The sequence below is a fragment of the Zalophus californianus genome, chromosome 16, assembly GCF_009762305.2.
Source record: "Zalophus californianus isolate mZalCal1 chromosome 16, mZalCal1.pri.v2, whole genome shotgun sequence".
NCBI lineage: Eukaryota > Metazoa > Chordata > Mammalia > Carnivora > Otariidae > Zalophus > Zalophus californianus.
In genome coordinates this window covers 39281766-39403661 of record NC_045610.1, presented here as the reverse complement: position 1 = coordinate 39403661, position 121896 = coordinate 39281766, and the positions used below count along the sequence as shown (strand labels likewise).

General features: G+C 52.9%; 6 protein-coding genes, 1 long non-coding RNA gene and 1 other non-coding gene across 18 annotated transcripts; 3 read left to right on the top strand and 5 right to left on the bottom strand.

The window, feature by feature from the left end:
- The first annotated feature begins 12720 nt into the window (after nt 1–12720).
- NR1D1 (nuclear receptor subfamily 1 group D member 1) lies at nt 12721–20562 on the top strand. Its single transcript, XM_027624716.1, has 8 exons — nt 12721–13359; nt 16079–16414; nt 16610–16698; nt 16804–16948; nt 17284–17924; nt 18236–18421; nt 18916–19126; nt 19834–20562. Exons 1-8 carry the CDS (start codon nt 13329–13331, stop codon nt 20031–20033), a joined length of 1839 nt encoding a protein of 612 aa, XP_027480517.1. The 5' UTR covers nt 12721–13328; the 3' UTR covers nt 20034–20562.
- THRA (thyroid hormone receptor alpha) lies at nt 20496–43495 on the bottom strand. Its single transcript, XM_027624717.2, has 9 exons — nt 43340–43495; nt 32647–32999; nt 30152–30219; nt 29448–29548; nt 27421–27568; nt 26579–26784; nt 25433–25579; nt 24588–24846; nt 20496–23952 (listed from the first exon to the last, which is right to left on the bottom strand). The coding sequence occupies exons 2-9, from the start codon at nt 32697–32699 to the stop codon at nt 23702–23704; spliced, it is 1233 nt and encodes a 410-aa protein (XP_027480518.1). The 5' UTR covers nt 32700–32999; nt 43340–43495; the 3' UTR covers nt 20496–23701.
- On the top strand, nt 43027–80603 carry MED24 (mediator complex subunit 24). Of its 9 annotated transcripts, XM_027624711.2 has the most exons (29): nt 43027–43158; nt 45812–45897; nt 48456–48509; nt 51668–51833; nt 51922–52004; nt 66303–66341; nt 66898–66971; nt 67326–67564; nt 67710–67766; nt 69210–69321; nt 69479–69629; nt 69941–70054; nt 70646–70693; nt 71107–71189; nt 71491–71577; nt 72017–72128; nt 72618–72760; nt 73419–73456; nt 73892–73974; nt 74319–74497; nt 74613–74712; nt 75036–75211; nt 77088–77352; nt 77636–77817; nt 77984–78074; nt 78397–78496; nt 79405–79485; nt 79757–79905; nt 80078–80603. In XM_027624711.2, exons 4-29 carry the CDS (start codon nt 51704–51706, stop codon nt 80192–80194), a joined length of 3033 nt encoding a protein of 1010 aa, XP_027480512.1. In that variant the 5' UTR covers nt 43027–43158; nt 45812–45897; nt 48456–48509; nt 51668–51703; the 3' UTR covers nt 80195–80603. The 9 variants fall into 9 exon arrangements, with proteins under 9 accessions (XP_027480512.1, XP_027480513.1, XP_027480511.1 ...); XM_027624710.2 differs by lacking the exon at nt 45812–45897 and having other exon boundaries at nt 43079–43158; XM_027624712.2 differs by lacking the exons at nt 45812–45897; nt 48456–48509 and having other exon boundaries at nt 43031–43158.
- On the bottom strand, nt 72668–77078 carry LOC113939143. Its single transcript, XR_003525129.2, has 3 exons — nt 75494–77078; nt 73799–73961; nt 72668–72803 (listed from the first exon to the last, which is right to left on the bottom strand). It is a non-coding gene; the product is annotated as an uncharacterized LOC113939143 (long non-coding RNA).
- LOC113908393 lies at nt 73710–73813 on the top strand. The gene has a single exon (XR_003515467.1). It is a non-coding gene; the product is annotated as a small nucleolar RNA SNORD124 (small nucleolar RNA).
- Nucleotides 80604–82202: 1599 nt separating the features above from the next.
- Nucleotides 82203–84866, bottom strand: CSF3 (colony stimulating factor 3). 2 transcript variants are annotated; one of them, XM_027626072.2, is made up of 5 exons: nt 84707–84866; nt 84407–84561; nt 83880–83987; nt 83598–83744; nt 82203–83290 (listed from the first exon to the last, which is right to left on the bottom strand). In XM_027626072.2, the coding sequence occupies exons 1-5, from the start codon at nt 84717–84719 to the stop codon at nt 83126–83128; spliced, it is 588 nt and encodes a 195-aa protein (XP_027481873.1). In that variant the 5' UTR covers nt 84720–84866; the 3' UTR covers nt 82203–83125. The 2 variants fall into 2 exon arrangements, with proteins under 2 accessions (XP_027481873.1, XP_027481874.1); XM_027626073.2 differs by lacking the exon at nt 83880–83987.
- A 5322-nt stretch (nt 84867–90188) lies between these two features.
- PSMD3 (proteasome 26S subunit, non-ATPase 3) lies at nt 90189–103499 on the bottom strand. 2 transcript variants are annotated; one of them, XM_027567896.2, is made up of 12 exons: nt 103094–103499; nt 100259–100449; nt 98753–98890; nt 97077–97213; nt 96074–96264; nt 95798–95901; nt 92867–92981; nt 92643–92762; nt 92394–92497; nt 91988–92143; nt 90855–90905; nt 90189–90680 (listed from the first exon to the last, which is right to left on the bottom strand). In XM_027567896.2, the coding sequence occupies exons 1-12, from the start codon at nt 103308–103310 to the stop codon at nt 90540–90542; spliced, it is 1665 nt and encodes a 554-aa protein (XP_027423697.1). In that variant the 5' UTR covers nt 103311–103499; the 3' UTR covers nt 90189–90539. The 2 variants fall into 2 exon arrangements, with proteins under 2 accessions (XP_027423697.1, XP_027423698.1); XM_027567897.2 differs by having other exon boundaries at nt 90189–90648; nt 103094–103493.
- A 2799-nt stretch (nt 103500–106298) lies between these two features.
- On the bottom strand, nt 106299–116780 carry GSDMA (gasdermin A). The gene is made up of 9 exons (XM_027567630.1): nt 116567–116780; nt 116214–116394; nt 112531–112696; nt 111569–111665; nt 111011–111058; nt 108824–109026; nt 108246–108360; nt 107089–107162; nt 106299–106566 (listed from the first exon to the last, which is right to left on the bottom strand). Exons 1-9 carry the CDS (start codon nt 116778–116780, stop codon nt 106324–106326), a joined length of 1341 nt encoding a protein of 446 aa, XP_027423431.1. The 3' UTR covers nt 106299–106323.
- Between the last annotated feature and the right edge of the window lie 5116 nt (nt 116781–121896).

Genomic DNA, 121896 nt, shown 5'->3' with positions numbered 1-121896 from the left:
CCTATTTTGTGTGTGTTAAAATTTACTTTCTTTTGTAAAATGATGGTGATAGTAAATAGCAATCGGTGGTAGTAGTTTTTTAATGTCCTTACTTGGCAAAATAGAATGCTGGCAATTCTACATCAGTCCCCCACGTTTTTTTTTTTCTGGAAACTTTACAGCTCTGAAATCCAAAGTCTAAGATTTCACTACTCCAGACTAAGTAAACATGCTTTTCTCTCCCAAAGCCAAAAGGCTGGAATTTTTGGATTTGGAGGTCTGATCTTGATCTCAAGTCACAGGACGAGGTAGATAAACCACCAGAAAAAGCCCTGGGAAAAGCTCTCCTAAGGAGGGAAGAGAATTCTTGATTCCAAACCATTAGGTTTTTAAACTGTGGTAATCTCTGAACTAAGACACATAAGGGCCCCGGATAACAAAGAGTAAAGACCTAGAGGGAGAAAGTGGAGGGGCTCCCTGTGAGGGCACCTAGGAAAACCTTAGGACCCATAAATCAAGTCCCTAAATAGTCCTCTGCCTATTTTATCCTTAATGGGATAATGACCATTCCCCTTTGCCCTCTGGCTAAGGGTATGGATGGAGTTAAAGCCAACACTAGCACTACTTTATGATTTAGGAGGACTAGGATGGTGAATTCCATTTCTACGACCTACATTCTTTGAAGGGAGTGCCTATGGTGTGCAAAGAGTAAGCCCTTTTACCTGTCTGGGTCTTGGTTTTCCTAGACCAAAAAGAAAACTGAAGATCATCTTTAAGGCCCCTTCCATCTCAAGACTGTATGAAACTGTGTTTTCCCTGCTAACTGTGGGGCAGAATGAGGTAGTAAAAGAGGCTTGTTTTGGCTTCTCCCCAAGGAGAGAGGATTCATCTGGGCGGCTTCCTGAGGCTCTTGTAAAGATAAATAAAGACTGGGGTTGCGTGGCTGGCATTAGCCCAGCCCCACATGGCCCTGAAATGAGACCAAGGGGGAGAGGCCACCTTTCCTTTCTCCGGGAGGATGGGGAATGGGGAAAAAGCATGGAGCCACGGAGGTTTCCGGCTCCGGCTCCGAAGCCCGATACGGCTCAGAGCTCTTTCTGGCAGAAACCCTGCCCTGCGTTCCTGGCCTCCGCGAGCAGGAGGTTCGTGTGCTGCTTCTTTTTTCCCCTCTGCAGGGGCCTCTCCAAGAGCGGGACACACCCGCTCTGCTGCATTTTTTTTTTTTTTAATAAAATCACAACTCAAATTTGGGTATTTTTCTCCCATTGCCAGCCCCGCCAAAACTTTCAGCCGACTCCGCCCACTCCACGTGGACCTCCCTTCCCTGTCCCAGCACCCCCTGCGAGAACCTCCCCCCCAACACGTGACCAATTGTTATGTTTCCTTCCTGGGGCTCCCTTTCCTCTGGCACCAACGACTGAACAAAAGTGCCCCCTTCAGGGTGAATGTGGGGCAGCAGCCTGGGAGGAGAGGAAAGTTGATTGAGGTGTACAGTGCAATGTGGGAACGTGGCTGTGTCTACTTAAAATGATTTCATGCCTTATAGCTCCCCGGTTAGTAACAGTAAGGATCACACAATTTAAAAGATGAGGCAAATTCACGAGAAGGGATATCATCAAAGAAAACGACGTTGGGGGTGGAGTTGGGTGAAGGTTTAATCCCTCACTGCACAGTTGGTTACCTCTACCCCAACTCCCATTTCCCCTAGAGTTCTTCATTGTTGTTGGCAGAGCTCTCTGAAGTCCTTAGATACCCGACAAGCACCAAAAGTTCTTGAATTACCGTCTAGATAATGGGAACATGGCCTCTCTTAGACTGAGTGTTCCACTTCTTGCCTCCTTCACCACATCCCCTTCCCCAAACAACACTGGAAGCAGTTCTCTCTCTATGGGCAGGTATTCCTCGAGAGCTGACATAAATTATTTCCAAAGCAGAGTCTCTTCTCTCAATGTTAAGGACATCTGCCCTGGATGAGGAGAGCACAGGGGATCATGTTGGAGGGAGGGGTGGGCAGGACAGCAAAATTAGTCCAGTGGGAAGGCTTGATGCATGGAACAAGAGGACTAACCAGGAAAAGCTAGAATATGGGTCAAATGAAACCAAACAGGGAACCGGTTTTCCTTGGAAAAAATTCTGACCTAGCTTTGTCCATTCCTCCCCACTCCTTTCCCCCACATGAGACGTGATGTTGAGAGATTGGACAGGGAATTGGGGTGATGGAAGGCATGTGGTTGGGTGCTGACTAGGAGAAAGAGTTATATCATGCAGTGTTTAGAGAAGGAAGGGTAAATTTAAAATCAGAATTCTCACAGGGCCGTTTGTCCCTCAAAGTCATAGAGGTCATGAATAGTAGTCCAAGAGCTACAGGTCCTGGGGCCCAAAGAGGGGGGCCTTATTGTAACCAAGTAGCTGCTCTCCAGGGGCATGTGTGGAAGGGAATGGGAGGAGTCCAAGGGCCCCTATTTTCAAGGGAAACATCCGAAAAGCGAGTAAGCTAGAACATCAAAGACTAGGGACACTTGCTCTCCTATAACTCAGAATCTGTCAGCGCTCCTATTACCAGGTGCTATTTCCAGAATCCCGGGCCTATGGAGGAAAAGGGAGGGGCCCTGGTGGAGAGACAGTGGGAGACCCGTTGGGCTCCTCCCCCAGCCCAGCTGCAGTACCAGAGTTTCGCCACTCCGGGGCTCCCGAGCTCAACCACAGCTCCATTAGAGTAAGGGAGGAAGAGAGAATCTCCCAGCAGTGTGAGACGTCAGTGACAACCCTGAGCAGAGAGGTGACCTGGAGGTCATTTGCTCTGAAGCTGCAGACCCTTCACGTGGCCGTTGGGAAGGCATCCAGCCTCAACCCTTCTGTCTAAAAGGAACCTGTGGCGCTGGGAACTAGCTCCCATCGCTTACCCTCACCCTCTTCTCTGTGGTCATTTCCTCCCCCGCGTGTTTCCTTCCCCTCTCCCCAAACTCAGGGTGGGAGCACCACCACCATCCCCCCCACCTCCAACCCCCAGCCTGTCAGAGTCCTGAGGAATGTTCTCACCCTGGCTGGGTGCCAGGCTGTGGACTTCCTGGGCTTTGGGGGTGGGGCTTGGCGGAGGGGAAGCCTTTGGAGAGGAGAGCCATCCATCCCTGCACTGCCTGCATGCTGTCCCCCTCATGAGCTCGCGCGGGCGCGCGCTCTCTCCCCCCTAAGTAAAAGGCTCATCTATCATTCTCTGTCACCACCACCTAATTTCCTCCCCCCACAATAGCATTTCCTTGCCAGGGCAAAACATCCACAATCTGGAGGCAGTGGGCATCCTAAATACTGTGGCTTATAGTGAGAGAGAGGGAAAAGACCCCTTTCAGAGCCTGCCTTCCTGTTGTAGAAGCCTGTAGCTGGAAAGAGAGGTTCAGTTGCCAGGGTCCTGAGGTAAGGGGTTTGTAAATGGTAATTCAGTTGTAGGGCTTCTTCTGGATCCTTCTCAAAGCCTCAGATCTAAGGAAGTACATGGGTCTCTATATAGTAAAGCTTGGGAGCGGATTTCTGCATATCTGACCACCTCTATTCAGCCTTCATATCCCCGAAATAGATCAGTCGAAATCTGAACTCACTGGCCCACATCAAACCAAGGAAATCTTTCCAGTCCCTGCAGACTGGGGTGGGTTCAGCAAGAATGGGGAGCAGGCAGAAACCACTTCCAAATCTAGTGACTAGAGACCAGGCCTGACAGAGACTTCTGGCTCCCATCCAAGGGGTCACTGCTCAGAAATGTTTGTGTATTTGAGGTTTGGACTAGCTTCTGATATTGTCCACAAATGACAAAGTGAGAACTCAGTCTTGCAGTACCCCCTGCCTGTGGTCCCTCCGTGCCACTTTTGCAGCCTCTCTCCCTGACGTCATCTGCAGACCTGTGCCAGATTCCCAAGTTCCTATCTTGAAACCTCAGCCCCCACACCCAGGGCCTAGGGGAGAGCCAATGTAGGTCAATGCAGCTGAGCCTGCAGGGCTGTCTGCTCCTTGAGTCCAGAGCCTTTCAGGCACAGAGAGGAACCCTTGCAGAGAGAAGTGAGAGAAAGGGCTCTGTGAGAACCAGAAGAAAGCATATTCCTCAAAAAAATGAAGCAGGGAGAGGCCAGGAATCAACTGGTCACGCTTGAGACAGTAATGGGATCTCTGCTCCTGAGAGGCTATGTGTGATGGAAGAGAAAAGGCCAGAGGAGAGAGGCTGAGCATGGGTCTCATCTCTGCCCCCCCACCCCCCCAATGCCTCACGCTTGCTCTGTTTGCCTGTGGAAGAGAACCCTTCTGATCTGATGTCCATTCCCCCAGTCGCTTTGCTTTCCAGGCTCAGGTTTCATCCTCAGGAGCCTTTGTGATTCGCCTTAGAGACCCTCTGCTTCCTCTGGTCACAGTTTCTGGGGCTCAGGAAGCTAGAGTAGGCCAGAGTTGTCCCCATCCTCCCCCATTGAAAGACTTTTCCTGCTTGTTATCTGTTAAACTCATTTTGCCTGGGGTACTTCCAACCCTCTGGGACCTCATTCCTTTTCTTGGCTCTCCCTACCCCTGTCTCTGAGATCCCAAGGAGGGTGTGTGCGTGTGTGCACTTATCTGCGTGGTGTTCATATTCTCTTAGTTATGCATGGGGAGTCAGGGACCTATGGCTTTAACTAGCTTGGGGTTCCCATGGTCAGCAAAAATAGACAAGGGAGCAGTTTCTACCTCCAGCCTCCAAACAATTTAAGCCACAATTAACTGGTTGGGTTTTTTTTTTTTAAGATTTTTTTTTCTTTTTTTTTTTTTTGAGAGAGAGAGACAGAGATAACGAGAGACAGCACAAGCCAGGAGGAGAGGGAGAAGCAGGCTCCCCGCTGAGCAGGGAGCCCAATGCAGGGCTCCATCCCAGGACCATGGGATCATGACCTGAGCTGAAGGCAGATGCTTAACTGACTGAGCCACTCAGGCGCCCCCACAATCAACTGTTTTAATAGGAGTCTCAGTTACAGGATGAAAAGTAAGTAAGATGGAGAAAGGATAAATAATTACGACCCTAGCCCTCACTTCCTTTATTCTTCCCCAGTACCTTCCGCTCCTTTTTCTGATCTCACTCATCCTCCCACTACTTGTCTGCTCTCATTTCCAGAATCCTTGCACACAGTAGGCACTTGATAAATGCTTTTTACACTGAGTCAAACCGAATCTCGTTGTGCTCTCTGGCTAAACCTAGCTGAAAAAGCACAAAAGGGGAAAGTGGGCATTCCCCAGATCTTGGGTTGGCCCCTGCAGGACTGATTGCTAGGGAACAACACCTCAGAGCAGCATGCTCACCTCAGCATGCATCTGAATCCCCTGCAGGGCTGGCCTCTACTGCCAGAGTTTCTGATTCAGCAGGCCTGGGCTGGGACCTGACAGTTTGTCTAACAGGTGCCCAGGTGATGTTGACCCCCCTCTAATCCTGGGGCCACCAGTGCATCCCAAGAACCACGGTGTTAGGGAAGCACAGCCCCTTACCCTAATGCTCGCCATGGGAACCTGATTGGTTCCAATATTACATACTTTAAGAGGAAGAAACAGGTGAGAATTGGAAACACGACCCCTGCTCAGCCCTCCACCCCCAACGTGGATAGGGATCTAAGATAGGACAAGGGCCGCAGAAGTCGGGGACGGACTGATGATCTCTTCTATGTCATTTAAAATAGCCCACGGACTCCATCCTTGTTGAAAGTCACTTCCCAAAAACATGTTTTGCAGCAGCAGCAAAGGAGCACTAGGAATTTCCTGTGGCGAGGCAGCGCCAGCGTGGGGAGGGGAGAGGCGGTGCGGAGCGGAGAGCCTTCCCTTGGCTCGGGCAGGGCCACGTGCCCCACCCCCTCGCTTGCACATGTCTCCGCCACCACCGCCGCAGCAGCCGGGCTGTTTATGAGCGAGTTGTTGTGGTAGAAATGGAGCAGGCTGCACATGCCCAGGCCATGTGACCCCGGGCAGCCCGCGTGAGCCGCGGCCCGGCGCAAACACGCTCGGCCCCGGCCTCCCCGGGCCAGAGAAACAGGAGGGAAGATGGGGAAGGAGCAAAAGGGCACTAGGCTCCCTTCTCCTTATCCCCAGGCTCTTTATCCTGCTTCTGTCTCCTTTTGTCTTTCCTGAACCACTGGGGGAGCAAATACGCAGGAAAGAAACATGGTTTTCCCAGGCATAGTCTCCTCCCAGGCAACCCAGGGGCGTTTATAGGCCCCATATGAACAAAGGGCCTCCCCAGGCCAAGAGCACAGGGTGGCTGCCCCTAGCGCTGGACTGGAGTTGATGTGTCAACGTCAGCCTGGAGCTCCCCAAATCAGGCTGCCTGGTCCCCTCTTTCTAGAAAGGAGGATGCCGCACAGAGACGCAGCAAGTGCCCATTCCGGGATTAGAACAAGGAGAGTTCAGGGATTTGTGGGGTCAGGGATAAGAAGCCAGGGTTGTTTCTGCAGCAGTGGTCTGTGGGACAGGAAAAGGAAAGTCCATCTGCCAATTGGGGATAAGGAGGGGCTGAGGGTGGGGTGGGGGGATCTGGAGGAACTTCACACTAACCCCCATCCAGCTGGAGAACAAACGTTAGTGTGAAAGGCAAGCTCAGCCTCCATGCCTCATGGAAGTGTCCCCTCCCATCCACCTGGCCCTCCCGGACCCATGGAGTCCATCTCTCAGCACTCGAACCCCAGACCCCCACTGCAGCCCTCTGCTCAGGCCATCTCCCCCCCACCCCCCACCCCGCCCCTGACCCCGTTTCTGAGCAGCAGTGCCTCTTGCTGGGATGTGAGACCGTGCTGGAGTCAGGCGGACAGTAGGTTAGCAGGAACAAGCAAACGAAATGAGCACGACCCACATTTCCTCATCGCACCAAAACTTCGCAGATCCTGCATTGCAGAGCTAGCGCTTTTTTTTTTTTTTTTAATCTCCGCTGGGCCCCTACACACGTCTGCATTTTTGCAACCAGCACAGATTTTTTTTTCAGGGTGCAAACTGTGCATTCTAATGAGCCAAAGCTCCTTCCTGTGGCATTGAAAATCTCTTTGGCAAATTGCTTCTCCCCCTTTACCCCCCCAATTTAGAAGAAGGGGGGGATCCCAAATTTGCGAAGTTGAAGTCGCATCCTCTCTCTCTCTCCTTCTCCTGCCCCCCCTCCCCCAAGATACTGCAGTGTTTCCGGCCCAACTCACAGCTGCAGACCAGGGGAGAGGGATGGGAGGAGGGAGAAATGAGCTTCTTTCCTTCTTTCCATGCGGGCTGAGCTCGGAGGGGCGGGGGATGCTTTTTTTCCTGGGCAGCCCATTGCACCCCTCCTTTCCCTCCCCATCCCAGCCAGTGTTTATGTAAGCCTCCCAGAAGCGACACACGCGGCCCCTAATGTCTGCGCAGGCCATAGTTCCTCCGAGGTCCGTCCTGCTCACGAGGACTGTCATGAGCCTCTGGCCTCCCCAGGCAACCACAAGGAGATCTGCAGAGGCCCAAGGAATGGGGATAAGGAGAGGATTTGATCTAGAGCTTGTGGTAAGAGGTGGAAACAGAGGCAGGCACCACAGGTACCCCTTCACTCCCCACGCACACTCCCCTGCATCTCAGTCCTACAGAGGCTCAAGGACAGACAACAGGCCTTTGCCAGGCCTGGAAGACAAAACCACCAGTAGGCTCCAGCAGCAGCATAGCAGAGGTTGGACAGAATGGCCTTAGCATAGCATGTGCTGGATGCCAGCCACCCCCCAACCCGGGGGGGGGAACCCCACGCCAGAAAGAGGGTGATCTGAGACTTAGTCTTCCACTGCCAAGGACAGTCCATGCACCTCCTGGATCCTGTGACGTGAGTGGGATCCTGGCCTCTAAAAGGGGGACCCTCTTTCTGGTTCCCCAAAGCATCTGCTGAAGAAGCGTTGGCCTAGGATGATGGATGGCTTTAGAAGGGCTGTACTTAGAGGTGCACATTGCTCACGCAGGTACATGGGGGAGGTAGGATGTTGTTTCCTTAGGGCTTCATACACAACTTTAGGGGCCTTCCCCACTCTCATTGAACGAATCCGTTCTTTTTCATTTTTTTAATTAAACATTTTTATTTCATTTATTATTATTTTTTACAACATAGTGATTCAACATTTACATACCTTACAAAACGCTCACCACAATAAGCCTAGCTACCATCTGTCACCATGTGAAGTCATAGAAACCAGTCCGTTAATACATCCCCTCAAGGAAGCACCACGGTGCTTTAAAGGTCCCTGACCTACCTGCCCCCTCCCCTTGTCACCAGCTGTGGATCCCAAAGTCAGAGGGGGAGAAGAGTGTTCAGATGCCTGCTGCCACCTCTGGAGGGGTCTCTGCGGACATGAGTTTGCTATGCGTTTGTTGCACCCTCTCCTGGCCCCCGGCTCCCTTTCTGACCGCACAAGGGGAATGTGGGAGGGAGGGAGCAGAGGGTAAGGAAGAGGAAACATGGGCCTGGGAAGGTGAGGTACTTGTGGGGACAGGGGCAGGGGTGCTTTAGATTTCTCTCTTCTTGTTGATGTGCCACCCTTCCAAGCAGCATTATTGTTTAGGAAACACCAGCACGAGCTAGTCGCTCAGAGGTTTTGGTGTTTCAGTCAAAGTGATCATTTTCTCCAAGATGGGCAGTCTTTTTTTTTTTTTTAAGATTTTATTTATTTATTTGACAGAGGGAGACACAGCAAGAGAGGGAACACAAGCAGGGGGAGTGGGAGAGAGAGAGAAGCAGGGTTCCCGCAGAGCAGGGAGCCCGATGCGGGGCTCGATCCCAGGACCCTGGGACCATGACCTGAGCCGAAGGTAGACGCCCAACAACTGAGCCACCCAGGCGCCCAAGATGGGCAGTCTTGCTAGTGGAAATAGCTGTACCCTCAGACCTGGGGTCGGATTCCCAACACTCCTGTTTTCACTGTGATGTTGACAGCGGTAGTCCCAAGAGATAGCCGGGGGAGCTTTAGCCCCTCCAAAATCTCCACTGACTCCACCGCTTTTTGATGTGATGTCTTCTCAATCTTCAGTGCTTCGCTTCAAGGACAGCTTCCAGACAAACCTCCCAGCCTCTGCTGCGTCCTGGGCAAGCTAACAAACATCTCAAAGTCTCAGGTTCCCTATCTCTAAAAGAAGAATGAGACCTGCAGCATAGAATTGTTATGGATATTAAATTAGATAATATATGTAAACCACTTAGCCCAGAGCCTGGCATACAGTTGGTACTTAATACATGCTTATTATTTCCTTTCCTTGGAGAAAGGAGTAGTGAAGTAGGAATAGAATCTGAGGCAAAAAACACGTCTGTGGAACTCAGCCCTAGACTATGCTTCACCGTCTCTTTCTCCAGCTCCCCCAAAGAACAAATCAGCTCAGACTTGGGCCCTCCTGTGGTATGTTCTTGAAATTCTCCCCAAGACATCAACACTTTGGGTGAGTGAAGGAAAGCCAGCTGGCCCTTTAGAGAACAGGAGAAGAATCTAAGAGGGCAAGGCATGAGTCTCTCCCAGACACAGGGCTGCTTCCCTGATTCTGGAGCATCCCCAGGGTTTCTGACCCAGGTTTGCATCACCTGGGCAGGGAGGTTACTCCCCTGGGCAATGATTTGCTTGGTGAGAAAGGAGGGGGAAGAGAAGGCACCTACTGAAGCCTGACCTGGTTTCCAGCAAGGACCCACCCTCAGTCAGTCAGTCAGTCAGTCAAGCAGTCAGCCCAAGATTTAGGCCACCCAGGATTTGCCCAGGGCATTGCCCTGTTACCCAGAACAACACACTGGCAAGGAGCTTAGATCCTGGATCAAACACACACATCTGTGCACACTCATACCTTTTACACACCCTCACTCATGCAGTCTCTCACTCTTACGATCATATGCATACTCTGACTAGAATTTAGAGCTCTTAATCCCTTTCCTTCCCCTGCTTTATCTGTGCTGTCCAAAGAAATCCAGGAGAATTTAAAGACATATTTGGAAACACACACACACAAACACACACACACACACACACACACACACGATCCAACCCTGTCCCACAATAGTGAGGTCAGTCCTCAGACTCTGAGGAATCTGAGTAGAAGTGTGTGCAACATGGAGCCTGGGCTGTGTCTTGCTGTGCCAGGTCTTGGATATGCATCCATTCCACACAGTTCTAAGCTGAATCCAGTTCCTTCTTAGGCTGAATTTGGCTATAGGGGGAACAGAGTGTGTGTGTGTTGTGTGTGTGTGTGTGTGTGTGTGTGTGTGTAGAAGTGAACTGGAATGTCCAGCTGTCAGGAGAGGTGGGAGGCTGTGTTGAATTGCACCTGTTGTCTTAAGGTCAAGGTTGAGGTCAAAGAGAGGCCAAAGCTAGATTCCAGTCCAGGTCCCCAAAGGCCAGACTACTCAGCCTTTTCCCCCTCCCTTTGGTGGCTCTGGGTCCCATAGGTCTCTGTCCTTCTGCCAGTAGCTGCTGGTAGCATAAGGAATAGGGTGGATAGACTAGAAGCTTCTGGAGCCAAGAAAGAGTCCTGCCTCTTCATTCTTCTGTATCCTTCCCTCCAATTGTAGAAGGAAGATCCCAAAGTTACTTCTTTGTCAGGGAAAAAAAGGGGGGGGGCCTATAAGAAGTGCTACAGGGGAAGGAGGGAGCAGAGGTAACCCCCTCCCCTTTGCTTCCTCCCTCCCAGCCTCCGCCTTCATACCTCACTCAGACTGCAAAACAACCCAGCTCCTTGCCAAGAGTTAGGCTGACTGAATTTCAGCTCTCCCTGCCTTTGCTTCCTCTTCCCTCTCCCTAGCTGCAACTCAGGGAGAGATTCTTGACCCTTGGCCCTTTCCCTATAGGGAAAAAGAGCAACAAGTAGAACAGGGGCTGGACAGAATCATGAGCAATGAACAGAGCTGTGGGCCTCAGGGAGGGTCCAGGACGGCTAACGGGAGCGTGCTGGTGCGGGTGCTGGGGCAGGTGGGGCACTAGAGGTCACGCCAAGGGCCCTGATCTTGAATCCAGCCCTGGCAGATACCTGAGCCCTGGCCCTGGCCATGAGGAAGAGCCAGGAAGAGCACAGAGAGCATGCAGTACCGGACCCAGCAGCTCACCTCCCAGCACTCCCTCCAGAGCCCAGCAGGAGGGGGAGGGGAGAAGGCTGAGGTCAGAACCAAGTTTTCCTGAAAAGCCTCTTTCCTTGTTTGCCCTAGCCCCTCCCAGGCCCTCCCACGCTCGCTGGGCTACAGCTTCCCAGCTCTGGGCCAGAGGCCCAGGACAGGCCAGGGAAGAGCCCACTGTCTTCTCTCTCCCGTTTTTCCTTGGGGGCGGGGGCATAAAGCTGAAGTCCCGACTATTCTAAGGAGCCCATTTGAGGGAGCACATCTCCTGGGAGTCAGAGGGTCAGTGGTCAAGCCAGCAACTCAGTCACCTCCTCTCGTCAACCTCACTGTCCTCTCTTGGTTCGCGCGCTTCCTCACTACCCAGGTTCCTCCTTCCTTGGTGCTCACACTCCTCCTTTTTTCCACCTCTCTGGTGACTGTCATGTTTCCAGGCATCCCTCAGTGCTGCTCCAGGAGCTGTCTGTGAACAAGTGGGGAAGGGCTTCCTGTGCAGGAAAACAAAAACCTCCCTAGAAGGGCTGGGACAAGGAGGAATTAGCAGGAAGCAGCAGGTGGCTCAGGCTCATCTGGCTGCTTGAAGAAGAGGCCCCATCTCTCCCCACAGTCCCAAGTCCTCGAGCAGGAGAGACCCATTTCCACCAGTGGGGTAATTGCTGCTCTGAAGGGAGATGCTGGCTGTTTCTAACCCCTGGTCAGTGTTTCCCTTGCATGTCTGCCCATCTCCCTGCTGTTTAGGGTGGGCGGAGGGAACTAGGAATGAATGTCTGACCTTGGGCCACCCACTTCTTCTAGGCCTCATTTTCTTCTTACCAAGGAAAGGATACTGAGGGGGCAAGGGTTAGGGTGATCTTCAAGTTCCCTTCTGAGTTCCCTTCTGTGGGATCTACATGCTGCACTCAAGCATTGGTGGTGGGCGGATGGTGTGTCACTCTGCCCCCAGACCCCTGCCTTACCTTCGGCCCCATTACTTTAGGACCTCAAAGCACTTTCACCATGAAGTTCCCCTCCCTGGTCTTTTTTATTTCCCAGACAAAGGGAAATGACTCACCCCAAAGTCACCTCAAATGAGTGGGGTGGTGTCATACAAGCAAACAGGGAGTCCCTAGGGACAACCTCACCCCCCCTGGCAACAACTCCTTTCCCTAGGGGTGTTCCCTCTAAGGAGACTAGAAGGGAAAAGGGGTCACATTTCCTTTTGGTCTCAGGACTTGGCCCTGCAGCAGAAACTCAGCTTAAGTTCCTGACTCTGGGGATATCTCCCTCCCCTACTTGTCATCTCTCCCTGTGTCACCCGGAACCTCAAGGCGAGGTCAGTGCTGCAATCACGTGAAGCCCTCACGTTTGCAAGGTTTGCAGAAAGAGTCTGTTAGCTTTGATCTCCCAGGGAGCAGCCAAGCTGGCCAGTCCCTCCCCAGGAATTCACATGCCTCTGCCATACAGGCTTTCCAAACACGCCACCCTGACTTTTCAGTGCACCCCACCCCGTTCGGCTCTTAGCTCCTCCCCGGCCCCAGCAAGGCTTTTGCAAGGCAGAAAGGGGGAAATAAACGCAGTCCGCCCACTTTGCCAGTGGACTACAAATCCCGACAGGCTTAGCGTTACGCAGGCGCACGGAGCTCAACGTGCCTGCTGCTGGAAAAGTGTGTCACTGGGGCACGAGGCGCTCCCTGGGATCACATGGTACCTGCTCCAGTGCCGCGTGCGGCCCGGGAACCCTGGGTTGCTGGCGCCTGCGCAGAGCCCTCTGTCCCAGGGAAAAAGGCTGGGGCAAAAGGCGGCTGAGATTGGCAGAGTGAAATATTGCTGCCGAAGGAGCGTAGCAGGGCACACGTCTCGCTTCTTTGCGCCTGGGTGCCCCCTTTCTGCCCATCACCTACTTAATTCCTGACTGCATCCTCGCTCCCTCTGGGACCTTTGCACCGGGAGCTCCAGATTCGCTACCCGGCAGCGTTGTGAAGCCGTCAGGCAGTGGCACCCCGTGCACTGCAGAGACCCGACTCTCCTTGCTACCTTCCAGCCAGAACTACAGCAGGCTGATTCCCCCCTCCCCCACACTCTGCTCTTCCCATGCAAAGCAGACCTCCGTTGCCTCTGCGTCCTACCCTTCTGCAGGGCTGCAGTCCGGCCACCCCGAGACCTTGCTGCAGGGTGCCTCGGATCCTGGTTGTGATCCGCGGGGTCCATTCCCCGCCCTCAGTCACTGCCCAGGGGGCGACAGCGGCAATTGCAACCTCCAGTCTGTGTCAAGGTCCAGTTTGAATGACCGCTCTCAGCCGGTGAAGACATGACGACCCTCGACTCCAACAATAACACAGGTACCGGGGTTCCTTTACTATCAGCGTTATTTGTCACTGTCTCCTCACTTCCATATATGCCTTAGAACAAGAGGAACTTTGTAAGGGACTGGGGACTCCCTCGGCCCGGGAATTTGCTAGCATAATGGGGACCATAGGCTGGGATTTCAAGAGCGAGTTGTTCGTCCTGGGAATGCGCCCGGAAGCGCCCCACCACCACCTCTCAGAGTCCCAAAGCTCCTTTTAGCCTGAAAGACTCGGATTCCGGGCAAGAGGTAATGGAGAGCGGGTACGGGTGGTAAGATGCAGTTTTGAGGGACTGGGAGCTTTGGAGCAGAGCCCCAAACGCCCCTACCTCCCCCTCCCCCCTCGCTGCAGCTGTGGCATGCCTGGCTTTCTCGAAAAGAGGACCCCTCTCCTTCCTCTCTTCCTCCTCCCCCTTGTTCCTGCAAGCTCAAGGGAACCTGAGAAGCAGTGGGGCGATAGGGGCTCCAGGCGGGAGGGACTGGGGGGAATGGGTCGGATCTCACTGGGGAATCCTCAGTGACAGCAGGGAGCGGCACTTGAGGAGCCAGCAGAGTGGTGCCCTGCCCCAGGGAGGACACCCAGAGCGACCGGGAGGCCCGGAGGGCTCACATGGCTGCGGAGTCGGGCCCACGTGCTGCGTTTGTTTTCATTCAGCAGAAGCCGTGGCCGCCACCCCATTGGTCGTTCCCTTCCGGCCCCGTTACATAATGAGCTCCGCCCCCCCGGGTCGCCCCGGCAACGCGTGTTCCCTTCTCTCCTCCCCTCAGTTGCCCCGGCCCGGCTGGCGTTTGGGGCCCAGCCCAGGACCCGGAGGCTCGGGAGGGGCGGGACGGGGGCGGGGCTGCTGCTCCCGATTGACGGGAAGCTGGAGAGGGCGGGGCCTCGAGTTCCGGGGTTCCTCGTTGGGGAGCCACGTGCAGGAGGCACACGTGGAGTGGGGACGTGAGGCCGGCTGAGGGCCCCGGCTCCCGCCCCGCCCCGCCAAGATCTGGGTGAAGCCGGGCTGACTCACCGCCCCCGCCTGCCTCCTTTTCCTGTCCGCCTGCCTGGGGCCCCCCCTTCTCCCCGTCACTGAAGCAGGGTAAGATAGAGCCATCCGTGACCTCTCGTGGCCTCATGTTTACACTCCTCAATGGTACCTCACATCTAGCCACCCTTCTCCTCGTTCTTTTCTTTTTTATTCACTTTACTTTACTGCCTTTAGACTCAGTTTCGCCACATTCCAAATTCTTTCTGTTCCTGGAGCATCTGTTTCCTTAGTCCTGCAAACACTGTCTTACTCCCCACCCCCACCAAGCAAGCAGCAGTTTGTCACGAAGGACTTCCCCAGAACAGCTACATCCCAGAATCATAAGCTTTCACCTTTTTTTTTCTCTTTACAGAAAGGAAAACTGACACCCAGGGAGGGGAGTTAATTTCCTCTAGGTCACAAATCAAGTTGGTTGTGATAGATCTAAATCTAGAACTAGACTCTTTTGGGCATGCCCCTCACTTCCAGGTTCTGATTATCTTTGGATGAAGGTCTTACTCCCTTTTGAGGGAGGGGGGAATTAGGTCAGGTTCATTTACCACCAAATAATATCCCATTTCCCCTTCCACCTGAACCCTAAAACTGTAGGAGCTGATCTGTTGTGCAACTATTTTACTGGGAACTGGGTTCACCCTGACCAACCTTGAGCTATTTTAAGGTTGCCCTGCCCAGCTCAGTGTGTGTCAGTGGGTGAGCAAGACAGGTGCCTCTGGATACACGGTGACTTGGCTTGTGTCGGCTCACACGTGTCCTAGGATCCTCCTTTCTCCCACCCCGCCTGTGGCAGGCCAAGCTAGGTGCTTGGCAAAGGTGTGGCAGGCAGGTCACCTTTTCTCCTCCTAATACCATGGGAACACAGCCATGTGGTTGGAAATGTAACCAGAGGGCCGAAGTCCCTGAATGGCTAGAGAGCCAAGGTCGTTGTCACCAGGCTGAGAGATCTAGAAGGGAATTTCCAAAGCCTTAGGCTGGACAATTTTTTTTTTCGTGTCCACCTCCTGCAATGTGCACTGCTAAGTCTTTCCTGGACTTGGAGGGAGAATCTGCTCTGACTCTTGCTCTTGGAGGCCAGGGGAACCAGCCTGGGCAGGTTCAGTACCTTCAGTATCTTGGGAGAACATGTCTTCCAGTTTTGGGGGAATGTGATTGGCTTACTCTTGTTAAGACCTCTACTCTCCTCAGTGTTGGCTAGCTGGCCCTCCATAGTCTCATCCCTGGAATGGTCTTAGTGTTAACATTGGCAGTTGGATATTTTTTGGGGGGGGTAGGAGAAACTGGGCATTCTGAATGGGTCTCAAAGGCTCATCCCATCCTCAGGTCTGCCACTGACAACTCAATCATTAGCTGCAGTCCGTATTCCCAGGGAAGGCATCCGGGGCAGGGGTGTGGGGGGTACATATGTGAGATGCCTGCAGAGATCCTGCCTCTAGGGAGGCACCTCACACCCAAGGCAGAAGCTGAATGTGCCCTGCAAAGGGTCTTGGGGTGTTGGTTGGCCATGTCATGTCTGGTATGAGTTGGGGAGTTGCTCACTGCTGCTCTTCCTGGGACTCCCAAGATTCAGGGTTCCACATGGTTAACTTCTGAGCATCGAGCAGTGTTTGGGGGGGATGAGCAGAGTGGTGCCCTGGGACCAAAGATATGTGGCGGCTGACACCCCCTTCCCTTGTGTTCTCCTGCCAGGTGGTGTCATCACCTACATTGGCTCCAGCGGCTCCTCCCCAAGCCGCACCAGCCCTGAGTCTCTCTACAGCGACAGCTCAAATGGCAGCTTCCAGTCCCTGACTCAAGGCTGCCCTGCCTACTTCCCACCGTCACCCACGGGCTCCCTCACCCAGGACCCAGCTCGCTCCTTTGGGAGCATTCCACCCAGCTTAAGTGATGATGGCTCCCCTTCTTCATCTTCCTCATCATCGTCCTCCTCCTCCTTCTATAATGGGAGCCCCCCAGGGGGTCTACAAGTGGCCCTGGAAGATAGCAGCCGAGTGTCCCCCAGCAAGAGCACCAGCAACATCACCAGTGCGTAAATTTCCAGCTGATCTGGGGAAAAGCGGCCAGGCCTAGGTTGGGACTTGGCGTTCCCGTGACACTGTTATTCGTGGGGCCTTCCTCGGCCTCAGGGATTTCTCCTAGAGTTGCACCAAGCACTGTCCAGCCCATCTCTGGCTGCTCAGACAGCCCTCCTGCTCACCCGCTGCCTCTCTCTTCCCACAGAGCTGAATGGCATGGTGCTCCTGTGTAAAGTGTGCGGGGATGTAGCCTCGGGCTTCCACTATGGTGTGCATGCCTGTGAAGGCTGCAAGGTGAGGCAGGGTGGGGGTAAGGGCGGAGGCACAGGACCTCACCCCTCCGGACACGCAGGCCTGGCCTGGACAGAGATGCTCACTAGCTGCCCCCTGTCCTTCCAGGGCTTTTTCCGTCGGAGCATCCAGCAGAACATCCAGTACAAAAGGTGTCTGAAAAACGAAAATTGCTCCATTGTCCGCATCAATCGCAATCGCTGCCAGCAGTGTCGCTTCAAGAAGTGTCTCTCCGTGGGCATGTCTCGAGATGGTAAGGTGGCACCGTTGCCCCACAAGCATCCCCAGCACGCCCCCCGACCCAAAGTTCGTGAGTTAATCCCTCCCTTTAAAATGTCCCAACAAAGACACGTCATACCCTGAGGCTCCTTTGCGTCGGGGATGCCCATCTTTCATCCTCTCGGGTAAACACACTTCTTTCCTATTAGCTCCTTCCCTACTTGGAAAACCCCCCTCAGTGGGCGTGGCCCTGGTTCTGGTTTTGATGTGGAACCCCAAGCCTTGAGGGCCTTGCCCTTTCAGGAGGAAGGAAGAGAAGCACGTGAGTGTGTATGAGAACTTCCTGACGCTGCTCTCATCCTGTCACAGCTGTGCGCTTTGGGCGCATCCCCAAACGAGAGAAGCAGCGGATGCTTGCCGAGATGCAGAGCGCCATGAACCTGGCCAACAACCAGTTGAGCAGCCAGTGCCCGTTGGAAACCTCGCCCGCCCAGCACCCAGCCCCAGGCCCCATGGGCCCCTCACCACCTCCCGCTCCAGCCCCCTCATCTTTGGTGGGCTTCTCCCAATTCCCACAACAGCTGACGCCTCCCCGATCCCCAAGTCCTGAGCCCACGGTGGAGGATGTGATATCCCAGGTGGCCCGGGCCCACCGAGAAATCTTCACCTATGCCCATGACAAGCTGGGCACCTCACCTGGCAACTTCAATGCCAACCATGCATCTGGCAGCCCTCCGGCCACCACGCCACACTGCTGGGAGAGTCAGGGCTGCCCTCCTGTCCCCAACGACAACGTCATGGCTGCCCAGCGTCATAACGAGGCCCTGAATGGTTTACGCCAGGCTTCCTCCTCCTACCCTCCCGCCTGGCCCCCTGGCCCTGCCCACCACAGCTGCCAGCAACCTAACAGCAACGGGCACCGTCTCTGCCCCACCCACGGGTACCCAGCCCCAGAAGGCGAAGCACCTGCCAACAGTCCACGGCAGGGCAACTCCAAGAACGTTCTGCTGGTGAGGGCACTGGGGGTGAGGTGGGCAGGGGGCCTGGGAGACTGGATTTAGCAGAAGGCAGCTGAGTGTGCCTGGATGCTAATGCAGGAATATCCTCTTGCTAGGGGAGGATGCTCAGCCCTGCAGTAAGGGCTCTGCCTGCGAATCCCTGATCTCCACCTTGGCACCTGATTGCTACTTTACCTAAAAGAGCCATCCTCCGGGGCCACAGCCCCTAACCCAGGCAGAAGCTGGGGTCCAGCCCTGCTGGGGGAACCCATCTGAGCCAGCCCTGGTTGATATTCCCTTCCCCAAACCCCTTCCTTCTCCAGGCATGTCCCATGAACATGTACCCACACGGACGCAGTGGAAGAACCGTGCAAGAGATCTGGGAGGATTTCTCCATGAGCTTCACACCCGCTGTGCGGGAGGTGGTAGAGTTTGCCAAGCACATCCCTGGCTTCTGTGATCTTTCTCAGCACGACCAGGTCACGTTGCTTAAGGCTGGCACCTTTGAGGTGAGTGACCCTTTGTGCTCCCTGCTCTTGACCTTGGGAAGGATCCGGTGGAACGACTTGGTGTCTGGGATAGGCAGGGGCTCTGAAAGGCTTTGGAACCCTGGTATCTCTGTCCTGGCAGACTCTGACTGCTGAAGGAGGGGGCAGAATCCCTCACTATCCTGTTTTGGGATGGCTGGGTCTCCTGTCATCTCAGCTGGGGTCTAATCACATCCCGTTACCTTAAAATAACATCTTCGGGCACATTGCTGCCCCCTTCCAGGCATGAGCAAATTCACTTGGGTGAACTTTTGTGACCTTGCCCAAGGTCACGGGGAGTGACAAAGCTACGACTCCCCGCCCCACTGCCCATTCAGAAACTACCCCCACTCTTTCCTGAGAAACCTAAGGCAGCACCAGTTAAACCCTCTGGAAAACTTCAGGGGCAATTGGGCAAGTGCGCCCCCCACCCCACCCGAGGATGACAGTCCTTGTCCCCCCCACCCCCCGCTTAGGTGTTGATGGTGCGCTTTGCATCGCTGTTCAACGTGAAGGACCAGACAGTGATGTTCCTGAGCCGCACCACCTACAGCCTGCAGGAACTCGGAGCCATGGGCATGGGGGACCTGCTCAATGCCATGTTTGACTTCAGCGAGAAGCTCAACTCCCTGGCGCTTACCGAGGAGGAGCTGGGCCTCTTCACCGCGGTGGTGCTTGTCTCTGCAGGTAGGTCAAGCTCTCGCCTGAGCCTGACCCCGGGGGAGGAGGCGGACGCAGTTCAATTCAACACACCTTTTATGGAGTACCTACTCTATGCCAGGCCCTGCACCGGGCACTGGGGATACAGACATGATTCAGACACAGTCTAGCTGGGGAGACAGACTCATGCCCGACTAATTATAAAACAGTGAGATCAGTGTCACAGTAGAAGCATGAACCAAGGGCTTTGGAAGCACAGACAACTATTTCTGCCTGGGGGAGCTGGGGAAAGAGGTGACACTTGAGTGGGGCCTCACAGGACAAGTAAGATATTGCCAGGCAGAGAGGGGGAAGGGCATCCCGGGCAGAGGGAACTACAGAGCAAAAAGCAAGGGAGCCTGGATGCGTTTGGCCCGTTCAGGGAAGGAGAGTGGCCTCGTGGCCTGGGAGGTGACCAGCCCCGCTGAGCCTGCGCTCCCAGCTTTCAGCCACCTCCTGCTCTCGGGGCAGAGGCCTGGGGGGAGGAGTTGCATTCCCTTCCTCCTCCTTCTCCCCCCCCCCGTGGGCCCTCTGAGGGGCGTCAGGGAGAGGGTGCACCAGCAGCGGTGCCGGCAGCGGCCGCGTCCTCCTCCTCCTCCTCGGGGACCTCCTCGGGGACCTCCTCGGAGACCTCCTCCGGTTCCTCCTCAGAGGAGCTCAGGGAGCCTGCCTCACTGCTGTCGTCTTCCCCACAGACCGCTCGGGCATGGAGAATTCCGCTTCGGTGGAGCAGCTCCAGGAGACGCTGCTGCGGGCTCTTCGGGCTCTGGTGCTGAAGAACCGGCCCTCGGAGACTTCCCGCTTCACCAAGCTGCTGCTCAAGCTGCCGGACCTGCGGACCCTGAACAACATGCATTCCGAGAAGCTGCTGTCCTTCCGGGTGGACGCCCAGTGACCCGCCCGGCCGGCCTTCTGCCGCTGCCCCCTTGTACAGAATCGAACTCTGCACTTCTCTCTCCTTTACGAGACGAAAAGGAAAAGCAAACCAGAATCTTATTTATATTGTTATAAAATATTCCAAGATGAGCCTCTGGTCCCCCCGAGCCTTCTTGTAAATAACTGCCTCCCTTCCCCCCCCATCACTGACCCTCCCTCCCGGCCTCCCCTATTTAAATCACTCTTCCCTCCCCCCCACCTTATTCTCTAGCCCCCCGATTTGTTCTATTCCTGTCTCAAATCCAATAGTTCACAGCTGAGCTGGCTTCTGTGGTGTGTGCTCGTTTGGGGGGCTGGGTGGAAATATTGCCAAGCCTGGGGCACACCTCTCCATCTGGTCAGTTGGTGGGGTGGGTACTCTGCCAGCAGATGGGAGGATACAGGGAAACAGCACACAAGTCTAAGGGGGTGCCCAAGGGGGTTATTTTCATCATATATTTATTACATAAATATATAGTAAAATAGACGAGCAACAATTACCATAAAAATATCTTTCTTTAAAATCCTGACCCAAAACACAACGGGGTGAAAAATCGCACGTAACAGACATACTGATTGTCAACGTGGGGCAGGAGTAGGAGCCCCCCAAGTCACCCCTACCGGCCCCCCTCCCCCCTCCCTGGGGAAAGGGGACCTACCTCCTTCCCTGTTTCTGGCCACGACCCCCCTCCCCCCACCCCAGCACCAGCTTCTCATACATTCAGTAGCGCCTCCAGGGAAGTGCCCCCTCCCCCCACCCAGGAGTTCCTGGGGCAGGAATTACTGTCCCCCTTATGGACGGTGTCTGTGTCACACGCCCTGCCCTCTCCCAGCCCTGTAGACCCGCCACCAGGGGAAGGGGTAGGGGCTCCTCCACCCCCACCCTCCCCAAGGCTGAGCAGGGAGGAGGCTGGATGAGGTATGTGTGTTCTGAGTGATGGGGGGGACACTGAGATGGAGAGGCGGGGTGGCGGGCACGGGGGAGTGGTCATGGCTCTGGCACCCCCTTGTCCTGGCCTGGCCCCTTCCCAGCAGTCCCTCCTCCCACCAATACTGCACCTGCTGCCCCGCCCCGCCTGCCCTAGTGCCCCGGGCCAATACTGGGAGAGGCATGCTAAGCACCCACGTCAAGGCCATCCCCCACATTAGCACCAATGGCCCCCAGGAGAGGGCCCTGTCCCCCACTTCCAAAGCAGGGACTGGGACAGCTGCCTCTCTAGAGCAGGTGCGTGGTGCTCCTGAGTCCCCCGGCCCCTGCCCCACCACGTGTACTTGCTCACACATTCACGCAGAGAAACGCACACACACACCCCCCATCACCTAAAGTGGGGGGGGAGGGGTCAGAGATGGGGGGAGGAGTAGGGGATCACAGCTCATATGATTGGGGGAGGGGAGGGGGGAGGGATTCCCAAGTGCCTGTAAGAGGCCAAGCCCCTTCAAGGCCTTTTCTCCACCATGTCCATGGCTGAGAATGGGGATGGGGCGGGGGGGCGGGGGGGAGCTGAGGTGGGGATGGAAGGGTGGGGGAGACAGCAGACAGGTCAGGAATTCCACTGGGCCCCCAGGGGTGGTGCACCCCCAAAGGAGGGTACGAGAGGGCTTACCCATGGGACTGGAGTAATACAGGAATCAGTACCCCAGGAGAGAGAGAGGATAGAGACAGACAAAGACAGCAAGGGCAGCCCACGAGCCCAAGGGGGGCAGGGCAGGCACATGCACAGGAGACCGCAGATGTTCTTCCAGGCCCTCCACCCCCGTCAGAACACCTGGACAGTGGGGGAAGGACATGCCCTGTTGGGCAGCATAGCATTGCCTTCCCGTGCGTGCGTGCGTGCGTGCGTGTGTGTGTGTGTGTAGGGGGCTGTGGCAGGCTGAGGGTCAGGGTGGGATGGCAGGTTCCCCACAGCTTAAGACATTTTTGCCCCTATAGTGCAAAGCGCAGGAAGCCCTGGCACCCCTCCCCCTGCCCCTGCCCCATTCCCCATGGCTTCCGGGGGCATCTAGGTCCACCCATCCATCCCTGCCGACAAGCAGCCCTGAGCCCAGGGCCCTCTGGTCTGCTCTGTCCCTCCCCACCCTCCTCCCCCCACCCATGGGAGGGCTACCTCCTCCCTCCCTCTCTCCCCTGTGGAGTGGGCAGCGGGCAGTAGCCAGTAGGAAGGGGAGGAGGGCAGCTCACCCAAGTGCAGACCAACAGAGCACTCCTCACCAGGAGGGTGGGAGGTGGCTCAAGCCAAAGTCCCTGAATTAGAGAAAAGAAGAGGGGAAAGGGGTCCTAGGGGCAGAGGGGCGGCTGGCCTAAAGAGCTTCAAAGAAAAAAGGAGCACCAACCGCCCCCGCCCCTGGGGCCCCAACTAAGTGCCATTTGTCTAGGCACCCCCATTCTGGTGCCTGCCTGCCCCGAATCTGGGTTAGTGCATTGAGTGGGAGTGGGGAAGAGGGCAGAGGTTAGAGAGAGCCCAGAAGACAGAGGGGGACAGGGTCCTAAGGGGGTGGAGACTCTGGGAGAAGCTCACGCATACCGCCCCCCCGCCCCCTCCCCCAGCGCAGCAGCATCTGGATTGTAGCTAATACTGCAGATGTGAGGAGGGCAGAAGTTGGAGCCACAGTTTTTCCTGTGTGGGTGCCAAGGTGTGGAAGGAGTGGGGGGGCAGGGAGAGGCCCCTGGGGCTGGGCACTTGAGAGGGGAGCTGTGTGGGCAGCGGGGCAGGCTGGTGAGGGGCCAGCTGGCATCCAGCGTGAGAGGTAGATGGAACTCAGCGGGCACGAGTGGCAGAGAGCAGAGGGAGCACTGGGCGGGGGGGGGGTGCCGAAGGGGCACAGAGGGAGGGGCAAGGCAAGGAGGGATGGCCAGGACCCTGTTGTGTTAACTCACAGCTCTGATCGGCAGCCCTACCCTCGGGGACCTGGTATGGGGGGCAGTTCTCTCTGATTTGGGGGGAGGAGGGGCAGCTCTCAAAGTGCTTAGGGGTGGTAGGGGGCCAGCCTCGGTTAATAACTTAATATCATCTCTCTCTCTCTCTCAGTCGCTCACTCTTTTTTTTTCTTTTTCTCTCTGTCTAGTTTTTCTTCATTTATCTTCTCCCCTTGCCTGGTTTCCAAAGTGCAGTTAGAATGACTAATTTTTAACCTCCAGGGGGGGAGGAGCCAAGCCAAGCCTTTCTTTGCACCCAGGCATCTGGGGGAGCAGAGAGGCTCTTAGCCTGGAGGGGGAACTTCGGTCAAGGAACTGGGCAGGGGGGCTCTCTCGTGTGTGTGTGTGTGTGTGTGTGTGTAGGGGCTGAGTTGAGGGCATCTTCCCCCCACCCCACATTCCTCCATCCCCTACGGTCAAGATGGCTTGTCCCCTCTTAGGTCTCCCTCCCTTCCCCTACCTTCGTAGAGGATGGGGTCCTGCGAACTGCAGGACACGGTCCCCCAGCCTCCCACACTGTCCTTTTCATAGCAAGTTCATGTGTTTGCCCTGTCCCAGGGCTGGAGGTTCTGAGGAGGGACGGGCAGTGCAGGGGTGTGTGGGGGAGCTGAATCTATCCGAGGACGAGAGGAAGGAGAGAAGAGGGGTGGGGGGCCTCCCTCAGCCCCCAGCTCTGCCCCTTCTCTCCAGGCTCCTCCCCACCAGCTCCGCACACCCTCTGGCCGCCTGAGGCTTTAGACTTCCTGATCCTCAAAGACCTCGAGGAAGAGTGGGGGGAACAGTTCGGTGGGGCACTCGACTTTCATGTGGAGGAAGCGGCTGGCGTGGCAGGCCCCGATCATGCGGAGGTCAGTCACCTTCATCAGCAGCTTGGGCCAGAAGTGCGGAATGTTGTGTTTGCGGTGGTTGACGTAGTGCTCGAACGCCAGCAGGTACGCCTCCTGACTCTTCTCGATCTTGTCCACACACAGCAGGCCCGAGCGGTCTGCAGGGGAGAAGCGGCATGAGGGTGAGCGAGTGGAGGGAGACGGAGGCAGAGAGACTAAGGTGGGGAGGGGGAGAGAAACACAGGGCAGTGCTCGTCCACGAGCAAGAGCTAGGGCTCAGGAGGAGGCTGAGGCGCTGGGGGTTTGGAGCGATAACGAAGAAAGAAGACAGAGGGACGGAGAGGTGGGAAGAGAGGGGAAACCTGGAGACAGGGCAGGACTAGGGGCAAAGAGGAGGGTTGGTGGAAGTGGAGCAGAGGGGATGAGGGGCAGGGAGAAGGGACTGAGGACAGAGGAGGGATGGGGGACAGAAGGTACCTGGGGGGTGGGGGAACAAAGGCAAGTGTGGGCAACGGAGAGCGGATGGGGGAGCCGAGAGAAAGAATGGGGTGAAGATGGGACAAGGAGCAGAGGCGGCATGGGGAGGCAACAGATGGGCCCGGACGTCAGAACCAAGGAGGGGATGGGTGTCAAGGAGGGGACAGGGGACAGAGAACGGGCCCAGTGACAGAGTAAGCTTGGGGGACAGAGACAGACCTTAGCATTCAGGGAAGAGGAGAGTGACGGGCCCAGGGCCCAGCCGAGCTCCAGGGCCCTGGAAGCTACTGAGCCCTCCCAGCCAGGAGGCAGGTACCTGTTGACATTAGCAGCACAGCCTGCAGCAGAGCCACTTCCGTATCATCCAGGTTAAAGGCAGAGAGTGACTTGCCCAGTTCAAAGATGGCGTCCGAGACTACGCCTAGGCCGCCATTCTTGAGCTGCTCCCGCTTGACGGCCATCTCCCCGCTCAGCGTCAGGGTGTCGCTCTCGGGGTCATAGCGGACAGCCGCCCGCAGGGACATGATCTCCATGCAGCACCCCTTCAGGAGGATGATCTGGTCTTCGCAAGGCAGCTGCGGAGTGGCAGGGCCACAGGGACATTCAGCACGTCCCTCCCTCCCCGCGAGTGTCTCCTGGGGTTGTGCTTTGGGAGCTGTGAGGTCCCCACCGGCCTCAGCCAGTAAGGTGTACTCTGAACAGCTAACCTTGCTCTGGGCCGCGGGCATGCCCTTCGTCATTAAACCTCACAATTATGCCTATGAGTTAGCTCCCATCATTATCTCCAGCCCGACTGCAGAGGGCGAAAGTGAGGTACGCAGTTGGGTAACATGGCCAAGGACACACAGCTAGTAAGACAGCCTGTGCCCAGAGTTAGTGTTCTTGAAAATGAGAACGTTCAAGCTGCTGGAGCCAGGATGGCTATGTAGATGTCGGGGGAAAGGGGCAGGTGGGGGTTGGGGAGGCTGGACACTTGGAGCCTCTTGGTTCCTTAGGCACTGGCTAGCTGTGTGTGCGTGTGTGTTCGCTATGTGTTGATCTACAGGGATTGCTGCCTGTCCAGAGAACCTCAGATGAGCATGTGCTGACACTGGGTGACCCAGGGAGCAGGACCAGTTCCCCTCCAGTGTGACGCCATGCCTCTTCCCATCTGCCACTCACCTCGGAGAACATGGGCAGTTTTTTGGCAAAGTCCACCACACGGGTGATGGCCGGGGTGATGATCTTGGTAAACTCGCTGAAGGCCTCTAGGTCGACCTTGTCTCCATCCGGCATAGAGACGATGGGTGACTGGCCGATGTCATCCGGCTAAGGGAAGAGACAGGGGTCAGCTGGGGCTGCAGACCCCTTTCCACCTCTCACTGAGGCTCCCTGCCCACCAGGGGGAGCTCCAAGGCAGGATGGGGAGAAGGGGCCGCCAGTTCCAGGGGACTGCTGTGCCCTGGGCCTAAGGCTTCTCATTCACCTTGGGGCAGAGAATAGATCAGAGCCAGAGTGACAAGTCGGCTAATAATAACAATGATCATAACAGTAGTAGAAGTAATATCATAATAATAGAAGCTAGGTTTATTGAATATTTAATATGCAGCTAGGCACGAGGCAACAGGTTTTATATATCTCATTTAACCTTATGAGGAGGATGTTCTACTTACCACCATTTGACAGATGAGGAAACTGAGGCATAGGGCAGGTAAGTAATAAGCCCTAGGTCACACGACTCGTAAGTGGTAGAACCAGGATCAGAACCCAGGCAGTCTAACTCCTGACCATTAATACCCACATGTGCTTGGTCTTGGAGCCCGTGCTCTTGGCAGTATACTGTTCCACCCACTGGCACACTCCCCCCAGGAACCAGACGCCAGTTCTCTTGCCTTCACCCGCCACATACAACCAACTGTCCATCTCTTCCCTAGCCGGCCGTTCACTTAGCACTCAGTTTTGCCAGGGCCTAACACAATGCCTGGCACCCATCAGGTACCCCCAAATGCTGTTACATAACTGTGTCCTCACCTTCTCCTCCCAGTCACTGTGGGCAGGAAAAAAGGGAGAGGTTGCCCCTGCTCTCTGGAAATTCAATGAGGAAGGCCAGGCCCTGTCCTCCTGGGGCCCCCAATCGGATGGAACAGGCAGGGCTCTGACAGCAGCAACCCACACACACGTGCATGACTCAGGATCGCCAAGTTGCAGAGAGCATTAGGTTCGGATCAGATTAAACTAAGAAGGCTTCCTGAAGGAGGCAAGGCTCTGAGCTCATTCTCCCTCCTGGGCACTTGGCTGTCGCCCTCCGCGAGCCCCCTCCCTCCTTACCAGGAATTTCCGCCTCTGCTTCCAGTGGCTGCCCTGGGCATTCGTGCTGCGATGGGCCTCTGTGGCAACATGGATCAGGTCCCACTCTTCGGGAGTAGGCTCTGGTCGCTGCTGCAGTGATCGGATCATTTCCTCCTTCCGTCGCCGCTCCCGGTTCTGCTCAATCAGCTTTCGCTTGGCCACCCGCTTCGAGTCATCTAGAACCACTGTCAACAGCAGAGAGACATGACGCCCTTTGCATGCCACTCTCCACAACCTGCTCAGAAACTACTCTTCCCAATGTGCAGGTTGGGAAACTGAGGGCCGGAAAGGTTAAGTGACTTCCCAAATCACCTGGAAGTTGGGTGGCACAACCTGGATCATGATAATCAGCTGGGACCACATCAACTCCAATTTGAGCTGATCCAGACAATTATCACGTCCTGGTCTAAAGGGTGACGATGGCAGTGGTTACTAGAAGACCCTGCTACCTGGTCCCTAGCCGATGCAAGAAGCCCTCTCTCCCCCAGAAGTGGTATGCCTTCTCTTGTAGTCAAGAACACTGTGCTAGGCCGGGGTCCTCAGGACTTCTTTCTACCTGGAAACTCTAAGGCCCCGGCCTGCTGAAAGGCAGGTAGGCACCGGGAGGAAGTAGGGATCATGGAGGGATCCTGCTTCCTTTTCCCCAGGGATAAGGGCAGCAGGGACCAAGATCCTGAACACTCACTACACCATCAGCCTGACCTGGATTGTCACTCTGCGCTGTGGGCCCTGAGGATCCCCTGGCAGGAAGCAGTCATACCTGAACCCCCTCCCTCCCCGCCCAGCCACGGCCGCTTGGCGCCACCCCCCAATCCCCTTACAGTCCATGGCCATGCCCACGGCGATGCACTTCTTGAAGCGACATAGCTGGCACTGGTTGCGGGTGATCTTGTCGATGACACAACAGCTGTCATATTTGCAGGAGTAGGTGGGATGGAGGTTCTTCTGGATTGTGCGGCGAAAGAAGCCCTGGGGTGGAGGGAGATTGGAGCATGGAGTGGATCATAACCTCCCCTTCCCTAAGCGACCATGCAGTTCACTGGGGCGTGGGGGGTTAGTGAGGGGACCTGGCATCCTCCTGACACCAGCAAGCCCAGGGTCACTTGGCTGGGCCAAAGGACCTTAGAAATACATGTCCTCAGCTCCTAGGCTGTGAAGGGGCAGGGGCGTGTGGGTGGTGGCGGTGGCAGGGGTGAGAATGGGGACCACAGTACAGAGACATGAGCCTGGGATGATGTCAGGTGCTATGACGCCTGAAGGAATAGCAGCTTTGGAAGTCCAACGGATACCTCATTTTCCATCTTGCTAAACAACTCGGAAAATAAAACTGACCCCTGCCCCCCAAACCACCCTTATACATGCTGCTTGCTGCTCATGCAGGTGGAATTCTTGAAATGGGGGGGGGTTAAAAAAATCAAGAAAAGGCATTGTGTATGGACACTTCTAGTAGCTTTAAGAGAAACTGTTTACTTCTATGTATCGGGTTTTGTCTTTGCTTTAAAGGTAAAACCTCAAGAATCAAGATGGCAGTAACAATACCAAGAGCTAATATGTGCTGAACGCTCACTATGAGGCACTTATAAGCCTTATTTATTTTTTGGGGGCGGTGCATCATCGAATTTGATGCTGTGCCAACCCCAAGAGGCAAGAACCCATTTTGAGACTAGGAATCTGAAGTTTGGAGAGATTAAGCAATCTGCCCACAGTCATCTTAGCTAAATGGGCAGGAGAGCCAGAACTGGACCTGAGCTATGGGACACAAGGCCTGAGTTCACAGATCCTGCGGTGCATGGAAATCATCGAATGCACTTAGGAAAAATACCAATTCCTGGGTCTCACTCTAGACCTACAACATCAGACTCTGGAAGGGTGGGGACCAAGGCATTTCTGGCTTTCTGGGATGCTTCTCTGGGACTCGGCTGTCCTGGAGGGACACTGCTTGCAAATGCCTCCAGGAACCCTGCTATGGGACCCTAAGTCCCTGGGGCTCTTGGCTTGGTTGATACTAAGAGAGAGAGCAACTTGAAGCCTTAACACAGTTTTAAATACTTTTGTTTCTTGGCAAGTCTTACATTTTCACGAGGTGATGACCCTGGAAAACCCTTGCAGGTTAAAATGAGCAAATGAGATCTAACTAAGGTCCCCCAAGCCTATGACCTTGTCCCTTCTGCCCAGGGGCACCCCGGCATCCTCCCGCTCTGGGCCCCACCATGCCCCCCCCCCCCCAAGCACTGGTTCTCTCCCTTCTAGGTACAAGGAGAAGCAACTGGGGAACCTGTTTCAAGGCAGAGTCCACAAAGGCTTCACCACGAAAAGTTCTGATTGAGTAGGGTGGGATGGGGCCCGGGGCTCTGCACTGAGCTCGTACTGAGGGTGGCCCCCAGGCCACATTTTGAAACACAGTGTTTGTTTCTAGTGTGCCTCTCTCTGGTAGGCTGTGAGTAGCTGGAGGGCAGGGCATGTGCTACATCCCTCATACCTGATCCACCAAATGGATGGACAAAAGCTGGGGTTTACTGAGCGCTTCTGACGTGCCTGGCACTGTTTTAAATACTCTGTATGAATTAGCTCATTTAATTCTCCCAACAGCTCTCTGAAGTAGGTAGCAGGATTATCCCCATTTTATAGATGAAGAAACTGAGGCCCAGAGAAATTAGGCATCGTACGTATGAGTGGCAGAGCAGAGACTGTGAATGAACAAATGGATGAGAGAGAGCAATGGTGGTGCAACAGGTGGGCTTTAGGTGGCGTGTTTATAGGGCTGTCCTTGCCAGGTGCTGAGGGCCTTAAAGCGGGTGAGATGGGGGCTCAGGTGGTGGGGGAGGGGCAGGAGCTGGCTGGTCCATACCTTGCAGCCCTCACAAGTGATGCAGCGGTAGTGATAACCGGTTGCCTTGTCCCCACACACGACACACTGCTCGTCTTTGTCCAGGTAACTAGGGATATACCCTGGGAGGGAGGGAGGAAGGGAGGCAGGCAGGCAGGCATGGTTTGGGCCCCCAGCAGAGAGGCTCCTACACTTTTTCATCCCCCAACTTTTCCTTCCTGGCCCATCCCCTAGCCCAGCCTCCTTGACAGGGTTTTGTGTCCAAGCAGAATCCTGGAGACACATCAGAGGTCACCTTGTCCATCCCCTTCCCTAAGAATATGGAGAATCCCAGTTCTTCCGACTGCCCATTTGGGGATTTTCTCTTGCTGCATCTGAGGGGCGGGGGATGCAGGAGGAGAAGCACCTGTCAGCAGCTTGTCTCAGGGGAATACAGTCCCCTGGCCCTTTAGCCCAGACCCTGATCCAGGGGCACAGGGGGGTTGGGCTCAGGCAAGGGGGTTATTGGAGAAGGGAAGAGGCCCTTCTTGACCTAATCCATCCTCAAAGGCTGGGGCATGCCCTTATCACCCCTCTCACCTCCAGACAAGTCCGTCCCAAGCCCTCTAGGAGGCTCTCCCCAAGGGACACAGGAGCTGCTGGTCCATGCCCAGGCCCCGAAAGAGCCCTGGGCTGGTTTGGCGGGGTTGAGGGTGGGGAAGCAGGGCACACACAGCCAGGCTCACCTGACATGCTGGTTTTCAGGGAACATTGGCCGTTCTTTCTTTTTCGCTTTCCATCTGGTGACCTGGCACTGCATGGGGGCAAAGTGGGCAGAATCACAGACCAGTCTTTGGGCAGCCCCCTTCTCATCCAATAGGTTTATATAATCCCCCGGGCCCGACTCCCTCCATCTTGTGTCCTCATTCTACCTCCACGTCTAGGTCAGCTGACAACACTGAGATGGGTCCAGCTATCTACAAGCTTTGGGGAGAGAGATACAGGGCTTGGCTGGGACACAGCCATGTTCTAGAGCCCAAACACACACATACACACACACACACACACACACACACACTCGCACGCACGCGCGCACGTGCACATTATAGAACCTTAAACACCAATAATCTATAAGATATCCACATGGTTAAGCCTTTAATAACATGACACTTATGCAGAAAGAATTTTTAGGACATGCTTAGAGCTATATAACCTTTAGAACACACACATATACATAACATAAGACCAGCGCATCTGAACAACTATGCAGCCTTCAGTGTAAACCTAAGCATAGTAAATAAGCACCAGGATCTATATACCCATGAAATTTTCAGGGCATTCTCAAATGCATTATCTGACCTCTAGATATGCCCATGCGTTACACAACCCTCTGGACAGATACCTAATAATACCACCCCCTCCCCCCAGTGAATGTGTTGCCTGACTTCCAGGTCATGCTCACATGGTGAATAACCACAGTGATTGAAAACACACAGTGCTGAGCGACTAGAACCTAGAACCTGGAATATGACAGTAAGAAGAGACTTCCAGCGTCACCCTGTTCATGGCCTCCATTTAGCAGAGCAACAAACCAAAGGTCCACCTGTGCCTGGCGACGCCTCGCCGGGGAGTCAGAGCCAGGACAAGCACTCTGAGCTCCTCCATGCAAGGTATTAGCAACCCTCAGCCACTACACATATATGTCACCAGTCTCTGCCCATACATGTTACATAACCTCAGCACACACAGGTTACATAAGCCTCTACATGCATGCACGGATTGTATAACCTCCCACACCCACCCTGCGAGTGGCATGTTGCAGGGCTCCGCCCCCCTGGAGCCTGATGCAGGGCCCAACACACTGACACAGTGACCTTGGCCAGGGTCACACAGACGAGTCTATGTTCCGGGCCCCCTGGGGATTACCCCTGTCTGATTTCTACAACCACTGGAGACTCAGAGTTCCCTCCTGCACCCAGCAGGAGTGGGTATGGGAGAACTCCAGGCCCAGTCTAACCCTCCAGTTGAGCTGGCGGTTTTCAACGATGACGCCTCACAGCCTCTGAGTGCAGTCCCAGGGACAGCCACAAGGTGGCGCAGGGACATGGGGGGAGGGGAGAAGGATGGGGGGAGGGGATGCAGCGCTGGGGGACCAGGAACCTGCATTCCTGTTTTTCTGTGAATTAGAGGAGCAGACTCACCCAGACTCACAGAAGTCTGAGCAGGGAGGTACAGAGGCTGCAAGTGAGAGCCCTGCAGTGACAGGCCAGATCTTTTTCAGAGCTCCCCTGGGGTGAGGCTTTGGGGAGGGATACCTGGGGTGTCCCACCGAATTGCCAGCTTCATCCACCTCCTCCATCCCTCCGGGGACCTAGACTTGGGCCCCAAGGCTTTGCCCGGCCAAGCCTCTGGCCTCTTGGCTCAAGATCTGGTCTCCAAGGCAACGGCCACACTCCTCCCCAGAGCACCCCCACCCCCACCCTCTCCCTGGCCATAGGCACAGGCTGTACCCAGCTCTTGGGGCTTCATGCCAACTGGGACAGAGCTCTGTGCCACTTGGGGCCGATGGGAGAAGCGGAGACCCTCTGGGCTCCTCAAGAGCCATGCAGATCACAGGTAACGCATCCCTAGTTGTGTGTGCAGGGCTGATTCCTCCTTCACGTGTGAGTAAACCCTTCAGAGTTGGCATTCACTTCCACTTCCTGGGAGGAGCCCCACGGCAGTGCCCGCTCTTGCCCATGAACAAGGAAGAGCTTGTGGGGCTCCCAATAGGTTCCAAATATAAGCATGGGCTGGGACCAACAGTCATTGGCGCATGTGCCCTGAAATGTCATGTCCCACGCACCATGGTTTCTGGACCACACACGAGTCTGGTAGGGAGAGCGGGAAAGCGGCAAGGCTGTTTGCATTGCACATGCTCAGGTGAGGGCAGCGGAGGGACACTGGGAGGGCATGTGAGATTCCCCAGCACTGTCGAGGAGCCACGTGCCTGCCACCTGTCATTGCTCTGCATTACCTTCCCGCTCAGAAATGGACACCTCTCAAACCAGGTGCCTAATTCCCTGCCACATGTGGCCATGACCTCATCTCCTGGGCAAAGGTAGACAGCAGGCTTGCTGGTCTCATGCCCATCCCTCCAGAGGTGCTTAAAAGGCCCAAGCTCAGCTCTCGTTTGCCCAGGCCGGTGATAAACATGCCTGTTGCCCAGGAACTGGAACATCCTGGCTGCTAGACCCATTACCTGTTCTCCTCTGGGTCTGACCCACACTCCACCTTGCTTGGCTTCTGTTCCATTCACTTCAATTCCATCCAGGATGCCCTCCAGCACGCCAAGAGACTGGGGTGGGCACAACGGCCCCCCCGGCACACCCACAGGCCACCCACCCCCTGCCACCCAGGCCCTAGGGCACAGCACCCATGGTGCCTGCCTCAGCACTTGGCCTGTCACACCATGCCCTGTGCCCCAAGAGGGGGGCGGGCGGTGAGAGGGGCCAGGGAGTGGCAGGTGGTAGGGCTGAGGGCAAGCTGGGTCCGAGGTGGGGGGTGTCTTGGACTGGGGGAGTAGCTTTGGAGTCTTGTCCCGTCCAGAAGTCCCTGCAAAGAGAGGAGAGAGGCAGGGATAAGGCAGCGCCATGGTGGAAGTGGGTAGAAGGATTCCTTTGGTGGCAACATTTTGGGCTCTTAGGGGCTCATCACAAGATGGTGGTGGGCATGGGGAGCAAGCACAGAGAGGGGACCAGGACAACCTGTCAGATCAATAGGTGCAGCAGGCAACACTGGAGATACACGTCCTAACTTGGAAAGGTATGGAGGAAAAGAATGAAGGCAATCATATACCACGTCTCAAGCCTGACATTCAGTTAAGGGTCTGGCCCTTGATAAGCGTCCATTAATCGTTGGCTATTGTTACCACCCCTCTAGCTGAGTTTTTGTAAGACGTATTGGTATTATAGGGCAAGAGGGGACCCAAGATGAGCAGTTTTCAGCCCAGGCGTGGGGGGTACCTGAGAAGGAAGGGTGGGGCGTGGGGGCAGCACGCAGGGATCGGGAATGCCCACCTAAGTGCCTTCATGGAGAGAGGTGCTGAAAACAGTGGGGAGCTGACCTCCCCTCTGCTGCTGACCGAATTATGACTCCCCAATCCCAGCCACGACCACCCCCCCACCCCCGCCCAGGACTTCAGAACTTCCTGTACAAGGTCCCAAATCACACTTCCCAGTCTTGAGGACCAGACTTCCCAGTTGGTTTAGCTGGGCTGCCACCCACAAGGACAGCAAGGGAAATGGAAAAGGAAACTACCAGGCCATCTGAATGGATAATATGTGCCCCTCTGAAGTGGGCACCAGAACTCTACAGATGAAGGTGCATGCTCCGACAGCTGGCTCACTCACTCCCATCCACACAGCTAGCAAGCAGGTGGCTCAGGGAGTGGCGCCTCACAGCCTGCCTCAAATGTTAGCATCCGTCCACTAGCTGGGGTCCAGCGCAGGGCCAGCCTGGGCCCACCCTCCCATCTATACTGCCCCTCTGACCACAGGCTACAGACCAGAGGCGTACTGTCTGCACACACCGGCTGGTGTGAGCTTGGGAGAGGGGGACAAAGGGTGCAGTTCCCCACACGCAGCCTCCGTCACGTGGCTGCTATACCAGAGACCTCACCCCTGGGCCCCCCGCCCCACCCCCGGGAACTGATAAGGAGCCAGGGTGGGAGGGGAAACAGAGATAAGTCAGGTCATTGGGCAGGGCAGGGCGACAGGACAGGGCCTCTGCGCCCAGGCGAGCCCCCCACATGAGGAACGTGGCAGGAGCGCAGAAAGGTGGCCCCTGGTGCCTCTGCTATCCCCTTAGACTAGGACTGGGCACCGGGGGCTGGACAGGAGACTGGGGTTTGGTGGGGGGGCAATGAGCAGGGAGCCTTAGCCCAGGGAGCCGTCAAGAAAGTAGGTCAAGTTTTTCTTGGCTTGTGAAGAAATTCCTGTTATAAATTTATAATGGCGTAGCCAGCCCTAAGGGGTGGAGGTAGGGGAGGAGAAGGAGTGGGTGGGGATGCCCAGGGACTGGGCACTGGGGCCTGCCGCTCTTAGCCAGAGCACTGAGGGGTAGGGGGCCAGGGAAGTCATGGGGGCTGGGCTGGACAATAGCGGGCCATTTTCTGTTGCCTCTGTTTCCACTTCTATCTGTGCCCGGCGAGGCTTCCTTTGGTCTGTCCGTCTGCATCTGAATGCCTCGCTCTCTCTGGGTCTCGGTGTCTCCCTGTCTCCCCCCCTGAGGCTGTGCCTCGGTGCTTGGCACACCCTGGCTGCGGTGCAGCCCCCGCCTGTCTCCTGCCCACCTGGCATGCTGCCACCACTTGTTTACAGAAGCTGGAAAAATCCACTCGCCAGCCGGAGGCCCGAGCGCCCCCAGGGATGGGAGGAGGCAAGCACAGGAGTGGGCATGCTGAGAGAGGGGCAGCCCTGGGGAGCAGGCCCTGGGGGCAGGCAAAGAGGGCTAGGGTGTAGGGCATGGGTACTGACCGGTGGGGGCCAGGCCGGGCGGGGAACACCAGCGGCAGCCACATGGCCTGGGCAGCTCCTGCCTCGGGGCCATCGCCCTGGAGGACCCCCTCCTCCCGCACCTCTGCCACTGCCAGTTGCTACAGGGCACACCTGGGGGAGCGCCAACCTAAGCCACCATGTTTATTTTCCCTTCCCCCTCCCCGGCCTTAACTCCAAATGTGTCTGGGCACTGCCAAGGGCTTGCACGTGCCTGCTGTGGGGAGGGGCAAGCTCCCTCTCTGCCCCACCTCTGTGCCGAGCTGAATGGCGCCCCGGTGCCCATCGGTGCAACCAGGCCACACTGACCCCTGGCAATGGGCAGAGGAGCAAGGTGCTGCCCTCGTGCTCAGGGCACCCTCACGTGGCACCAAGCAAGAGCCTGGAGAACCAACCCCTGGGGACCCCTGGTCTCTAGGGACATACCTGGGCCTCTGAGGCAACCCAGAGCAAGCAGAAGGCCCAGCATGCAGGGAGGCATAGGCCCTGTGAGCCTGTGTTAGCTGTGGGCAGGAAAAGGGCAGTGGGGAAGGGGGGGGTGATGTAGGGATGTCCACCCTGAAGGGCAGCATTTCTCCCCTCTTCCTGGAGTCCAGCTTAATTCCCCAAGCTCCTTCCTGGCACCTGCCCCGCAGAGGTGGAGGCTCAGCCTGAAGAAGGGGAGGTGGAGCTGGGGGGTTCTGCGACTAGACTGGACAGCCGGATGGCAAGACCCACCTGTCGGGTGGGCCGGCCACCCACTCCTTCTTTGTCAGATAAGAGCTGTTGGGTGGCAGTATGGGCAAGGTGCCCACGGAGGGGGAAGCATTTCATTAAGCTTAAGTGCTTCTGCAATGGGGGGACAGAGACAGGAGGCCAATGCGGCATCCGCGGGCACCACGCCAGGTTCCCACTGCTGGACTGCCCCATTCCGCAGTCCTGCAGGCCCAAGGGGACTCTCTGCCCCCAGAATCTAGCCCCAAATCCTACACACACTACTCCTCCGAGTGTCTGCTCTGGGCTTTCGCCTCATCTGTCTGGGGCCCCTGGACTTTGTCCTTAATGCTCTAAAGAAAGCCCAGCCCTCCTCCTTGCCAACCACAGAGGAAAAGACACACACGGATAGAGGGGGCTGAGAAAAGTGGAGAAAGAGGAGGAGGAGGAGAGGGGCAAAAGGGATGATGGAGGAAGGGGAGGGGCAAGAACAAAGAGATGGGCAGGGATGGGGGTAGAGCTAGGATGACAACGAAGTAGAGGAAAAGGCAGCGATGAGATGGGGGATGGGGGACAGAAGGGGTGAGGAAGGGAGGAGAGACAAATGAAGGAGAGGGGAGACAAAGAGAGCAAGGTAACAAAGAAAGATGGGTGGGGGGTGCTTCCTGCCCCGCCTAAGTCCCACCCCATGGAGGCTGGGGGAGGGGGGGAGTAGAAATGGTTTCCACGGTGACAGCTGGTTCTTGGTGGCCTGGCATGTGGGCTATTAATAGTGCTGTGGGTAGGTTCACGCCTCCCTTTCCCCTTCCCCTTTGCCTGATGCTAGGGGTGGGGGAGATACTCCCCCCCCCAATAACCTGGCACTGAGGCCCTGACTCCACACCACGGGCGCCAAGAAGGGTGATGCTAAGGGGCCTGGGTGGCCACTGTAGCCCAAATATACACAGGGGCATGCACAGGCAAACACAGGCATCTGTGTGCAAACCACCACCGGTGCCAACGTGGGCTCGCACGGGCAGCCACAAACACCAACAGGCCCTGGGAGTCTGGGGAGAGCGAAGGCTGCAGCAGAACACAGCCCCCCGCCCTCCCCTGTGCGAAGGGGTAGGTTCCACTCAGGGCCAGGACCTCTTTCTCCTTTCCCAGGTCACCCTGTTCTATTCTCAGGTATGGACTGAATAGGCCAGCCCCACCCAACTCACTATTATTCTAGTGCCAGGAAAGAAGGGAGTGAAGGCGGGAAGGAAGGTACTATTTGGCAGGTATGAGATGGCAGAGGAATACACAGACGCAGGCACCAGCTTGGCAAGCAGGAGGGAGGTGAAGAGCGAGGCAGTACTCCTTGGTGGGCTCTCACCGGGGGCCCCGTGAGATGTGATTCTGGAGCTTAAGGGCATCGGGCCTTAAGTCTGATCTCCTAGCTCACCAAGGGGCCCTGGAGGCTAGAGAATGGAAGATGGGGGTGGGGGATATGACAGGGGGCGAATGGTTACTTAAACAAAAGATCCTCTCCCCCCAAAGAATATAACAGGAAACTCCCCCCTGCAGATCAGAGACAGAAAGACATAAACAGCAGCCTTGACTTGGGCCAGATGCCCAGTATTAACATCAAAGACTGGAAAGACTATGCATCCCTCACCCCCCCCATAACCTTAACCACCTGTTGCTCTCCTCTCCCTCTTCCCACCCCAGGCCAGCTCCAGTCAGGCATCAAGGTGGGTGTCCAGGTCCAGAGGTCAACTCCATTCCCCCAAGCTCACACCCACGTTCAAGAACTCAGCCCCTTCCCTGCCAACCCACAGAACTTCTTGCCTCTGCCCCAGTTCCCCCTCAGGAATGGAAGCGAGAGATCCAAGTAGCCAAGAAGGCAGCTAGGAGCACCCCCAAGCTGGGCATGGCACATTTTCCCCACCCTCCCCCCAGCAGCCAGCCGGGTAGGGTAATCGGAGCTGGGAGCTAGGGCAGCTGAATGCTGGAGGCATGAATGTCACGGGGCCAAGGCACTCGCTGCAGATGGCACCATGGGCACAGGGCTTGGGGTCCTCCCTTCCCCACTCCCTTCTACCCAGGAGGCCACAGAGAGGAGCTGTCTGCAAGCCCTGGGGAGCACAGTCCAGGAGGGAAGGGAATGGTGGAGGCAAAGAGAAAGGCAGGGATGTTCTCCCAAGCACCCCAGGGACGCGGGAGTTAGCCCCCACCCAAGCAGAACTGGCAGAGGCAGAGGGAGGGGGCGGGGAGGAAGGAGAGAGAGGGAGGGAGGGAGAGGGAAAGAGGCAGGGAGGGGGAGAGAGAGAGACAGCGCGTGGCGAGTGCTAGAGAAGGAGGAGGGGGGAGGGAGGGAATGGGGAGAGAGAGATTGAAAATTGTGTGTGTACATGTGTGTACGTGTGTTTGCGCGCGCGAAAGACACAGGAGAGAGTGAGAGAGAGCGCGCGCGAGCAAGTGAATGCAGCTGAGTCTCCGGCACACACACGGACACGTGCAGACACACACAGCGCGCATGCGCAGAGCCGCAGGCTCCGGGTGCCCGGTTCCAGCAGATATTCAGAGCCCTCCCCAGCCCACACATGCATAAAACACGCACACATGGATGCGCGCACAACACACCCACTCACTGATGTGTACAAAAACTCCGATAGCCACCAATAGCCCATAGCCTCGGCTCCGCGCTCCCTTTCCCCCGCCCACGCGCCCGGGTAAAAGAGAAAATGAAACAGACAGCTCAGGCTCTCGGAGCCAAGAACTCGTCTCTTCCTTACAAGAGGAAGACAGGAGGAAGAAGGGGAGGTGGGCTGGGGCTGCTCTTTGCCACTGCTGGGGGGTGGGGGGGCGAGGCTATGCCTTTGGCCCTAACCTTTAACCCCAGTCCCTAGTCCCCAGACTAAGCGCTCATCCTCAGAGCAGGGGAGCAAGGGAGCAAGGTTAGCATTTCCTGGGCACCAGTAAGTTCCACCTTGCTTTCCTTGTGTACCCAGAGAACTTCTGACCCCTCCCTCTGGACCACCTCATACATAGGCATACTAGAAGGAGGTCCCCTTTGTTACCCCGACCTTGGCCTGCCAGGGAGGAGGGCAGACAACACCCCCTATGCCTGAAAACCATATGACGCGCGCCCCCCGCCCCCCCCCCCCCCCCCGCATCAGCACACACCAGCCCCAGATGCCTCTGTGAGAGATTGGGAACTGTCTCTGGTTCCGGGGGCGGGGGGGGGCATGTGGATCCCCACCCTGGAGCATGCCAGGCCCCAGAAGAACAGGAGAATCCACAGGCATTGCTTATGAAGCCAGGATGCGACCCAGATTGAACACAGGGGTCAGGCCACATTATGTTATTTACCCTCCAGTGGGAGTGAGGTGGGCATCATTGTCTCCAGATGAGGAAAATCCAGGCCAAAGTCAGCAACCAGTGAATGGCACAAACCCAGCCTCCAGCTCCCAGCCAGCGCTCTTTCCAATATAGGCATACTTGCCTTCCTCCCCAAGAGGCACAAGTCCCCTTTGCAACCGTGAGAACTTGAGTTAAGATTCGCTTCCCACCCCAGAGGCTCCCCAGTGGCCCACCACTATCCTCCACTGTCCTTGCTGCATTTTGAAGGGGAGGGGCTGATGAAAAGGGATTTGGGGGAGAGAGAAGTCTTCTCACCGGACTCACAGGGGAAGAGAGGCAACCCAGGACAGGCTCTGGCCCTCAAGGTGCCACACCCACCCACTGGTCCTTACTCTTCACACTAATGCCCCCTTGGTGCAGGGATGGGGAATCGGGTATCTACCAGCCAGCACTGGGTCCTGGGTGACTGGTAGGTGGCTGGGATGCTGCATCCCTAGTGGACAGGTAGGGTGCCGTACACTCTCCATGCAAGAGGCAGAGGGGCTTCAGACTGCAAAAACTCGTGGGGAGAGAGATGTGACAGCAAGGGTGAGGAGGCTGGAGCTTAGGGACCCACCGTCCTCCCCAACCCCCAGCCCATTCCTGTGACATCTGGAGATCCACTTCTTCACCCAGCTTCTCCAAGAAATCCAGGGGACGCCAGACCCACAGGCTTCCTCATTGTAACAGCTAACACATACGGTGCTTCTTACACACCAGGCACTTTTAAAAGCATTTAATATATTCTAGCTCCTCGAATCCTCAAAAAACTGAACGAGATAAGTATTCTCATCCTCAATTTACCGACAAGGCATGGGAGAGGTTAAATTGATTGCCCAAGGTTATACAACCAGCAAGTGGCAGAGCTGGGATTCAAACCCAGACACTCCAGCTCCAAAAAAAGAAAGAAAAAAAAATCCCTCCTCTTACCCATGAGAGTCTACTATCGGCTAAAGGAACCATACCTTGTTCTTTGATCCAGCTATGTCTCCCCTGTGACTGGGCCTCGATTTCCCCTTCTGTAGCAGCCTATGGATTTTCTAGGGTAGAATCACTACCAGTGTCTCCTCATTCAAATAGGTCATGGCTGGAGGGGAGCATGGCCAGAAATGCTTGGTGCCCCCCTGGGCTCTGGGGCCCCTGCCCCACTACCCCCTGGCTCAAATTCCCACTCCAGGCTGGAGCCTACGTTCATGAGACAGGGCCTCACTCAGCCCCCCACCTAATCTGGGCAGCTGTACCTTCAGAACCAAGCTCTGAGGCTGGGCAGAGGGCACAGCTGTTGGGCATCTCCGAGGTGGATCTCAGCTGCCAGGGGTGTGGAGAAAGGCATTGTGAGCAGTGCCACTGACCCTGCTCAGTCGGGCCCTGCCAACTCCCGCCACTGCCCATGGGGGGTGACAATTTTCCAGTGGGTCAGTGTGGTGGGGAGCCTCCTGGCTGGCTCACTTAGCAGCTAGCGGGCTATAGCCTGTAGACCCGGGGCTTCCACCCAGCTGGTGTGCCCTGGCTGAGCGTGCCAGCCTAAGAGGTCAGCGTGAGCTCTAGCTGACCCCCGTCCCTTCCCCCGACTCTCAGCCCCCAAAACTTGCTGCTGCAGCTGCAACGCTGAGGAAGCGCAGGATGTCCTGAGCAGCCAGCTGAGCCCCCCAACCCCCCCCACCCCAACCTCTTGCTGACCCCAGAGGCAGGGCAGGCGGGGCAAGGGGCGGGGTTTGAGTCTTAACAACTGGAAAAGTATGAAGCTCATCACTGCCAGTTCCCAGCTCTGAGAAAGGGGGCTGTGGCAGAGACAAGAGCAGGGGTAGACAGGGACGGCGACCCGGGTGAGAGTTCCAGACTGTCAGATAAACGAGGAGAGGGAGAATCAGACACAGTAAGACAGAGCAAAAGGGAGACAGCGTTAGAGAGAAATTCCAAGTCAAAAATACACATCACTCACCCAGACACTCACCAGCATACGGCCTCCTAAGGAAGGCTTCCAAGTTTAGACAGGAGGGCAGAGGTGGGACAAGGGGCCAGACTCTTGGTGGGAGACAGGAACTCCTCTGGGAGGGGGCGGGGGCAAGTCAAAGGCCCCAGGAAAGGCTCAGACAAACGACCCTGGCAGGAGCAGCTAGATCCCGCGTTTGCTTTCAAGGTAGAGAGAGGGACCGCTCCCTAGGAGCTGGCTCTCCCCAACTCCTCCCCGCCCCCCCCCCCCACAGCAGCTAGGATAATCTCAGCTGCTGGAAGTCATTGGACATTGTTTCAGCCCCATGGCTCGGCCCTCTGGAACCCCCCTGCCCCTGCTCTCTTTGCTCTTGTTTCTCTGTCCCTCAAAAAAAAAAAAAAAAAAAAAAAAAGCTGAGCCTAGAGGAAGACAGGAGGAAGCTTGAGGGAAAAAAATCTACAACTGTGTGTGCATCTAGGGGTGCGCCTGACTGCACAGCTACAGTGTGCATGTCTGGGGGTGTCTGGACACAGCTGTCCACGTGGACCTGTGACTGTGTGGACCCGAGCCTTGTGAATGCCTTCTGCACCTGAGTCCCTGGGACTGTGTGCAAATGAGTACACCTGTGTCTGGAGTTCCCAGGCAATCAATTAACAAGTATTTACAGAGCACTTCCTGTGCTAGGCTCTGGGTGGGATCCAGAGCTCTTGGGAGTGATTCTCCCAGGTCTCAAGGAGATCACCATTGAGTGGGGCAGGGGGAGGGGGGAGATGACAAGCGACAGAGACTGAGAATATTATCATGAATGCATGTCTTGCACCATTATGCAGGAAAGTCTTTTCACAGAGACGAATTTGCTTTTCCTTGGAGTAGAGGTTTTGTTGTACACAGAACCTTAGAGATCCTCAGTAAGAGTCCAGGAAAATACTTGTTGCTAAGTTGTGTATACATGTGTTGATGTGTAACTGCGTTTGCGTTTGACTGAGTGACAGTCACTGTCAAGGCAGGGAATGATGCCTGTGTGACTGGGCTCATGCTAGCACGTGTGTGCCTGTGAGTGACAGGGTCTTTTGTAATGTGCGGCTGTGTGCAATTGCTCTGTGTTCATGCATGCGTTCGATGATAGTGACTTTTTCTGTGTGGGTGACAGCGACTCCTCCTTGCCCCTGTGTGTGACAGCATCTCCCTGTGACCCTGTGCGTGGGTATGTGCATGGATCGGTCTCCTTGCTCTTGGTCTCCCGTGGGTGTGTCCCACCCCTTTGAGCTCCCCGGTGCAGCGGCAGCCTGCCTCTTCCCTTGTCCCCATGTGGGTGTGTCCAGCAGCTCCTGTCCTTGAGTCTGCCTGGGTGTCCCTGGGTGTGCATGCATGTGGCTGTCTGTGTGGGCATATCTCTGTGTCTGCATGTCACATTTGCTTCCCGTCCCTCGTCGGGGACAACAGCCCCCTTCATCCCTTCCCCTTCCTGGGGCCAGAGCCAGCATTGAGGGGCAGGCTCCTATCCCACTGGCTTTTCTTCTGCGACCTCCACCCCTGTAAAGTGTGGCTCTCTCCATTGGCCCTATCATCCCTGCCCCCGGCCCCAGGCCTTTCTTTCACACCGGACAAGGGAGGGCCCCAGGCACAGAAGGGGCAACAGAGACACGTTGCAAGAGGAGGGAAACAAGGGTGGGGGGGGCACACCACACAGGTCCCTTCCTCTCTCTCTTCCCCAACCGCACTAGCTTGCAACTCTCCAGATCATCTAGGGACCCTCACATACACTCCCCCCTACACACACACACTCCCTCTCCTCCAAGCTGCGTTTTTGCAATTAGGAGTGTTGCAACCAGAGAGCCATGCTCAATTGGGGAGGCGGGTGGAATGGTGGTGGGGGGGGAGACTTCCCGCTCCCGGGGCCTGTGCAAGCCCACCCCCCACTCCACTCTTACAGCCCTCCGCAGCTGGAGGCGGCTTTGCAAAGGCCACTGGGCCTCGGCTTCGGCCTCAGCCTCAGCCTCGGAGGCTGGGGGGGTGCGGGGGGGGGGGCAGGCCTCCGGCGCACCGTAAACAAACCGCGGCGGGCGGGGGAGCTCCGGCGGCCGGCAGCAGGGCCGGGCCCGGGAGTGCGCAGCAGACGGGCCGGACAGAGGCCGGGCGGGCCCTCGAGGGGGAGGCCTGGACGCCATCTCTGCCGGCGAACCCCGGGGCCCACCGACCTCCCAGCAACACCTCCCTTCCCCAGGGCGTAAGTTGCGAGCTCCCGGACTGTGACAGGGTGACCGGGGCGCCAGGGAAGGCTGAGGCTGGCAGCGGGTACCCCCGGGCGCCCCCAGCCCGCCAGGGAGCTGGCCCTAGAGCCCCACGGCTTTGCATAATCAATCGCGAGGCATTTGCATATTAATGCCCCCTCGCTCCCTCCCCCTTACCTCGGCGTGGCGCGCTGGACAGGGCTGGGCAGCGACGCGGGGGTCTCAGCGCCCCGTGCCGGGGGCGTCCATGGGGGGCCGGTGGGGCCCGGGCCGCCCGCCTCCAGCGCCCGGGTGTGAGTGCGAGCGAGCGCGGGGGGGGGGGGGCGGGGGGCGAGTGTGGCGGCCCCGCGGCTCCTCCGGCAGAGGCGGCGGCCGCTCTTGGCTCCTCCCTCCCCCGCCCCGCTCCGGCTGGGGCTCGGGCTCGGCGCGCCCGGCCGGCTCGCGGCTGCTCCCTGCAGGCCGCCTCGCCGCCGCCGCCGCCGCCGCCGGCGGCCCCCGCCCCCCGGCCCCCGGCCCCCGCCCCCCGCCGCGCCCCGGGACCCCGGCCAGCCGCCCGGCCGCCCCTCGGCCGCCTCTGCCCCCGCCCCGCTCGCGCTCGCCCGCCCCACTCCAGGCGCCGCCGGCGGGAGTGGTGCTCGGTGACATATTTTAAAAAATAGCCTTGGCTTGCTGGAAGGATCTGAGGTTTTGGGGTTTGCACCAGGGGGATGGAGAAGGGAGTATCGATGGGCCGCCTGCACCTAATAAGTTGGCGAGAAAGTCAAAATACCAGACCCTAAGGAGCTTTAGAATTTGTATCTGGGTTCGGGGCCCTTCTCTGCCAGTAACTCACTGTGTGACCTTGAGCAAATCACCACCGCTCTCGGGGACAGAGCTTCCTCAACCTTAAAATGTGAGGGTTGGGCAAGTGACCCCTGAGGTCCTTTTTACCTCAATCATCCCACGTTTTTAATCCTTTTGGAAGGTTTACTCGCTATTACCTCCCTTTCCCTCTCGTTTTTAACGTTATTACCAGATCCGCTGCCTCCTCTTTCAAATGTCACCCTCTTCCAATATAGGCTTTCTATTCACCGTCACCAGGTATTTCCTCAACAATCTGGTCCCCTTGGTGAGCTGGGGAGAGGGCAAGGCTTGCCCTACCTCCTCAACTCTCACTCCACAGTGGTGATATTTCCTCCTGGGTTTGCCCCCACCGAAATCCAAATGGTACCGGGGCCAATCTAAGGAGGAGGGCAGGCTGCATAAAAATGGATCTCCTTCCCCAAAGGAGAGGCCATGCCAGCCCCACCCCCCCATGTACACACACACACACCTGCATTCATGGACATAAAACCATCTCAGTGACGCCAGAGCCCCTTTCATCTCGGGATCTCCCAGCGCCAGGCAGAGCCCTAATTACCCCAGCTCCCGCCCCCCCCCCCCCCCCCCCCCCGCCCCGGCCCCGCCGGTTCCCCCACTGTCATTAGCCCAGTTTTACCAGCGGGGGCCACAGCCTTTCCTTGGCTCCCAGGGCGGGGCCCTGTCTCCACAGTCTGCTCTTGGGGAGGGGTGTGTGTGTGTGTGTGTGTGTGTGTGTGTGTGTGTGTGTGTGTGTGTGTGTGTGTGTGTGTGTGTGTGTGTGTGTGTGTGTGTGTGTGTGTGTGTGTGTGTGTGTGTGTGTGTGTGTGTGTGTGTGTGTGTGTGTGTGTGTGTGTGTGTGTGTGTGTGTGTGTGTGTGTGTGTGTGTGTGTGTGTGTGTGTGTGTGTGTGTGTGTGTGTGTGTGTTAAGGGGAACTGCTCTACCAACTGCCCGGTTTATACTAGGCAGAATCACTTGGCTATGTGTGGGGTTCTAAGTCTATCTGAGTAGGGCTGCCCTTGTTCATGTCAGTCTCAGGCTCTTGCATCCTCAGCTCTGTTGGAGCCACTTCTCTTGGGGTGGGGGGTGGAGCATTATTGGGGTCTGCAATGCATAGTGGAGGGGAGGGTGCCTCTCTTGGGACCCCTGGGAATCATGGGGATAACAAGGGCAGCTGGGATGAAACATGAGGGATGCAGAGTGGGTGGTGATGAGGGGTATGCAGGGGGAGAAGGAAGCCTGCAGTGCACAGTGGCGGCTGCACTGGAGAATTGAGGCTGCAGTGTGCAGAGTCAGCATGCAGTAAGTGAACCTGTGGGTTCAGCCTGGGCTTGCAGTGGACATGCAACAGTGGCAGTGTGGGGTGGGAGGCTGCATCGTGCAGAGTCAGGGCAGTGTGCAGTGCGATGTGCACTGAGGCTGGCTGTCTGCCAGTCAATGCCACGTCCTCGGTGATCATGTTTGGCTGAAACCCAAGGGAGCAAGGCTGTGATGTGCAGTGCTTAGAGTGCATGCTCTACCTTGTATGGACATAGTCTCTTGGGATTGAGCTGCCCAAGGAGTTGAGATAGAAGCCCTATGCATGGGATACATTTATGAGATGAGCTACATTTATACTCTGCATCCATCAGGCAGAACAAGGAGGCCATGGGGAAGTCTAGCACTAATCTGGATTAGGACAGGGTGACAGAGTCCAGAGCGGGAACACAAAAGTGCTATGGTTTTGTCTCCCTTCCATTCTGGCTTCCTCCACGTTTCTCTGACGAAAGGCCCTAAGGATATTTGGTAAGGGATACTTTTTGAAATCCTAGACCCAAAGCCATAGAAAATGAGGTGCCTCCTGATCTACCTCCCCAACCCCCCACCAGGGGCAGAGTGGGGCACCTTGAACTCAAAGGTAAGAGTTTACCATTCCCATCTTTTCCTTACCTCTCTTCCGTGGCTCCCAATATGGGCTGGTAATAGACGTGGGCAAGGGCAAAGTGAAGGGCACACGGCCTCCAAAGCAGGCATCCCGCCAGATGTGGGGATCCAGCCTAGGTCTGGGCTTAGAGCCCCTGCCTGGTGTTGCATCAGCCCCCTTTCCACCCCACTCATCCTGCCTACCCCCATTTCTTGAAGCTTCTAGCTTCTCTCAGAGTCATTTCAGCCCCAGCTTCTGTCGTCTCTTTGCCAGGAAACCCCCACTCAGGCTGTTTCCTCCCATCCCCCCCACCTCTGCTTCAAGGCTGAATCCCTGAGGAGAGCAGGGGGTGGTGGGGCACAAGTAAGGATGGATAGAGACCCTCCAAGGGGATCTGCCTGATGGCCCCCTCCCTCTCAGATTTTGGTTGCCAAGGAGGCAGCAGGAACAGCCTGTTCTCTGGGCTCCCATCGGAGCAGCTATGCCTGGGCCCCGCCCTCTCTCCCTTCCTCCTTCCTTCCTTCCCAGACTGTTGCTAGGAAGCACCCCAAGATTTCTCAGGGTCCCATCCCTAGAAACCAGGGGATCCAGATATCTTTCTGAAGAGCTTCCCCAAAAGCCTGGAAGCCAAGACCCCACACAGCATCCTCCACCCCTGCCAAGAAGCCACAAGCAGTTGGGGCGGGGAGGGGGGTGCGGTGAGAGTGGAAACAGGGGACGGGCCCTCTACCAGCCTGCCCTGGAACACCTCCGTGGCCTGGGCCTCAGTAATCCCACCCCTCCCCCCTCTGGAGTTCCTGGGCTCTGGGTGATGTCAGCAAGTGATGAGGTGTCCAGCAGATACCCCTTGACTCTGCAGACACAGCCCCACTTATTGGGGAGTTCTGGAAGGACAGCAGGGGAAACCAGCTAAGAGAACCTAATCCTCAGGTGTTTCTCCCCCTTAGTGATCTTTCAATCAAGAAAAGGTAGTGGAAATGGAGAAAAGAAAGGGGGGGCAGTTTATGGGAGTTGGGGATCCGGTGGCTGGCAGAGATGAGAGACCGGGAAATTCACCAACAATTGACCTGCTAAGGGTAAAGGGTCCACTTAATGTCCACCTCCCAATCATCTTTGTCCCATCAGGTGCCCTGGGTATGGGTCACAAAGCAGAGGGCCTGGGAAGGGACTCAGGCCTGGCTGAGCCTTGCTCTTGGTAGCTGAGGGAAGAAGTGGAAAAAGAAGCTGACACCTTCTCTGGGTTGCCTTTTAGGGGTTCTTCTACTTTTATTCATTCTTTTGATACTTTTTTTTAAAGCATTTAATATGTGCCAGATATTGGACCCCCTAAATTTTCCAGCTTTTGGTTTCATACTCTTGCATAGAGCCCCCTCATCCTGCCTTTGCCAGGAGAGAGGGGAGGAGAGCTAGGAGCACGGTGTCCTTTACCATAGAGTTTGAACCTTACCGTACTGCAGCCCTCCCCCCTCCAGTGAAAGGAGATGGGACAAGCTGGTGTGGAGGCCAAGAGTATAGAGTGGTTCTCAGGGCCTGGAGGGAGGGGTGGTGCAAAGGAAATGGCAGGCGGGCTTCCTTTCCCATTATTGCCCGGGCCTCAGGATCACAGGACGTCTCTTCTGTGAGCTGGGAGTAGGCAGAGTAGGGAGGGAAGGCATCCTTCAGGGTGTTGGAGAGGAAACTTCGGGTCCAGAGAGGAAAACTCCAATGATTAGTTCAAATTCTGCTTTTCATCTTGCCGGCTGGTCTCTCTCTGGACCTCCATGGGGCAGTGGGAAGGCAGACACAGGGAACTGTGGGAGATCCAGGAACTGTCCTGAGGTGGGTCCACCTTGTAGGCTTCTCCCCCCTCCTTCTCTCCCCCAGAGAGATAGAAAGTGGGGATTTGGATGTGGGACTGGTCGGGGAAGGGAACTGGTTTGGAACCAGCTGTGTATGAGTGTGTGGGAACAAGTCTTTCTTTCTCCGTGCACCTGCTGCCAATTAACTCCCCAGAGTGGGGGGACCCAGGCAAGCTTCTAAAGAAAATATTCCAGCTAGGGGAGGCGAATGACTCAGTTTCCCTGTGGAGAGAAGGGATGCTGAAACCCTTTGTGCCTTGTACGCTTACCAAGTATTTCAATGTTTCTGGGTCTAGACTCTTGCCACTTTTCCTTACACTTCTTTCTAGCCTAGATAAGGAATGTCCCCATCCCTTTGGGTACCACAAAGCCCTATTCCCCTGTGGCCTCTTACCCAGCTCCAAGCCCCCCACTCTGGCCTACCAGCTCCCTCTCTGCCATGGCTCCAACGTTGCCACGTCACTCCACCTGGGTGGCTTCCATCTGCCTCATTTTGCCAGGCGGACCCCTCCCCCGCCAGACTGGCCAACAAGATGAAGAGGTTGGGGCTTGGAACTAAGGGAGCAGAGGTGGGAGCTCAGCCTTTATCAGCGCTGAGGGGGAAGAAATTGACAGCAAAAGAAAGTGGGGCTAAGAAGGGTTTTTGAGAGGGGCTGCGTGGAGGGAGGGTTTCCTTTCCAGAGGGGATGTTGGTATCTCTTCTCTTACCCACAGGAGGCTTTTCAGAGAGTCCCATCCTTGGGGAGAGAGGATCCAGCCAGGAAGCAGGTGGGTCCTAGGAAGCTAATGTGGTGTGGAGGGAAGAGGTGGTGTATGGAAAGGCTCTCTCTGATGTTGACAGACCAGAGAGGCAGGACAGTCAAAGTAGAGAAATTGAAGATGGCCCATGTCCAGAGCTAAGGGAGTCCTCACAGTCCCTTAGGAGTCCAGTCCTTGGGGGAACTCTGCCAAACCTAGAAAAGGAGCTGCTGGTGAGAGGTGGGGGGACAGGGAAGGCAGATGGCCTGACTACAAAAGCTGCCTCCCTGCCACTGTGAAGTGGGAAGGAGGCACCCCTCCATCCCCCAGAGATCTGCCAGGCTTCCTGCCAGAGAGGGATGGTTTAAGCTCAGAATATCATTATCCTCAGGGCCCAGATATTCTCCCAAATGTACCCAACACCCACTAACTCAGTCAGGAGCAGTCACAAAGTTGACAGCTTCTCTCTAAGAGGGGCAGTCTGGGCTCTGAGGGATGGGAAAGGAGCTATAGAATCCAGGAGTGGCTCAAGGTGGGGGGCCCTGGGCTGCTGTAACCAGAAAGGAATGAGCGGAGGGAGCAGGCAAAGGTGGAGTTGGGGCCTGGGAGAAGAAGGGAGGCCAGGTTCATGTAAGGCTTCAGAGGAGCAGAGTTTGTGGTCGTCTCAAATGTGAGTGACTGTGGGGTTTGTGGTAGCCTCAAGTGGGGCCGGGGGCAGTTTGGAAGTTAAGCGTGAGGAGTCTGGGTTCTCCCTCCTTCCTGCTTTGGAAGCTTTGGCTCCACATATTTGGCAGCTGTTTTGCAGAAATGCTATTTCCCAGTGGTGTCACTTGGGTAGGCACAAAGGGGAGCAGAATGGAGGCGGTGTGTATGGGTGCACGGGCAGGGAGAAAGGCCAGAGGCAGTAATGACCTTAGAGGATTGTGATCTGGCCCTCCTTCAGCTGCACTCTACGCCTCAGAACAGGGGTCCTTGTCTCCCTGTTGTGATTTTGCTCCCATACCCAGGATCCTGTTATTCTCTGCCCCAAGGGCCAACAAGTTTACTTCCAGAGCCTGAGCGCACTGCGCTCCCAGATTCATCCCCCTAATGACTGATTTTGCCAGTGAAAGGGTGGCCAGATAATGGTTGCTGGGGAATATGGATGGAACTTGGCCTCATGGACTGGGATATCAGACTTAGGGTATGGGATGGGGGAGCTGAAAGTAGGGGGTGGCAGAACACTGGCTGGGGCCTCCATGTTTACTCTTGTCCTAGGTTATAGATGTTAGGGACGATCTGTCCCCAGGACAGGGCAGGGATAAGGGCTGTATGTAGAGAAGGCTCAGACATTGAAGCCAGAGGTGAATAGCATTTGCTTCCCCTGAGCTTCTCACTGAAGGGGGAAAAGAGAGCTAATGTCTAAAGCCCTGAATATAATTATGCATGATTAGGTTCCGTAGGATAAGCAAGACATCATATTGTTTTTTTTGTTTTGTTTTGTTTTTAAAGATTTTATTTATTTATTTGGCAGAGAGAGACACAGCGAGAGAGGGAACACAAGCAGGGAGAGTGGGAGAGGGAGAAGCTGACTTCCCACGGAGCAGGGAGCCTGATGTGGGGCTTGATCCCAGAACCCTGGGATCATGACCTGAGCTGAAGGCAGACGCTTAACGACTGAGCCACCCAGGCGCCCCAAGACATCATATTGTTTTTAATAAACTTAAAAAAAAAAAAGAACAGTTTTAGATTTACAGGAAAAGATTTGAAGATAGTGGGGGGTCCCCACATATGCCATAGCCAATTTCTCCTTTTATTAGCCTCTTACATTAGTATGGTATTTTTTACAACTAATGAACGAATATTGATATGTCATTATTGACTAATGTCTATGCTTTATTCATATTCCTTAGTTTTCACCCAATGTTCTTCTTCAGTTCCAGGATGACATCCGGGATGCCAAGTTACATTTAATAATTATGTCTCCTTCAGCCCTCTTGGCTATGACAGTTTCTTAGACTCTCCTTAGTTTTGATAACCTTAACCTCAGTTTCCTCCCTACTTTCCTCCTTACTTCTCCCCCTATTCAAGCAGTATGCAGGGCCAGGAGATTTTGGGAGGCCTGCCAAATTTGGGGATTAAAGGGTGATGTGTGTGCAACTGATCAAGCCCCAATGTAGCCTCTGGAATACAGGTGTGGAAATAAGAACTCTGGTACACCCAGGGGTGTAGGAGCACCAAAAAACAAAACAAACAAACAAACAAAAAACCCCACAAAAACCAAAACAAAAAACACCAAAAAAACCCAAAACAAAAAACAAAACAAAACAAAAACCAAAAAGGAAAAAAGAAAAAAAAAATGTCAAGAAAGAGGAAAACGTATTGCTGAACGAACGCCATACCCCTGCTATGCCTAGTAACTAGCGTGTAATGAAAGGGTGTCAGAATATCATTTAAATGCCTGGTCGACAGTGACGTCTTTGGGCAACGCTTGCTTGCGAACGGTCTTTCGAGAGCTCTCCTCTCCCTGAGTCTCTGATGCTTCAGCTCGTACCTGTCCTTCTCTAAAGCAGAGAAACAATGCGGGCTGGCTAACTTAGTCGCTTAGCTTCACTGCTAGCCCAGTCCAAGGAACTACAATTCCCAGAAGACCGAGTCCAAGGAACTACAATTCCCAGAGGACATGTCTCTTGCTGCATTCTTATTGGCTCATGTTTGTTATTCCCAGCCAATAGAAGTTAAGCTCTTTGATAAGTGCCAAGATGGCGATACCTAGGATCTAGAGCTAGCTTGCACGGTAGGCTGAAAACTGGGGAGATGGTGGATGAAAAGGAAATAGGGAGTTATAGTTTCAAGGTTGGGAAAGGTGGAGGAAATGGAGGAAAAAACTGTGGATTTGGGGTGGTAGGGGCTGAGGGACGCAGCCAGAACTAAGGGCGTAATTAGGCAATCGAAATAGGCTTAACCCCTTGCCACCCTCCTCACTCTTTTTATTAAGCCCCTTTGACACCCTTTTCTTAGTGCTCTAGTTGATGCAGGAGGGAGGAACCCGACAGAATCCCTTCCTTATCCTTTTCCCCATTTTTTCTTTCTAATTCCTCTGCCTGCCTTAAGTCTTCCTATATCCGTTTCATTCAGCTCGGCCCTCCCCTGTTCTTTCCTTCAGAATCCCCTCTCCCCTTCTCTTAGCTCAGTTTCTTCCACCTCAGAGCTGACCGCCACCGGCCCCTTCTCAGAGTGAAATCATGAAGGTAGTGAACTTGAAGCAAGCCATTTTGCAAGCCTGGAAGGAGCGATGGAGTGACTACCAGTGGGCAATCAACATGAAGAAATTCTTTCCCAAAGGAGCCACCTGGGACATTCTCAACCTAGCAGGTCTCAAGTGAAGTAGGAAGGAAGGATGGGAGGGCTAAACCCAGAGAAACTATAACCACTCAGTCTTGCTTTGTTATTCCCCTTGCAGAAGCACTACTGGAGCAGGCCATGATTGGACCTTCCCCCAATCCTCTCATCCTGTCCTACCTGAAGTATGCCATTAGTTCCCAGGTAAACTGCCCCACCTATTCCAGAGAGTGAGGATTTGAAGGTAAAAGACTTGGAGTATAGTTGTCAGCTTACACTTTCTAGGTGAATTTGTTTGAACACAACACTTCTCTGAGCCTCAGTTTTCTTGTGAAAATAATACTTCATTGGTTGTGATGAATGTTACATTAACTTATTCTATCAGTAAATATTCGTGAATGTGTCAGATAGTGGCTTAGGCCCTGGGGATATAGCTGTGAGCAAGACCTGATCCCAGCACACAAGGAATTTAGTGGGTAAAAACAGACATGAAAATAAGCAGTCAGTCACAGGACGGGTTTAGGATGTAGCTTAAGACAGTACTAGGGGAGTATGTGAGAGAGGCACGGAATTCAGTCTGAGCAATCAGGGAAGGCTTTCTGGAGAAAGTGATGTTTAAACCAAGACCTTATTGTTAAATAGGAGTTAGCTAAGCAGATTGGTGAGAGTGTACAAAGCAGAAAGAAAAGCATATGTAAAGGCTGGGAGACAAAAATCACATGTTGTTTAGGAGCTGAAAATAATTTGTATGGCTAGAGCAGTAGTTTTGGTCTCAGGACCCTTTTATGCTCTTAAAAACTATTGAGACTCCCGCAAAGCTTTTGTTTATATGTATTACATCTATCCATATTTACCATTTTAGAAATGAAAACTGAGAAATTTAAAAAATATTTGTGAACTTATTTAAAAGTAACAAAAAGTAAAGTCTGTTAAATAAAACCTGTTACATTACATGTTAATATAAATAACATTTTAATGAAAACCATATTTTCCAAAACAGAAAAGCTAGTGAGGAAAGTGGCATTGTTCTACGTTTTTACAAATCTCTTTAATGGTTTAATAGAAGACAGCTGAATTCTCATACCTGCTTCTGCATTCAATTGTTACAGTAGGCTATTTTGGTTGAAGTGTATGAAGAAAATCTGTCCTCACACATTAGATATTTAGTTTGAAAAGGCAGAGAATGTTAATAAGCTTTTCAGATAATAACTGGATATTCATTGACACACTGAATTTTTTTTTATATGTTATTTATTTATTTATTTTTAAAGATTTTATTTATTTATTTGACAGAGACACAGCGAGAGAGGGAACACAAGCAGGGAGAGTGGGAGAGGGAGAAGCAGGCTTCCCGCGGAGCAGAGAGCCTGACGCGGGGATCAATCCCAGGATCCTGGGATCATGACCTGAGCTGAAGGCAGACGCTTAACGACTGAGCCACCCAGGCGCCCCTTTATTTATTTATTTAATTGACAGAGAGAGAGACAGCAAGAGAGGGAACACAAGCAGGGGGAGTGGGAGAGGGAGAAGCAGGCTTCCCGCCGAGCAGGGGGCCTGATGCGGGACTCGATCCCAGGACCCTGGGATCATGACCTCAGCTGAAGGCAGTCGCTTAATGGACTGAGCCACGCAGGCACCCCGACACACTGAATTCAACAGGTGATGTGAAACCACATCAATGAACTTAAAAAAAATAGTTAATTATTTTTTAAGTAAGCTTTACACGCGACATGGGGCTTGAACTCACAACCCTGAGATCAAGAGTCACACATACTCTACCGACTGAGCCAGCCAGGCTCCCTTCAATGAGCTTCTTATACTCTGTTACATGAAAATCCATTGGTCTCTGTCTTGCACTTTGAACAGATCTTTTACTCATGCATGATTTTATAATGTCATGAATTGGTCATGTGGAAAATATCTGTTACTGAGTTACACAGATATTCCAATTGTTGACACAATTATTGATATGATTCACATGTCGTGGAGCCTCTGGGACATTCCACATGCTGTTGTGGGAGAACGAGAGTAGCATCTTAGCAGTATTTAAAAAAGTTTTTATTATTTATTTATTTTTAAATATTTTATTTATTTATTTGAGACAGAGTGAGAGAGAGCACATGAGAGGGGTTAGGGTCAGGGGGAGAAGCAGACTCCCTGCCGAGCAGGGCGCCCGATGCGGGACTCAATCCAGGGACTCCAGAATCATGACCTGAGCCGAAGGCAGTCGCTTAACCAACTGAGCCACCCAGGCGCCCTTATTTATTTATTTTAAAAGATTTCATTTGTTTATTTGACAGACACACAGTGAGAGAGGGAGCACAAGCAGAGAGTGGGAGAGGGAGAAGCAGGCTTCCCGCTGAGCAGGGAGCCCGATGTGGGGCTCGATCCCAGGATCCTGGGATCATGACCTGAGCTGAAGGAAGACGTTTAATGACTGAGCCGCCCAGGTGCCCCTAAAAATAGTTTTAATCTCACAGACTCTAGGGGTTCCTGGACCATATTTTGAGAACTGCTGGGCTAGCACTTCAAGAAGGAGACTGGTTTAGAGAGACATAGGGAGGCCTGTGGGTGATAAAGGACCTGCGAGTGATGCTAAAGAGTTTGGACTTTATCTTAGGGTGATGAGTAATCATTTAAAGAGTTTTAAGTGGAGGAATGGTGTGGTAGGATTTATGTGTGTGTGTGTATAGATATTTAACATGCAATAAAATGCATAGACCTTAAGATGAATTCAGTGAGTTTTAGCAATTGTATATACCCATGTCACTAACGTTCAAAATAAGGTACAGAACATTTCCATTCTCCCAGAAAGTTCTCTTGTGCCACTTTCTAGGCGTCCTCCTACAATCACTAAATGTTTTCTGTCACTGTAGATTAGTCTTGTCTATATTCGGATTTCATAGAAATGGAATCATACATGGGGCGCCTGGGTGTCTCAGTCATTAAGAGTCTGCCTTCGGCTCAGGTCATGATCCCAGGTCCTGGGATTGAGCCCCACATCGGGCTCCCTGCTCGGCAGGAAGGCTGCTTCTCCCTCTCACACTCCCTGCTTGTGTTCCCTCTCTCGCTGTGTCTCTCTCTGTCAAATAAATAAATAAAATCTTTAAAAAAAAAAAGAAATGGAATCATATAGCAAACACTCTATACTCTGTCTTCTTTTGTTTAACATAAATGTTTTTGAGAGGTGCCTAGGTGGCGCAATCGGTTAGGCATCTGACTCTTGGTTTTGGCTCAGGTTGTGGTCTCAGGTTTGTGAGATGGAGCCCGGTGCTGGGCTCTGTGCTCAGTGTGGAGTCTCCCTGGGACTCTTCCCTCCCTCTGCTCCTCCCCCTTGTGCTCTCATTCTCTCTCTCTCAAATAAATAAATAGGTCTTTAAAAAAAAAAAGGTTTTTGAGATTTATCTCCATGGTTGTTTATGGGATCAGTTCATTCTCTTTTTTATTTTTTAAAGATTTTATTTATTTATTTGACAGAGAGAGAGAGCACAAGCAGGGGGAACAGCAGGCAGAGGGAGAGGGAGAAGCAGGCTCCTTGCTGAGCAAGGAGCCCAACGCGGGGCTTGATCCCAGGACTCCGGGATCATGATCTGAGCCAAAGGCAGACGATTAACCGACTGAGCCACCCAGGCGCCGCAGTTCATTCTCTTTAAACTGCTGAGTAGTATCCCTCAGATGGCATGTAGCTCTTGTACTTCCTTTTTCCTCTTGGCTTATGTCTGCTTTCCATGTGAGCACATATTCATCTAGCTGATTCTTTTTAACTGCTGCGTAATGTTCCATATGTACTGTAATAGAGGTTTTTAATTTTTTACTGTTATACTCATTATTTCATTGAACTTTCTTTAAAAAAAAAAAGACTTTGAGAGAGAGAGAGAGCACGAGCAGAGGGAGGGGTAGAGGGAGAAGCAGTCTCCCTGCTGAGTGGGGAGCCCGACATAGGACTCGATCCCAGGACTCTAAGATCATGGCCTGAGCCAAAGTCAGATGTTTAACCGACCGAGCGACCCAGGAGTCCCTCATTGCACATTCTTATATTTACTTGTCTGCACTTCTGGGAGTGTTTCCCTAGTATAGATACCTAGAAATGGAATTGCTAGTTTAAAGAATTCCCACATATTCAGGGCACCTGGGTGGCTCAGTCAGTTAAGCATCTGATTTGATTTTGACCCAGGTCATGATCTCAGGGTTGTGAGATCGTGCCCCGAGGAAGGCTCCATGCTGGGCGTGGAGCCTGCTTAAGATTCTCTGTCCCTCTCCCTCTGCCCCTCCCCCCTCCCTCCCTCTCTAAAAAAAATATAAAGAAAGAAAAAGAATTCCCCCATATTCAGTTGCAGTAGATCCTGCAAATTGCCCTCCGGAAAGGATGGTATTAGTTTATGCCCCCTCCATAGTGTTTGACAGTGTTTCCCAACACCTTTCCAATGCTGGATAGAATTTTTTTTTTTTTAAGATTTTATTTATTTGACAGAGAGATAGCGAGAGCAGGAACACAAGCAGGGGGAGTGGGAGAGGGAGAAGCAGGCTTCCTGCTGAGCAGGGAGCCCGATGTGGGGCTCGATCCCAGGACCCTGGGATCATGACCTGAGCTGAAGGCAGATGCTCAATGACTGAGCCACCCATGTGCCCCTGGATAGAATTTTTTTAAATTCCTTTCCAGAAGGCAAAAAATTACGTCACACTATAATTTGTATTTCCATAACTGTGATGTTGAGCCTTTTTTTATATGTTTATTGGCTCTCTGTATAACTTCTGGGAATTGCTTATGCATATCATTTGCCCATTTTTCTTTTGTTTTTTTATTGTAAAAGCTTTGTTGAGATATAAATCACATACTATACAATTTACCCACTTAAAGTATGCAGTTTACTGAATTGTAGTATTTTCAAAGTTGTGCAACCACTACCACAGTCAATTGAGAACATTTTCATCACCCCAAGAAAAATTCTTACTGATTTTTAAGTGTCTTAATATAATTGATCTTGTAATCTTTATCTGTTATTTATGTTTGAAATTTTCTATAACTTTTTTTAACTTCTTGGTTTTCTTTTTTTTCTTTTGTTTTTAAAAATGTTTTATTTATTTATTTGACAGAGAGAGAGCACACACAAGCAGGGGGAGCGGCAGAGGGAGAGGGAGAAGCAGGCTCCCTGCTAAGCAAGGAGCCTGACTCGGGGCTGGATCCCAGGACCCTGGAATCATGACCCAAGCCAAAGGCAGACATTTAAGTGACTAAGCCACGCAGGCGCCCCTGGTTTTATTTTCTTAGCACGCAGAAATTTTTAATGATTTTGTTGTCAGATTTAACCATTTTTTCCTATATGGCTTTTGTCTTGCTCAAGGGCTTCCCTGCTCCATTGATCAAAATATGTTCTTCTCCAATTTCTGCCAACACTTCGCTTTTATTTTTTGTATTTATTTTGTTTAATCCATTTAGAATTTATTTTTTCGTTTTTTATTTTTTTTATAATTCACTTTACCATTTTTTATTATGTTAATCACCATACATTACATCATTAGTTTTTGATGTACTGTTCCATGATTCATTGTTTGCGTGTAACACCCAGTGCTCCATGCAGTATGTGCCCTCTTTAATGCGCATCACCAGGCTAACCCATCCCCCCACCCCCCTGCCCTCTAGAACCCTCAGTTTGTTTCTCAAAGTCCATAGTCTCTTATGGTTTGTCTCCCCCTCCGATTTCTCCCCCTTCATTTTTCCCTTCCTGCTATCTTCTTCTTCTTCTTTTTTTTTTTTAAAACATATAATGTATTATTTATTTCAGAGGTACAGGTCTGATATTCACCAGTCTTACACAATTCACAGCACTCACCATAGCACATACCTTCCCCAATGTCTATCACCCAGCCACCCCATCCCTCCCACCCCCTACCACTCCAGCAGCCCTCAGTTTGTTTCCTGAGATTAAGAATTCCTCATATCAGGGCGCCTGGGTGGCTCAGTTGGTTAAGCGACTGCCTTCAGCTCAGGTCATGACCCTGGAGTCCCAGGATCAAGTCCCGCATCAGGCTCCCTGCTCAGCGGGGAGTCTGCTTCTTCCTCTCCCTCTGCTTGACACTCTCCCTGCTCTCCCTCTCTGTCAAATAAATAAAATCTTTAAAAAAAAAAAAATTCCTCATATCAGTGAGGTCATATGATACATGTCTTTCTCTGATTGACTTATTTTGCTCAGCATAATACCCTCCAGTTCCATCCATGTCGTTGCAAATGGCAAGATTTCATTCCTTTTTGGGGCGCCTGCGTGGCTCAATCGTTAAGCGCCTGCCTTCAGCTCAGGTCATGATCCCAGGGTGCTGGGATCAAGCCCTGTATCGGGCTCCCTGCTCGGCGGGAAGCCTGCTTCTCCCTCTCCCACTCCCCCTGCTTGTGTTCCTGTGCTCTCTCTCTCTCTCTCTGTCAAATAAATAAAATCTTAAAAAAAAGATTTCATTCCTTTTGATGGCTGCATAATATTCCATTGTGTGTGTGTGTGTGTGTGTGTGTGTGTGTGTGTGTGTACACACACACACACCACATCTTCTTTATTCATTTATCTGTCAATGGACATTTTGGCTCTTTCCATAGTTTGGCTATTGTGGACATTGCTGCTATAAACATCGGGGTGCACATACCCCTTCGGATCCCTGCATTTGTATCTTTGGGGTAAATACCCAGTAGTACAATTGCTGGGTTGTATGGTAGCTCTATTTTCAACTTTTTGAGGAACCTCCATACTGTTTTCCAGAGTGGCTGTGCCAGCTTACATTCCCACCAACAGTGTAGGAGGGTTTCCCTTTCTCCGCATCCCCGCCAACATCTGTCGTTTCCTGACTTGTTAATTTTAGCCATGCTGACTGGTATGAGGTGGTATCTCATTGAGGTTTCGATTTGGATTTCCCTGATGCCAAGTGATGTTGAGCACTTTTTCGTGTGTCTGCTGGCCATTTGGATGTCTTCTTTGGAAAAATGTCTGTTCATGTCTTTTGCCCATTTCTTGATTGGATCATTTGTTCTTTGGGTGTTGAGTTTGCTAAGTTCTTTATGGATTTTGGATACTAGCCCTTTATCTGATATGTCATTTGCAAATATCTTCTCCCATTCTGTTGGTTATCTTTTGGTTTTGTTGACTGTTTCTTTTGCTGTGCAAAAACCTTTTATCTTTTTTTTTTTTAAAGATTTTATTTATTTATTCGACAGATAGAGAGACAGCACAAGCAGGCAGAGTGGCGGGCAGAGGGAGAGGGAGAAGCAGGCTCTCCGCCGAGCAAGGAGCCGGACGTGGGGCTCGATCCCAGGACCCTGGGATCATGACCCGAGCCGAAGGCAGCCGCTTAACCGACTGAGCCACCCAGGCACCCCAAAAGCCTTTTATCTTGATGAGGTCCCAATAGTTCATTTTTGCCCTTGCTTCCCTTGCCTTTGGCGATGTTTCTAGGAAGAAGTTGCTGTGGCTGAGGTCGAAGAGGTTGCTGCCTGTGTTCTCCTTTAGGATTTTGATGGACTCCTGTCTCACATTTAGGTCTTTCAACCATTTTGAGTCTATTTTTGTGTGTGGTGTAAGGAAATGGTCCAGTTTCATTTTTCTGCATGTGGCTGTCCAATTTTCCCAACACCATTTGTTGAAGAGACTCTTTTTTTTTTTCCAATTGGACATTGTTTCCTGCTTTGTCGAAGATTAGTTGACCATAGAGTTGAGGGTTCATTTCTGGGCTCTCGATTCTGTTCCATTGATCTATGTGTCTGTTTTTGTGCCAGTACCATACTGTCTTGATGATTACAGCTTTGTAATAGAGCTTGAAGTCCAGAATCATGATGCCACCCGCTTTGCTTTTCTTTTTCAACATTCCTCTGGCTATTCGGGGACTTTTCTGGTTCCATACAAATTTTAGGATTATTTGTTCCATTTCTTTGACAAAAGTCGATGGTATTTTGATAGGGATTGCATTGAATGTGTAGATTGCTCTAGGTAGCACTGACGTCTTCACAATATTTGTTCTTCCAATCCATGAGAATGGAATGTTTCTCCATTTCTTTGTGTCTTCCTTAGTTTCTTTCATGAGCATTTTATAGTTTTCTGAGTACAGATTCTTTGCCTCTTTGGTTAGATTTATTCCTAGGTATCTTATGGTTTTGGGTGCAATTGTAAATGGGATCGACTCCTTAATTTCTCTCTCTTCTGTCTTGTTGTTGGTGTATAGGAATGCCACTGATTTCTGTGCATTGATTTTATATCCTGCCACTTTACTGGATTCCTGTGTGCGTTCTAGCAGTTTTGGGGTGGAGTCTTTTGGGTTTTCCACATAAAGTATCATATCATCTGCAAAGAGTGAGAGTTTGACTTCTTTGCTGATTCGGATGCCTTTTATTTCTTTTTGTTGTCTGATTGCATACCACCCCGAACGTGCCCGAACTCATCTGATCTCGGAAGCTAAGCAGGGTCGGGCCTGGTTAGTACTTGGATGGGAGTCCATTTAGAATTTATTGTGGTGCGTGCTTGCTTCAGCAGCACATATACTAGAATTTATTGTGGTGTGAGGAAGAGATCCAAACTTACTTATTTTTCCAAATAGATGGACTGTTGGCTCAGCTGCCTTTATTGAATAGGCCATTCATCCATATCCTAAATTCTCTTACAAAGGTCTATTTCTTGATATTTTAGTTTAGTTCATTGATATGTTTGTCTCTGCTTGCACTAGTACTTTATTGTTTTGTTACTATACTTTTATAGTATGTTTGATGTCTGGTTAGGCAAGTCTTCCCTTAGTTGTTTTATTTTTCAAAAATTTCTTGGCTGTTTTCAGGCATTATCTTTTCCAAATGTTAAAATCAACTTGTTAAATTCTTTTAAAAAGTCCAGTTGCATTTTGATGGAGATTTCCTTGACTTTGTGGATTTGGAGAATTTGTGGATTAATTTTAGAAAGATCACTGTGGTGGTAGTTTGAAGAATGAGTTGGAGGGAGGTAAGACAGAAGGCAGGGAGACCATTTAATCAGGCATATGTATATTTTTTAAATTTATTTATTTAAGTAATCTCTACCCCCATCCTGGGGCTCAAACTCATGACCCTGAGATGAAGAGTCACATGCTCTTCTGCTGAGCCAGCCTTGCACCCCAGGGTTTTTTTTTTTTTTTTTGCCAAGGATCAGATAGTAAATACTTTCTACTTTGCAGGCCATGTGGTCTCTATCACCATTATTTTGTCATTATAGTTTGAAAGCAGATATAGATAGTATATAAGTAAATGGACATGCCTGTGGTCTGATGAAACTTTATTATTTGTTTTAAAGAAGATTTTATTTATTTGAGAGATTGAAAGTAAGCAAGAGAGAGAGAGGAGCAGGGGGAGGGGCAGAAGGAGAGGAAGAAGCAGACTCCTTGCTAAGCAGGGAGCCTGCTAAGCAGGGAAGCCCAACATGGGGCTTGATCCCAGGACTGGGATCATGACCTGAGCCGAAGGGAGATGGTTAACCAACTGAGCCACCCAGGCGCTCTCCACCGCCCTCCCCGCCGACCCCGATGAAACTTTATTTACAAAAAAGGGTGATGGGTCCAATTTGGCTTTTGAGCTGTGGTTTTCCAACTCCTGATTTAGGCTATGGCAGTAATTCACGTAAGAGATGATATTAGCATAAGCATGGGAAGTGGCAGGAGAGAAGATGAATTCAAGAACAAGGAGGTGGCAAATGAGAGGGTTTGGTGATTACCAGGATGAGGGGCATGAGAGAGAGGAAGAAATCATGGCTGATGGGATCATAAGGAGACAGAGAAGTGTAGGGCCGTTGTTGGGGTGCAGCTGAGCGGCGGAGAGGACATTGATTTTGGCTTTTTTTTTAAGATTTTTTAAAATATATTTGACAGAAAGAGAGACAGCGAGAGAGGGAACACAAGCAGGGGGAGTGGGAGAGGGAGAAGCAGGCTTCCCATGGAGCAGGGAGCCTGTTGCGGGGCTCAGTCCCAGGACCCTGGGATCATGACCTGAGCCGAAGGCAGAAGCCTAACGACTGAGCCACCCAGGCGCCCCTGGCTATTTTTTTTTAAGATTTATTTATTTATTTGAGAGAGAGACAGAGCTGGCATGGTGGGGAGGGGCAGAGGGAGAGGGAGAGAGAGTTCCAAGCTGACGCTCACACCAAGTGTGAGCCTGACGCAGGGCCCGATCTCACGACCCTGAGATCATGACCTGAGCCGAAACCAAGAGTCGGACACTCAACCAACTGCACCACTCAGGTGCCCCTGGCCTTTATTTTTTTTAAAATAGTTTTTCTTTTTTTTAAAAAAATGTATTTAATATATATATATTAAATATTTAATATATTTTTTTAAAGATTTTATTTATTTATTTGAGAGAGAGAATGAGATAGAGAGAGCACGAGAGGGAAGAGGGTCAGAGGGAGAAGCAGACTCCCCGCTGAGCAGGGAGCCCGACGCGGGACTCGATCCCGGGACTCCAGGATCATGACCTGAGCCGAAGGCAGTTGCTTAACCAACTGAGCCACCCAGGCGCCCCTATTTAATATATTTTTTAATAATATATACTTTTAGGGGCATCTGGGTAGCTCAGTCATTAAGCGTCTGCCCTTGGCTCAGGTCATGATTCCAGGGTCCTGGGTTCGAGTTCTGCATCAGGCTCCCTGCTCAGCAGGAAGCCCCCTTCTCCCTCTCCCACTCCCCCTGCTTGTGTTCCCTCTCTTGCTGTGTCACTCTCTGTCAAATAAGTAAATAAAATCTTTAAAACATATATATGTATAGGGGCGCCTGGGTGGCTCAGTCGTTAAGCGTCTGCCTTCGGCTCAGGTCATGATCCCAGGGTCCTGGGATCGAGCCCCACATCGGGCTCCCTGCTCAGCGGGAAGCTTGCTTCTCCCTCTCCTACTCCCCCTGCTTGTGTTCCCTCTCTCGCTGTCTCTCTCTCTGTAAAATAAATAAATAAAATCTTTAAAATATATGTGTATATATCTTAAAGATTTATTTATTTTAGAGAGAGAGAGCTAGAGCACGAGCAGGGGGACAGGGAGAGGGAGAAGGAGAAAGAGAATCTCAAGCCGACTCCTAACTGAGCACAGAGCCCAGTGTGGGCCCGATCCCACGACCATGATATTATGACCTGAGCTGAAATCAAGAGTTGGACTCTCAACCAACTGAGCCACCCAGGCGCCCCTGATTTTGGCCTTCTTAAGTAAGGTGCCTGTGTGGGCTATCAAAGAGACAATACTTGGTAGGCAGTTGAACATACATTTCCAGAACTTGGAAGAAGAGACCTAGACTGGTACTGTTGATTTTGGAGTTGTCAACTGCAGATGGTAATTGAAGCTGTGGACATGGACGAGAGTTCTCAGAGAGGGTGGAGAGTGAGCAAAAAAAAATGACCCAAGCCAAATCCCCGAGGAACCAATCACATGTAAGGAACACATGTAGGAAAAGGATTTCTCATAAGAGTCTGAAAAGAAGTCTGTAAGAGCAGGAGAGAGAGCGTGGTTGTTAATTGGAAATGGGGGGTCTGCAGGAAGTTCTCTCAAAGAAGAATCTCGAGATGTGTAAACACTGATGGGAAGGCAAGAGGGAGAGCAAGGCTGAAGTAACAATGAGAGAAATAAATGTATATGCGGGAGCTTCAGTACTTGTAAAGTGCTATGCAAAATTAGGCATTGATTCTTCCTTGAGAGTCAAGAGGCTCTTTGGTCCAGTGCTGTGCATGTGGAGTGCACTTAGGAGTAGTTGGGGGTGTTGACTATCAAAAGCAGAGGAGAGGAGAGAGCAGCCGCAGGTCAGTCTGGGCTAGCCAGGTGTGCAGTGGGCCACATAGAGGGGCTCCCACCTCAGGGGCTGGTGGTAGCTTAGAACTCCTACGTTGATAGCTATATTAAGAGTGAAAGAGGTTAAATCCTGTTGTGAAAAACAGTAACAGTTCGCCATGTGGAAAGTATTTTTAGGTCTCAAGAGTAGCAGTGCTTTATTGATACTGTTAGCAAAAACTTGGTGGAATTCTGAATTTGGAGACCATAAATATATTAGAACATACAGCGTCCCTCAGAACATACAGAATTGGGGGGGGGGAGTTGCTCTTCTGGTAGTTTGGGGTCCGCTTCAGTGGGAACATCAGCTCCCCCTTCAGTTTGGTATCCAACAAGGTTCAGTTCTCTGCCAAGCTCTTGCTATGGGGACATCAGTTATAAATAAACAAACACTCGCCTGGAACGTTATGGTCATCCTGCCCAGGCAGGCTCCCAACTTTCTGATCACCATCAGACACCAGCTATGGGTTCACAGAACATCTTGCTGAGAGCGGCGCTAAACACTAATTGTGTATTTAAGTCCTCTGTGTGTTTTGCTCTTGTTTATTTAAGAATAGTAGTTAAAGGTGTCTGAACAGAGAGCACTCTGTTGGAGAAATTATACACAGAAGGCATTGCCATGCATGTAAAATTCACCATACTAAGGCCATTGAGGCTGATTTTGCTTTCTCCTTAAAGCTTTGGAAATCTCTATTCCTCTAGGGAAGACAGCCCACAAGGCTGGTGATTATCCTGACAGTTTCTATCATTCTGCTTTTTTATTTTGGTGTATTTTGCCACTGGTGTTGAGTATATAAATGTAACTACTTTCTAAAGTATTACTCATATTTTATCAGCATGCTGTAAATATTTTTTAAAAATATGACAACTTAGGGGCGCCTGGGTGGCTCAGTTGGTTGGGCGACTGCCTTCGGCTCGGGTCATGATCCTGGAGTCCCAGGATCGAGTCCCGCATTGGGCTCCCTGCTCGGCGGGGAATCTGCTTCTCCCTCTGACCCTCTTCCCTCTCGTGCTCTCTATCTCTCATTCTCTCTCTCTCAAATAAATAAACAAAATCTTTAAAAAAAATATGACAACTTAGAAGGCTTTCCATAGGTTTTAATTTCATTCAGGACACATTAGTTATTTCTTTTGAACTACAACTCTAATCTTATAATGGTGATGAATAGGTTTTACTAATAGAGATCTATTTTATTTATTTTTTTAAGATTTATTTATTTTTTTGACAGCGATAGAGACAGAGCAGGAACACAAGCAGGGGGAGTGGGGGAGGGAGAAGCAGGCTTCCGGTTGAGCAGGGAGCCCAATGTGGGGCTCCATCCCAGGAACTTGGGATCATGACCTGAGCCGAAGGCAGACGCTCAACGACTGAGCCACCCGGATGCCCCGAGATTTATTTTTAAAGTACAATTTTTTTCAGAATGCTAGTTCTGAGAATTCACCAATCCAAAGCAGTAAAGACTTACTAAGGACCTACTGTGTGCTAGGCGCAGGCTAGGTTCTAGAGAAACAGATATAAATTCACCACTATTTCTGTTCCCAGGGAGCTCACAGTTCAGATAGGATTTCTCTTAGTCAAATAAGCTTGGAAAGTATTGCTTACTTTGTCTCCGTTTATCTTAGAGGTTCTCATTGTATATATGTATATTATGATTTAGAGATATCCTATAGTAAAGAAAGCTCTTTATATTTATTTATTCCACAGTTTCTCAAGTTCATATCACACAGAAGCTGTGTGTGTGTGTGTGTAAAATTTCTCAACATCTTGGGGAATCTTTGGAATAACATCATGCAATAGAAATTGCTACAATAATAGAAATGCTCTATATCTGTGCTGTCTAATACAGTAGCCATAGCCACATGTAGTGGCTAGTCTGACTAAGGAACTGAATTTTAAATTTTATTTAATTTAAATTTAAACAGCCACATGTGGCTTATGGCTTCTCTATCGAACAGTGCAACCTTGGAAGCCACTTTGAGAAATGCTGATCCAGGGTATGTCTTTCCTTACTCATTCTACAAACATTTTCAGCAAGTTCATGGTGGTTCACTGAATAAAAGCATCCTTGTCCTCAGGGAGCTCCTAGGTTTGGTGGGGGCAACAGGCACCCACTGTGTCATGATGGGTATAAGGTAATTGCTTGGAGCACATGGGGAAGAATTTCAGCTTTGGGTGGGAGGTTGGGATTGATCAGAGGAGGTGTCCTGGAGGAATCCTAGAGTGTAAGTCCTAGAGAATCAGTAAGAGTGTGCATAATGAAATTCCCTACCTACTTCAAGGTACAGGTGCTACCTGTTCATTGCAGGGAATGTTTGTTCGTCTCCATTTCTTGTCCAAATAAAAGTACCCTTTATAGAGCTTGTAGGAGTAAAGTAACATAACCTCATTCCTGTCCATTCTTCTGCCTACTAACAGTCATTTGAACCTTGTGTATAGTGGACAGTGAGTGGCATGTGAAGATGGAACTCAGTACCTTTGAATGCCCACCCTCATCTTCTCAGTGGAAGACTGACGTCATGCTGATGATGTCATTTACGGTGATTCCGATAGAAGCAGGAATAGGGACAATGCCTCTCTTTCAGTGGGTTGAGGAAGGCCTCTTGAAGGGGTTGAGGTTTTTGGAGGGCTGCAGAAACTTCAGGTGTCAGTCTTTGGTCCTGTCAGCTGTGCGACGCTAGTCTGAACTTTGTCTTTCTTCTTTCCCTCCAGATGGTGTCCTACTCTTCTGTCCTCACAGCGATCAGTAAGGTATGGCCACAGCCACTCGTGAGCCAGGTGGAGGGCAGAGGGGTAGAGAGATAATAGTCGCAGGTGGGACCCCACCTCCTTGACTGCTCTGATCATACGAACTCTGAGGCTGGACAGGCAGCACACGATGCCTCTAGCTGGCATTGCTGTGCTCCATTGGAGGGAGGAGGATTCTGGGAAGTGGAGGCTGGATATTAGGAGCCAAGTTCCAATGTTGAAAGAATGCCGGGGGCGCCTGGGTGGCTCAGTCGTTAAGCGTCTGCCTTCGGCTCAGGTCATGGTCCCGGGGTCCTGGGATCGAGCCCCGCATCGGGCTCCCTGCTCGGCGGGAAGCCTGCTTCTCCCTCCCCCGCTGCCCCTGCTTGTGTTCCCTCTCTCGCTGTCTCTCTCTGTGTCAAATAAATAAAATCTTTAAAAAAAGAAAGAAAGAATGCCGAGTCTGAAACCTGAGGTTGGAGGAAAGATGAGCAGGCATCCTGAATATGCCATCTGCCTCATGTGTGAGCCCGGGGGTCGACTGGGATGTTCCGTAGCATTGTTGCTGTTCTTTCCACAGTTTGATGACTTTTCCCGGGACTTGTGTGTCCAGGCTTTGCTGGATATCATGGACATGTTTTGTGACCGACTGAGGTAATGGCAGGGCTCGTAACCTTCCAGCATTATCTTAGTGTCAGGAAGAAGCTCCTAGTCCATAGACTGACACCAACCCGATGGGGCCCCGCACTCTTCCCTCTTGCTCATCTGCACCCACCCATTCCCATCCTTTATTCCTTAGTCCCTTAGGACAAAAGGCCTTTTCTCTTTGGAGTGGCTCGTTTGAAATCTTGTCCGGTGGAAGCCGACGGGGCTGTCTCCCCTAGGACTTTGCTAGCTTCCCAGCTCTCTTTCCCTAGGAGGGGTGTACCGGCCACTCTGGGGAACAGTGGTGTGGGTCATGTTTCAGCCTTTGGAGCCGAGACAGATTTTGCACCCTTTCCCCGGTAGCTGTCATGGCAAAGCCGAGGAGTGCATCGGGCTGTGCCGGGCCCTTCTCAGCGCCCTCCACTGGCTGCTGCGCTGTACTGCAGCCTCTGCCGAGCGGCTCCGGGAGGGGCTGGACGCCGGCGCTCCAGCTCCAGCGGCCGGGGAGAAGCAGCTTGCCATGTGCCTGCTGCGCCTGGAGAAGACCCTCAGCAGCACCAAGAACCGGGCCCTGCTCCACATCGCCAAACTAGAGGAGGCCTGTATGTCCCCCTGGGTCCCCTGAGCCCTGCCTGCCACTCTTCCCATAGCCGGTTCTTTAATTGAGAGGGGAGAGGCAGGATGCCATCCCACTTCTTTCCAGGAGGATCTGAAATCATCCCACTTCCTTTTTTTTCTCCCCATAAGCATTGCATACATCCCAGGGACTTGGGCAGGGTGGCACCCGAGCCAATCAACCAACAGGTATTTACTGAGCATTATTGTATGCCCAGCACTGTGCCAGGTGCTGGGGGCGGGGGGGGCGGGGGGCTACCAAAGGAGCATGGGGCAGGGTCCCTGCCCTCAACAAGCATACATGCTAGTGGGGAGCAAGACCAGTACGTTAATATACATGGAAGAAATTAGAGGACGAGAGAAGCACACCATCCATCCTTGTGTTTGTCTCCACACTACTCGTCTGAAAGCACATGACTCTTGGGTTTGAGTGTTGCTTAACATGTCCCTTTAAACATGGTACCTGTCTGCTGTCAGGCCTGTTGGATCATGCACCTCTTGACTCAAGTGCAGGTGTGAAATGTTGGAACCCTTCAGAGTCAGAGAGGAGACAGATCACCTGGTGGGAGGGGAGACTCTGGTGTTTTTGGACGTGGTGCCCGAGGCCATGGTCTTGTAGTGGCTTGAGACCACCTAAGGCTCTCTTACTCTCCAGTAACAAGAATGCTAGAATGGGTCACACCCAGGTCTTCAGGACCTGTTTGGAGAATTTATTATTAGTATTAGTATATTTGTTACTTCTCAAAGTATGTTTTATTGCCTGTCAAAAGTCCAGAGAGATGAACCCTCCATAAAAATGGGCTGTGTTGACAGTGTCTTACCTATCTTGAGCCCTTGACAAATGTTTAGTGGCTTGAAAAGTAAATGAATATTTAATTTAATTTTAATGGATCTCAGGTCTTATCTTTTTGTTTTTTTTTTTTCCCCCATGCCACATGGAGGTTAACGGGCTAGTTGGTGCCAATATTCATCATTTGACCCTCTGGAGTTGTAACTAGGATAAGTGACTCATAATTAAGTGCAAGATAATGCGGCATTTAGGAGGAGAGGTCAGTGGGTTGGATCAGTTGGGTGAGTTGTTGAAGGATCCGGGCTTGAGCAAAGGCTTGAGGAGAGTGAGTTTGAGAGGTGGCAATAAGCCAAGCGGGGGCACCTACAGAGGGGGTGGGCAGTGAGAGCAGAGGCCTCGGCAGGGTGAGGCAGGGGTGAACCCAGGAGGCTGGTTAGGAATCTAGCTCAACAGCCGTAGAGAGTAGTGCCCACTGGCAAGGCTGGCCACTCCTGATGTGATTTGTGGCTGCCTCCCTGTTCCAGCCACTGGACCCCAACCCTGCTGTGCCTCTCTCTGCCACTGCCTGTGTTAGGCCGTATGTAGGCTCTAAGGTTGGCTGCGTGCTTCCACTAGAAGGCAGGCCTCTGGGGCTAGTTTCTAGGGCCTTCACTGTTGGTGCTCACCCCCCTTCTAGAAACAGTGCATGCTGCCCTCAGGCCCCTGGCCTCCATGTCATCCTCAGAGGAAGCCTCCATATGTGGTTTTGAGGGCCCAGGGGGGCCAAAGTTGTTGAGCTCAGGGCCAGTGTCTTCCTCTCCTCTGTTTCCCATCGTGTGTCTGCATTTCCTCTTCTTCACCAGCCTCCTGGACTGCCATTGAGCATTCTCTCTTGAAGCTTGGGGAGATCCTGGCCAGTCTCAGCAACCCTCAGCTCCGGAGCCAGGCTGAGCAGTGTGGCACGCTCATTAGGAGGTACCGGGCTCCCAGGCTGATCGGGGTGGAGGGAGAGAGGAAAGGCCCTCGGTGTGGGTGGGGAGTTGTGGCCCCTGGCCTCCACCCCTCTGCTCTCACCTGCCCTCCACCTCTTCCTGGCTCCTCACACTGTCCCCTTTATATCTGTTCCCTTCAGCATCCCCACAATGCTGGCTGTGCACTCGGAGCAGCTGCATAAGACTGGCTACCCCACGGTCCATGCGGTGGTCCTGCTCGAGGGCACCATGAACTTGACAGGCGAGACACAGCCCCTGGTGGAACAGTTGATGATGGTGAAGCGCATGCAGGTGGGGGGCGCAGAGCTGCTTCTCTGTCAACATGGCAGGCTGGCTGCGTGGGGCAGTGGGGAGGATTCTTCTGGTACTTCTTGGGAGAAAGGGGGTTTCTCCTGATTCACGGTAGAAAGCTGATCCCTGTCATGCACGGTGGTGCCATTTCACGTGACATCCCTGCTTCTCACCCTGGAGTGGGGTAGCACCTGTCCTGCACTGTCTCTGAGCTTGCCTGACCAGCCCCCACCTTCCCCCCACCCTGGGGCCTTCAGAAGATGAAGGGGGTTGGGCACCCTCTTAGGCTTCACTCTTGGATCATCCCACAGCATATTCCCACCCCACTTTTTGTCCTGGAAATCTGGAAAGCTTGCTTCGTGGGGCTCATCGAGTCTCCTGAGGGTACGGAGGAGCTCAAGTGGACAGCTTTTACCTTCCTCAAGGTACCTGGGACGTGAGGGACACCTGCGTGGCTCAGTTGGTTAAGGTACCTGGGATGTGGGAGTAACAGAGTGCCCAGTCTAGAAATGGTTCTCAGGAAAAGCAGCGACACCCAGGATCTTTGTCCCACATTTCTCCCCGCTGGCATCGTCCGCAGCCTGCCCGGTCCCCCAGCGCAAGTTCCCATCGAGTCTTTTCTCTGAAAGTCCCAGGGCTATATTTAGCTGCCTTGGCAGGCGCCTGCCATCTCTTAGCACACAGGTGCCGTTTAGCTCAGTCATCAGCCAGATTGGCACAGGGCAGTTATGGGAGCCAGGGAAGTGGCCCCAGTCCTTGAATCAGGGTTCCCTTGGCTTATGGCGATTCCTTGTGGAGCCAGCAGAAGTGAGGGGTCCCTGTGTCCTGTAGGCATTAGGCACCGGACGCTTGGATACCTGCCAGCTTTCTAACTTGGCCCTGAGAGTGCTTTCGTTTCCAGGGTGGAAGGGTTCCTGTCTCTCTGCTTGGAGCAGGGAGATGGAGGGGATGCCTTTAGTTCTGGGTGGAAGAGAAGAAATTGATCTTCCTTTTTCTCCTCTTGTGTCATTCTCTAGATCCCACAGGTTTTGGTGAAGTTAAAGAAATACTGTCACGGGGACAAGGTAAGTTGGAGAAATGAGACGGGGGTGGGGTGGGGCGTGGGAGTTGGTGAATCCTTGTTTCCACAAGGGCAAGGGAGGAACAGGGGCAACGGAAGGGTCAGTCTTGCGTCCTTGCACCTGGGGGCTGGCTGGCAATGTGAGTGCACCTGACATCTGCATGTGTCCACGCGCACACACCTGTGCTCCAGACAGGCGGCCTGGCCACCCAGGATGCGAGGTGGCCAAGGTGACCAGGGCTGGTGTAGAGTGCTGGTCCTCTACACTCCGCCCTGTCGTGTCACGGCAAGCCGGTGGTGGGCGTGACCGGCTTGTCAGGGTTTCTATCCAGCGGGGTGTCCTTGTGAGCCTGCATCACAAGCTATGGGTGGACTTGAGGGCCTAGAAGCCAGATGGCAGCCCCTGGCTCTTTGTAGGACTTTACCGAGGACGTCAGCTGTGCTTTTGAGTTCCTGCTGAAGCTCACACCCTTGCTGGACAAAGCTGACCAGCGCTGCAAGTACGAACTCCCCTGCTCACCCCCGCTCTACTAGAAGGTGTTAAGGGCTCTTCCCCTGCTCCTCTGTGCCAAACAGACCTCAGGGGGCTGTCACCTGGTTCGTGCCCCTTGGCAGGGGCAGGAGGCAGCAGCCTGAGCCCCTTCAGGCCCTTGAGTGCCTGAGCCCATCTCCCATCCCTCAGGCACTCAAAACATTCTTCCTTCTGAAGGAGGGAGGAGACCAGGCAGGTGCCTATGGTTCCCTCCCCTCAATAATCCCTGCCGTGTGCCCCGGCCCCTCATGATCTTTTTCCCCTCACAGCTGTGACTGTACAAAATTCCTACTCCAAGAATGTAGCAAGCAGGGGCTTCTGTCTGAAGCCAGTGTGACCAACCTCATGGCCAAGCGGTAAGCGTGAGCTCCCTCGGGCTGGCCGAGGGGCTGCTTGCTCTCCTTCCCTCGTGTCCACCCTGGAGCACTGGGTGCCTCCCCCACCCCCCAGTGCAGGTGTCTGGGGCCCTGCCTGGGGTTACCAGGAGCAGCAGACACTGGCTTCTGCACCCTTATGGGCTGCACTTGAGTTCCCACCCTCCTTTGTGAGCAAAGTAAAAATCCTAAATCTTCCTTTAGTCTCAAGTGAACTTTCAAAATTGAGGTAATTACCTAGTGACAGACTGAAGCAGTTGCAACAGTGGATATGCTTTCATAAACATCACCCCGCCCCCAGAGATTCTCCTGTGCTCGCCACCTTCCCTGAGCCTCTGCTTCTGGGGCCGGACTAGGGAGCACGTCATGAATCAATCTCCGTTTCTTTTCCCTTCTCTTGGCCAACGGCTTCTGGCCACAGCGCAGCAGACCGGGAGCATGCACCCCAGCTGAAATCAGGAGAAAATGCCAACATCCAGCCCAATCCTGGGCTGATTCTCCGGGCGGAACCCACTGTCACAAATATCCTTAAGGTGAGTGTGCCCTTCCCTTGCCTCCAGGGTCATCTCTTCCTTTTTTCTACTTTTGCCTCTGCTTCCAGATAAATAAACTGAGGCCATAGACCTCCCTGTCTTTTGGCTTTTATGTGTAGTTACTTTGAAAGTAGAGAAACAGGCAAGGCAGGGAAGCTGCCATTGAAAACTCACATTTGTTGAGCATTACTTGGAAGGCAGGGTCTGTGGTAGGGGGGCTTCCACCTGCTCTCTCAGAAGCAGTGGAGAATCTTACCCTCCCCACCCCCACTGCCACGATCGCAGTTTAGTTGGGAGGGATGGGTCAGAGAGCAAGGATAGATTTGGGAAATGGTTTTCCAGACTGGAGTCAGAAAGATGTAGATTGAATTGCAGATGTAGGTTGTGGTATGCCATTTAATGGAGACATGCAGAGAGGGAAGCTGTGGTTGGGCTGTATCTCGGGGGCTCTGCAGTTCTTCAGGACTTGATTTCCTGTCCTGTCCCCAGACGATGGATGCAGACCACTCCAAGTCCCCAGAGGGCCTGCTTGGAGTCCTGGGCCACATGCTGTCCGGGAAGAGTCTGGATCTGCTGCTGGCTGCCGCTGCTGCCACTGGGAAGCTTAAATCCTTCGCCCGGAAATTCATCAAGTAAGGGCAGGCTGGGCCCCTGTCCGGGGTCGTGGAGGCAGGTCTGAAGGAGGGAGTAGCAGAATTGGAGCAAGGCACTGGGGTCTGGGTCTCCCTGGGGAGGCCCAGGGCAAGCCAGAGCATCCCAGTGGGAGACTCTGGGGGAAGGGCCAGGTCTTTGGGTATCAAGTGTTCTTTTCTTTGCAGCTGAGCATGAGGTGGAGGTGTTTGATGAGACGAGAGGCATCGAATGGTGGGCGTGGAGGGATTCGGGTGCGCCCAGTTGTTAATAAGGGGCTCTCAAACACTGTTGACTTTTTTGGTTGCCCCGGAATTTTATATATAGAACTTTGTTCCATCCAGTGAGCCATTCTCTGGGCCTTGGAAATCTTTTTTTTTTTTTTTTTTTTTTTTTTTAAGATTTTTAACTAATCTCTACACCCATCGTGGGGCTCAGACTCACAGCCCTGAGATCAAGAGTCATATGCTCTACTGACCGAGCCAGCCAGGCGCCCTGCCTTGGAAATCTTTTAAAAACAGAAAGCATTTTTTTCTGTGTAGCGGTGGTGTTCATTTTAAGTTTAAACTCTAATTCAGACTCTAGTGATGCCTTCCGGACAGGTGTAGCCCCCTGACCCCCTGCCCTGCTTGCTGTGACCTGTCTCCATTCCTCCCCCAGTTTGAATGAATTTACGACACACGGCAATGAAGAACTCGGTGAGTCAGCTCCGTGCACCCCCAGGCCCGGCCCTGTGGGAGGGGTGGTGGAGGGAGAGAACAGGGGAGGGCAGAGGGCCCGTTGCTCCTCCTGGGGAGGCTCTTTTCTCCTCTGAGCAATGACTGACTGAAGCTTTTGGGGAGCCTTGACGGGAATGCTGGGAAAAGGGTTCTTCCAAAACCAGCGCTGCTCTTGCCCTCCCCCTTTATGGTTTGGTTGGGTACGGGGAAGAAGGAGGGTCTCCGGAGTCTTTGATTCCAAGGAAGGGATGATGTTCTAATTGAGACTCAAGAAAAGGATTCTGAGCCTCAGAGCTTTGAAGGAGCCACTTGGTCACTGACCTTCCTTGAGGCAAATCCTGATCCCCTCCTGATTCAGCTGAGGGCTCTGGGCCCTGTTTGGGGCTGTGGGGTCAGCCGTCTTGTTCTCCGTAGCCAAAGCAGCCTCCGTTCGCGCCTTGCTCTTCGACATCTCCTTCCTCATGTTGTGCCATGTGGCCCAGACCTATGGTTCAGAGGTGAGTGAGAAGAGAACAGTCAGGATTAGGGGCACCAGGATTAGGGGCGGGGAGACGGGGAAGGAAGTGACCAGTAACTTGGCTCCCTGGTCTCCCAAGCCAGTTCGTTCTGCTGCCTGCAGAACGCAGGTGCCCCCACCCTTGGCGGGTCCACGGATACCCCCCGTGTCACATCCTGAATCCTTCAGTGCTGCATCCACACCCACCACTGGGTGGCAGCACAGCCCCCCATCTTTCTCCCTTCAACCAGTTTGTCTTCAGTTCTTCAGGCTGGAAAGTAGAAGCAGTGGGGCACGAAACTGAGGCACAGGGCACTGGCTGCTGACGCCCCCTTCCTTTCCTAGGTGATTCTGTCCGAGTCGAGCACAGGAGCACAGGTGCCCTTTTTTGAAACGTGGATGCAGACTTGCATGCCTGAGGAGGGCAAAATCCTGAACCCTGACCACCCCTGCTTCTGGCCTGACTCCACCAAAGTGGAGTCCTTGGTGGCCTTGCTCAACAACTCCTCGGAGATGAAGCTGGTGTCAGTGGCCGGGCACCCGCTCCAAGGGTGGCGGTGGGGGCAGGCCAAGACCCTCTCCCTCAGTCCATCCCACACTCCCCCGTGGTGATTTTTCTCCCACCCCACCCCCTCGTAGGCAGATGAAGTGGCACGAAGCCTGTCTCAGCATTTCAGCGGCCATCTTGGAGATCCTCAATGCCTGGGAGAATGGGGTGCTGGCCTTCGAGTCCATCCAGGTAGCCCCACCTTTCCAGCAGCCTTCTTTCTTCCCTGAGACACAGAGCCAGTGTTTGATAGCTTGTTACACTTTATAAGAATAAGAAGACTCTTAAATCCAGGAGCTCATGCTTGGATGTTGATCTTCCTTGTAAGATCAACATAGGCTTAGCCACTCCCTCCCACCCAGGTAACTTTGGGAAAAGCGTACTTGTGGGGAAAAGAGGCGTGGGATGCGGTCCAGGACTCCACCTGCGACACTCAGCTGCCCACAGAGGCTGGGGAAAGTGATGGTCAGGGAGGGGGAGAGCGTGGCCTCAGTCACCCTTTCCCCTCCCCCCAGAAAATCACAGATAATATCAAGGGGAAGGTGTGCAGTCTGGCAGTGTGTGCTGTGGCTTGGCTCGTGGCCCACGTGCGGATGCTGGGGCTGGACGAGCGTGAGAAGTCGCTGCAGATGATCCGCCAGCTGGCGGGGCCGCTGTACAGTGAGAACACTCTGCAGTTCTACAACGAGAGGTCAGTAACCCGTCCCCTCCCTCCGGGAGCGCGGAGGGCCTGCCGCGAGCGGGCAGCACCCCCAGTAGCCAGTGGCCCCCGCTCCTCTTAACGTTCCCAGACGGGCTGCTCCCTCACTCGCATTCTTATTTGTGTGTTCACGCACTGACTCGGCAACACTGAGTGTGTGTCTCTGTGCCAGGAGTGTTTATGACCCGGCACCTGCTGTGTCCCAGAAACACAGCCCCCGAATTGCTGTGATTCCTGTCTTCAAAGAGCTCAGGTTGCGGAGAGCTAGCTCACCAGAACGGAGTGGTGGTCTTAGCCGTGGCCCGGCATAGGCACCGGGAGCCCATCCACAGAGCTGTGAGCCTTGGGCCCGCCCACCCTCGTCAACCTCCCCCCGCCTCCCTCTTGTGACGTTTTGCTGCCTTGGCTTTTCAGAGGCTTGGAGGACCTCCCTGGTGACTTCATCCGTGTGGAGTTCGGTGGTGTTGGTTGATTTCCCCATCCAATAACTGTTCTTTTTTAAATTGTGGTAAAAAATACCTAACATAGCATTTACTATCTTAGTTCAGTATATAGTTCAGCAGTGTGAGGTATTCACATTGTTGTGAAACAGATCTCTGGAACCTTTTCCTCTTGTAAATCTGAGACTTTGTACCCGTTTAGTAACAGTTCACCCCTTTTACCTCCCTTAGCTTCTGGTAACCACCATTCTACTTTCTGTTTCTCTGAATTTGACTACTCTAGGTACCCCACGTAAGTGGAATCCTGCAGTGCTTGTCTCTCTGTGCCGGCGTGTTCCACTTAGCATAACGTTCCCAGGGTTCATCCATGTTGTAGCCTGTGTCAGAATTCCCTTCAGAATAATATTCCATTGTATGTATGTGCCACGTTTTGTCTATCCATGCATCGGTGGATGGACACTTGGGTAGTTTCCACCTCTTGGCTGTTGGGAATAGTGCTGCGATGCAGGGAGCATGCACAACCAGTAAGCTAGGAGAGAGGAGTCCCCAGGTAGCCACCCAGGTGCCTTAGAGGGGGGAAGTGGGAACATCGTGCCAAGATGTGGTGGGAGAGGGTCTGTGAGGTTGTGACCTTTTTCCTCCCTCCTTCTCTCTTCTTCCCTCACGTCCTTCCTCCCACAAGTAATGGAGGGTTTGCTCTGACAGAATCCGTGCTAAGCACCCTGACCCTGACCCTGACCCTGGGTGAGGAACAATGGGACACCCGTGGGTGCCTCATGCAGGTGGGAAAGCAGCGCTGAGAGTCGCAGCAGCTCTTAGACCCACCCAGGGCTCCAGGAGCAGTGAGCACTCACCCCGGTCTGAGCGCTAACTCAATCAAAGACTGCTCGTGAGAACACTCCTGGATATACGCTTCTGTTTGCCCAGCTACCAAAGGCCGGGAAGAGTCAAGTGGGGCAGCCCTTGGGCCCCTGTCCTGGAAGTAACAGTTTACTTTGGGAGGAGGCCAGGGCTGGGCGGGGACCCCCCCTCCCCCCAGCACTCAGCGCAGAGGGAAGTGATTATATTTATTTATGTCCAGGGATTGGCAGGGCTCAGGTCTGGGGGATGGGGGGAGTTGGAGACAGTGAGAGAGGAAATATGAATATATCGCTGGAATAACCTGGGGAAGGAGAGCAAACTGCTCCCCCCACCCCAGGCTTTGTGCCCAGCAGGTAAGCGGCCTGCCAGAAGCCGGACTGGTGGGGTCAGGTCTGCTAGGGGGTTGTGACTTCCTCTCGTCTCCTCCCTCGGCGAAGAATGGGGTTAATTCCCCAGGAATATTTCCGTAACTCAAGTCCTGGGAAAAGTCTGGCCTGGATGTTTGCTCCGTTCTTGAACCTGGTATTGCCTGAACCTAAACGTCAGGTCCTCTCCCCATCCCCCAGGGTGGTGATCATGAGCTCGATCCTGGAGCACATGTGTGCTGACGTGCTACAGCAGACAGCCACCCAGATCAAGTTCCCGTCCACGGGCGTGGACACAATGCCCTACTGGAACTTGCTGCCCCCCAAGCGGCCCATCAAGGAGGTGCTGACGGACATATTCGCCAAGGTGCTGGAGAAGGGCTGGGTGGACAGCCGCTCCATCCACATCTTTGACACCCTGCTGCACATGGGAGGTGTCTACTGGTTCTGCAACAACCTGATTAAGGTACCTGGGAGACCTAGTAGGCTTGGGGAGCAGGTCTCCTCAGACTCAGGGAGACAGCTGAGAGAATACCAGGCAGAACCAGCATCCTACACCCAGCCTGGTCCGTGGGGCTCAGTCTCGGGGCTCCTGGGCTCTGAGGGGGGCCACCTCCTCAGGGAGCGGTGGCCAGAGGCTGATGCGGAGTGAGGGATGGAGCTGCACCTGGGGCCGCCCCTGTGTCCCCTCTCAGAGAACCCCGTGTTTGGAGCCCTCAGGTCCTCATCTCCCTGCCCCGCCCTTACAGGAGCTGTTGAAGGAGACGCGGAAGGAGCACACGCTGCGGGCGGTGGAGCTGCTCTACTCCGTCTTCTGTCTGGACATGCAGCAAGTGACCCTGGTCCTCCTGGGCCATATCCTGCCGGGGCTGCTCACCGATTCCTCCAAGTGGCACAGCCTCATGGACCCCCCCGGCACTGCTCTTGCCAAGTAGGATTCTCTCGGAGCCGCAGGTCCCCACGGCACAGTGCCGGGTGCCCCTCACCTCGGGCCGCCCTGGGAGGCTGGGCTGTGGGGGGAGCCCTGTCAGCCCCGACACAGAAGCCCTCTCTGGGGCCCCCTGACTTTACCGTCTTTTCCTGGAACCCTTTGCCAGGCTAGCCGTCTGGTGTGCCCTGAGTTCCTATTCCTCCCATAAGGGACAGGCGTCCTCCCGCCAAAAGAAGAGACACCGTGAAGACATCGAGGTAGGGGACCCCTCTGTTCACTTGTTCATGTGCTCAGCAGACATTTGCTGAGCCTTTTGCAGGTAAGAGGCACCTGCCCAGGCCCAGGCCCTGCCCCTGGGCGGCTGCGTCGCGGCTCAGCTGGTTGAGCGTCTCCAGGGGTGACTGTGTGAGGGGGGTGTCTCACTAGGGTTGTGGGAGGGTGAGGGAAGCTGGCCCTACTGGAGATGCCAGCCGAGGCCTGTGGTGACCGGACTTTTCCTCCTGTATGAGCTCTAGCTCTCTTCTCTGGTAATGGGAAATTTGGGGCCTAGTGGGTAATAGTGACTCTCTCACCCTCCAGGATTATATCAGTCTCTTCCCCTTGGATGACATGCAGCCCTCAAAGCTGATGCGACTGCTGAGCTCCAATGAGGAAGACGCCAACATCCTTTCAAGTCCCAGTGAGCATGAGGACTGGGCCGGGTGGGCTCCTCCTTTCCTGGGAACTCACTTCTGCCTGGGAAAGCTGCTTGGCGTAGAACCCGGCCGCCGGCGTCTTTCCTGGTCAGAGTGTGGTGGGAGTTTGTCCCATTCTGCCCCCCCACTGCTGCTCTGTTTTCTACCTGCGGAGAGACCAGAGAGGTTGCCGGGCACCTCTCCCAAGAGACTGAAGCTCTTCTGTCCAGACCCCAGCCCAGCCCTGGACACACCGCTGTCCCTTCCCTACCCTTTACTCACCACAAGTGAGTTCACTACCTCGGGCACAGTCTGCCATTGACTCACCAGCTCTGTCCTTCCTTCCCCTGAAACAGGCCCTGCGGCCTGGGCTGGGGCTGGGGCGGCTCCCCACTCTTCCTGCCTAAAGAGCACCCCTCCCCCTCAGGCTCCCCTTGATGTTATTACCTCTCCCTGCCAAGGGCTTCTTCTGTGGCATTTAATTTTTCCTGTTTCCAGAAATTTCTCTTGAGTCTAGAAGTTTCTCTAAGGCCTTCTGGGCATTAGGGCACCAACTGTGCAGTTGAGTAGAGGAAAGATGCTACGTCTGCCACCCACAAACCTTATGACCTTTGGCTGGTTACTCAGCAAATCTGAGTCTCGGTTTCTTTGTCCGTGAAGTGGGGGTATGAGGATTATGCGGCCTGATCTGTGTGTAGCCCGGAGACTGGAGTCTGGCAGTGCTCACCAAATGTTCTCTCTCATCTCCCTCTGAGATATCTGTATTCAGGGCCCCTCTGTGACTCTGGATCCTGGACCCTCCCCTACCCCGGGGCGGGGGGCTCCACACCCGCCGGACGAGGGCGTCCCCAGGGCAGAGGGGTTTTGAAGCTAGGGGGCCTTTCCCTCAGCCTCCCTCCACTTGGCCCTACAGCCGACCGCTCCATGAGCAGCTCCCTGTCAGCCTCCCAGCTGCACACGGTTAATATGAGAGACCCGCTGAACCGAGTCCTGGGTGAGTCCTCCCACCGCCCTCCGGCCCAGGGGGCTGAGGCCTTGGCAGCTGGAGGGGGGCCGCCTGGTGCCCCTTCACCCCTGTTAGTGTCCCCACCTTGTTCTTCCATCTCTCCAGGCGCTGGCTCTCCTGTCACCCCCAGGCCCCCATTCAGTCCCTCTCCCCCCCGGTTCACTTTCCTTTCACATTTGCTTTTTGTGCCGCCACCTCCCAGCCTCACGTCTTCTCAGACCCTACTCACGAGTGCTCCCTCTCCCCCCATTCCGTGCAGCCAACCTGTTCCTGCTCATCTCCTCCATCCTGGGGTCGCGGACCGCCGGCCCACACACTCAGTTTGTGCAGTGGTTCATGGAGGAGTGTGTGGACTGCCTGGAGCAGGGCAGCCGGGGCAGCATCCTGCAGTTCATGCCCTTTACCACTGTGAGTGCTTCACCCCGGGCGCGGGCGGGCCCCCCCCGCCCCCCACAGCTCAGATGGGGGCAGCAGAGCCTGGGGTTTAGGGGCAACCCTCGGAGTAGGAGCCCTTCCTCCCCGGACATGGCAGCCACCACCAGGCAGCCCCAGCGAGCAGCCATTTGTCTGTCTGTGGCAGGTATCAGAACTGGTGAAGGTGTCAGCCATGTCCAGCCCCAAGGTGGTTCTGGCCATCACGGACCTCAGCCTGTCCCTGGGCCGCCAGGTGGCTGCCAAGGCCATTGCTGCGCTCTGACGGGCTTGGGGTGGCCGCAGGGGCCGTCTGGGGGACCACAGCCCCAGGTGCCTCAGAAGGGAACAGTGAGGAAAGATGAGACATCATTGCTCATATCCACGTGATGTAAGAGCCCTGTGTCATTTCCAGATCATTCCCCTCTCCTGACATCTGATCTCTTAAGACGTCTCCCAGTTTCTTTCATAATTTCCTCTGCCCACAGCCAGCACCTAAAGAGTGTGCGCAGCCTGGCTCTTAGCCCAGGGCCCTCAGCACCCCACATCCCTGCCTTGCCTGCCTCCCCCTCCCAACAGTAGATGTAGCTCTGGGAACTTTGCAGGTGCAGAGTATGTATATTTATATTTTTGTAACACATGAGGGAAGTTCCCCTCGGCTCATTTGTAAATAAAGATCTTTGGGGGTCCCTGTGTGAGAGTCCCAAGTGGTGTCAGTGCCTGCGTCCCATGGAGGCAGGAAACATCTTCTCCTTGAATCCCATGTGCTGTGGCCTAGGCAGAGGCTCAGTACTGTGGCTGAGGGGGGCGGGAGGGGTGCGCGGAGGAGGGCTGGGCTCAGGCTCCTGTGTCTGTCCACTCTGCAGGGGCAGGGCTTCCCTTCCTCACACCCGCACTGGGCGACAAGGAGTCAACATGCGCGTGTGCCGCCTACCCCCACACCCCAAAGTCAGACTTAACTCTGAGAAGGGAGAGGCTTTGGCGAAAGGCCCCACTGGTGCTGGGGTAGGGTGTCCTGTTCTTCTGACCCGCTCCCACTAGAGCCAGCCCCACCCAGAGCCTGACTGGCCCCGAGTTTGATCAGTCTCCAGAAGAGGACTGGGCGATGAGGGGCAGGATCTCTTTAACCCTTGCTTGTCTTCTCCACACATCTCCAAGCCCCGGTTTCTTCAGGACCAAGCAGTGAGGGAGGGCTCTGAGCCACGCAGCTGGGGGTTCTGGCCCTGCTCAGCCAGACCTTCCTTTCTAAGGAGCCAGATGGAGAGGGGAAGTGGGAGGCGCCTGAGGAGCCCAGGGGAAGCCCTGAAATGGGGGACCGGTTGGCCATCTGGACTCTCCCGGGTCTGGTGGAGGCACCCTGGAACCACAGGTGCGTCTTCGCCTGAGGACACGGAGAGGAGTGCCTCCAGCCTGTGATGTGAAGCGGCCCCTCCACTCTCTGCTGCTCTCTCACACACGCACCTGCCCTCCCGCCCCGTGAGGCTGAGACCAGCGGGAAAGGGACGGGTGGCATGAGGTTGCTCCCGGCCCGGTCAGAGGCAGAACTTGAGGGAGAGAAGTGCAGGGCCGGGAATTTGAGTTCTGACCCAAGTTGTCACCTTGAACTCAGATCCTGATCTGTGAAGGGCACCTCTCGTTTTTTTTTTTTAAGATTTTTATTTATTTATTTGACAGAGAGAGACAGTGAGAGAGGGAACACAAGCAGGGGGGGAGAGGGAGAGGGAGAGGGAGAAGCAGGCTTCCCACCGAGCAGGGAGCCTGATGAGGGGCTCGATCCCAGGACCCCGGGATCATGACCTGAGCTGAAGGCAGACGCTTAATGACTGAGCCACCCAGGTGCCCCAAGGCCCTTCTCATTCTATCTCTGTGGGCAACGGTGAGCGCAGATGGGCTGGAGTTTATGGAAGATGGCAAATATTAAATCCTCCCTTGCTTCAGTGTCTGTCTGTGTCTGGACTATTAAGACTCCCCCCTGCCCCCAACCCCACGTTCTCCTCTCCCAGTATGGTGGCCCGTCTGCCTTCTGTCTTCCCCTAGGCTGGGCCTGCGTGAGGGCAGGGACCTTGCCTGCCTTGTCCACTGCCATGTCCCTAACACTCAGCCCAGTGCTTGCAAAGAGTAGGTACAAGAGAAATCCGGGCCAAAGGCGTCAATGTTGATGAGCTAGAGGACTGCCCCCTTCCTCACTGCACCTCCTCTTTCCCTCCCCTTGGCCTCATTCACCATTCAACTCCCCGCCCCCCCACCCCTGGCTGGGCACCAGCTGGACTCAAGAAGGAGGAAAAGACACTTAGTGGAGACAAAATATTTTATTATCACAAAGTTTGGCTACAGTGAGAAAGTGGGGGCAGAGGTGGAGAGTGAAGAGCTGAGCATTCCTCTCATATACCCCGTCACGTAAACCCCCCCACATCTTCCCCTCCCACACTCCCAGTCCCACCCCCCACCCCCCCAGCAAGGCCGATACATGAGCCTCTGCCCGGCCCTTGGAGAGTCAGAATCCTGACCCTAGTGAGGCTGGGGCAGGCATCAGGAGCCTGTCATTGTTGCTCGAGGGCATCCAGAAAGATGAGAAACGTCAACGATGCCCAGGCTCCCCATACTGGAAGTCAAAATATTCCTGAAAACATCTTAAAAACTAGATCCCCCCAGCAAATTCGTGGGACCCCAGGGTCAAGCCTCCCCGCTCTGGCCACCTCCCGCGGGGCCTAATGCTGGTGGCGAAGGGGACGTGCGGAGAAGCAAGATCTGGCGCACGGGCATTCGCACGGGGCATGCGCACGGGGCATGCGCAAGCCAAGCTGGCGAGGCCAGAGCGAGGGGGACCCAGGAGGGGAACGCTGCTGTTTAAATATTAAACAGGGTTGTCTTGTCTCCCACATGGGAGACTTCTTGATGCTTCCAGGGGCCTCAAGGTGGGTACCGCTGGGGTAAGGAGTTCACTGGGGTTCTTCCCAGTGCCCACCGTGGAGTCAGGCCAGGGAGCAGTCACAGGAACTCAATACGCGGTATTTACCTATAGCTACCTCCCAGTCCAGGGGAGACAGGAAGGCGGGGGCTTTTCTCCCTGCCACAAGCAGGAGAATGGAACTTGGAGACGGCAGGAAGGACCCGAGAGACCGGGGCTCCGTCCTGCTCTTCCTTGTCTTTAAATATTAGATTTAAATAAGCATAAATATTAAATAAAGATAAATACACTGGTTGGGGAGGGTTTTGCTCAGGGTTTGGCAAAGCAGCGCAGAGCGCGGTAGGCCAGCTCCAGGAAGCTCTGCAGGCTGGAGGCCACCAGGACCCCTCCGGCCCGGCGCTGGAAGGCCGAGGTGAAGGTTGGCGTGGTGCCCTGGCTGGGCGGCACTGCCTGGGCCAGCCCCAGCTCTTCCATCTGTGGGGGCAAAGAGGAGATCAGCACTCAGGCCCTGCTGAGTGGGCGTGATTAAGGAAATGCGAAGGGCTGCGGGCCCTTCAGGCCACACGGTTAATGGTGGCCTTGAACCCAGGTCTGCATCAGGGCCCAGGGACCCAGCTCCCGCCCTCAACTTAGGGAGGGTGGGGAAGGGCTGGCAGCAAGAGGGCCCTGAGAAGGCTCCCACCCTGGCCCTAAAGAACTGGGACCCCCAGGCTTGCAGCCTGGTCTTTGGGGACCAGCTCAGTCCAGGCCCCTAACACTTGCCGCTCCCAGGGGGGCTTACCTGCTGCCAGATATTGAAAGCAAAGTCGCTGATGTCCAGCTGCAGCATGTCCAAGGTGGGGGCTAACTCGGGGGTTATCCCCGCCAGAGCCTGCAGGAGGCCCTGGTAGAGGACGAGGCCGCTGTGGAGTTGATGCAGGCAGCCCGTCTGGGGGGGGGGAGGGCGGAGTAGGGGAGTTAGGGGCTGCTGCCCGGGGCACTCCTTTCAAGGCCCAGAGGTCCAGAGAGACTTCCAGACCATTCTTCCCTCCCCTCCGCCCCTTCCTCCCCTCCGGAACCTCACCAGCTGCAGGGCCTGGCTGGAGCAGCTGCTCAGGGGAGGCTGGGGGATGCCCAGAGCGTGTCCGAGCAGCACCAGCTCCTCGGGGTGGCACAGCTTGTGGGTGGCACACTGGGGACAGGAAGGATGCTGAGTGAGGGGGATCTGATGGGGCCTGGCTGCTCCTGTTTCCCAAGTCCTCCCCGTTTCTCCAAGGTCTTCCCCTCCCTCAGCATCCCTCTCCCAGTCCTGCGGGGCTGCTCAGCCCCATTCTGCCCTCTGCTGCGATCCTGGCCATCGGGGCACTGTCCTCGAGACACTCTTCCCCCAGTTCCTAGCCAGCCGTCCACGGCTCCACCTCTCCTGATGTTCTTCCCTGTCCCCCTGGGTCTCTGGTCTCCCACGCGCCTCCCTGATGATGTCTTCTCGACATTCCCTTCCCCTCCCTCAGCCTTCACCCCTTCCTCCCTCCCTGCAGCTCTGCCCTCTGGGTCTTCTTTCCTCCTGCACCCCTGTCCAGCACCCGCGTCCCCTCCGTGCCTCTCACTCACCAGCCTCTCCTGCAGCACTGTGCCATCAGCCTGGACCTTCCGCATTTGCTCCAAGCACTTGAGCAGGAAGCTCTGGGGCAGCGAGCTGGTCGGGCGCAGGGGGGTGGCTTCTTGCACTAGCCAGAGTGCGCTGTGCCACAGCAGCAGCTGAAGGGCTGAGAGCAGAGCGGGGGCGGGGGGGCGCTCAGGAGACAGGCGGTCTGCTCCCACCTGGGGCCCGTGCCAGGGTCCAGGGCCCCCCGCCCCGCAGCCCCTCGGCCACTCCAGCCTCCCTCCCTCCCTGGGGGCCAGGACACTCACCCGTCAGCTTCATGGGGCTCTGGGCAGCAGGCTGAGCAGAAGGTCTGCGTGGGTCGGCAGGCTCTGGGCTCTGGCAGGGACCGGCTCCAGAGGGCCTTTATACAGAAGCCCATGGAGGCCTGGGAGGAAATTACCTGGTGCCACGATGGAGGCTTAGTAATGACTTCCCAGGATTTATGCAAATTTGGTGTCCAGGACAATGCAGGGGGGCTGGGACAAGAAGCTGTTTGCGAAAGTTTTGTGAAATTGTGGAATCCCTGATCCTTCTTTGACGTCTAGTCCCCCTCAAACTCTCTTCCTCCCCTCAGCCCCACCCAGGCCCGAAATTGCCCCAGGGTGTTTGATCAGAACCGCTGAACGAAGGCTGAGCCGCTGATAAAAGTCCTGGAGGCTGGAGGCTGGTCAGACTGACCCGGGAGGGTTGTGTGTGGGGGGAGAGGCAGGCCTCCAGGCGGCCCCTCCCTCCCTCCCTCCCCTGGCGGATCAGGGGGAGCAACCCCCTTGCACTCTCCCTTGGGATTCGCAAGCTACCTGCTCCCGAGACCCCAAATTCTGAGAGGGAAGAACCTAGCTGCCCCCATTTCTACCCCCCAAACTCCCAGGAGGCTGCCTTCCCGAGTCCCTTCCTGAGGGGCCAGGGGCCTGAGGTAGGGACATTGGGGTCTTGCCTCCTGTCTCCACCCCACACTTTGATAGGCATCGTCCCAGGTTCCTGTCCTGAACTGGTTAGCTGGGAACTCCCCAATCCCCCCTGTGACTCATTCCCTTAAGCCCCCGGAATCCTGGCAGAAACCAGAGGAAACCGGATGTCTGTCCCAAATGAAGCAAGACCCTTGAGGCTCTGGGTCTCTTGGTTCACCTGACCTTGCCCTTCCTCCTCCTCCCCCTGGGGTTCCCCTCCCTCCAGTGGTGTCCCAGCGCTTTGGAGCTGGGGGAAGGTCTGTGGCCCGTGGCTTCCCTGGCCAGGTTCCCCGCCTGCCCGAGTGTGTGCTGCCCTGAGGTGGAGGAGGGCTGGGGGTGAGAAAGAAGGAACTGCCCCAGCCTCGAATCCTAGAACCGTGCAAGTCTTGGGGTCTGTTCTACACCCTGTGGACTGGGCCAGAGAGGGAAGTGCTTGCCCAGGGTCATGGCTGGCCGACTCAGAGTTACCGCCTGAGCCTTCACCTCAGGCTTGAGGGTTTCCTAGAGGCCATGGGGCCTGCCTAGAGGTCCGGCCGACCACACCCAAGGATGTCACTTTCTGTCCCAATTTACCTCAGCGCGAGCCAAGGAACAAACACCTTCTGATGAGGAGTGGGTGTGTCCGCCTGGGTGAGGCCATCTCTGGGGCGGGGGTGCCCCCTGGTGGCCAAAGCTGGCAGGGACTTCACCTGCTGATCTGTCCACCTCCCGTCTCTTGTCCCCAGTACACCGGGAGGCTGGGGCCCCTCACTCCACCTCACGCAGGTTGGCCACTGTGCACGGACTGAGGCCAGCTCTGTGCGCGGCTCTGCGAGAGCAGAGGGGTGGGTTTAGAGCTGTGGAGGGCAGGAGATTCACTTTCGCAGCCACGCCCCTTCACCCTCCCCCAAAGAACCCCCAGAGGACTCGGCTGGTCCTCTCCGTTCATTATCAGGTGTAGGCCTTTCAATAAGTCTATGAGGAATGTACTAGAACCATTTCCCCTTTTACAGAAGATGAATCTGACCTCAAAGAGGTTGAGTAACTTGCCCAAGTAGCAGAACCAGGGTCTGCCCTGTGCTGCAGTCTTAAACTCTTTTTAAAAAAAAAAAAAAAATTATTTTTTGGAGGGGGAGGGGCAGAGGGAGAGGGAGAGAGAGTCCCAAGCAGACTCCCCGGGAGCATGGAGCCGATGTCGGACCTGATTCCACCACCCTGAGAGCAGGGCTGGAGCCAAAGTCAAGAGTTGGACGCTCAACCGAGTTACCCACCCAGGCGCCCCTTAACCATCGAATCTCTTAACCAATGTTTGGCCTTCCTCACCCACGGCCAGAGTGAGTGACCCAGACTCTTATCTTCACTTACAGTTCAAATGTGTAGGACGTTTGTTAATTCTAACGAGGGTGGCCAGAATGGCGAGAGGACTCAGGATCACAACTTGAAGAAAACGGGCTGTCTTGAGTGGGGAAGCGAAGGAGGGGGTTGTTGTCTGCTCTCAGGGACTGGAAGTGGGACAGGGAGTGCAAGCCACAGCCAGCGAGTTTTCAGCTCAACGGAAGGAATGAGCTTTTCCAGCGGTCAGAAGTGTTAGAAGACGTAGGGGGCTGCTCCCGTCCCGGGAAGTGTCCTGGCCTCCATTCCGTGGGGGAGAGAATCCAAATGTTGGCTAGCAGTTATTGGACACCTCTTGTATGTCAAGCATCTTCCATCACACTTTTCGTCATTTCATCCTACAAACCGAGTGGAGGGGTGCGGATTACTCCCGTTAGAGACAAGGGGCAGCCTCAGGGAAAGGAAGGGTCTTGCCCCAGATCACAGAAGGCCTCGGTGGCCCAGCCAGGCGGGATGTGCAGTCAGGCTCCCCCAGCCCACACCGTCCCCATTACACTACCCTCCTGTTCAGGTAGCTGTTCTTCTTGGAGGATGATGGCTCCATCCAGATGTCAGCCCTACCCATGGGACGATAAAGACAGGCAGTGCTTGTTACTGGCCCTGTTGCACAGGCCGAGCTAGACCAGAATGATCTTCTGGCAAAGGGCCTGGCTCCGGAGACCTCTGGCTGTCATTCTGCCTTCCAGCTTCCTAAAGGCTTTCCCAGGTGTTTCTCAATGGCTAGAACTGGTCAGCGACTTCCCCTCACGCTTCCTGTTTTCATCTGGTACTGGACTTGGAGCATCTTTCAAAGGGCTCTGGGGTGACTCATTTGTTGCAGACTCAGCCTGTGAGCCAAGATATGGACACCTCGAGTCAAGAATGGGTTTTACATTTTTAAATGGTTGGGGGAAAAAATCAAAAGTGTCTTTCCTAACATGTAAACATCATATGAAATTCAAACCCCAGTGTTTATAGCCGCTTTCAAGAAGGGCAGAACTGAAATGAATAGTTGTGACAGACCACATGGCTCATGAGCCTAAAAAATGTGCAATCTGGCCCTTTGAGAAAAGTTTGCACACCATATACACAGTCCCTGGGCACCAGGAGACACACAGAGCTGTCCTCTGGGGCATTGATTGTCAGAGCAAATAGACGTGCACCAGTCAGGAAAGGGCTAAATAAATCGTGGTCCATTCATACCGCATATGCATCCCCCACCCCCGCCCCAAGCCCTCAAGGAATAAAAAACCGTGAAGAAAGGAATTTGCTTTATTTACGCTGTTTCGAAGTGCCTAAGACAGTGCTGGGCATGGTATCAACACGACTAGATCTCAAAACCGAGACTGAGTGAAGTGAGCAAGTTACATTCATGTGATACATCATTTAAAAGATGTAAAAGCGCAAAACACTACTATATTTTGCATAACATAAGGTATAAAAACATAAACTGGAAGGCTACCCACTGAATTCATTGGAGTGCCTGCCTCTAGGGAAGGTTGGGAAGGGCCTGGAAAAGGAACAAGATGGGCTTCCAACTGATCTGTAATGGTTTTCCTTGGTTGAGAAAATTTGAAATGATAACCAAATGTTACCATTTATTAAACTTGTGTGGAAATACATGGGAATTTGTTATGATATTCTTCATGCTTCTCTGTAGTTCTCTAATTAAAAAATAGAACAAAACAAAACAAAACAAAAAACCCAGAAAGTGAACACAGTGAACTCTCCAAGCATAAAAAGGACACTAAGCTTCTCCAGGAAGAGAAAACCAAGCCAACGGGTATGAATTACAGGAAACTTCCAGACGGCGAGCAGACAGAAAAACAGCCCATAGACTCAAGGTGGGTGAGAACCAGGAAATCATGGCAAATGACCCCGGCTCTCTGGACCAGGGTGACACACTCTCCAATCTGTTACCAACCAGGAGAGGGTCTGAGGCACTTTGGGCCAGGTGCTAACTTTAAGATTTATAACCTTGGGGCATCTGGGTGGCTCAGTCAGTAGAGCGTGTGACACTTGATCTTGGGGTTGTAGGTTCATGCCCTACGTTGGGTGCAGAGATCACTTAAAAATGAAATTTTTTTTTTTTCTTAGAGAGAGACCGCATGCACTCAAGCAATCACGTGTGTGGGGGGGTGGCGCAGAGAGAATCTTCAGCGGGCTCCACGCCCAGTGCAGAGCCCCACGCAGGGCTTGATCTCACAACCCTGAGATCATGACCCCAGCCGAAATCAAGAATCAGATGCTTAACCAACTGAGCCACCCAGGTACCCCCAAAATAAAGCCTTTTTTTTTTTAATAGTTTCATTACATTGAGAGGTGGCAGTAGCTTTTTAAATGAAGCAGGTGATGCCAGATCACTGTGACCAAGGCTGGCATGGGATCAGGAACAAAAGCAAGGCCTAAAACATGCCTTTAGTGGAAATTAGGGATACTGGGGGATGAAAATCTTCAGTTGGTGATGAACAGAGCATACCTTTCCTAACAAGACTTTATTGGACCCAGTGTGCCAGGCACTGGGCAAAGCCCCAGGAGGACACAAATGCCTCATGCTAAGAACTTGCAAGTCAGGAAGATAAGACTTTCACACCACCTCCTGAGTATCTGATCTCAAGCGAGTGTTCCAGAAGCCAGGGGGATCAATCATACTGCGAGGCAGGAAGCCTGGAGTAGAAATCCATGGGGTGGAGAGCCAGAGCACGGCTGGAGAGGGAACCCAGTTAAGCAGAGGCGGAAACCCACAAGGCCGTGTTCAGGTAACAGCACTTGGAGGGAGCAGAGAACATGTACAGCGGCGTCCCAGGGGCTGCTGGGGGACACAGCAATAATTCAATGACCCGAGATGGGGAGCAGTGCTGTTAGGAGCCGGGACTTCAAGACCTAAGCAGACACATCCCCCCACCCCCACCCCCACAGCTGGAGTAAGTGGGCGGGGCCACAGGGAGCCCCCTCCTGCCTGACCCAGGTCTGCTGTCTGGGGGGTGGCGGGGGGGGGGGGTGGTGGGGAGCTTGTCTCCCATTTGGTGAGGGCCAACTGGGCAAAGTCCAGGCTCTCCACCTCCAGCAGCAGACGTGTCAGAGCCCCTCCTCTCCTCTGCAAACCCCACCTGAGGGCCAGACCCTGGCCTTTCCTTTGATCCTCTAGAGCTCTAGATTTCTAACTTTAGAGCCAGGGCACAGAGTCTAATCCTTTATTGGACAGATGTGGGGAAGGAGACTGAGGGGTTTAGTGACTTGCCCAATACTGGCCAGCCAGTTAGAGAGGAGAGAGGCCCTTCTGGTGCCAGATTAGCATCCCTTCACCCTGCCCTTGGCTTCAGCCTCATCCACTGTCACCCTGGGTGATTACACTGGGCTAGTCCTCCCAAGACCAGGAAAGAAAAATCTGGCTCTGTCAGTACTACAGGTGTGAGAGCGAAGTACAGTCATTAAATGATGCACAAAGAACTTTGGAGAACTTTTTATTGTTTAAAAATCATAATTGAAGCTTCAAAAAACATACAACCCAACACGTGTCCCAATTCCAGTCCCCGACTCCCTGGAGAGCACGGGGCTATTCCCTCCCATCCTGCTGCCCACACCACTAGCCAGGACCCTGCCCTGGGGAGGCCTCCTGCCCACCCTCCTGCCCACCGTGCGCTATGTCACCGGCTCGGGAGGGGTCCTGGGGTGAGGTGGGGGTGGCTGGCTCCCTGCACCCCTCACCCCCTGCACATACGCAGTCTGTGAGACATGTAGGGGAAAGGGGCCAGTTCCCCGGGCAGGGGACCCCAAGGGGGAAAGATGAGCCAGTCCCCACTCACCCCACACCCCTCCCCAGCCCCCCTAGCTCAAGGAAAGCTGTCATCATCATCTTCTGCCATCTCCTTGGCAAACTCCAAATCTTGCTGTTCTCGCTCACGCCGTTCCTGGGGCAAGAGGTGGGGTGAGGGCTGGGCTGCTGGGGACCAGTGGGGCTCTCTCACACAGTGCTTCACCCAGCCCAACCCACCCCGAGGTCAGGGACTGCCAAAGCTTCAGAGCTGCTCTGAGCCCTTCCAGAAACCACCTCCCTCTTCCCTCTCTGTAGGGAAGTCTGACCTTTCAGTCTTCTCTAAAGTAGAAGGCACCTTACCTCTGCAGACTCCAAGTCCTTGTTGTACGATTTGGGAGGAAACCTCATGGCCTAAAGCACAGCAGAGAGAGGAACAAGATGAAGAGAAGGCATGCACTTAACTTGCGTTTATTGTGCTCCTTCTGTGTACCGGGCACCACGACCTGAATAAGGTTATTCGCTCTCCAGTGGAGTCTAGCGGGGAGCTAGGCATGCAAGCGAATTACCACTACACCACGCGCTAACTGCCAAAGGGGAGAATCAGGAGACCCCGGGGGTATCAGTGACTAGCGCTCCTGAATGGGCAGGGAGGGGGACTGGCAGTGAGGAGGGAAAGGGGGATAGGAACAGACTGGTGTGCGAATGGGGGACAGGCACTCCAGGCAGAGGTTTCAACGTGTGAAAAGGCCTCGCCTTCCCTGAGCATAGCATTTACCTGATTTTTTTTTTTTTTTTTTAACTTATTTGAGAGAGAGAGAATGAGACACAGAGCACATGAGAGGGAGGAGGGTCCGAGGGAGAAGCAGGCTCCCCGCTGATGCGGGCCTCGATCCCGGGACTCCAGGTTCATGACCCGAGCCGAAGGCAGTCGCTCAACCAACCAAGCCACCCAGGCGCCCAGCATTTACCTGACTTTAAGCAAGGCAACAACATCCCTAGTTTCTTGGGGCAACAAGAGACCAGGAAAAATTTGACACATGGTACCAGCCCCCAAGTCAGTGCCTGCCACAGGAGAAGGGCTTAATAGCCTTTTGTGGAACTAGACACCCACCCCGCCTTCTCCACAGTTCAGACTTTACTAAGTGCCTTGAGACACTGATTGCATTTAATGTCATCAACCCTGAAGCACGCAGGGCAGGTCCTCTCACTCTCACCATCAGCTTCACAGATGGAGAAACAGTCTCAGAGAAGGTGAATGACTCCAATTTGGAAGCAAATCTGGAGCCCTGCACTCTGAATCTGTCTGGTCCCCTGGAAACCAGGCCCTTAGAAGCAGTCAAAGGTCTTCCAGGCCCACATGCCGAGTCCCTTGCTCCCTCTGGGCTCCCTGCCCTGCCATTCAGCGACTTTACAGAGAAGGGCCAGGAACTAGGCTAATCTCTGAGGAATCCCTGAGTGCTGCCAAACCCCCCTCTGCAGCCCCAGCTTCTCACCTTGACGGACATGTTGTGGATATCGAGGCAGAAGGAGATCCGCTGGTGGAAGGCCAGCTGGGGCTCACGGGTAGAATAGATATCAATCATCTCTTTGGACTGGACATAGCCCTTCTCGTGGTTGATGCTGGCCTCAATGACGCCATCCCGGATGGCCTGCAGGTCCCCAAGGAGACGCAAAGTCACCAGAGAGCCCATCTTCTAGATCCGAGAACATCCTGTTCCTCCTTATACTCTCACACGCTCACTCGAGTACACATTCTCTCTGGAAACTTCCTGGCTTCACTCTTAAGACTGGCACTCCCTGAAAAGACCATGCAACCCCCTCCTTGACCAATCTCCTCTCATTCCCGCCCCCTGAAATGCGGCAGGACCGCGGTAAGCGCAGCCCCCGAGCCAGCCCCACCTTGGCAACAATGAACTCCGCGTCCTCCGGGCTATCCAGCTGCAGCTTCTGTGCAATGTCAGCCAGGGAGATTCGGGAATACGAGAGGCTGATCATGCGCACACCTGGGAAAGGGAGGAGCAGTGGGGTGGGCGTGGTGGGCACAGCCCCTTCACCCACCCATGGACACCCCTAGGGTTGTCCCCATCCCTTGCAGAAGTCTCTTCTGGGTCCTGCTCTTCCAGTGGCCCCTCAGACTCCCATCTGCACCTGTCTTAATGACGTTGTGCCGCAGTCGGATGATTAGGGTATAGGTCCCATCTGCTTGAAACTTCTCCCCAAACTGGTCCAGGACCTGGTTGAACTTGGCTAGGTTTCCGGTCCTGACAGCTGGAGGGGGAGAGGAGTGGATCAGATGATGCCAACGGGCAAACCCACCGAGGAGGCCGTGGCGCCCGGGGTCTGGCCAGCTCTGGGAGTGGGACCAGCGTTACCTTGAGTCAGAAGGAAGTAGGGCATGAGTGAGCGCTTGAGGGATGGCTGACGGAACTGTAGCCGGTCCGGGATCTCCCCGAGCAGCAGCTCCACCACAATCAGAAGCTTGTGCACCTGGTGGTGGGTGACATGGGAACACAGTGAGTAGGGAGCCTCAGCAGAAGGGAGGAGGGAGAGAAATGGGGCTTCAGTGCAGTCAGACACACTGCGAAATGGGGAAAATGACCCTGCAATTAGGCCCACGCAGAGCTGGGCATGCACCTGGAGCCAGGTCCTGGGAAGAGCTGCCCCTTTGACCACACTTAGCCCTAAGTTCCACAGCACACCACGCTGCAACGGAAACACTCTGGAAGTTCAGGCCAGATGGGCAGGTCCTGTGGCTCTGAAACGGTGAGGGGACAGGGCCCAGAGGTCTAGGGAATGGAACAGGATCAGCCAAAGACGCTGGTTAGGGACGTGGATCGTTACTGGAGGAGAGGAGGTGAGTGTGGAGAACTCGGCACCTGGCTAGAGGCAGAAGCGTGGGAAGGGGATGGGCAGAACCTCAGCGAATGGGCTGTGTACGGATGCAGCAGGCTGGCTGGGAAATCCAGAAGGAAATCCTTCCCTCTCCATAAAACTGTGAGGGATTTCTGAAGCGCCTACTGTGGACTTGGCACCAAATGAGGAAAACTACAACAGAGGGGATGATGCCAGCGATGAAGGAGCCGCCTACCAAGCAGGACGGATAGGGCCGTATCACGTGATAGCAAGAGTCGTAAGGGAAGTAAGGGGTTAAGATGGGTGGTGTGTGGGCCGCCCGGGTGGCTCAGTCGGTTAAGCGCCTGCCTTCGGCTTAGGCCACGATCCCAGAGTCCGGTGATGGAGCCTCGCAGTGGGCTCCCTGCTCAGTGGGGAGTCTGCTTCTCCCTCTCCCTCTGCCCCTCCCCCCTGCATGTGCTCTCTTTCTCTCTCCCTAATAAATACATCTTTTTTTTTTAAGATTTTACTTATTTATTTGAGAGATAGAGTGAGTGAGAGAGAGAGCACACGAGCAGAGGCAGAGGGAGAGGGAGAGGGAGAAGCAGGCTTCCCGCTGAGCAGGGGAGCCTGACACGGGGCTCGATCCCAGGACCCTGGGATCATGACCTGAGCTGAAGGCAGACGCTTAACTGACTGAGCCACCCAGGCGCCCCCCAAAAAAAATCTTAAAAAAAAAAAAAATGTGTGGTGGGTGTTCATGCCGACACTCAGCCCCATACACCTGCGATGCTGTCCCGTTCTCTGGAGAATCCAGGAGTGAGGGGTAACCCAGGCGAAGGGCAGAAGTTAAGATATGCCATAAGGATTTGGATGAAGCAGAAAAAGGAGGATGTTCTGGCCAAGGGAACAGACTGGACAAGGGTGAGCACATGTCTCAAGAAGTTTGGAAGGCTTTCATGGGGGAGGCTGGGCCTGTCTGGGGACGTGCTGTTTTGAATGCCAGGCTGAGTTTGGAGTTTGGAGACAGAATGCTAGTCTTCACTCACTATCTCAGAAAAGCTGAGCAACCGAGTCCTCAGTTTCCTGGTCCCTACAATGCGCGGCAACGGTGGCGACAGCAGTGTCATCCAGTGTCACCATAACCCCTGCCTGCCTCCCTCACAAGACTTATAATACTCTCCTGGGCAGGTAATGGGGTGCAATGCAAGCTTCCTGGGCAAAGAGATGGGCCTGGAGCTCATTTAGTCAGGCAGGCGTGTGGAAACTGGGCTCGTAATGGGGAGGAAGACGACCAGAGATGCTAGTGGCTCAAACAAGGGCACTGGTGATAACAGAGAGGAGACAAATACAAAAGACATGGCAGCGACTTAAGTGATGGGGAAGGAGGGGTGGGGGGTGGCTCCCGCCAACAGTCTGCTGGCCAAAGACCTCACTCCAGCTCTCTTTGTTCCTTCCTGCCACCTGGCTCTACCACAGAAACCCCTGAAACCTTATCCCTTATCCATCCATAGTGAAGTCTGGTTTGAAAACTCTGCTTTACCCCACAATGCCTCTCCCCAGTACACGACACTGCTTATATACTGATTACCCGTATTTTTAGAAACTTTAGCGTATGTCATATGTTGTAAGCAATCTAATACTCTGTACACATACCGTGTTATGTCTGAAAAGCCATTCCTTTCTGTGAAATTCTACCCATCTTCAAAAGCCAAATTAAATTTAACTTTTTAAAGATGTCTTTAATTATTTGACCAAAACCAAACCCGTCTTTCTCTGAACTTCTGAACAGAAACAAACCAAATCTTGAAACCAAATCTTGACCACACGGACCTAATCATTGCACATCTCCATCTGGTTCTCTTTCAAGGGCATGAGGAGGTGGAGGTCATGTTAAAGTGGGAACAAAGGTTCATAGTTAGGAAAGCTGGGTCCAAATTCTGGCTACCAGGCTCTGTGACTTTACACAGGCCCTCAAGCCTTGCTGAGTCAACGCTGTTTACCTAGATCACAGCGCCTAATACCAAGGTCAGCACTCAAAAAATACTGTGACTGACAGCTCTCGGGTGGCCAAGATTTATCTGCCCTCGAATCAGTCAGCCTGATGGAGATTTTCTGGGCTCCTTGGCCAAAGAAAACACTGCTCTCAAATGGGCATGTGAGGGACCAGGAAAGAGCCCGGGGTTTCTCAACACAACCCAGGCCCATGACTGGAATGACTATACGGAGCGCCGGGGAAACAGGAATATTCTAAACCTATCTACCAAGGATAATACTCTGAACATAAACCACGGGAGGTGCAGCAGTGTCTGCTTCATGTGCTCTGATCAATGCTATGCACAAACAGACATGCGATGCAACTTCTCTGGATAATGAAGGTTCAGGAGGCCTTCCCGGGCCCCTGCGCAGGGAAGGAGAACGAAAGCATTATCAGATGAGGAAGCGGCGCAGGCATGAGAAGCGCTGCTCACCGTCTGTTTGAAGCCAACAGCTGTGTGCTGAGGGGCCTTGCGAAGGGCATTGGTCATCGTTCTCCGAGCCTCTGAGTACTCCAGCTGAATGGCTTTGATTCGCCCTGGGTGCGGAGGAGAGAGTGCATCAGCAGAACGGCATCATCGCGTTCAAAGCCCCTCGCAAACCAGAGCGCCGAACGGGCCTCTCAGGCACCAAGTGCCCCTGATTTTCCAGACCTCTGTACCACGTGAGTCCGAGACCCCCTGTGACCCAGGGGTGGGCCCCTCGCTCACCTGTGTAGTAGAGGTACCTGGCCCACTCATTATTGTTGGCCTGCTCGGGGAACACGGACTTGGACACCAGCTTCTCAGCCTGGTCGTACAAGCTGTAGTGCAGGTAGTTCCGCAGCAGGAGGTTGAGCAGAGTGGCCTGGCCATCTGCGTCGTGCCGGAGCGTGGCCGTCCGGAGCCGAGCGTGCAAGAAGCTTCGCGAAGGCAAGAAAAAGCATGAGGAGGAGGGGAGGTAGGGAGAGGAGGCAGAAGAACTGCCTCCAGTTCTTCACCAGAGACAATCTCTCCTGCAAACTCCATTGTTGTTCAAAGAACAACTCTTTGAACGGCTTTGACCTCTCTATTCTCTCAACTGCAAAAAAAAAGTGACACAAACTGCTTTTCTGGTTATTCACTGAATCAACTCTCGAGTGTCTGTGGTGTGATGCGCTATTCCAGGTGCACGAAAAGGACACAACTCTGCAATCTAATGGGCGAGACAGCCAACGATCGTGATAAATGAGTGTCATAGGTAGCATGAGAGAGGAGATCGGGGCTGTGGAGAAACAGGGTAAGTGCAGTGGGGAATGCAGGAGGCAAGGAGGATGGGGAGGCAATTTTAAATAGCTTGATCAGGAGAGGACTCACTTCTGAGAAGGGAACCAACAAAGGCTGAAAGGAAGTAGGGAGAGGAGCACTGTCAGCAGAGAGAAGAGTATGCCTGGCATGCCCCAGGAGAGGAGGGAGGCCAGCGTGGCGGAGGAGTGAGTCGGGGGAGCAGGGGGAGGTAGAGTCAAGAAGGCAGTTAGCAGGGGCCAGAGCACGTCAGGCCTCACAAGCTATCGTGACTTCAGCTCTTCCCTGAGGAACATGGGGAGCCACCACAAGTTTTAAGCCGAGGAGTGAAATGTTTTCCAGCCTGTCCTTCTACCCTTGACCTACCAATCAATGCTCCCTTGCTGTGGAGTGTAGGGAAGTGCCTGGGGGACAGTTGTTAACCTTGGCGTCAGCCCTTGGCCACCTGTACCTGCGCACCACATCCAGCTTGTCCAGAAACTCATAGACCCGGGCGTGATAATAGTAACACTTTGCAGCCACGAGGTCCAGGGCCCGGCGGTTCTGAGTGCTGATCTTCTGCATCAGATCGTCAGAGATCTTCTGTGCCTGGGGAGGCAGCCAAAAGAGAATCAAGTGGGAGTTCCCCAAAAAGTTAAACAGGGAGCTGTCATATGAGCCAGCAACTCCCCTCCTAGGCATGAATCCAGAAGAATTGGAAACGTATGTTCACATAAAAGCTTGTACACAAATGTTCACAGCAGCATTATTCATAATTATCCATACAACAGGAATATTATTCATCCATAAAAAGGGCTGGAATCCAGATATACACTACAACACAGACAAACCTAGAAAACATTATGCTAAGTCAAAGCAGCCAGACACAAAAGGCCATGTGTTACATAATTCCATTTATAGGAAATGTCCAGAATAGGAAAATCCATGAGCCAGAAAATGTAGATAAGTAGTTGCCAGAGGCTGGGGTGAGGGGAGAATGGGGAGTGACTACTAACCGTGATGGGGTTTCTTTTTGGGGTGATGAAATTATTCTAGAATTAGTGATGATGGTTGCACAACCTTGTGAACACATCAAAACCCACTGAACAGTACCCTAAGTTTTCTTTTTTAATGTATTTAATTTTGTTAATTATTTATTTTAAGTAATCTCTGCACCCAATGTCGGGCTCGAACTCATGACCCAGAGATCAGGAGTCAGCTGCTCTATTGACTGAGCCAGCCAGGCACGCCTGAACTGTACACTTTAAAGGGGGTGAATTCTATCTAAAAACAAACTGAAACCAATTCATGGCAAGAAAAAAAACAAAACAGGGAATGGAACAGGGGAACTGTCATTTCTTTCTTTCTTTTTTTTCCAGAAGATCTACTTATTTGAGAGAGCGAGCACGTGGGTGGGCACATGCACACACTCAAGAGCAGGGGTTGGTGGGGGAAGGGCAGGTGGAGGGAGAGAGAGAAGGCTCAGGCAGACCACCGCTGAGCATGGAGTTAACTCAGGGCTTGATCCCACAACTCTGAGATCATGACCTGAGCCCAAATCAAGAGTCGGATGCTCAACCGACTGAGGCACCCAGACGCCCTGGACCTGTCATTTCTTGAGCGTGTTCTTTGGACAGTGGCTGTGACTGACAAAGAAGTTGGCCCCAGCCGGAGCGGGGGGACGGTGGCTGTGCAGCATCCACGGAGTCGTTCAGTCCCCTCATCAGAGCTGCCACTCATGAAAATACCGTGAAAACTTACTATATGCAGATCACCGTGCTAGTGTTTTATTTAATGCCAACAATGATGTTGTGAGTTGGGCACCGTCTTCCCCCATCTGACGTAAAGCCAGGAGAAATTAATTTGCCATAAGGTACAGGGAGGATTTGAACTCAGGTTTCTGTCTCTAAATCTCCTTTTCCTAACAGAACCCACCAGACCGGTAGTGTGCCACAGAGAGATGCTGCCACTTCCCATGGAGTCTCAGCAGGAGCCAAGGGGGCTTCCCTGGATGTGGGGTTAGGTACATTTCCACATGCGGGAAAGGGTCCGGGGGGACGATGAAGAACCCAGGGACTGCCTCCAGTTCTTCACCAGAGACAATCTCTCCTGCAAACCCCATGCACCGCTTGGTCTGGTCCTGGATACCTCTTTGTAGCGCCTGCTGTTCATCAGGAAGATGACCATGAGGAGCTGTAGGTAGGCTTCCACTTCAGGCAGGAGTGGGGTTGACGCAGCTTTTCCTGTTCGGGGACGGAACTGTAAATCAGCTTCGGTGTCCATGGGCTAGGAGAAGACAGGAATTACTGTGGAAAAGCTCAGTTAGATCAACCAATTAAGAATTATTAAGCACTCATGATGTATTTCAACAAATATTCACTGAGTGCCTATTATATGCAAGATTTTTCTAGGTACTGGGGATATAAAAATAAAGAAGACATCCAAAGGAAGTCAAGGAGGCTGGCAAGAGAAACAAAAAAAAGGCCGACAGGAGTATCAGGAGTATAACAGACATCTTTACAGAATGGGGACAGAAAAGATATTACGAAGACCCCACAAAGAGTCTACAATCTAAGTAGAGAGATTAAACCACCACACCTGGAACCACTGCAATTTTATCAGAGAGGGTTTAATAAGGTAATATAATTCTAGAGATGAGGTCAAGAATGAGATATAATTTTTTTTTGGTGGGAACAAAGGAAATGTGGGGGAAGTTGACATATACATTGTACTTACTATCAGATCTAGTCATCCAAACTGAACAATGTGCAACAGCACAAAAAGCAAACATGTTGGGGTGAATTCAGAGATATATAGGTTAAAAAAAAAATTTTCCAAGTGAAGTTGGAAGAGGGTGCTTTTCCCTGTTCCCAGACAATAAATTCTTCATCATTCCACCTCAAGAGATTTTTTGAGTCTGTTCTATGGAACAGCCCATGAGCATATAGGGAGATGGCTGAAGGGACAATGAGGTGCGGGAAGGGGCAGGACCTGGACATAAGGGAGATTTTACAGCCAGAAAGGAAAAGGAGAGGTCTTTCCTCACACGGAGTCCACTGCCAGCAACAAACAGACTTTGTCAGCATTCACTATGTGCCAGGCATAGTTCTAAGAGTTTTACACATATTCCTTTCCTCCCCTTCGTCCCCCAAATCTGTTCGCCACATTTAACAAAGGAAGAAAATGAAGCATCAGGAGGTTAGATCACTTGTCCAAGTCCCACATGTACCAAATGGTAGAGCTGGTTTTCAAATTCAACTCTACCTCCAGAACCTGTGCTCTTAACCACTGTTTGATACGTCCTCCGTGGTGAGGTTTCGGAGGCAGAGAGGTGGTGGTACCTTCTCCTAGGACAATGGAGACACCACCCAACTGGAGGAGAGTGTTGGTGTTGGGGAGCAGTGGGAACTGAGTTTGGTTCAAAGGGTCCTGATTCCCAGCTCTTTTCCCTGACTCAGAAGAATGATACTACAGGGCAGGATGGGTCCCTTGTTAGTGGGCAAATAAGTATTAAAATGAGCTGCTTTGTTTCACCAGTCAGCTACAGCAGGTAATAAGACAGGTCTTTAGGATGAGAAACAATTACATCGAGAGGTGGGGGTGGGGTGTCGTCTGAGGCCAAGCCTGTACTGTTTAAGTGCCTGACTCACTTACCTCTTCCAGGAAGGGCAGCAAGAAGTCTCGCGTGGCATTATTTGAGGTGAAGAAGCCATGCACAGCCTTATACAGAACATAGTGGTTGAGGCGGCGTGATGTGGAAGGTAGCATCCGCAGGGCCCTCAGCACGAATCGAGGCTCCTTGCCCGAAACTGCCTTCTCCAGCTGTTTCACGTGCTCCTTGATGTCTGTGGAGGACCACAGAAGAAAAAATTGTTACTTCTAACTCCTCCTATTCTCCCACCACTCTAGGCAAGAAGTTCTAGGGAACCTCTTTTAAAGGGCAAGATGTAGCCAGTCATTTCTTTTGCCTAATATGGTTAAGCAATACATACAGATGCCATACAATAATTTTAAGACATAACCAAGAGATAAAGAAAAATAAAGCTGGGGTAAGGGAAAGGGTAGAGGGTGACAGAGAGGAAGAAAGGAAAAGCAAAGATGAGAAACAACAAACAAGACAAACACATGGAGGGGTGCCTGGGTGGCTCAGTCGTTAAGCGCCTGCCTTCAGCTCAGGTCATGATCCCAGGGTCCTGGGATCGAGCCTCGCATTGGGCTCCCTGCTCGGCGGGAAGCCTGCTTCTCCCTCTCCCACTCCCCCTGCTTGTGTTCCCTCTCTCGCTGTCTCCGTCAAATAAATAAAATCTTAAAAAAAAAAAAAAAGACAAACACATGGAGATTTATCAGTTTTCTAAATAGGAAAAGACTTTCTAAATGTAAACAATGGGAGAAATCACACACACACACACACACACACACACACACGAATGATGAACTCCACTCTGCAAAAAATCCTTCTGAATAACTGTGTAAACAAAAATATTTGCAACAAATGTGACCAGAGTCATATTCTTATTTTACAAAGAGCTTGCATAAATTAGGATAAGTAAAAATGAACACAAATAGACAATGCAAAAAGCAGCCAGACAGCTAACCAATATGAAAATATATTTCACTAGCATTTGAAAAATTGCAAATGGAAATGTTTTCAACTACCAAACTGGTAACACAGAGGGGTGCCTGGGTGGTGCAGTTGGTTGAGGAATAATGAATTGGTAGTTTCTTTGTTACCTTTGTACACTTAGCGTAAAGTGCCTGGGTCCCCTTGACATAATAATAACTAACATTACAGAGGGTTTACTATGTGTTCATCATGTGCTAGGCACAGTTCTAAGCATTTTATTTATTTAAGATTTTATTTATTTATTTGATAGAGAGAGATGCAGCGAGAGAGGGAACACAAGCAGGGGAGTGGGAAAGGGAGAAGCAGGCTTCCCGCTGAGTAGGGAGCCCGATGCGGGGCTCGATCCCAGGACCCTGGGATCATGACCTGAGCCGAAGGCAGACGCTTAACTACTGAGCCACCCAGGCGCCCCGTTCTAAGCATTTTAATCTTTACACTGACCCAGTGAGGTACGTACTATTACTCTCATTTTAGAGATAAGGAAACAAATTCCAGTGCTTGTATGATTAGCCACTATATTGGGTATTCAACAAACGTTTCTGGAATAAATTGAACATTATGTTTATGGATATGTTAGATGAAAGCACACAAAATCATCTGTATTTAGTTATGCCTTGTTCCAAACTGTCTATATAACTTGATCTCAATTACAGGAGAGCAACTCAAAAATTCATAGGAAAAAATGTTAACCATGGTCGATGTTATTCCCTGCTACTTTAGACTTCTCATATTTTCCAAAATTTCTACAATGAAATGTGAACTGCTTCATAATAACAAAATGAAGTGCTTTAGAAGAAACATATGTATGTACCCCGTCACACCTCTGCCACTGGCTATCATTATTTTAGGTAAAACGGTCTTGATTAGATACCGAGCCTGTTGCCCAACTTTAGAGTAGGGGCTGATGTAGTCAACATTACATCCTCAAAAACATCACCCAGGAGCCTAACTTTGCTTATCTCAATGTTTTTGAGCAAGGTTCTCATGCAGTTAGAGAGAAGACCCAATAAACAGTCTGGTTCCACTTGATCCAGAGCTGGGAAAACGGCACCAGGTTCACAGTGGGAAGCTCTCACACTGCCCACTCCAAATGTGGACAGGATGCTCTGAGAAAAGTGAAATGTGAACTTGGAGGACCAAGACGGTCGGTAGTAAGAAACTGGGAAAAAGTACCTAGGAGAAAAGAAATTGGGGGATTGATACATAGTTTAGGTGGAAGGTGAGTATTAGGAACTCAAAGATGACACCTAAAAACTTGAAAGTCTGTAATGTGTTTCAACTTTTTAGGAACAGAAGTAAAGGCCTGAAGGGAGAGAATGAGCAATGGGATCGTTAAGGCACCTTAGTTACAGAAACAGGGAAGCAAGATACTGAGTAGAAAGGCTTCTCTTAGAGGAGTTTCCCAGAGGTAGCTAAGACAACAGAAAACTTTTGTACAGTCTTAAAATTCAGGGGCCAGTATTCTGCGTCACCCTGACCCCCTTTACACACATAAATACAAACACCGGTTTCTAGAGGGACCGATCACATGCTGGGGACGTTAGAATCAGTTCGGTGGATGTAAACAGAGTAGGTCAGAGAGGACTTAGAAGAGGGAGAGAGTCCACAGGCCCAGTGAGACCCCCTTCTAGATGCAACCCAGGTAAGGAAGGAGGAGGTATGTTCAGGGAGAAATCCAGAGCCTGAAGAGATGATTCATTATTGGCGCTGGAGTCAGGAGTGTCAGGGTGGTAGGGGCCGGGCACTGGGGGTGAGCCTAAGGAATCGGGGGTGATGGAATCTGCGCTGGGGTCCCGAGGATAGGCTGGATCACCGGGGCGCTGTCATCCGTGACCACGGCACGTCCCCGGCCCGGGCTCTCGTACCCTCCAAGGTGACGGTGTCCAGCTCTCGCTGGGAGTGCTCAGCCGCCGCCGCCGCTTTGCTGTCAGGCTCCCCCGATGACCCGCCACCCGCCGTCGCCTCCTCTTTCATCTCCACATCCTGGGGGGTCGGGGGCGGCGGTGGTTCTTGTTCCCCTCCGCCCGGCGGCGGCTTCGCCTTGTCCGCGCCGCGGCGCCGCGCCGAGCCCTCCTGTTTCATGGCGCCCGGGGTCGCGGCCTACTCCGGGGACCGAGACCAGGGCCTCGCGTGAATCCTCGCACCAGAGACCGGGAACCGAGCCGGGCCTGCACACAAGCGCGGGCTCGCGACGGGCCGCACGATGACGGAGCAGCTGCAAACCCCTTCCCGACGCTGGGCCTTCTGGGAAACGCCAGGCCCGGCAGGCCGAAGGCCGAGTCCACAAAAGGAAAAGAAATCAACAGCCGAGGTGCAGGATGGAGGCGGATCTTCGAGGAAGGAGCTGGGAGGAGCTTGTATGCGTCGGCCCGGCATTTGGAGTGCTTCAGTGTGTTATTTGATTCTATGTTCCTCTGGAGTGCTTTTCCGTGCGCGTCCACGAGATGTCCCCTCAGGCTCCAATGTGGGTTACATCGGAGTCTTAAGAGCACTGTAACCAGCGTGGAGTAAGGCCTATCGCAGCGCAGGGCGTGATGACGTCATGAGGCCCCACCTCGCTCAGTCTGCGCCCCCCTGCCCTCCGCCCCCTGTTTGGGGGTCTCGGTCGAGATTCTCGAGGCTCGTACTCGACCGCCGCCCAGTGCATCCCGCGCGAGGGAAGAAGCCGCGAAAGGGGGATATGAGCACCGAACTGGGGAGTAGGAGAAATCATTGGGATTCAGACTTCCTTGTCAGATTTTAGCAAGAGCTGAAAATAAGGCATAAAATCCGACAGTCTGGGAGTGTGGACGGGGGGAGAGTGCGTTTGTGTACAAGCACTGCAGTATAAAATACACGGGTCCACTCTATGTACGGCCCAGAGCTAGCACGTTCGGGGCGTGGAGTCATTAAAAACAGCTCCAGAATATAGTCTGCTGGAGGCTCTGCTCTGCCGTGTAAGGTGAGGTGGGTGGAAAGCAGGTGGAAGCCCCTATTGGCAGAGGCTTCAGGGAGTCGGTCGGGGCGTCTGTTTGCGTCCAGACAGACACCGTAGTGAAATGGGGAGCGGAATAATAGTGTACCTAAAGAGAATCTAAGAATTCCCAGGGGAAGGAAATTGAACCAGAAATCCTGTCCACTTATTTTTCAAAGGAATCCTCCAGTGATTCTGCAGGAGGAAGATACAGGTTCCAACTTAAGACACAAAACAAAAACTCCCCCCCGGCCTCCCCCCCCCCCCCCCCCCGGTCTTTAAACTTGCCTCTCTTCTGTAGTTGGAAGTCCTAAATTTTAAACCAGGTCAGACCCTACAAGACAATCTAGCTCTGCTGTAAGGTCATAGAGGGCAGAGAATATGTTTCGACCATATTCTTTGTATTCATATAGAGAGGATATTTTTTGTCTCCTCGTCCTACTACTGCAGCAAATAGCTCCTTGCACTGAACAACTGCTTGCTGAAGGAAAAACATTTTGTCCGGTTTTAGGGAACGTGCCTTGACCAATTCCTCCCTGTCTCTCTGCCCCCTTGGGCTACGGGACAGATAACAGGACTTTTGAATCATCCCTGGAATAAACTCATTAAAGCCTTTCTTCATAACACCCTATCTAACTGAAAGTGGGCGAGAAGGGTAAAGGAAGAAAACAGAAAACAGATGAGCTTTGTTGTTCATCCTTACAAAGTTACCCTTCTGGATAGTTAGGGTGTTAGCTCACCTCTTTATTAAGTGTACATCACAAGAGAAAAACAACCAGGTCAGCAGATAATTACTCAGGATGTCTTTGAGCAATGTAGTGAGGCATTGGAAGATGCCCCAGAATGGGGGAGGATGGCTTAACAGAAAGCTTTTGGCAGTTGATCATGAATTCCTGTTTAGTGAGGGAACTAGCCAGGGGAGGTGGTGCCTAGGAAAGGGGCGAGTCTGATTCCTGGGGCCAAAAACCTTGGAGAAATTATTCCACTCATAAAACTACTTTAAAAGAAATTGGCGAAAGATGTTAAAACCCAGCTTTAGGCAGAGGAGGATGGTATGAACCCACTAGTTTTAAAAGATTGCAATATCCATATTTGCAGGTCCATATGGCAAGCTCACATTACTTCCTACAACCACCCTGAATTGAGGTCAGAAGAGGGAAAGGTGAAATAAGATAATATATCAATTTCTTTTTTAAAGTTATGGGTCAGTCTTATTCTTGGGTACTATTTTTTTAAAAAGGCTTACCTGCATTTTCTTTTTGATATACTTGAAAGTTTTCTTACTCTTGTTTTGGGTTTGTACCACAAATAAGGCTGTCCTGGTCCCTTAACCTGAGTCCAGAGGATCCTAAACCCTCCTCTTTGAAGACAAGCTTCTTTGATGATCTTCTCACTTTAGAATTTATTTATTTATTTATTTATTTTAAAAAAAGATTTTATTTATTTATTTGACAGAGAGACACAGCGAGAGAGGGAACACAAGCAGAGGGAGTGGGAGAAGGAGAAGCAGGCTTCCCGCGGAGCAGGGAGCCCGATGCGGGGCTCGATCCCAGGACCCTGGGACCATGACCAGAGCCAAAGGCAGACGCTTAACGACTGAGCCACCCAGGCGCCCCTCACTTTAGAATTTAGATTCTACATTCTACACCCTCATAGTTCTCTGGGCATTTTCCAGCTGACCTGTGGACAGTATAATAGAACTCATGTATACATGATCTGTATGTAGTATGATAATGTCTATTTTTTTTCCTGGCAGAAGTTAAGAAAAACACCAAAAGACATTTCATCCAAAGTGGAACCATATTTTCCATTAATTCCAGTAAAACTTGATTTGTGGAAGCATAAGCAGGAGGAATTGGGATAGGAAATTAATTATTTTTGGTTTTGCTGAAATGATTCATAGTTTTAAAAATGTGAACTTTTCCACTTTTAAAGAATTTAAGCATCAGCAGATGGGTTGTGAAGCTGAAGGGGTAGGGGAAGAGGTAGAGCTGGACAAATGGAAATCGCTTATCTTGGGTGATCAGCTAGGGTTTCCATCATCTTCAGTCTGGGGGCTCTAAAATACCCTTGGGTGTTAAGAACACAGCACAGTGAAGTCGGGAAGGCATTAGGAGGCAGGAAGCAGGTGGAAAAGGCCAGTTAGGAGGCCTTGGTCAGCAGCTGCAGGAGGGAGAGGCCAGCATAAAGGGCACAGAGGCGGGGGAGGGTGTCTGGGTCCCACGTGTACTGGGGGCCCGATCTCTGCACTTCGAGGCCACTCAGCCCCACTAGGGCCTCTGTGAGGGTCAATTCCTCTTCCCCAAGGGAGGAGAGCAGGTCAGGCTGCAGGGGGAAAACACCCTCTTTATCCTGTAGGAAACTCTGTTCCATTGTGCTCTCCACCTGCAAGGAACCAAAATAACATGAAAAGAAAGAACTGGAAGCCTGTCCTCCTTTTTCCTAACTCATAAAAACCATGAAGAGGGCTACCTGTCTCTTATTATAACTCCTTCCATTACAAATCCATGTGGGCCTTATAACCACCCTGTACTGTGGGCAGCCCCCCCTTTTTTAAAGCCCTATTTTACAGAGGAGTGAATTGAGACAGACTTAGAGACATGAAGAGATTTGCTCACATCACTTGGCTGTGAAGAAGCAAAGCCCGGGTTTTCTGTCTTTTCAAGCTGAAAAACCCAGACAACTGCCCAGAAATTCACTCTTTTACTTCCAGTTGCGAAATAGCAAACAAGGGAGGACATGGAGACAAATGAGCTGTGGGCATGAGCCCCTGCCCTATGACAGACGCTCTCCAGGACAGACAGAGGCTCTCCAGGACAGTCTGTCGTTAGGCTAAGTCTGTATCTTTGCACTGGTTCCAGCTGACTCCCTCCCAAGCTCTCCCCAGCACCTGCTGTTTTCTCTCACCAGCTTTAGCTGCAAGGGTAGTATCTTTTTCTCCACTGATTTTATCAGCAGCTTCTGTTGGGCTTCACTTAGCTCTGGAGGAAAAAAAAAAAACCCAGAGAAATGAACATATGGTGCTGGTGCAAAGGGGGACTCCAGACTCCAAAGAGGTACACTTCCAGAATTTCAGCATTAATTAATCCACACATTTATCCAAGGTTGAATGCTGCTCTATGCTGTGCACCTTTGCTGGGGGTGTCAGGTAAAAATCATACCCCTTCACTCAGGGAACTGGCAGGACAGCGGAGAAGACTAAGCCATGTGCAGGGACAGTACAGGGTGTTAAGGGAGCGATAGCTGAGGGGTCTACTTTGGACTTGGCATTTGAGGGCAGGCTTTTTAAGGGGACAGACATCTCAGCTTACTCCTGAAGGACTAGAGAGTTTTTCTAAGCGGGGCAATGTTTCATGGAGAGGGAAGAAGAGAGTTCAGGGCAGGATGAGAAGATGTTACTCTCTGAAATTAAAGCTAACAAATTTCTATATAAAAGTGATGAGCTTAGGGACGCCTGGGTGGCTCAGTCAGTTAAGTGTCTGCCTTCAGCTCAGGTCATGATCCCAGGGTCCTGGGATCAAGCCCCACATCGGGCTCCCTGCTCAGCTGGGAGCCTGCTTCTCCCTCTCCCTCTGCCCTCCCCCCACTCCTGTTCTCTCTCACTCTGCTCTCTTTCTCTCTCAAATAAATAAATAAGATAATCTTTTTTAAAGAAGTGATGAGTTTAGCCATATGTAGAAATTTTAAATATGTGGCTGGTAAAGCTAGGGTTATTTCCCAACCTCTATTAGCAAGACTAGGCCACCTTCTCAGATTATCCAGATGAATCCTTGGGAAGGTAAACAATTTTTTAAATTTTTATTATTTTATTTTATTAAGGCAGTCTCTCTTCCCAATGTGGGGCTCGAACTCACAACCCCAAGATCAAGAGTTGCATGCTCTACCAAGAGCCAGCCAGGTGATCCTATAACCAATTTATTTAAATGTAGATATAAACTACTTTAACTGTGGTATAATTTGCCTGGCATGCATGCATGCATTTATTCATATATCTGGGAATTCATCCAGTGATTCATTCCTATCACGAAAAAGGTATATAAATGAAGACTTTATTCTCTACTTACGTGTTAGGGCTCCAAGGAAATACAGGATGCCACCCATAGCCTCCTTTGATACCAAGACATCTTTTGGGAGTGCCTCTAGCGTCACTTCATGTCCTTTGTCTAGAGCCCCTTCAAGCTGCGGGGAAAGGTGGGCAACTATTTAAGATAACACGGGTAAGGGGCCCAGCACAGTGCCTGGGACATCACAGTCTCTTGAGATGTGCTAACTATCTCTCTTTTCCTTGTTTCTTTTTCAAGGTGTCAAGTCCTGAAAAGTACCAGACTCCTGGATTTCTTGGTCCCTGAGCCTTGAACACTGGGAAGGAAAGGTTCCAGTCCCCTTTCCAAGAAAGGGCCCTGCTGGCCTGCTGCCTACCCTCTGTCTGTCCGCAGGGAGCATGTGCTTTGAGGGAATCTGCCCTGTGTGCCCTTTTCCAGAGCAGTGGTAGTTGGGCAGGCTGGGGGGCACCTGGCCAGCCTCGAGGAAGACACCCACCATCAATTCTCCTGGCCGCTGACCACCTTCTATCCTGTCAGATCCCCTGCCAATTGCAACACCCACCCACACGTCCAGCAGCCACCTTCCTCTGGGGCCTCACCGTGAGCTCCAGGTCCTGTAGCTCCTTTTTCTTCCCAAGAAGTTTGCTGAGGGAGGTGAGCAGGGAGCTTTGCCCTACCCGGCTTAGCTTCTTCACTTCTTGGATCTCTCTTTGAACTTCTTCTTTTAGTGTCTTGAAGTCCTCATGTTCCTCCTCTATTGAGACAGTGAACATGGTAAGCCAAGCACCCTCCGTCCGGCGGCCTTCCCATTCAGCCCCTTTCTATCCCTGTGCTCTGCACCCAGCCTGAGCCTGGCCTCCCTTTCTTCTTGATCAGGGAACATGATTATGAAGTTTCCACGAGTCCTGACTCGTGGGGGATGGCCTGGGCAAGGAGGTGGCGCAGGACCCACATTATCATCTAAGCAGGCAGTTGATTCTCCCCAGGCTCCCAAGCCCCATCCCGTGACAGTAGATAACTGACTTCCCTTTCTCTAAGCCTCCAGCTTAAAGTTGAGAAGGAAAGTCTATTTCCCCTTCTTGGGAGTTACTCGACAAAGAAGAATGACTTTGGTGACTGAGTGAAGGCTAGGATGGGTGGGTCTTTATCCAAGGATGTGGGTGGATCAGGGTTATCTTGGCCTGACCCTCTAAGGGCCTGGCATCCTAAGAATATGTCCAGGGGAGTAGCTTCTGGAAGCTCTTGGAAGTGGCTCCAGTCGCCCAGTCCTGGGACTCAGCACTTGTCTTTCCCTCGCTCCACCCCATTGCCTCCATGCCAAAGTCTTGGGAGAAACTCAGAAAATTCCTTACCAGCATCAGATGCCAGGATGGGGGGGGGGGAGAAGAGACAAGAATGTATTCCTCCAATATGGTAGCCATGCCCAGGGGATGAAACATTAATGGGGATTAGGAAATATATCCTGTCTCCTGGGATATTTCAGCTATCTTAAGGCTACACTTGCTCCATTCATGGGAGGCAGGAATGGGGCAGGAGAGAAGCTAATGCAATGTGAAAAGGAGCTCCTGGATTGATTGCGTTGGCATCACTGTGATTTAGTGACTCATCCGTCCCGGATGCTGGGTGGCCGAGCAGCAGGTGTGCGTGGGACAGGTTACAGCTAAGGACGCCCTCGAGGTCAGAGGTCGAGGCATCAGACTACCTGGGTATTCTGTCCAAAGACATCCCCCCTGCCACCACTTTTTCCTAAGCTATTGGAATCTCTGCCATGTTTTGGGGACAGTTGTTTGCTGAGACCTGCTCTGTCATGTTCCCCGTCAGTCTTTCAGGGAAGAGAAGAAAAAGATTAGAGTTTTAAAATTCTGTGTCAAGGGGCCCCTGGGTGGCTCAGTCGGTTAAGCGTCCAACTCTTGGTTTCGGCTCAGGTCATGATCTCAGGGTCTCGGGATTGAGCCCCGTATGAGGCTCCCTGCTCAGCGGGAAGCCTGTTTCTCCCTCTCCCTCTGCCCCTCCCCCCTGCTCCTGCTCACTCTCTCTCTCAGGTGAATAAATAAAATCTTTAAAATAAATAAATAAATAGATAGATAAAATCCTCCATCAAAAAAGTTGCAGTTAAATGAGCAGAAACGGGCGCCTGGGTGGTACAATCGGTTAAGCATCCAACTCCTGGTTTTGGCTCAGGTCATGATCTCAGGGTCGTGGGATGGAGCCCCACGTAGGGCTCTGCGCTCAGCTTGGAGTCTGCTTGAGAGTCTCTCTCCCTCTCCCTGCCCCTCCTGCTTGTGCTCTCTCTCTCTCTAAAATAAATAAATAAATAAATCTTAAAAAAAAAAGAAATGAGAGGAAACACTTACCGGTGAACTTCTCCTCTGGCTTTTCTGAAAACAGAAACAATGTACATATGTCAGCATAAAACCTATTTGTGCCTTTTTATCTAGAGCGGAAGTCAAGGCAGCTTTATCAGTGATTATTATAAAAACATGGAGATTATGTTAGCTCATCCCCTCCCCCCGCCCCCCCCCTCCAATTTGGGAACACGCAATATCTCTCAGTCTTATTTCTGCTTCTGCTTCTGACTTCGGTCTCTTTCTGTTTCTCTGTCTCTCTAGGGCAGTATTTATGTGCTTCTGTCTGCCTTTCCCGAAGTCGAGGACAGATATTTTTATAAAGGGACTTGGGAAACAAAACGAGGGGCTCCTTGAGGGATTATATGTTATTAGAGGGTGCAGGATTTTAGCAGATGATGTCAGCGTTGGGCGAAAGATAGGGGAAGTGATTTCACTTACCTCCAGGAGGGAAGGTTTGCATGTTATCATTGTAGATATGTGGAATATCTGTAAGGTGCAAGACAGGCAAGAGCAGGAGGACCCTTAAACAGCTGCCCACCTTCCTTCTCTATTCTCAAGTCCATGGGCTCCGCTAAGGGCTAGGTCCCTGTCCCCAAAGGCCCCACCGAATCCCCTGCTCCACCTCTGTTGCTGAAAGAACTCTCTTCTTCCTCTGTAAATCCTAGGACAACACTATTTCCTGCCTTGCATCCTAGTGCTGATATCTGGGTCTGTTTCCTCCATTGGCCCCAGACTTCTCGAGAGCAGAGCTGTGCTTGTTCATCTCCGTGCCCTTTTCCTCCAGCTAACGCAGTGCCCAGCATGCAGGAGGTGCTCAGAACCCAGGAGGTTCCTTCACTCCCTCTCCAGAGTAGCCCCCGCTGTTCTGTCCCTGGACCACAATACCATACACTCCAGTACTCCTTCCCTGGCTTGCCACTAGAGGGGACCAGGATGCCTTAGTGCTAATGCGGGTAATTCTTGTCTTGAGGGGAGAACATGCCAGTGTCTGCTCACCCCATTCTTCTTTGCCTTGGACCATCAGTTGTCTCACTCGAAAGGCCAGGATGCAGCCCTTGGGGATGGTTACAGCCTCCTTGTGGTTTATGGATCCCTAGGATCAGACAATGAAGATTCATGAACCGGCCGACATTCTGAGACAAGGGGTGAGGGAGGGGCATGTGGAGGGGCAGGCCCGAGCACCTCTGGGGAGATAAGAAATTGAAAACCCTTCATTCGCGTTCCTGACTGCCTTTCCACCCAGTCTGGACTTCATGGAATGCACTTCAAAACCCTTCTGCATCATCCCTCTAATGGTGTGTATCTGTCTTCCTGGTTCAGACACATGAAGGAACTGGGCGGACCCACTCCATCACCTGCCTGGGCATCTCTGACCCACCTGAGAGTTTCCACAGGCCCCATTCCTTCTTCCTCTTCACCATCTGGCCCATGCTCATCTCCTCCAGGAAGCCTTCCATGACTAACCCTACCTCAGTTCCAACTCACTCCTTGAATATTTATACAAACTAGGTTTCGGTATGTAGAGCACTACTTATTTACATCGAATCTTCAGAACCTGTATTCTCGGGGCTTTAACCTGTGTGTCTCCTCCATGAGACTGAGAACTTTTTCTGAGAGCAGGGATGTCTCTCTCCTGTGCACTGGGAACACCATGAGGGATGACCCACGACTAAGAGTTTCCCCTTCCCTGATAGCTCCCTGTGGCATCTGGCACAGGCATCTGCCCACACAGGGCACCCTTGACCAGAGAGAGGACTTGTGTCTGGCCGACAGGGGCCTGAATCTTGAAAAGCAGGAAGAAGGAGTGGGTCATTTTCAGTATCCTGGGTAGGCACCGATTGGGCAAAGTTAATGTGTTAACGTGGCCTCTAAGGAGAGGCTAAATGTAAGTGCGTGCGTGTGTGTGTGTGTGTGTGTGTGTGTGTGTCTGTGTGTGTGTGTGTGTGTGTGAACCAAACCTGTAGTCCCAACGGGGCAAAGAACGGGAGGGAGAAGCAGCCCTCCGCCTTGCCGGCTCTCTCCAGAGTGACCTCCTGCACGGTCTCCACCACCTCCATGACCACATACAGGTTCTCCCCTCGGTCTCGCATCTCCTTCAGGAACGGGTGCTTGGTGGACAGCTTCCTGGGGCAGGAGACACGTGAAGGGATGGGTCAGAACCTCTCCCCGCCTGGGCCATCATGCCCTTCTCTTCTCCTCGGTCATTCGCAGGAGCTAGGCACGGTGGCATTAGGGAAAGGGGTGAGGACTCTGGAGTAAGAGACCGAGGCTGAAGCCCAGATGTCCCGCTTACTGGCAAGGCAGCCACTCCGAGTCCGGGGAGCCTCATCTATAAAATGAGGATAATGACACCTCCCTCCAGGGGTGCTGAGAGGAAAACTAGGAAATCATCTGGCACGGCTCCTGGCCCAGAACGGCCGGCTCCTGGCCCGAACAGCCTCCCCCCGCCCCGCCCCCTGGTTGCTCTTTCCCCCTTTTCCCTCTGCCTCGGGGTGCCTTCCCCTCTCTTTCCTCCTCCCTGTTCTTAGTCCTGTTCCTCTCTCCTGGGGCCCTTTGTTCCCATCCCTTACCCTCTCTCTTGCTATTAACACCAGTCCTTCCTCCCCACTTGCTGCCATCCAGAAACCCGTCCTTTGATCTTGCCGCTCCCTCAAATTACCATTCTGTTTCTTTCCTTCCCTTCACTGGCGTCTCTCAAAAGACGCACCCATACACACCATCTTTACTTCCTCGCTGTCCACTCCTAAATTCTTCATCATTTGACTTCCATTTCCACTCCTCGACTGAAATCCTGGTGACCTCGCACCCACCAGATTCACAGACCTTCCCTCACTCTGCACAACACTGACCCTGCCGCCCAAAGCCTCCCTGCGACGCGGTCTTCTCCTGGCTTCTGGTGCCACCGTGCCGCCCCGCTTCGGCTCCCAGCTCTCAGCCTTCTGATTCTGCGTCTCCTGTGCTAGTTTCTTCGGTTCCTTCAAATTTCACGTTCTCTGAGATTCTGTTCGCAGTTCTCTGCTGTCTGGATTTCTAGAACATCCCTTCCCTGCAACCCCATTCCTATAGTTTTCCATCTTTATATGGCCGACCACCCCACAGGGATATTCACCTTGACTTCTCTCCTGAGCGCTGGGCCCTCGTTTCCAACTGCCTTAAAATTTTTCTTTTAAAATGAGATATAACTGGGGCGCCTGGGTGGCTCAGTCAGTTGAGCGTCTGGCTCTTGGTTTCTGCTCACGTCGTGATCTTGAGGTTGTGGGATTGGGCCCCACGTGGGGCTCCAGGCTCAGTGTTGGGGGTGGGGTGTCTGCTTGGGATTCTCTTTCTCTTCCTCTCCCTCTGCCCCTCACCCCACTCGGTCTCAATAAATAAATAAATAAATAAAATCTTAATAAAGTAAAATGAGATAAAATTGACATATAACATCATGTTAGTTTTAGATGTACAATATATGCAAAGCAGCGTTGTTAACTGTGGTCACTCAGCTGTCTCACTGGACCCGCAAACTCAAAATGTCCAAAAGGAGCCCACAGTCTTTCTCTCCAAATACTTCTTCTAAAGTCTGTCTTCTTGTTTCTGTTAATGTCATCACTTGGGTCAAATCTCAGAGTTAATTTTTTAACATTCTCATATATTTAATTATTTATTTTTTAAAAAGTTGTATTTATTTAAGGCATACAACATTTTTTAAAAAGGTTTGTTTGTTTGTTTGTTTTTTAAGTAATCTCTATACCCAACTCGGGGCTTGAACTCACAACCCCAAGATCAAGAGTTGCATGCTCTTCCAACTGAGCCAGCCAGACGCCCACAACATGTTTCGATATACCTCCACACAGAGAAATGATTACTACAGTGAAGCTAATGAACCTATCTAGCTCCTCACATAGGTACCATTTTGTGTATGTGCGGTGATCTACTCTCCTAACAAATCTCCAGTGGACAGTATAGAATTATTAACTGTAGTCATCATGCTATACATTGGATCTCCATCAGCGTCATCTCTGACAAAACCTTCTCCCTCAACCTGCAATCAGCTGCCAAGTCCAGGCCATTCTGGCGCCCCAGAGGTGCTCCAGCCCTGCCAGCTCCTCCCTCTTTATTCTGACCGCTCTTCCCAGCTCCGGTCCTCATTTTGCATCTCTGACGGACAGTGGAATGGTGTCTTGCCTGTCTGCCTGCTTCCAACCCCTGCCTCTCATCCTCTGGCTGCCATACTTCCTCCATCTGGACAGATGAATCACGACACACATCAAGGCATCCTTGGGGGCCCCCTGAAGCCTACGGAACAGTTCCACATCCTTGACCAGGCACCTGGGTCCTCCATGATCTGGGCCTTAGCCTCTGCTTCTGACTTGCTCCACTCCTACCTTTTCTGCTCCTGCCAAACCAGCTCTTCATTCTCCCTAGAGGTTTTGAGGTTTCTCACCCACTGTCTTTGTAATGTCCATCTCCCAGACCTTCATGTTCGATTTCTACTCGTCTTTCAAGACCTGGATCATGGGCTGCCTCCTCCGTGAAGTTCCACTTCATTTCCCCAGCCAGAAGTCCCTCTAGCCTGCCACAAAACTCAGGCAAAGTCCTCCTAGGCACTACCTCTCACCTTGGATTATAGTTACTGTTGCACAGATTTTTTTTTTTTTTTACAACTCCTGATTGCGAGGTTCTTGGACAAAGGTGTTCCAATGCACCCCGGCACCTAGTGGGGTGTTTTGCACTCCTTTGAGGCTGTATGAATGTTTACAGGGTGACTTTCCAAGCACCTTAGCTCTTCCTTCCTGCCTCACTTCTTTCAACCACTACTTAACTACTTAAAAGTCAGTTCCCCTGGCAAGCCCAACATCTGAGCTGCCCAGCATCGACATGGCATCTGCCACACCCCTTGTGCTGCGGGGGCAGCATTCCCAAGGGCTGCCTGGTGTGTATATATGGGACCAGGCAGATGGCTTGATTTATGGGAGCTTAGCTGTGGCTAAGCTTCAGTAGGGAACAGATAAGACCCTTTCCCTTTTATACATTCATAGTTTAGGAAGGAACCCTAGAGATTTTCATGGAACCCCATCATTGTTCAGGAAAGAAAACTGAGGTCCTGAGAGGAGAAGTGACTTTTCCAAGGTCACACGGCGAGTTAATGTGAACATACTCATCCTTGTGTGTGTGTGTGTGTGTGTGAGAGAGAGAGAGAGAGAGAGAGAGAGAGAGAGCAGGGGGGTGGTACTGGAAGTAGTGGAAGGATGGGGGGAGGGAGTGGTTAGGGGTTGGCCCAGATGTACCCATGGGCCAGAATGGTTATCTTTTTTTTTTTAAGATTTTATTTATTTATTTGACAGAGAGGGAGAGAGCAAGCAAGCACAAGCAGGGGGAGCAGCAGAGGGAGAGGAAGAAACAGACTCTGAGCTAAGCAGGGAGCTTCATGCAGAGCTCGATCCCAGGACCCTGGGATCATGACCTGAGCCGAAGGCAGATGCTTAACTGGCTAAGCCACTCAGGCGCCCCCAGAATGGTCAGCTTTAAGAGCTCTCCTGTGATGACCCTATAGGTGAAGGTCAGTGTGAGGGCCCTGCCTTTTAACTTAGGGCCCAAAGCACCCTTTCCAAGCACCAGCAACCCCATCCTGGCAGCCCCCCAGCCCTACCACTCTCACCTTTCCTGGTGCAAGGTCTCCAGAGCCTTAGGGGCCACACTGAGTGTCTGGACCTCCAGGGTACTGCTCCTGGACAGCCCGGCAGTCCCCGTGACCTTGACTGTCTTTGGCACATCCACCTCTCCCTCCACTCGGGCATCCAGCATATTCTTAAAGCTAAAGTTCCCAGAGTCTGTTGGATCTGCAGGAGAGAGAAGATGAAAGGGGCCAGGCTGAGAGGCCTCCCTCTTCCCCTCCCTCCTGGGAGAACTTTGGGCTAAGTGACACCAAGCCACATCGGGGCAGAGGGAGCTTTGGGTTCCTCCTTGTAAGCCAGGGCCTGGGCCCCATCCTTCGAGAGTGCCGGAACTGACCTGAAGGTGAACTGCCAACTTCAAGCACATCCAGGAGGGTGTAGTCAGTGCGGACATAGCGGGCACCCCAGAAGAGTGTGCTCTTCCTCTTCCGCAGCACCAGGCAGAAAGGATGGAAGCGCTTGAAGTCTATGAGGCTGTCAAGGGGTGTCAGGTCCCCTCTAGGGTTTAGCTGTCTGGCCAGGGCCCGGGTGACATTTTCAAAGATGGTCATTTTCTCTGTGGGGGTGGAGGGAGACAGGCTAGTGACAAGTTGGGCAACCAGGACATGGTAAGGGCCCTGGCAGAGAGAGATCACCTGGCTCTGGGGGAGGGCGTCCCTTTAAAAACGCCTGAACTCTCGGAGTATCGGGTCCGAAAACAACCAAAGGAGCCTCCACTTTCTGATGAGGACACACAGCCCCAAGAGCTGAGGCGACTTGCCTGAAGTCACGCAGCTGGCTAGAGAAGCCAGACCTTCCCTGTCAAGGGCTCTTGGCTCACCCCTCCTTCAGGTTCCTCATGGACTTGGGGCCTGGCTGGAGCATTTCGTGAGTGAGGGAAGTAAAGCTCCTCTCATACAGTTCTGCCCACCTTGTCTTCCCCAGAGAACGCTCGCAGCCAGGACCGGGGAGGCCAGGGAGGCAGGCAGCCCCCACTGGTGCGAAGGGCCTGAGGAGGCAGACGTGGTTCACCTGCCCTAGTTGCCCCTTCTTTGGGTGGGGGTCACTTCCCTGTACCCTGTACTTCCCTTGTGCCCACCTCCTGGCTCCTGGCTCTGAACAGACCCACTTCCCTCCAGGTGCCACCCAATACACCCAGGCCTTTCGATCTTTGCCTTGGCTTGTAGTACACTCCCTCCCAATCTAAAGAATCCCTATTTACCCTTTAAGACTCAATTTGGGTCACCTCTTTTGTGACTCCTTTCTCACTCCCTGTCAGGCAGCTAGTGACTCTATCCTGTGTCCCCAGAGCACTTTGTGCGTGCCCTTCTGAAACACCTGCAGCCTCATGTTGTTCATGTTGTTATGATCTGTTCACCTGACTCTCGCCTACTCGACTGTGGCCTCCCAGAGGGCAGGAAATGAGTCTTAGCCATCTCTGCAGCGTTGGCACCGAGCACAGTGCCTGGTGCAGGCCCGGAGCCTGACAAATGTGCGTGGACAGAATGAATGAAAAAAATGAATGAATGAACGTGGCCCTGCAAGACATATACTGGGGTGAGAGGGCCCTGGAGAATGTAGGGTCTGCAAGAGCCTGAACTTCATAGCCTCAGGTCCCTGCCTTTGAGGTTCAAGTCCAGGTGCTTTGGCTGGCTGGCCAGCAGGCACAGCCATGGGGGAGGGGGGAGGATGCACCCGCTAGCCTGGAGGGTCCCCCGTGGGCACCTCACAGAGTCAGGGAAGTGGGAGGCACACACATAGGTGCATGGGCCACCTGCCAATCACATGGGCTCCAAGGTGCCTTTTTCACCTCTAATTCCCAAGTGGGCCAGGATGGGACAGGACAACCTCCAGGGGCCAGTCCGATGCCCGCGGGAAGGGATCAGGTGACTTCTGTCTCTTCCTTAACAGAGACTTGCTCACAGGATCACATCTGGCTCTTCCCCTCAAGGCTTATGAAGATACCTACTCCCTTGGGCTTGAGGGGACTCCTAGGCCCATCTCTTCCCACCCATGTTCTTGTTCATCCCCAGAACACCCCCACCTCCCCTGCTGTCATCAAGCTCTTACCAGAGAGCAGTTCTGGGTCCTGTCTAGCAGCCGGATCTGCGATAAGGGCCCAGGGCTCAGTCTGTAGGTTGAGAGAGCTACTGTCCCTCACCAGGACAGGCTACAGGTTTATGCCTCTCTGGAGGCAAGGATGTAGGCTTCCAGGGACCCCGCCTGCTCCGGTGACCCCACCCCTCTCCAGCTCTACTTCCAGGAGAACAGCATCAACCTGTTCAACGCGTGCCCTGCCCCAGGCCGTGGGCCCTGGCCTCCTGAGGGCTGAGGGGGCGGGGAGCTTCCAGGCAGGTGCCAGCGTGGGTGGAGGGAGCCAGACCAGAGACAGGTGGCCACCGAAGGTTGGCTTGATGGGCTGAGAGGAGAGGAAGGAAGGCACCTTTGGGAGAGGGGCAGCAGAGAGGCCGTGGGAGGGGTGTATGTGTGTGCGCGCGCACGCACGTGGACGGGTGATGAGGGAAGGCATTTCTGTTCTGTCATCATCACGGTCATCAGGAAGCATCTAGGATTCATGACGAGGCCTTGTGGGTGTGATAAGGGAATAAGAAATCCTGTGTGTCCCCAGATTCCAGCAGAAAGCAGAGCAGCTGAAAAGTTGTCCTCCATCTTTCTGCTGGTCTGTCTGCACATCATTCGCTCCCTCCCTTTGTTTTAGCTACAAAGACATATCAATGGCACCGCTAGCCGCCTATGTCTATGTAGGCAGAGACGGAGATAGACCAAATGGTTTCCTGGTGACGGACTCACACATACAGAGGCAGAGTGAGTTAGTGGCAAGGGTAAAAGGCATGTGTGCTTTGGGAGTTGTTCTGAAGTCCGTGCCTGATAGGAATTTTAAGGGGGACTTTATGCACTGCGTCAGGTTTCTAGATGACAAATCAAGACATTTCCAAGCAAGACTCCTATAGTGTTGGGATATGTGTCTATGTCTATATGCATATATATCCTGAATACAACTGAGTCTGTCTTCATGCTCTAACTTTGAGGCTCTCCTCAGCACTCATCGAAAAGGAAATGGAGCCTTGAAAACCATGAAGAGGGGCGCCTGGGTGGCTCAGTTGGTTAAGCGTCTGACTCTTGATTTCGGCTCAGGTCGTGATCTCAGGGTGGTGAGACTGAGTCCAGCCCTGGGCTCTGAGCTGGGCATGGAGCCTGCTTAGGATTCTCCTCCCTCCCTCTCTCTGTCCTCTCCCCACTCTGTTCTCTCTCTTTTTCTATTTTTTTTAAAGATTTTATTTATTTATTTGAGACAGAGTGAGCAAGAGAGAGCACAAGGTGGGGGAGAGGCAGAGGGAGAGGGAGAAGCAGACTCCCGGCTGAGCAGGAAGCCCGATTTGGGACTTGATCCCAGAACCCTGGGATCATGACCTGAGCTGAAAGCAGATGCTCAACTGACTGAGCCACCCAGGCGCCCCTCCCCCCAATTCTGAAAAAGAAAACCATGAGATGAAGAGAAGCTAGGTCTTTACTGGAGGTATTCTTGAGGGGCTAGTGGTGAATGCCAAGATCAGACCATCCCACGCTCAGCAAAACTCCCTAAAAACCCAATTATACCTCTTTCTCCAAAGTGTCATTCAGTATGACAGATGCTCCCAAATCTCTCTTCTCTGTGTCATAAAACAAAACCTCTGGGGTCTCTGGTCCCTGCCCCCTATCTTTTGGCTCAGCTTCCTTCTCATCCCCTAGGCCCTTCTTCTGCGACTATCTAGTAGTACTTCCTCCTTCAACAGCTCCAACGAAGGGCTTGGATGTGTGGGAAGGCGGTCATTAAGTCATTTGGTCCCTGTCACATGGGCGCATGTGTGCAGAAATAGGTGTATGTGCTATATTCATTCCATCTCTACCTATCTCTCCCTTTCTGTATCTCTTAATCAGTGCTTTGATGTGATGCCACTGTCATGCAGCACGTCGTCCTGGGCTGTGCAGTCTCTCACCCTTTAATCAGCTCCAGAGAAGGTGGCCCCCCCCTCCCCTCCCACCGGCCCACCATTGCCTCAGTGAGACTTTTGGGAGTTTCCTGCTGGTGTCTACCCTCTTTCCACTGGCTGCAGGCCAAGGTTTCCAGTCCAGATCGTCCTCCAAAGACCTGGAGACCGGTGATTTCTAGAAGCCACATGTGTATCTGCTCTCTTTGAGGGCCTCAGAAGCCCATGTAGCCAGCTTTCTCTCCTCCGACCCGGAAGTCTTGCTCCTTTCATTTCTCTTGCCCTCCTTCATTCACTCTGGACCTTACCAGGCCTGTCTTTATTCTCCTTATGCCACCCCCATTCCACCTCTGTCCCAACACACCGTCCCCCAAACTGCCTAACGGCGTTCCAACAAGGCGGCTTTGAGGGTTCGAGGCAAAGAAGAAATAAGGGCTTGCGGGGTCAGCCATGTTGAAAATCTTGTGCTTTTGGAATAAAAATATCCATGTCAGCTTTGTCCCTGCACTGTCCCTCCCACCCATCCAGAGCACCCCGTCTTCTTGTTACTTCTCCAGGCCCCCTTCCTCGGAGTCTTAGGGATAGGCCCGAGAATCCCTTTAGAGTCCAGAGGCTCCTTCTCCTCAGAGTCTTGGTCTACAATCAGGGGAATCTGGGATATAATTTAAATTGTGCTGGAAGAGGTTTAATTTAGACTGATTCGAAAGAATTCTTTAGGTCAATTACAGTGTCTTAACTGAAAACAGGAGGCTGGGCGGTGCATGGTGCCATTGTAGGCGGCAGGCTCTGCTCTCTATGTCCCTCTGGTGGTCACTGCCATAATTACCTCTAACGTGGGCACCAAGCTTGTGATTTGTGTGTAGTTGCTAGAAAATGGGGATCAGGGAAGGGAGCTGACCTAGGGGAGGAAGCCACCTGTTCTCTGGGAACCTGAAAGTCTCTCTGACCCATAGAGTCCCTGCAGACGCAGACGTTGGGACAGGCTGTTATTTCCTTACCCATTTTCCTTTTATGATTGTTGACTTTCTCCTTAGGAAGGGGCCAAAGAGGACAGAGAGGGAATAGGCTAGTGGAGTTCACAAGGGTGGAAGGTACTGATCCTGGCAAGAATGGGAAGAAGCTGGCACAGACATACTGCCAGATCTTCGCTGAGTAAAAACCAACTAGGGAGGAAGATGGGCTGGAATGGAGGCGTGACTATCTGGTGGAGAGGCAGGAAGAACAGGCCCCAGGGGGGTTGCATTTTATATTTCCTATGGGAGGTTGGAAGTCTTGGGGTGCAGATTGCAGATTGTGAGCTATACTTCTATAAATTCTCCTTTCTGAACAAAATAAAACCCCGAGAATTCTTTCTTTTCTTTTCTTTTCTTTAAGATTTATTTATTTGAGAGAGAGCAAACGAGAGAGCATGAGCAGAGGGAAGAGGCAGACAGAGAGGGAGAAGCAGGTCCCCCGCTGAGCAGGGAGCCCGATGCGGGACTCGATCCCAGGATCCCAGGATCATGACCTGAGCTGAAGGCAGATGTTTAACTGATTGAGCCACCCAGGCACCCCGCCAGAATCCTTTCTTATCCTCTAAAATACTTTGAGGTTTCTTCCCAAACCCCCAAATCAGCTTTGGAGCCCAAGACACCTCCAAACTCCTGGTTGAGTAGACAAGTCTTGTGATACTGTTCAGGGCCTTGTGACACTTGTCGCA

Excerpts from the sequence above, each read along its gene's own strand:
- GSDMA (XM_027567630.1), bottom strand. The coding sequence starts at position 116,780 with ATGACCATCTTTGAAAATGTCACCCGGGCCCTGGCCAGACAGCTAAAC. Across the intron at positions 112,697-116,213 it reads GAGACCTTGCACCAGGAAAG|GAAGCTGTCCACCAAGCACC; the intron begins GTGAGAGTGGTA and ends CTCCTGCCCCAG. Across the intron at positions 106,567-107,088 it reads TACCCTTGCAGCTAAAGCTG|GTGGAGAGCACAATGGAACA; the intron begins GTGAGAGAAAAC and ends GGTTCCTTGCAG.
- MED24 (XM_027624711.2), top strand. The coding sequence starts at position 51,704 with ATGAAGGTAGTGAACTTGAAGCAAGCCATTTTGCAAGCCTGGAAGGAG. Across the intron at positions 78,497-79,404 it reads CAACATCCTTTCAAGTCCCA|CCGACCGCTCCATGAGCAGC; the intron begins GTGAGCATGAGG and ends TTGGCCCTACAG. Across the intron at positions 79,486-79,756 it reads CCCGCTGAACCGAGTCCTGG|CCAACCTGTTCCTGCTCATC; the intron begins GTGAGTCCTCCC and ends CATTCCGTGCAG.
- NR1D1 (XM_027624716.1), top strand. The coding sequence starts at position 13,329 with ATGACGACCCTCGACTCCAACAATAACACAG. Across the intron at positions 13,360-16,078 it reads CGACTCCAACAATAACACAG|GTGGTGTCATCACCTACATT; the intron begins GTACCGGGGTTC and ends TTCTCCTGCCAG. Across the intron at positions 16,699-16,803 it reads ATGCCTGTGAAGGCTGCAAG|GGCTTTTTCCGTCGGAGCAT; the intron begins GTGAGGCAGGGT and ends CTGTCCTTCCAG.
- THRA (XM_027624717.2), bottom strand. The coding sequence starts at position 32,699 with ATGGAACAGAAGCCAAGCAAGGTGGAGTGTGGGTCAGACCCAGAGGAG. Across the intron at positions 25,580-26,578 it reads AGCAGAGGCGGAAATTCCTG|CCGGATGACATCGGCCAGTC; the intron begins GTAAGGAGGGAG and ends CTCTTCCCTTAG. Across the intron at positions 23,953-24,587 it reads TGTGCTGCTAATGTCAACAG|ACCGCTCGGGCCTGCTGTGT; the intron begins GTACCTGCCTCC and ends TCTCCCCTGCAG.
- CSF3 (XM_027626072.2), bottom strand. Across the intron at positions 83,988-84,406 it reads CAGTGCTGCAGGAGAGGCTG|TGTGCCACCCACAAGCTGTG; the intron begins GTGAGTGAGAGG and ends TCCTGTCCCCAG. Across the intron at positions 83,291-83,597 it reads CTTTCAATATCTGGCAGCAG|ATGGAAGAGCTGGGGCTGGC; the intron begins GTAAGCCCCCCT and ends TTGCCCCCACAG.
- PSMD3 (XM_027567896.2), bottom strand. The coding sequence starts at position 103,310 with ATGAAACAGGAGGGCTCGGCGCGGCGCCGCGGCGCGGACAAGGCGAAG. Across the intron at positions 97,214-98,752 it reads ACAGCAGGCGCTACAAAGAG|GCACAGAAGATCTCTGACGA; the intron begins GTATCCAGGACC and ends CTGCCTCCCCAG. Across the intron at positions 95,902-96,073 it reads CAGGTACCTCTACTACACAG|GGCGAATCAAAGCCATTCAG; the intron begins GTGAGCGAGGGG and ends CTCCGCACCCAG.